General features: G+C 43.8%; 1 protein-coding gene and 1 pseudogene across 4 annotated transcripts; one reads left to right on the top strand and one right to left on the bottom strand.

Moving 5' to 3' along the window:
* Positions 1-50892: 50892 nt before the first annotated feature.
* OMA1 (OMA1 zinc metallopeptidase) lies at positions 50893-117749 on the bottom strand. 4 transcript variants are annotated; one of them, XM_043964077.1, is made up of 12 exons: positions 117631-117676; positions 108933-109009; positions 108119-108179; positions 105936-106030; positions 100637-101170; positions 86788-87016; positions 82749-82922; positions 82532-82639; positions 77653-77781; positions 74379-74453; positions 68807-68956; positions 50893-51334 (listed from the first exon to the last, which is right to left on the bottom strand). In XM_043964077.1, exons 5-12 carry the CDS (start codon positions 101146-101148, stop codon positions 51116-51118), a joined length of 1596 nt encoding a protein of 531 aa, XP_043820012.1. In that variant the 5' UTR covers positions 101149-101170; positions 105936-106030; positions 108119-108179; positions 108933-109009; positions 117631-117676; the 3' UTR covers positions 50893-51115. The 4 variants fall into 4 exon arrangements, with proteins under 4 accessions (XP_043820012.1, XP_043820011.1, XP_043820013.1 ...); XM_043964079.1 differs by lacking the exon at positions 108933-109009 and adding an exon at positions 53678-53822 and having other exon boundaries at positions 51207-51334; positions 117631-117749; XM_043964076.1 differs by lacking the exon at positions 108933-109009 and having other exon boundaries at positions 117631-117749.
* LOC122726395 lies at positions 81342-81537 on the top strand (annotated as a pseudogene).
* Positions 117750-144179: the final 26430 nt, after the last annotated feature.

Genomic DNA, 144179 nt, shown 5'->3' with positions numbered 1-144179 from the left:
TAGAGTCAGAAGGTATTTCCCATGGGGCTTGTACAAGTGAAGGGGGAAAAAAAAAAGAGTCCAACCTGAGTTTCAAGGGCCAGGGACCTAGGGAGGACGCCAGGGCTGGGAAGATCACAGAAGCTCTGAGCTGGCAGAGACCCCAGAGGTACAGAAGTGGAACATCTAGTTCAAGGTGGACAAGAACAAGAATCCCCTCTCAGACCTCTCCCACAAGGTGTCACACAGTCTATGCTTAAGGAGCTATGGGAGGGGCAAGTCACTTAACCCTCACTGCCCAACAACAACAACAACCACCAAAAAGGAGCTATGAGAATAGGGAGCCCACCCGTTTTCATGACAGTTCATTCTACTTTGTGGGGTGTGCTACCTGTTAGGGAGTTTTTCCTTGCATACAGTCTATATGTGCCTCTATGTAATATATCCCTTTGCTTCCAGTTCTGCCCTGCCAGGGCCAAGCAGAATCATTATAGCTCCAGGCTGGAAGGAAGCTCAGATCCCATAAACCCAGACCTTTACAAGAATCCTCCCATGAACCATTCCTGCAAAATGGCCACAGAGTCTTCACTTGCAAACATCCAGTTGGAAGACCCCACCAGTCCCTGTAGCAGTCCTTACCTAGAACAGTCCTTCCCATTCTCACCCTTGGTCCCTAAATCATATCTAAATCTGCCTCTTTGTAAGTTCCAGCCTTTGGTCTCCAGGGACCAAACAGAACACACTTCATCCCTTTTCCCTGAGACAGCCCGCCCTTCAAACACTTGAACCATCATGTTCCCCTGGAGTGTTCTCTTCTCCAGGCCAAACACCTTCAGTTCCTTCGCCCTGTCTTCACTGGACATCATCTCAGGGCCCTTCCCAACGCCCTCTCCTGATTGTCAATATCCTTCCTAAGATGTGGTGTCCAGAATAAGCCCAATTCCCCTTCCAGATGTCTTTATCCCTCAAGCCTCAGGCCAGGTTATTCACTCCAGAATGGGAGACATTAACAACTATCATTGATATAAGCATCAACTCATTGGACCCCAATGACACGGGTATCATTTTGTAGATGAGAAAACTGAGGTTTGAAAGGGTAAATAATGCATCCATGGTTACCCAGCTAGTAAAAGTCAGAGTTAAGAGTCAAGTCCAGGAGTCACCAGACTCTAAGTGACACCATCCATTACATAGTGTTGTTTCCCATTGTCAGTCAACAGGCATTTATGAAGCACCTACTATATGCTAGACACTGCATGGAGCACTGAAGATACAAAGAATGACAAAAGGCAATCCCTGTCCTCCAGGGGCTCACAGTTTAATGGGACATGGAAACAACCATAAACCAAATGAGACAAGCAAACATACAAGACATCCAGGAGATAAATTGGAGATGATCAACAGAGGGAAGGCTTCCTGTAGAGAGTGGGATTTTAGCTGGCACTAGAAGGAACACAGGGAAGCTGCCAGGAGGCAGAGACGAGGAAGGAGGGAGGGCAGTAACTCTCTGAACAGATTCCGAATTCAGGATCGGAACCCTGGGCTCGTGATTCCAGTTCCCGCATCCTTAGCACTTCCAGGCTGGCTCCGTGAAGCACAGACAAATTCAGAAAGCCCCAGGTAGGCGCCTCACAGGACGGCAGCAAAGGCAAGAAATGATCAACGGGTTTAATTATTACCTGTACAAGTTGTATCACCAGGAAGCGCATCGACTCTTCCAATTACAGGTCACGCCGATATCGGGTCGGTTACGTTCTGCAGATGAACGCGAAATCGATCAAGCTTCCTTCTTCCCGGGGCGCGTTTTCTCTTCCGCCCTTGGGGGTTGTTCCCAGGGAAGAAGCTGGAATGGATGCACTCTGGCTCCCTCGCTCCTGGTGTGGGTGTGATTGAAAACTCAATAATCCTCAATTACCAACACCTCCTGCTTGTTCTGAGGCAGCTCTGGGGTTGGCAGGGAGTGAAGAATGACAACAATAACTTAGGTTAACAGACCACTCTCCCTGTAACTACCCTGTGAGGTAGGCAGGGTGAGCATTATTGCACCCCATTTGACAGATGAGAAAACTGAGGTCCAGAAAAGTTGTGATTTGACCAAGATCAACTGGCTAAGTGGCAGAGCCAGAATTCACACCCAGGTTTTCTGATTTATGGGATTTAGAACTGGAAGAGGCTTTAGGAGTGATGCTTTCCCAACTCTGAAGAAACAGAGGCCCAGAAAAAGGAGATGGTTTATCCATTGATAAGGTAGTTAGGACCTGAATCCAGGGTCCTCCGCCTTGAAACCCAGGCTTCTTTCAAAGGTACTACCCTGCTCTCCGAAGATACAGACTCTAAATCCAATTCCTTTTACAGATTTTTGAGATAAGGAAACTGAGGCACAGAAAATGACATTTCTCCAAGATCACAGGGGTAAGTGAGAAACAGTGAGGTGGAATATGAAGCCTCCAGCATCAGTGCTCTCTTCTTTGTACTGGACAGCCCTTCAGCTATATCCTCTGCTTCCTCGATCAATAAGCATTGATTAAGCACCTACTGTGTGTCAACACTGTGCTAAGGGCTGGCGATACTAGAAAAGCAAAATGCTATGTTCTTAGTAGGAACACAAGGAAGGTTCAGAAAAGGTGAGGAACTTCTCCATGATCACACTGGGCTTGGACCCAGATATCTTTGACTCAAAGCACAGTGTGTCCATTCCAGGTATTCTCCCTGCTTCCTGTTTCTAATGGTTCTGATGGTGCCAAGGGACAGGGAGGAGCCCCCTGAAATCTCGGGAGGCCGTGCTGCTCCAATGAAAAGGGTGCCTTCTGTACACTGGGTATCTCTGAAGTGTGGCATCAGGAGCCACACACCAGCCCAGTCCCAACCCAACACTACACATTAGAATATGAGCACCTTGAGAAAGACTCTCTTTTTGCCTTTGTAGCTTCAGCACTTAGCATAGTACCCAGCACGCAGTAGGACCTTAGATAAATGCTTACAGTTCTACTGATGACTGACTCCACTACTGGTGCTAGCTTTCTGGTTGCTTTTTGTCTTTATCTTTTACTTACTTCAACTTTCTTCTGTTGTCCTACCTCACCAGGTTCAGTCTTGGTTGCTCTCTTGACTTATATTGGTTCTGAAATCTCACCCAGAAAACAAAGAAGAATTGATCTAAATTGAAGCAAAAAGAAACAAGAAAACAAGAAACATCACAAATACAATGTCAATGGAGAGAAAAAGAAAGAAAGAGAAAGGAAGGAAGGAAGGAAGGAAGGAAGGAAGGAAGGAAGGAAGGAAGGAAGGAAGGAAGGAAGGAAGGAAGGAAGGAAGGAAGGAAGGAAGGAAGGAAGGAAGGAAGGAAGGAAGGAAGGAAGGAAGGAAGGAAGGAAGGAAAAGAAAGAAAAGAAAAGAAAGGAAGAATGGGCAGCTAGGTGGTGCAGTGGATAGAGCACCAGCCCTGGATTCAGGAGTAGCCGAGTTCAAATCTGGCCTCAGGTACTTGGCACTTACTAGCTGCATGACCCTGGGCAAGTCACTTAAGCTTCATTACCCCACCAAAAAAAAGAGAGCAAGAAAAAAAAGAAACAAAGAAATAAAGAAACAAACAAACAAAAAAGAAACAAATACTGGCCCTGGATTCAAGAGGACCTGAGTTCAAATCCAACCTCAGACACTTGACATTAACTGTGTGACCCTGGGCAAGTCACTTGACCCTCATTGCCCCACAAAAAAAAAAGAGAGCAAGAAAAAAAGAAACAAAGAAATAAAGAAACAAACAAACAAAAAGAAACAAAAAAAAAGAAACAAAGAAGTTGAATGTTGTGTAATTATGATGATTCATCTTTACCTCAAGGAAGAGAGAAGAAATGCATGAATAACAACAAAGATGGTGGATACTGGGTGTGGAGCCCTCCCTATAAACCAAAGCTTCTTAAACTGTTGGTCACGACCCCACGTGGGGTCACATAACTAAATGTGGGGGTCGTGAAAAATTTGGCAATAGAGAAAGGTTATATATACCTATTTTCTATACCTGTCTACAAGAGGTCATGTAAAAATTTCTCAGGCAAAAAGTGGTCATGAGTGGAAAAGGTTTAAGAAGCCCTGCTATAAACCATCAGCCTCAGTTTATGTGTTGGGTGGTTGGTTGAACTGTTTTTCCCCCTTCTCTTTTTCATTTGTTATAAGGGATGGACCCCTGTGGAGAGGAGGGGGAAAATAAATATTTTTTAAAAGGTTACATAAAAAATATTTTTGAAAAATAGAAAAAGAACTCTCAGCCAAGCCTAAGCCTCCCAAATCTGCATCTCCAGACCCAACCCCCACAAATGTACCAGCCCCGTTTCCAGCTATTTAAAGGGCATCTCCCTGGGGGCAGCTAGGTTGTGCAGTGGATAGAGCACCAGCCCTGGATTCAGGAGTAGCCGAGTTCAAATTTGGCCTCAGATACTTGGCACTTACTAGCTGCATGACCCTGGGCAAGTCACTTAACCCTCATTACCCCACAAAAAAATTTTAATAAAATAAAATAAAGGGTATCTCCCTTTGGATGCCCCCCCGTCAATTCAAGCTCAATGTATATAAAATCAAACTGATCATTTTCCCCACCCTCTTGAACTGGTTGGGTTATTTGTTTTTTAATTCATTTCCCCATTTCTTCTAATGACATTTTTCTTTTTTCAGTCTCCCAGGCTAGAAATGCCAGGGTCACTGAGTTGCTCTTCCATCTCCCTTGCACCAACATCCAACTCCAAGCCATTCCTCATTCCTTTTGTCATCCCTGCACATCCTCCCCTATCGCTCCTCTCACATCTGTCCCTTTCTCTCCCAGAACACAGCGAGGTCCTTCTAAATCAGTCCTTCGTCCCCTCTCTCCGATGATGCTGTAAGAGTCTCCCAAATCAAGTCCCCTCCCCAAGAGTTACCCTTTTGTCACCTGCTGCTCTCTTGACCTGTTACTCATTTCTGTAAAATGAAATGTTAAAGCTAGGAGGGACCTTAGCATAAAGGTGGACTATAGAACGTTGTACCTAGAAGTGGCCTTGGAACACAGAATAGCAAAATTGCAAGTGACTTCCTAGAGGAGAGTTTCTTAGAGTGTGGTCCAGGGACTCCTCCAAGAGCCTTTCAGGGTCAAGTCCAGGTCAAAACTATTTGTGTGTGTGTGAGAGAATTGGGATTAAGTGACTTGCCCAGGGTCACACAGCTAGTAAGTGTCAAGTGTCTGATGTTGGATTTGAACTCAGGTCCTCCTGACTCCAGGGCTGGTACTCTATCCACTGCACCACCTAGCTGCCCCCAAAACTATTTTTGTAATAATAAAAGTTGTTTTCATTCTAATTTCACCTCAAACCTTTATTTACTAGCTGTGTGATCCTAAGTAAATCACTTTACTGCTGTCTACCCCGGTTTCCCCTTCTGTCCAATGGGGACAAATGGGGGTGACAGATGATAGGACATACTTCCCAGAATTGTGAGGATCAAATGAGATATTTGTAAAGTACTTTGAGAATCTTAAAATAACAAATAAATGACACTTTAAAAGAAAATTCTAATATAGTAAATATTGATAAATATAACCTGCCTCAACAAAAGCTCTTTGGGGGATTCCTCAATAATTTTAAGAGTATGAAAGGATCTTGAGACCAAAAGGTTTGAGAAGTGCTATCTTAGAATGTAGAACATCAGAAGATAAAATGTTAAAAGTAAAAGAAAACTTAAAACAGAGAATTCTAGAGCCAGGAGGGACTTTAAGACATTGAAAGTTTGGGGGCAGCTAGGTGGCGCAGTGGATAAAGCACCAGCCCTGGATTCAGGAGTTCCTGAGTTCAAATCCGGCCTCAGACACTTGACACTTACTAGCTGTGTGACCCTGGGCAAGTCACTTAACCCCCATTGCCCCACAAAAAATAAATTAATTAATTAGTTAATTTAAAAAAAATTTTAAAGAATTTATATTAAAAAAAAAAACCATTGAAGGTTCTAGAAGGACTAAAGCTACAAGGGGCCTTAGACCCCAAAATGTGAAAGCATGGGATGGAAGGACTGGAAGAGACCTCAGAACATCCAATTAGACTGTGAGAGCTGCAAAGGAACTTGGAACAAAAGAACACAGAACACAGAGTATAGACCATCATACACGGAAGGGAAAGGATCTTAGAACATAAATCGATAAGGGGTAGGGCATGGGCGCTGGACTCAGGAGGACCTGAATTCAAATCCCGCTGGCCTCAGACACTTGACACTTACTAGCTGTGTGACCCTGGGCAAGTCACTTAACCCCAATTGCCTCAACAAAACAAAACAAAACAAAAAACGATAAGGGGACTAAACTCATTTAAAAGAAGAGGAAGAAAATTGGCTCAGAGAGGCCAAGAAATGTCCCCACGGTCACACAGTTGGTCCATGTCAGAGCTGAGACTCACTCCTAGTGTGATAATTCCATTCCCTATGCCCCACTGTTGACCAGTGTCTGATTGTAGGGAAGGAGCCAAGGCTTAGTAAAGTCCAATCTCAGCCCCGTCAAACTTCCCATTTGGCCTCTGAGCATCTCCCCAACCTTTCTGTCCAAGGCAGGCAGTGTTTCACATAAATAAATTCATGTCCCAGACTGGCGTCCTTTGTTCTGATAGATTCCTGGTAAATAGCGGTCCTGTTCCTGGGCCACTTTTCCCAGTGTAGACCACTGAAAACAACCCTTATTTCACCCCACCCCTTCCGCAATTAAGCCTCCCAATTAACTGTGAGAGGAAGCCCATTAGTAACCTGTTGATGAAAGAGCTACATTTTCATTAGCTAAAAGCCTGTGGCTGGTGAGCAGCCAGGGAGGAGAGGGGCCGCAGCTCCCTCATTCTCATCAGCTCCCCATTGGTCTTTATTCCCGAGTAATGACCGATCAATCTCCTCCAGGCTGGAGGGGAGAGAAAAATCAAAGAATAAGGTCTCCTTTGCTGCCACAAATGTTTAAATGAACACTCGGAGAGGGGGAGAAAAATCACTCCTGCTCCTGAGGGGATGAAATAATGGTGCATTTCCAAGGAAATCTGAAGCTGTTTTGTAATACATCAGCCAATGAGTGGATACACATTCATTTGTCAAAAAAAAAAAGAAGTCAGGACTGATCAGCTCCCCAGTTCCTATCAACCTGAGAGACAAGAGCGGAGGGGAAGGGAGGCCAGAACGCTGAGCCTTTCCTGATTCTGCAATGGACAGTCTTGGATTTGAAGTCACCAGAGCTGGGATCAAATGCTAACTCTTCTGACTCCTTGTGTGACATCGTCTCTGGTCCTCAGTTTCTTCACCCGCAAAAGGGTGGGATAGGATTTGGTTCTCTGAGGCCCTTTCAGCTCCAGATCTAATATCCTATCATCTGTGTTTGACCCCCGCTCTGCCCCTGACGACTTGCCCTCGTCTTCATTCATCATCTTCATCTTTTCATTATGATTCTATCAGTTGTGGTGACTGTGATCAGTAATCTTTGATGTTTCTATCGTCATTGTTTGGGGCACCATTTACAAGATTTGATTTTTCACATGTAATGTAAATTCAGTGCCTATACACACTTATAGGGTGCTATGGTATTGTAAATTAAAAGCAAAAAATAAAGGAGTTTAGTAAATATCTGTGCCTTTTGGCCCACCCTGTACATTAGGGGTCTTTTTAGACATAATACTGCTGACTTACTAACCTCACAGAGTGAGTCCTGATACAAAGAAGACAGACTCCCAAAGATCCTCCTTCACGGACAGGGTTAACATTTTCATGCACACTGAGAATCTTTGAAGAACCAGGGCTGTGTGGGAGTCGTAAGGGACTGGCCTCCGAAGAACTAGGACTATTAAGTGCCTACTATATTCCAGGTACTAAGTTTAACACTGGGGAGCCAAAGAAAGACAAGAAAACAGTGCCTGACCCAAGGAGTTCATATTCCAAAGGAAGCCCTTAATTAGAAGTTTGCTTCCCAAATACAACCCTATGAAGTAGGTGCTCTCATTATTTCCATTTTACAGATGGGGAAATAGAGGCAGGGTGGGTAAGTGACTTGCCCAGGGTCACACCATTTCTGAGGCAGTTTGAACTTAGCTTCCTGCCTCCAAATGCAGTCCTCTCTCCACTGGGCGGCCTTAGTTGCCTCATAAGGAAACTGAGGCCCAGAGACAGAAAACACCTTACCCAACACTCAGTACTGAAAGAATCAGGCTGAGAAGTGAGGTGTCCTGACCGGGCATTGACCACTTGTACCCACACCCCTCAGCTTCATGTTTCCTAATATACAAGAGGATTGAAGATTGAAATTTGTTCCCAAAGCAATAAAACCTGGAATTCTTTGGAGAGATTTGAATAATCTACCATTACCTATTTGTGTTTCTGCAAATATTTTGTTAGGGGGTTCTTTCTTTCTTTCTTTTTTTGGGTCTTTCCTCCTTTCTTTTTTTAACTAGAGAGAACAACTGGTACACATTAGGAATCAAAAGCTAGGATCTGCAGGGGTTTCTTAATTACGAATTAGAAACAAAGCAATTTCTGGGGTGGAATTTTTCCCCCAAGTCTTGTGCCATTCTAACACTGCAGAAATACACTTTCAGCTCCTATTATCCTCTAAACAGACCCATAACTAGCACGTGGTGAAGGGAGCTTTGTCCCATGGCACCAATATGGAGCATGAGGTGGAGGGATGGAGACCGTGGGCTCCCTTCCCACAACAGCAAGCCTCTCCCCTGGGAGGATCCTCAGGAGGTAAATGGCACACCTCCTCTGGCCTCCAATCCCAAGGCTTCCTCATCCTGGCTCCCATCTCCTAGGCCTGCTTTCTCCCTGAACCCCGACAGAGTTGAGCACCAGGATGTTGGGGAGGGTGGGGCAGCCTCTTGTGGCATGATGACACCCAGGCTGGCATTTTCCTCTGCACCTCCAACAACATGCTTCCTTCCCTCCCTTCTTTCCCCTTCTCTGCACCCATTGAATTTGCCCCAGCACACGAGTTATGGCTCTGCCTCCAAAGAATTAATTTGTAAAGTCACAAGCAAGTCATCTTGGAAAGTTCCTCGGTGAATTTATTAGATGCTCAAAGGCAGAAGGAGGTTCTTGATAATAGACATTGGCTCTTCTGTGGACGATCCTGCCTTTCTGATCTGAACTGAACATACATAAAAGTGCTCTTCTTAGCTGGTGTTTATTAAGCTCAGAATTTTCAAAAACCAGGAAAAATAAAATTAAAATAGAGTAACCAGGTAGCCGACCCTGAATTTAAGCACTATGACTGAAGTATAATTCTCCCCATTGTTGGTCCTTTCAGAGTATTCTTCAGATTTAAGGAAGAGGGACATAAATCTCTAGCATCAGTCAATCCTTTAGACCCTCAAATCAATTAAAAAGTCAACAATGATTTCCTAATCAATCACCAAGGTTTGATGGAGCGATAGACACTTCCTGGAGGACCTTGGACAGCTCTAATCTCCCTGGGCCTCAGTTTCCATCCCCGGATCTATAATCACCTCCTTTTCCTTTTGGCTCAACATGTTTCGAGGGCGCAGCCACTGGGTGCCAGGCGGCTCAGCGTGGTGTCCAGAGAGCCGGCCAAAGGGCCCCAAAGATCTGAACTCATGTTCCGCCTCTGACAGCACCAGCTATGTGGCCTTGGGCAAGGGCCTGTCTAGTCATTGTATACCTTGCTCTTGTGGCCTGTTGGCTTTGTTCTGTCTTCATCACCTACTCAATAATCTCAACATGTCCAAACTTGAACTCATTACCTTTCTCCCCAAATTCTTCCCTCTCCCTAACCTCCCCATTACTGTGGAGGCACCACTGTCCTCCTGGTCCCAGACCCACAACCAAAGTGTCATTTGGCTCCCCCTCCCCCCCCCACCATGCCTCATATCCAATATGGGGCCAATGCCTGTCAATTTCACCTCTTTGGTGTCTAATATGCTTCCTTCTGTCCTCCGACTCTGCCCTGCCCTGGAGCAGGCTCTTATCATCCCACAACTGGATTATTGTCAGAGCTGCCAGTGGGTCTGCCCACCTTAGTCTCTCCCCATTAGCAGAGCCACTAAAATGATTTTCCTAGACTCAGGTCTAATCATATCACTCCCCTTCTCAATAACCTCCAGTGGCTCCCTATTGCTTTGGGGGCAAATACAAAATGCTCTGTCCGGCATTCAAAGTCTTTCATAACCTGTCCCCTCCTACCTGTCCAGTCTTCTTACATTTATTCCCTGATGCATTTTCTTCCATCCAGTGACACTGGCTTATCGACTGCTCTTGCATATGATGAGGTATTTCCCAGTTCTATGTGTTTTCAGTGACTGTCCCCAATGCCTGAAACTTTCTCCTACCCCTGAATTCTCTGCTTCCTCCAAGTCACAGGCAAATCGCCCCTTTAGCAAGAAGCCTTTCCTGATTCCCTTTAATGCTAGTGCTATTGATTGTTTTCAGTAGCTTTTATTTTATCTTTTTCTAGAGAGCACGTCCCTAAAGTCTTAGTGCAGTTTTAAGCTCCAATAACCTCAGAAACTTAAATGCCGGCAGTTTACAAAAAATGTCACTTTAAAGATTAAGTATTTAAATTTATTTTTAACTTATGAATTCTGAATATGATATTTGTGAATTCTGAATAATATATCATAATATTTAATACTATGATAAAGTATAGCATAACGAGTAATATTGCAGATTCTGAACGATACAATATGGGTGAGTTCTGAGTGATATATAAGATTGCATAGTAAATAATAATGTTGTAAATTCTGAATAGTATATAACTTATAATAATAACTAATATTGTGGGTTCTGAATATGTGTGATTTCTGAATAATATCTCATAATGCAATAATAAACATAAATTCTGAATAATATGCAATAATTAATTATAAATAATATTGTGGACTCTGGATAATATTGTAAATTCTTGATATAGTAATAAATAATAATGTGGATTCTAAATAATTACTATGTTGTGAATTCCAAATAATAATTTTTTAAAATTTTTAATATGAACAAAATAGGGCACCAAGTTAGGTATTGCACCTGTGGCAGTTTCTGGATGACACTTTCTCAGACTTGGAGAGAAGGCTTCCTTGATTGCTTTCTTTTTGTTTTTGTTTGGGTTTTTTTGTTTGTTTGGATTATTTTAGTAAGGCAATTGGGGTTAAGTGACTTGCCCAGGGTCACACAGCTAGTAAGTGGTAAGTGTCTGAGGCCAGATTTGAACTCAGGTCCTCCTGAATCCAGGGCCGGTACTCTGTCCACTGTGCCATCTTGCTGCCCCTCCTTGATTGCTAACCTCTCTGTTACCTGCTCTATCTCCATCAGACTTTTTCTTGTGGGATCACATCAGGACTGTTGCGTAGGCATCCAAATCTTGTTGTTTGGCTGATTGTAAGGCTAGGATTACAAATTGAATCTTTTGGGGTACTTCCATAATGAGAGGCTTAGTGCCCAGTGCAGAGAGGTGATCGTCCAATTGTTCTCAGTCCCGGGCACATGACATCCTGAGGTTTGGGTTGAGTTTTGGACACCACATTTTACATGATTCTTTAGCAGTAGAAGTTAGAGCATTAATAAGCATTTAAGTCCCTGGTATGTACCAAGTACTATGCTAAGTGCCAAGGATACAAAAAGAGGCAAAAGACAGTCCCTGCCCTCAAGGAGCTTACAATCTAATCAAGGAGAGCAGCCAGAATGAAAAATGGCCTCAAATCCATGTTACATGAGGATTAATTGAAAGAAGTAGAACTTTTTATACTGGGAGAGAGAAGCCCACCCTCAGAACATAAAATAAAGAAGAGACCTCAGAATACAGAATGTTATGGATGGCCATAGGCTTAGCAGCCTTCTAATCATCCAGAGGTTGTTGACCATTTTTGTGTCCCAGATCCCTTGAGCATCCAGTGGAACCAATGATCCCCCTCTTAGAATCACATTTTTAAATTAACAAAATAAAATATGCAGGATTACAAAGGAAATCAATTGTAGTGAGAGTTACCCAAATATTTTAAAGAGTTCAGAGAACCCAGGTGAAGAATTTCTGCTTTAAGAGGAGAAAAAAAATAAGAGAGAAGGGAATATTATCGGTGTCTTCAGATATCTGGAGAACTGGCCAGCATGTGGGGCTGTGTATGGCTGAGGCAGGACTAATGTGTATGAGTTATCAATAGAGTGAATTTCCTGTCACAAAGACCACTCACTGGGGACTGCGTATAGAGGATTCCTGCTTCCACTCAAAGGTGCATTAAATGACCACAGATTTCTTTCTTATAAAGTTTTATTGAGGTCTCTTGTGTTGGCATCACAATCACGCCCCAATAGAACCCATTTGTGGGCACCTTCTGTAGTACGCTTTCCTAGGTCCCCACAGCTACTAGATGTCTTCCCTCTGGGATTACTTTCCATTCACTCTGTAGGTATCTTGTTTGCAATTATTTCTTTAGTCACATGTTCTATCTCCCATCAAAATGTGAGCCCCTTGAAGGCAGGGGGCATTTTTGCCTTTCTTTAAGTGGCTGGACCTGAATTTGAATCTTTCCTCAGACATTTAGCAGCTGTGGTACATAAACTATTGGTCAGTCCAAGTGGCAGTTTCCTCATCTCTAACATGGGGATAAAAATAAGAGCACCCACCTTCCAAGGTTGTTGTGGGACTCAAGTGAGATAATGTATGTAAAGTGCTTTGCAGAACTCAGCATCCTCTGAATGGTGTCTATCCTAAGGAGCAGAAGTATTCCCAAGAGCTTAGAGTGGGGATGGCAGTGTCTAGCACACAGTATACCCACAGAAAATGTCTTGTGATTGGTTGATAACACAGGAAATGACAGTTAAGGAAAACTGGTAACAGTGTCTGACAAGGTGGGAGAGTTTCTCTTTTGGAGACCCCCTGCCTTCCTACCAAGAGGAGGGCAATGGGTTTCTTCATCCATTGGCCTTGGATTACTCGTTACAATTAATCAGAGTGTTTTGCTGTATCCATTGTTCTCATGACCTGTTCTAGTCAGGAGGAGGATGAAGATAATGGAGAAGCTGGGGAAGGAGGGAGTTGTGAGAGAGAGAGAGAGAGAAGGGGGGCGGGCAGGATAAATCATCAAAAGTGTCCCATGCAAGCAGTGAGGAGTTCTGGATAAATGGGGCAGCATGAGGCTCGAGGGAGAGGAACAGAGAGGCCAGCCAAAAGATGAACTTGGCCAACTTCATAGTTTTCCTGATGGTGGACAGCCCTACCCTTAGACCACACCCCCTTCACTCCTGGGCTTCCAGGAGTGCTCTCTGATGCTTGCAAAAGTCCTCATTGGTTTCATTGGCTCTCTCCCAGCCTTTGAAGGAATCGACTTTGGGGAAAGATTGTGATCTCAGGCCGCCTGACAGTTATAAATGATGTGTGTGGCCCTCCTGACAGGCGGCTCAGTCCGTGACGGATGAGCCACTGTCCTGAGGAGCTAAGCCCATGTATTTAGCAAATGACAATACAGTGATGCTGATCGAACCTGCCAGCATGGGCAGCAGGGAAGGGGGGGAGGGGGCAAATACAGGTTTCCTATGGTAAATGTGTTTGATGGAGAGATTGGTCTTGAAGGACACTGTTTGGATTCAAAGCCATTCGTGCCAAATGCCCATTTCATTCTAGGAGAGAATTCTGCTGTTGCCAAGCCCCCAGTGCCCCCAAGAAGACCTCTGCCTGCCTAGGAGAGAGGATGTGGGATGCATGAGAGATGCCCTTCCTCTGCTCACTGCATCCAATTCAACTCACTAAATCTTTATGGAGTGCCTACTCTGGGCTAGGCACGGAGGGAAACGCAAAGATGATTAGGGAAGCCATGTGGAGTACTGAGAAAAGAGCACTCATTTGGGGGACAGGGAACCAGATTCCTGGGCTCATTCTGCTACTTACTACCTGTGCAACCATAAGAAAGTCATTTCTACACTCTCGACCTCAATTTCCCCATCAGTAAAAAAAAAAGCAGGGAAGGGGATGGACTAGAACAAGAGTTCATAACCTGGGATCCCAGCATAGATTTCAGGAGATCCATGAACTTGGGTGGGGAGAAAATGGCATCTTGAATTTCCTTAGCCATTGGCTTCCTTTGTAATCCTATGTATTTTCTTCTTACTTCTTAATCATTTTTGTATGTATTTTCTTTCATGCATATAAAACCCATGGCTCTGAGGAGGACCCATTGACAGGAGGTTTCATAAACTGATCTCCAAAGGGTCCAGGACATAAAAAAGATCAAGGACCTTTGGAGCTCCTGAAGGTCTTTTCTAAGGTCTCCTATGACTCCTATGACTACTCTCAGTTCTAACATTCTTTACTCTAAATTCCATCCCATGTTTACAGGATGCTGGGTTAGAACTAAAAGGGTAACCTTAAGAGCTATTTGATCCAACCCTGTATGACCTTGGACAAGTCTCTTAACCTCTCAGTTTCCACACCACCTCTGGAAGGCCATGTTAACTACCAAAGAAGAGCTAGAATCTTGGTTGAAAGCACAGTAAACATTTGGACATTCTCTTAACATCTCTAAGATGCCAATGGAATTATCCATCATTTATCCCTTGCTCTTACCACATGAATGGCCCATCTTCTTTTTGGGCTCTACATGTCCTTGATGACACCACTTCTTTCAATCAATCAACAATAAAGAAGCATGTTTGAAGTGCCTCCTGTGCACCAAACACACTGTAAATCTACCTGCGGATCTCAGATTAAGAGCCACTCTTCTAGTGCCTGTCTTGTCATTGTACTAAGTCTAGGAAAATCAAACAAATCCCTACTCACAGAGTTGACAGTATAACCAAGGAGACAACAACCCCATACATTACTTCACTGCCATATCCCCCTCCCACATCAGCTGCCTTGCTTTCCTGAGGACTGCTCCACCTGGAGGCTGCTCTCTGGTGAGTCTCTGCCCCAAACCACCACATCAGGAGCCCCAGTCACACAGATCCTTCACTACCAATAACCCCCCACCCCCCACCCCCCGCCGCCACCTTCTCCTCTTCTCTCTTCCAGCTCTCCTCTATACATTGTCTTTTCCCTTTAAAATGTAAGTTCTGGGGGCAGCTAGGTGGCGCAGAAGATAAAGCACCGGCCCTGGATTCAGGAGGACCTGAGTTCAAATCCAGCCTCAGAGACTTGACACTTACTAGCTGTGTGACCCTGGGCAAGTCACTTAACCCTCATTGCCCCTCCAAAAAAAAAAAAGACATCATAAAATGTAAGCTCCCTGAGGACAGGGAGTATCTAGGTTCCCTGCTTTTGTATCAGTAGCACTGAGCCTAGAGAATGATCCATAGTAAGACCTTAAAAAATGTTTCATCCATGTATCCTCCATCTATCTAAACCTATACAGAATAAAGAGAAACATACCTACAAATACAAAGCAGTGAATACAGTGCAGTATGGGAGGGATGGTGCCCTCCTACATGATTACTCACCTATAAGGTGGTGCAGCTAATTCAGTCCCACCATACTTATCTCCATGGCCCTTTGGGTGATTCTCAGCTGTAATTCTTAGGGGTCTGCTGTTCCATGCATCACTACATCACTTGGTCAAACATCACTGAAAGAACGCCAGCAACTTGTCAAGGTTCTCAGTCACCGAAAAGCAAATTCAAGTAAGATATAATGACTTAACTATGAGCAGATCCCCCCGGCAGAGACAGAGAGTGTAGATAAGACAAGGAGCCCCCCCCCTCCTCTTCATAGAACCTCTAATGCAGCTGTTTATAGTCTCACACATATAATCAGGCAGGCAGTCAACAAACATTTTAAGTGCCTACTGTCCACGGGCACTGTGCTAAGTGCTGGAGATGCAAAGAAGGCAAAATTAGTCCCTTCCCTGAAGGAATAAACAATCTAATGGAAAAGACAACATATTCATCAATAGACACAAACCAGGTACATAGAGTGGATACAAGGCAACTGTAGAGGATGAATACTTTTGCTGCTGGGAAAACTGGGAGATTTCATTGATGATCACCACCACCACCACATCATCCCATTTCGATAATGCTTCAAGGTGTATAAAGCTCTTTCTTCACAAAAACCCTGTGAGACAGGATATGAAAGTTCCATTCTCCCTATTTCATCCCCTGTTCCAATAAATCTGTGATCTCCTGGAATGTGATAGATGAGATTTAGCAGATACTCACTGAGGGGATGGGACAGATTAGATAGAACCCACATTTAGAATTGTAAATTACACACTAGTGTGTGTCCTCCCTTCAAGGCTAAAGATAATAGCTCATCCCCACCTAACCATCTTATGAATCTCATGTGCAGGGGATCCACCCTACATCCTCATACCTTTCCTTGAGTTTTCTAAACACTACAAGGACATCAACTGAGCAAACAAGCTGTGCCTGGCTTCCGTTTTCCACTCTAGCGACCAGCCCATGAACAAGTGCATTTTAAAATCATATGATATATGACAAGTTCATATGTCATTAAAAAACCAAGTACTATATGAAGTCTGAGGGGTTTAATTGATATCCACTGGCAATGATTAATGATCACCTAATGGGATACTCCCCCATGGCCATTTACATTTTAACAACAGACCATGATTTGCCCCAAAGGTATGAGTCTCCAATGAAAGGGTTTCAGGTGTCATGGGGCGCAGAGCACCCCAGAATTTCTCTGGGGCACACCGAGGAATCTTCTCCTTGAGAAACTAAACCAGAGGACAGATAAGGCCTAGAGGAACCAAATCGGACTGAGCTAGCTTGGGATTCCTACCCTTCATTCCGGTCTCCCTTATCCTGGGGAGATAAGTTTGGGTGTGGCTTCGGCCTTTGTGTTCTGAAGAGGGATCCGTAGCCACCCCTCACCCAATTCCTCTAGTCACTACTAGTGGGGGATGGTCCTCCACTCCTCACCCAATTCCCCCAGCTACCACCAGTGGGGGATGGTCCACCTTCATTAAAGGAACTTTTCACGGGCAGATGGTCCACCCCCATCAGTCCTCTATAAAAGTACCTTCCGGTCTCCTGTTCGAGGAGATTTGGTACCTCTGAGCCATGTGCTTTATGCCAAATCTCCCCATGAAAAGTCTAAGGATTTCTTTCATGGTTTCCCTCCCCCCACCCTTCCCTTCCCTTGCTCCTAAATAAACTATCACCTTGTTCTAACTATGTTTTGTGTGCAAGAGGGTGTAATTCTTTAAAGAGGAATTCCCAAGAACCCCAACCCCAACCCATACCCCATTTTCCCACTATATCACAGGTATGACAACAGGCTACTAGGGGAGAGGTGGGAGAAGAAGGATGGAACAGGACTTTCTGGGTACCCTTCATATCACATTCCATGGGCAGCCCCCTACTTCATTTACTGTGAAACCAGAGATAAACTGACATTTCTTAGCCTGTATCTGAGTTTCATCTCTTCCACTGAATCTCTGGGTAGTTTTAGGCAAACCACTGGACTTTCATCTACTTCCTTGGCTCCTCACGGACATCTCAAAATTCCTTTCCAGCTCTAATAGTCTATGGTCTGTGGGTTAATATGGTTTTCTAGCTCTTAACAAGATAACATTCTCTATTCCAAAGTTCTTCCTGGCTCTCAATAGTCTATGTTTTCCTATTGTTCCTGGACAAAAATTAAAATTTCAAATTACCCAAAGCTTGCTTTACCTTATGCCTCTGCATAAGGATAGTGCCTAGAATTCATTTGTTCCACTTGGGTGTTTAACCAAACTGGCTAGGGATCATGGGATTATAGATTTAAAGGGGTAGGGGACTATAAAGGACATCAGTTTGAACCCCCTAATTTTACAGATGAGGAAAAAGTTTTACGGATGACGGATGAGAGGTTAAAGGATTTGCCCCAGATCACTCAGAAAGTATCAGAGGCAGGACTCAAACCCAGAGCTTCCTGACTCCAGGTCCTGTACTCTACCCATTATACCATACTGCCTCGCCTGGGTACTACAGATCAATCTAACATGAGAGAACCAAAAAGCTGGAGAGTCTGGATCCTGGAGCCTGTGCCCCTGACCCTGTCCCTGGGCTCACCTTGAGTCATTCTCATCCCCATAAAATGTCCCCAATGATAAGATAACTGCTCCTCGGCAGATGAAGGGGTGGAGGTCTGGCTACCAGAGGATTAATGAGACAGGATTTGTGGAAAACCATTAAGAGTCTGGAGGCAATCATGCCTCGGAGGAAATCAAAATGTTATCTAGGGTGAACCACACCTCCCTCCATTCAAAGTGCCCGTCGCACCGCCCCCACCCTGGCCCCAGCCCTGCCCCCAACCCATACCTTGCTGCTTTTCCTTAGCACATTGTCTTAGTAATCTACCTCTATTGGTTGTTATTCAGGACTTTCCCAGCTCACTGGATAAAAGGTCTAAGGGACTTACAATGCAGAATTCCTTGCTTAAGGTGTTAAAGCGACTTAGGATCGTAGTACTCTGAGAGGCAGAGAACCTTTATAGATCACCAAGTCAAACCCTCTCATTTTACAAATGGGGAAGCTGAGGACCAAAAAAGTTCCATTAACTTGTCTCCTCTTTTTTCCTTTGTCGCCCCCCCACACACACACAATGTTGCTGTTCAATCGTGTCTTACTCTTCGTGACCCCATTTGGGGTTTTCTTGGCAAAGATACTAGAGGGGTTTGCATTTTCCTTCTCCAGATCATTTTACAGATGATGAAACTGAGAGAAACAGGCTTAAGTGACTTGCCCAAGGTCACACAACTGTTAAGTGAGGCTGGATTTGAATTCAGGAAGATGAGTCTTTCTGACTTCCAACCCAGTGCTCTTATCCACTGTGCCACCTAGCTGCCCTGCCTGGCACATAGTACTGGGAGGCTAATAAATGCTTATTGGATTTAATTGAATTGAACTGGGCTAGACTAGACTGAAATAAACTGAATTAGATTGAATTCCACAAAATTGGACTGGACCGGACTGAATTGACTTGAATCGAATCACTCAAGATTACCCAGGCAATGAGCAGCAGGCCTGGGATTCAGACCTAGTGCCAGCAATTCCAAAGCCAGAGAATTTTCCAAGGTGCTACAATTTAATAGACTGCAAAGAGATGCAGAGAGTAGAGCCTGTCTTGAGAATCACCTTGCAGCTCTGCAAGCCTTGTACATCCCTGAAGGTCAAGTCTCCACAAAGAGAACTGGGCTGTAGGCCCAACTCAGACTCTAAGTCATCTCGTGACCTTACAAAAGGCAAATTTAGGCTTGATGCTAGGAGAAATTTTCCAACAATCGGAGAGCTATTGGAAAGTAGAATGGGCTTAGGGGGGGCGGGGCGCAGGACAGGGGACACGGGGAGGGGAGGGGGAAGCGAAGCTCTCCTTCCTTGGGGACTCCAAGTGGAGGTCGGAAGACCATTTGTCTAGGATGTTAGGGGAGGCATTTTTTTCAGGGTATGGCTTAGACTAAAAGGACCACTGGGGCCCCTTCCAAGGCTTAAATTCTACTATTCTAACTGTCCTCATTTATAAATTCAGAGTATCATACATCTAGATCTGAAAGGAACTTCAAAAGTCATTTAGTCCAATTCCCCCATTTTCTAGGTTGAAGAACTGAGGCCTGGGAGATAGTCTCTCGAGCAGCAAGCACCAGAGGCAGGAGCTGAATTCAAGTCTTTTGATTCCAAAGCCAGTCTGAACTGGATGAGCCCTGACTTCCCTTCCAGCTCAGAAATCTCTTTCTTTCTGTGACTTCATCCTCTTCGTAAGGATTTTGGTCCAAAAGGGCTATTAGCAACCATCCGGTCAAACCCCACCCACCACCAATTTACAGATAGGAAGCCCCCTCCTCTAAACTTCCTCATCACTGCCTGGGCGTCTTCTCCATCCTTCTCATGGCCCAGGCTTGCACCCTTAGCAGCATCCTCCTCCCTCCACGTCTCCCTGTCTTGAGAAATTCAGGAGCCTAATCATTTAAAACAGTTATTCTGGGAATCCCCATCCCAAGCCACATAGAGTAACACTATATACAATATGATATAGTTTCTTTTTTTTTTTAAAAAGAGTCAGGGTCAGAAGCTCTCATGAGTAAAATTTGTACCACCTGCCACAGCGGGCTGTTGTAAAGAAAGTGCCCTGGAAATTCAAAAAACATTAAATACCAGCTGTGAACAAGACACCAGCCTCTATCCTGGGGAAACAAAGACAAAAATGAACCAAGCCCAACTTTCAAGGAATTTCCATCCTATTGGGGGAGACACAGGAATGTATAGAAATATATTTTTATACACATATATCTATACATAGTAGATTTTATACAGTTAATTAGATATAAATATATGTACATATTTTCATATATGTAATTCAAAATAAATTCAAGGCAATTGAAATCCAGACTGGTTAGGGAGGGAAGGCAGTAGCTGGGGGGAAGGGGGAGAACCAGAAAAGACTTCAGTTAGACAGTAGAGCTTGAGGGTCCATGTTTAAATGAAGAAAGAGATTCTATAATAAGGTAGAGGTGAGGAGGGAGAGTGCCCGGGCACAAAGGAGAGACCACAAAGGATTGAAGATGGGAGACATGGTCCCATGTGTGAGGGACAGAGAGAAAGCCAGTGTAGATGGACCTTAGAGGTAGAGAGCATAGTAATACAATAATCAGTAGGAGTAACATATAATTAAGTAATTGGTAATTAATAAGTAAGTAATATATAATTAATGAGTAATATAATATAGGAAAGGAGAATTTGGACAGCTTAAAGGGCTTGAGGAGTTTTACATTGTATCTTAGTGGCAAGAAGGAAGCACTGGAGTTTATTGAATACAAGAGAGATGGGGGCAGCTAGGTGGCGTGGTGGATAGAGCACTGGCCTGGGTTCAGGAGGACCTGAGTTCAAATCCGGCCTCAGACGCTTAACACTTACTAGCTGTGTGACCCTGGGCAAGTCACTTAGCCCCAACTGCTTCACCAAAAAAAAAAAAAATACAAGAGAGACGTGGCCAGACAAACCTATTTGTAAGACAAATCAGCTTGGCCGACTTCTGGAGGTTGGCTTGGAAGGTGGAGAGACTTGAAGTTGGGAGACCAATTAGAAGGCCACTGTGATAATCCAGGCTAGAGGTGATAGGAGCCTGAACGAAGGCAGCCACTGTGTTCATAGAGAGAAGGGGTTGGATGCAAAGGATGTTGTGGAAGTGAAAAATGCCAAGATTTGGCAGCTGGTTGGAACTGATCGCCAATTCATGCCTTGGTGTTTAGCAGTGGACAGGGTCGGGCACTAGTCAGTGCCCCCAAGTGTCCCCCTTAGGAAGTCCCAGAATTCTGGTGGGAAATGAACATTGGAACATTCAAAGCAAAAGCTGGAGAGTTGGGCAACTCGCAGAAGACTGAAAAGGAAAGGTCTGGGGGATAGGCCGCTGTCTGTAAGCCTGGCCCCACCCCCCACACCAACAAGAGCCAGACTTCTGATCAAAAGGCCTGCTCCATTTCCCATTTCACCCTCCACGAATCTACAGCTGCTTGTGTTGTAGGGATTAGAGAGAAAAAATAAATAAAAAATACCTCCGCCCTGAGGCAGAACAACAGCAACCCAGGGTGGCTGGGGAAGCCCTTGGTCTGGTGGGTTTGAGAAATAATGAAGGTGACATTTAGGAAGTGCTCTCTGCCTTCCTGTCACCCATACCTCATAATTAGTTTAGCTGCCGCAGTTACAGCTGAACTTTGCAGCACCGTCAAAGGGAAGCAGGGTGTTTCCTTCCTTGGTGGCTTATTACTGATGGGGGGGGGGGCTCTCTCTCCCTCTCCTCCCCCCACCTTCACCTGAAAGCATGTGTCTGTCCTGACTGTGGCAGCTGAAATGCCAGGCAAGCCTGGGATCATAATTAGTTCTGTCGGCTAGTGGGGGGAAAGGTGAGAAATACAAATGATCAGGGAATGGGGGAAAGGAGGGGAGGAAGGAAAGGAAGACTGTTAAAGGCAAGCCCAGAAGTGAAAGGAGTGAAAAATGAGCTGTCTGTGTGTGTAAGAAAGACAGAAGAAGACCCCAGAGCCAATACCCACTCTTACCAGCTGTATGACCTTGGACAAGTCATAGTGCAGGGAGAAAGCCCTAAAGTAATTAAGAGTCAGGAGACCTGAATTCAAATTCAGTTCCACCATTCATGATCTTGAGTGAGCCAGGGTAGGTAAAGGTAGGAAAGAGCCCTGGGTATTTTTTGTGGTGGCAAAGAACTGAAAATAAGGGAGGTCCCCCTAGGTTGGGGAATGGCCAAATACACCATAGTACTTTAGAAAGATGATAGACTAAACATTATGTGTTGATCAACTGTGATTGGACTTGATTCTTCTTAACAATACAACAGTACAAGATAGTTCCAGGGGACTCACGGTGGAAAATGCTCTCCAAATCCAGAAAAAAGGGAACTGTGGAATATGGATACAGATTCAACCATACTATTTCTTTTGGTTTTGGTGCTGTTGTTTTTCTTTTTTGAGGTTTTTCCTTCTTGATCTGATTCTTCTTTCACAGCAGGACTAATGCAGCAATGTGTTTAATGTGGTTGTACATATATAGCCCATATTGGATTGTTTGCTGTCTTGGGGAGGGGAGAGGGAGGGAGAAAAATTTGAAACTAGAAATCTTATAAAAGCAAATGTTGAAAACTATCTCTACATGTAACTGGAAAATAAAATAATTTTATAATAAAAAAATTTTTTAAAGAAAGATGATAGAGTATTATCACCAGTAAGAAATGGCACACATGCTGTGTGACCCCAGGCAAGTCACATAACTTCTCTGATTTCCTTATTTGAGGAATAAAAAGCCTCTAAGACCCCTTCCAGTTTATGATACCAAGAATATGAAGAATTCAAAGAAACATGGAAAGGTTGGTATGACCAGGGAAGAAAACAGATCCAGGAAAACAGCAGGTCTGGTGTGAACACATTGTAAATAGAAAAAAATGCAATGGAATTCCATGAAATTATAAATGACCAAGCTTGGCCCTGGACAAGAGATAAGAAAATGTGCTTCCCTCCTCTCAGTAGAGAGGTGAGGGACTACAGGTGTGTAATACTGCATACCCAGTCATGTGAGGTTGATGCGCTATATGATCCTTTAAAACAATGGGTCTGCAAAACATTTTACAAATGGTAACTCATTTGATTCTCACAATGAGCCTGTGAGGTAGGAGGTATCATTATACCATTTTACAGATGATACAGCTGAGGCATGACACTTGCCCAAGGTCACACAACTAGTAAGAATCTGAGGCAGGATTTGAATTCATGTTTTCTAGGCATTATTTGTAAATGAAGAAGAAGAAGAAGAAGAAGAAGAAGAAGAAGAAGAAGAAGAAGAAGAAGAAGAAGAAGAAGAAGAAGAAGAAGAAGAAGAAGAAGAAGAAGAAGAAGAAGAAGAAAGAAGAAGAAGAAGAAGAAGAAGAAGAAGAAGAGGAAGAGGAAGAGGAAGTAGAAGAAGATGATGATGTTTTTAAGGCCTTGATCAAAAGTTTAACACAAAATTTTAAAAAACAGAGAGGGAAAGAGAGAGACAGAGGAAAGGAGGGGAGGGAGAAGAAAGAGAAGAGAAGTGGGGAGGGGAGGGGAGGGAAACCCAAGGATCCAGAGCTGGGAGCAGAATATGAAGCCATCCAGTGCAACTCCTTCATTTTGCAGTTTGAGGCACAGAGAAACAAGGTTTGTTTAAAGTCACAAAGCAGAATTCGTACTCAAGGCCCCGACTCCAAAGACAGCTCTGTTCAGCACACATCACAATCACAATGACCATTATTACCATCTCCACCACTGCAACCACTTCTAAAATCAGAAGCTTGCCTCTGGGGGTTGCTCTGAGGAGTGACTTCAGTTAGCCAGTCGACAGGCGTTGATGAAGAGCCCACTGTGTCCTAAGCGCTACTCTAGGCACTGGATACAAAAGTAAAAGAGAAGGAAACAATGCTTGCCCTCAAGGAGCTTACACTGGACAGAGGAAGACACCATGTCCATGCCCAGGTGTAGACCAGATAGATACAAGACAAAACGTATTGGGCAGTGAAAGCATTAGCAGCTCCAGAGAGCAGGAAAGGCTTCCTGCAGAGGGGACATGGAAGAAAACCGGGCATCCTAAGAGATGGAGGGGAGGAGGGAGTGCATTCTAATCATGGGGACGGCCCAGGGCAAAGGTGCTCAGATTAGAGAGAAAGGGTTCAATATGAGGAAAGATCAATCTTGAGGCCAGTGTGGCCAGGCTCTAGTAGGGCAGCTAGGGGGCGCCATAGTGCACAGAGTGCCCGGCCTGGTATCAAAAAGACTCATCTCCCTGAGTTCAAATCCAGCCCCAGACACTTACTAGCTGTGTGACCGTGGGCAAGTCACTTCACCCTGTTTGCCTCAGTTTCCCCATCTGTAAAATAAGCTGGAGAAGGAAATGGCTGAAACCCCTCCAGGATCTAAAACCCCAAATGGGGACATGAAGAGTCAGACACAACTGTAATGACTTGACAACAGCAACAACAACAGCAACACAACACAAGACTATGGATGGAAGGAAATAAGGCAGGTGAAGGGGCTTTAAATTACAGAAATTATACTGGGTCCTAGAGGTAAAGAGACTTTTCCAAAGCACATGTATACCCCAAAGGCCACTCTTGCTGTTACTCTCTTGTGGTGTTCCATCTCCTACTCTATGTACTAGCACAGGCTGTGTCCTGCCCCACACCAGGAATTCTTCCCCTCCTCACCTCCATCCTTGGCTCCCTTCAATACTCAGTTTGAGCATCTTCTACGGAAAGCCTTTCACCTCAGCTCCCTCCTGACCGCGTGAAGTCGCTTCCTTGTTGCTCTCTATGCATTTTATATAGACATTTTTATAATTCCCTGCTGTCTCCCCATTAGCATGTAAGCTCTTTGGAGATAGCCGTTGTTTTTGTGTTTCTGTACTGGGACACATTAGGTGCCTAATAAGTGCTTCTGGATCGGTTGATGGATTCTTTTCAATGAAGAGAATGGCTTTTCCAGACCTTTATACCAACTAAATCCCTCTGCTCAGGGTAACATGATATGAAGCTCCACACGCATGCACACACACATAATGGCATAGTAAGAATATTTGCTACAAAATGTTCTTCCCATTATGAGGAAACATTTTGTAACTAATATGTGTATACATACACACATACGGCTAATGTGTATATAAACACATGCATATGTACGTATGTACACACACACACACACACACACACACACACACACACACACACACACACACACTGGGATGGGAGGGTGGGGAACTGGCCTCACTTCCCATTACCCCCTCCCAATTATAGTCCCAGAAAGTAAGGGAAGATCGAAAGGTGCAAACTAACTGTAATGATGTGTCCATGACCTATCATCCCTTTACAAGGTGTGAACAAGCTTCTTCTTGATTGAATCTTCAACACCTTTGGCCAGCAGTTATTAGGGATGACCCTTAAAAGGCTAAAACTCACCCGTTCTGAAGATGGTTCAGTCTTGGAACAACTTTGTAGAGTGTGAGTCCCTCATCTACGAGATGACAGGTAGGAAGAGGGGGAAGGGGGAAGAGTTTCTGTCTTTCCCACTAATGGCCATGACACATAGTAATGACATGTCCATCATTTTAGGGGTTAGCTGAAAGGATTTGAGGCTTTGATAATGAAGGGAACAGACACACACACATGCCTCTGCCCCACCCCCAGTGTGTGCCCAGAGAAGCAATCACTTGAGGGAGGAAGAAGTTCAAGAAGTGTGAAACCTGGCAATAGACAAGAGAGCCTGTCATGGATTCCAGAGTCAGCCCTGCTATGCTGGAGGGATGATTCCACACAGAGAGAAATGGCATTGACGACCGACTGCCACCAGAGGTCTGAGCTGCCTTGACCAAATGTGTTCACTACATGTGTATCTCACTGTCACTGCACTCTAAGTTTGTGCCAACCCTGCCCCCATACTTTATTTGTGGGAGTGTGAATCTTCACCCTACCTTGTCCCCATGATGGGAGGAATATTTTGTAGCTAATATTCTTACTATGCCATTTCAGTAAGTTTTTATTAACATTTTTTAGTATTTTTAAATAGTTTAGTAACATTTTAGTAAATGCCTTTGCTTTAAGCTAATTTTGTCTACTGACTGACTGTTAAGAGGAAGTTCACTAGTGGGGGACACATTACATATGGTCTTAGGACACCCACAGTGTACCCTGGAATCTGTGAGACTGTCATCCCTCTGGGAACCAAGCCTATAACTTACAAGTACCAAACTGGGATAAGCCCAGGGGGGGTAATAAATATATAAGTAAATACAGAATAAATATAAGGTAGTTAAATACAAAAGAGAATTTGGAAGATCAAGGGAAAGGATGCAAAAACCAGAAATGAATGTGGTTCAGAAATCCTGACTCTACCCATCCTGAGCTGTGTGAATGTAGATAAGTTACTTGATGTCTCTGAGTCTCTAAGTAAAACGAAAATAATAAATGCACTGTATATATAGTCCTGTCTTCACTGGAGTTGTGCTTGGATACCCCATTGGAACAAGGTGATGAAGAATCTGGGTTCTTTTTCCCCCCAATAATCAAAAAGCATTTATTAAGCACTTACTGCATGTTCAACAAGCATTTATTATTCATGTCCTACATATGCTATATATGATGCTATGGTATTGTAAATTAAAAACAATAAAGGTGTCATTAAGTATTGAAACCCCTTCTGACTTTTGGCCCACTCCAAATAAGTAATGGAAGCTCCCGTGAAACTTGGAAAGGTCCCATTATAAGCCAGGTGATGTCATCCTAGCCACAGTCAAAGAACATCATCACCATCTTGGCCCAAACCACAAATTAGCAATAATTTTCAGAGACAATCCACTCAACCCTCAAGAGGCTGTCCTTTGTGTGGGCGGAAAGAGTAAAAATGCTGAAGAACTCCCAATCCTAGCTGTGTGAAGTACTGACTCCTTCAGAATGTCTGCCTCTGAGCTCTAAGCACTTTGAAGTGGCCTAGGCATCTGATGACTTCTGGGACATAGTGTGGGCAAATCCCCACCCCCAATCATTCATTCATTCATTCATTCATCAGTCAGCCAACAAATATTTATGGGGCATTCACAGTGTATGTAATACTGAGCAAAGCAGTTTTCAAAGACCTGGGACTATATAACTCTGATCTCATCTCCTTCCTTTCTTTTACTTTACTTTACTTTCCCAGACAAGTAACTAAAGTGCATTTTTGTTCCACAGGTTACTGAGCCAATTCCATAGTGCTCTCCAGGGTGGCATGGCCTAGTCCCAAACAGCTCCAAGGGGAGAGCAGGGACCATTTGGAAGAGGACCTGCTAATTTGTGTCTGTCTGTGGTCACTGGGAAGGAACAAAGATGCTGGTCACAGGATTAACTTCTGAGAGTAATAAACTCTTGCCGGCCTCCATGGGACAATTTAGTAAATGATGCATCCAGTGCCCACAAGCATAAGTGGAAAGAGTTAATTCACCTTCCTAGCAAGGGATGCACCAGTGGGAGCTAATTAATCCTCAGGCTGGATCAGCAGGAGAGCCCAGGCGTGTTAGGCTTGTCTTAATGAAGGGATGCCAAGGCCCATCGAGGGTGACTAGCTCCTCCAAAATCTCCTGGGAAAGGAGCCGTTGACAGCATCAAAGCTGAATCCAAACGGGTGATTTCTCTGTGGAGCATAGGGGCCAAGGATGATGTATGCTATACCATCCAAGAGTCAAAGGGAAGAAGATGGAGACAGGTGGTTAGGCTAGAACCAGCAAATGGTGCCTGGCCCAATTGGCCGTGCTAAGGAAAGAGGTCTGATGAAAGTGGGGACTGTCAAATGCTACTTCAGAATACCCTGTGCTTCTTACTCTTAGAGTTAATGTTACAGGTTGTATTACGGATGAAGAGATACCCTAGTCTGCTCCTGCTCATTCTCAAATAAAGGTGAGTTCTCCAGTCACTCTGTCTTAGCCAAGAGTCTATTAAAAAAAAAAAAACACATCCCAGACGCTGACCTGGGGTGGCTCAATCAATGAGAGGACCAGGACTGGGGTGAGCTGATAAATGTTTAGCAAATGGTTCTCCAAAAGAAGAAGCAGCAGAAGTGTACTGGCTGTTATGCTCTTAAGTTTAATTGTTGTTACAGTATTTTCTTTAAATTTAAACAATGAACAAAACCATAGATCAAGCTCTACTTGGCAGCATCTCTGGGGTCATTGCTCATGCTGGTACAAATTTCACAATCAGAAGTCAGCACACTGGCCAGAACCTTGGGACTCTGACCTAGGCATCCTAGAACCCTCCTCCCACCAATCTCCTATGACAAAAGTGAAAAGACAGCCCCAGCATGAAGTCTCTGCTTCCAGGTTGGGTACAGGAAGCACATGCACCAAGGAAAGGGCAGGCAGGCCCCCCAGAGCTCAGGGTTCTGTCATCTTGCTAGATCATCCCTGGACTTGGAGTTAGAAGGTGCATATTCAAGTCCAGAACAGATGCTTCCTGATTGTGTGACTGTGAGCGTGTCAATTCACCTCCCTCAGCCTTATGTTCCAAACAAGGAGAAGAAACGTGGTATTAGACAAGGGTTGTGGACCACTGGAAGGAGAGATGGCCTTGGGTTACGGATGTTCGACCTGGATTCAAATCCCGTCTCTGGCACTTCCTTGCTCTGGGACCTGAGCAAGTCCATCTCTGTGAGCCTTTTTCCTTTTCTGTAAAATGGGCAGAAATAATAGCACCCACATCCCAGGGTTGTTGTGAGTCCTAAAAGAGATAAAACGCGCCAGCCCTAAAGAGCTGACCAGAGAACAGTAGTAGCCTAGGGAAGGGGCCAGACTGGGATTTCACTGGTGTGGGTGAGAAGCCTGCTCTCCCCCTGCAGAGACCCCATTTGTACATAGTTCTTGTCAGGTTCTCTCTGCACTCAGGGAAGGTTAGCACCTTCTCTGCACCAGAGCTCAAAGATGTTAGGTGACCGGCCAGGGTCACATGGCCACTCCGGGCCAAAAGCAGGAGCTAAACCCCGCCCTTCCTGGCTGCGCAGGACAGCTCTAGATTTCTTATGCTCTACTGCCTCCCATAGTAGGAATGGTGTCCATCCGATGGGGTAATATTTATGTCCATAACCTTCCTCAACTTTACCTGGTCCCTCTCAGCTGCACTGAGAGGAACAGGTTTTGACTAAGGGCCAGGGAATGTACTGGATGCCTCTCATCTGAGCACCAGCCTAGCTACTTTCAGAGAGCTTGGCCACAGGGCAATGAATAGTTTAGCCACAGCAGCCCTCACTCTCCAGGCACTAAGTGCTGATGGGATTGCAAGCTTCCTCAGAGGCAGCATCTAGCAGAGCATGCATGGGGCATATTGGTTTTCAGTGAAATCATTATCAATTAACTAAGAGCCTTCTAGAGACATGTGATTTATGATTGGGTTGAGACTTTGGGGTCCCTGGAAAAAGTAACATTTTCACTACTGAGTGAGTCAATAAGCACTTATTAAGCACCTACTGTGTATGCCTGACACTGTACAAAGAGCTGAGGATACAGGGAGCAACAAGGTGGTGCAGTGGATAAAGCACTGGCCCTGAATTTAGGAGAACCCGAGTTCAAATCCGGCCTCAGACACTTGATGCTTACTAGCTGTGTGACCCTGGGCAAGTCACTTAACCTTCACTGTCCTGCAAAAAAAAAAGAAAAGAAAAGCCGAGGACACACACAAAAAAGACACAAGTCAGTCCCTGCTCTCAAGGGGATCCTAATCTGCTGGGGGAAACAACCTAAAAATGACTGTATATTATATAAAGGATAAATTGGGAAGAACACCTGAGCATGAAAGAATTCTAGATAATAGATTCTCAGAGTTGGAAAAGATCTCAAAGGGCATCCTGTCCAAGCCCTACTTGTAGCAGTAATCCCCTCAAGAACATACTGAATCAGTCACTGTCCAGCCTCTAAAGGAGACTATCAGTGATGGGGAACTCACTTTACTACCAACACCATCGTTATCTAACAATAATAAGATTTATATAGCTCTGAAGGTTCACAAAGCATTTTGCCTAAGTCTTATGAAGCAGCCCTGCCTATTTTTTGAAGTAATAAACATTTTTATTGACAGTTTTGAGTTCCAATTTTTATCCCTCCTTCACTCACTCCCTTCCCTCCCTACTCCCTGAGGTGGTAAGCAATCAGATATGGGTTATACATGTACAATTATGTAAAACATTACCATATAAGTCATTTTGTACAAGAAAACTTGAAGAAAAGAAAAAATGAAAGTGAAAAATAATATGCTTCAGTTTGTGTTCCATCAATATCAGTTCTTTCTTTGGAGGCCGATAGTATGTTTCATCATTAGTCCTTTGGGATTGTCTTGGATCATTGTATTGTTGAGAATAGTTAAAGTCATTCACAGTTCTTCATCAAACAATATTGCTGTCTCTGTGCACAATGTTCTCTTGGTTCTGCTCACTTCACTATACATCAGTTCATACAAGTCTTTCCAGGCCTTTCTGAAGTCATCCTGCTTGTCATTTCTTATAGCACAATAATAATACATCACCATCATATACCACAGCTTGTTTATTTTTAAAGAGTCTTAATTATTCAGAAATTGTTGCTCTTCCTCTCAGTAAGAATCACTGACAATGCCTAGTTCTGTCCTGGGGAGAATAAGTTTAGTGCTTCCTCCACAAGATATTTCCCATGTAGTACAAAACCACAGAAACTCAGAGTTGAAAGGGAGTGCAGAAGACATCTGATCCAACCTTGTCCCCAGAGAATCCCTGCTACAATGTACCTGACAGGTGGTCATCCAGCAACCTATGGCTGACCCCTTGTCAAAATCATATTTTTAAATGCATAAACTACATAGAATTCCAACAGCGATTCTGTTGAAATGTTTGTTCTGTACAGCACAAAGGGTCTACAAGGAGAATAGTGGCAGAAAGAATTAATAACTACAATGGTAAAACTCTGTGCAAAGAACAAAACTTTTAGAGAAACTGAATGGGAAGCAGCAATGCTGTTTAGGGTAAAAAAAAAAAAAACAATAGCCAGCCCCAAATTATGAGTGACACCCCATCCCCTGAGGAATGTCAAAGGGAATCCAACAGAGAGTGGCTGACAGTGGCTGAACAGTGACCTCTTTGTGGGTCTCTTCATTACTCACGCAGCTCACATTCAACGTGAGTCTGAGGACAACACATCTCAGCCAGGAAACAATTCTCTGGAGCCTCCCTACCCAATACAGATCAATGTTGCTAGAGGGAAGAGAGAGAAATTTAATTACTTCTAGACTGAACAGCCTTTGCAAGGAGGTAGCTGGGGGCTCCAGGGTGAGAGCAGGGTGCTCAGCGGGGACTATGGAGTAGAGAGTGTGTCTGGGAAGGGCCAGGGATCACTGAAATGCCAGCATGTTGTCCAGGGTTGAGACAACATGACAGAAGCATAAGAGGTTCCACGGAGAATCTGCTAAAGTGCGTCTTTGTCAAAGGGCAGAGGTTGCTGTTGAACCCATCAGCATGGGAAGTTCAGAGGAGAAAGGGCAGAGCTGAGAAGCCTGTCTTGGCTATCCGTGTTCATGTGTGCATCAGTTAGGAAGCCAAGGTTAACATTCAAATAACAAGAGCTAACATTTGTAGACGGAGCTTTGTAAAGCACTTACCCCAAAACAACTCTGCAAGGTAGGACTAATTCAATCCCCATTTGATGAAGAATAAATGGAAGCGGGCAGCTAGGTGGTGCAGTGGATAGAGCACCGGCCCTGAAGTCAGGAGTTCCTGAGTTCAAATCCGGCCTCAGACACTTAACACTTACTAGCTGTGTGACCCTGGGCAAGTCACTTAACCCCGATTGCCTCACTAAAAAAACAAACAAACAAACAAACAAAAAAGAATAAATGGAAGCTCAGAGATGTGCAGTCACTAACTCAAGGGCACATAACTAGGACTGGAAACAGGGTTCAAAACTGGGTCTTCTAACTTCACTCCAGGTCTTTTCTTTGTATCATGGCTGGCTCTCTGAATTCAACTGTGTGGTTTTGTGGATGGGATGCTAGGAAAACCTGAGTTCAAATATTACCAGTGAGATTTCAGTTATTCAACAAATATTTGTTAAGTATTTCCTTTATTCTAGCAACTGGGTTAGGTGCTGAAGCTTAAACAACAAAAATGGCAGTCCTTAAGGAACAACTCCTATACCTGGGGGTCTGTTTTTCATATCTCTTGGTGCAGCCTATATCTGTGGCCTTCCTCAAACCTACAGAAAGTAGCGTGTTACTGTATTAATTATCCAGCAAGGAAGAGTAACATCTAAGTACACATGGGCAAGTCTACTTAAGCCACTAGCCTTTATAGACAGCTTTATCAGATTGTCTCTGGGGCATGAGAAGAATAACCTTTAAGTATCCCTCATTGACCACTAAAGGCAGCTCACCTGCTCCTCCCCCAGCCTAGACAAGCCTATGTTTTGGCAGCCACACTAAGTTTGAGTTGACCCTCACTGGTTGTGTAGGAAATTAATCTTGGTGATAAAATGGAACATTGCCAAAAATGTTAAAATGTAAAATATGCTATCTACATCTAGTCCTGTATGGGCTCCTGTTTTTCAATTCATAGCCAATTATATTCAAAGGATCCAGAAACCTCACATGCTACATAGTTTACTGTATAAAAAATAAAGTGCTGGAGGCAGCTAGGTGGTGCAGCGGATAAAGCACTGGCCTTGGATTCAGGAGGACCTGAGTTCAAATCCAGCCTCAGACATTTGACACTTACTAGCTGTGTGACCCTGGGCAAGTCACTTAACCCTGAAATAATAATAATAATAATAATAAAGTGCTACTATGAATATTTCAGAATATATTAGACCAATCTGTCTGTCTTTGATTTCCTTGGGACATGCACACACTGGCCAGACCACAGGATTAAAGGCTCTTGGACAGTTTCTTCACTTTTCTTATGCAATTCCTAATTGAAATACAAAATGGCTAGACAACTTCATTGCTGCAGCAACAGTGCATCAGTGTTCCTGTCACCTTCCAGCCCCTCTAACAATAGCTGTTCCCATCTTTTGTCATCTTTGACAATTTGCATGGTGTCAGCTAAAACCTCAGAGCTGTTTTCCCTTGTTATTAGTGATTAGCATGTTTTCATGGGGTCATTTATAGTTTTCAGTTCTTCTTTTGAAAACTCTGTACATCCTTTTATTAGTTAACCATTAAGGAATGGGTTTGGGTGTTATTTGGGGTGTCAGTTCCACACATATTTGGGGTATCCGTCTTTTATCAGTTAAATCTGATGCAAATATTTATTCTCATTCTACCACTTCTCTTCCAATTCCATCTTCATTGATTTTTTCCTCCAGAAGCTTTTAGATTTTATTTAGTCAAAATTATCTCTTTTATCTTTTATGATCTCCTCTATCCCCTGTTTAATTAAGAATTGGCCCCTAGCCATTATCAGGGAAGGTACACTTCTATTTTTAAATAGCATACCACTGAATAACCAGAAAAGGAAATAAACTAACTCCTGTGTGAAGGCAAACATCTGTTAAACCTCCTCCCATCGCCCTCCCGGATTTTTTAGTTGTGAACTGAGGAATCCTGGTCATATGCCCCCTGGATAAGGGAAAGGGACAAGGGGTGAGGTATCCATGCCTTCTCTCAGGACCATGGACTAGAGTTAAGGGAAACTACAAAAGAGAATAAACAAAATGATTCTCTCCCCAGCTCACCAACCTAACGGGATTCCCAACAGTAAGCAGTCTCAGCGACTCCAGAGCTTTCTTTCTCACACACCACAGTCTGCCCCAGGGTCAGAATTCCCCTTTCTGTGTTGACTCTCATGGCATCCTGGCTATAGGGCAGCACTGGTCCCAGCCACTGGTCCCTCCTTATCTCTGGCAGCAGTGGCCACTACAGCCCCAGGCCCAGCCTCTCCTATTTCCCCCATGGAAGCTCTGAAGAGCCGGGTTAGGAAGCAGAAAATAGGAAGCCCATCTGGACACCACAGATCACTTAGCGTGTCCCCTTTTTTCCTGTCTTGAGACTTTCAGCCTATTATGAGTGAAAGCTCACTGAGAACAAGGAGGAGAAGGAAAAGACAGGAGAAGAGGGGGAGGAGGAAGAGGAAGAAAAGGAGGGGGGAAGGAAGAGGAAGAAGAGGGGGAGAGGGAGGAAAAGGAGGGGAGGAGGAGGAAGAGGAGGAGGAGGAGGGGAGGAGGAGAAGGAAGAGGAGAGGGAAGAGGAAGCAGAGGAGATGGGGAGGAGGAGGAGGGGAGGAGGAGGGAGAGGAGTAGAGAGGAGGAAGTAGGGGAAATCAGGCTTTCTTGCATCAGAATATATTCTCCCAGTCAATGTCTGGCTCTTTCCCTCTGTCTGTCTTTTCCCATTTCTCCCTCTCATTCTGTCTGCTTCTCCCTTCCTCTCTCTACTCTCTTTCTCCCATTCTTTATCTCTCTCGCTCCCTCTTTCTCTGACCATCTGTCTCTCCCTCTCTCCCTATCTCTATCACTACAATCCATTCTGGCTTTGTCCCTCCTCCTCTATATCTGTCTCTTCTCTGTCTCTGTTTTGCTGTTTCTCCCTCCGTCCATCTTTTTATTGTTCTCTTTATCTATATCTCTGTATCTTTCTTCCTCTCTGTCTCCCCACACACACACCTCTAAGTGTGTGTGTGACTGTGTCTCTCCCTCCCCCTCTCCCTCTCCCCCCTCCCTCTCTCTCTCTCTCCTCTCTCTCTCTCTCTCTCTCTCTCTCTCTCTCTCTCTCTCTCCCTCTTTCTCTCCCTTGCCTTTTTGATCAGCTACTATGTATTCAACAATAATCCTATCATCTCTATGCAGGTGACTCCCATATCTATATATGTGGCCCTCGTTTGGACACAGTCAGGTCCAGTGGAAAGAGAATTCGATCTGGACTCCGAGGCCCGGGGTTCCCATGAAAGGGTTGCCCCAGATGACCTCCAAGTTTTGCTGCACCTCTAAATCTGTGATCTCAGAATCCTATCATCTTCAGCTGCCTGTTGGCTAGCTCTATCTGGATATTCCATAGCCATCTCAGATTCCTCATTACCTAAACGGGCCCCCTCCTCCTGACTTCCCATTTCTACTTCGTGCACCCCAATCTTTCCATTCATCACAGTTCACTACCTAGGAGTCACATCTGTGGTCATCCCATCTAATTCTGCTTTCTGTGTCCCCAGCCCTTGGGGCAGTCAGTGTCTCACACATAGTAGGCACTTAAAGAACTTGCATGATTATCCTTTTAAAATAGACTCGCTGCATCTAGCCCACAAAGTAGGTATCTTCTCCAACAGTTTTTTTTTTCCCTTTTATGGTTCCTACATTTTAAAGGGGGGGAGCACAAGAAAACATTTGCAACCGTCCATAGCAGGCCATTTTGAAACACATAGCATCCCTGCTCAGCAAACACACTGGAAGGTTCCACCAGACGGCATTTCCAGCAAGACAAATCCCGCCCTGGCCTCTCCCTGCCACCGCTCAATAACGGTGTTTGCTATCAATCAGAGAGCTTCTTTATCAAGTGCACTGGGAACACTTGGGACCGATTTAGCCCTGTAGTGGCATTCATCATTAGTGCTTCTTGGGAAAGAGTGATGGGTGAGGCTTGGAAGGTTCCGCACACATCATTCAGATACTCCCCCCCCCATAACCAGAGTTTGCAGAAGAAGCAGGGCAGGGAGTTTTTAAAGCCTGCTTGCTTTGGAGAGGGCTAGAAACCCATCCAAGAGCGAGCTTCCTCCCCACGGCTCAACTTTGGCTACTTGGCAGGAATAGGCGATGCAGAGATAAAGCAATAAAAGGAAGAAGTTTGCCGGGGCATCGGGCCAAGAGGGGGGTGTCCAGGACACAGTGGGCTACATCTCAGGGAAGAGAAATAAACAAGGAGCAAACTCTCCATGTTGGACAAGCTCCAGAAGCTAAACGCTACCGGAGGCTGCATCTTGACAGCTTCCTACAAGCCCACCCCTCCTTTTTAATCAACCCCCTGAGGTGGCAGGAGCCAGATCAGTCACAGACGTCAGGGTCTCTGGAGCCTGGAAGCAGACTAACCTTGGCTCTATCTTGGGATTGTCATCTCTAGAGATGGTCATGGCTTCCTCTGCTGTGCTGGAGTGACAGGCAATTTCTGTACCCCCCCCTTCCCCACCCCACCCCAAAATTCTGAGTGTCGAGGCTAAATGAGGCTCAAAATTCTGTGTTTGGTGTTTGTGTCAAACCTTTCCCCAACTGAAACCGGCAGGCTGGCCTGCATCAAAGGACCAGCTTTGGCCACTAAGAAGGGTGGAGAAGATGCTTCTTTACTCAGTCATTTGCAGAGATGGGGGACTACAGGTGTGGAATATTGCCTATGCTTCCAGACTTAATTTAGGTGTTGGTTGTTGTTCAGTCATTTCCAGTCATATCTGACTCTTTGTGATCGCATCTGGGGTTTTCTTGGCAAAGATCCTGGAGTAGTTTGACATTTCCTCCTCCAGCTCATTTCACAGACGAGGAAACTGAGGCAACAGGGTTAGATGACTTGTCCAGGATCACGCAGCTAGTGTCTGAGATCACATTCGAACTTGGGTCTTTCTGAGCCCAATCCCAGCGCTCTGTGCTCTATGGCACCACCTAGTGGCCCTTGATTGATTTTGTTGAACTGCTTTGTCTCTTTCTTTTCCTAGTCTGGTTTACAAGGGATAGCTTCCCAAGTAGGAAGGGAGAGGCATATATTTGAAAGTGAAGGTGATGTAATAATAGCTAGCATTTTTGCATCACTTTAGGGTTGTCAGAGTGCTTTACCTACATTATCTCCTTTGATTCTCATAACGCTGGGAAGGAGACACTTTATTATCTCCATTTCAGAGATGAGGAAACTGAGGTAGGCAAAAGGTTAAGTGACTTACCTAGGGTCACACAGCTACCAAGGGCCTGAAGTTTTCCCAACTAGACCTCGGAGCATTAGCCACTGCACCACGTAGCTGTCTTTAAAATAATCAAATATCGGGGCAGCCAGATGGTGCAGTGGATAGAGTACTGGCCCTGGATTCAGGAGTACCTGAGTTCAAATCCAGCCTCAGACACTTAACACTTACTAGCTGTGTGACCCTGGGCAAGTCACTTAACCCCAATTGCCCCTCAAAAAACCCCAAAAACCCCCAAACAAATAAAATAATCAAATATCAATATTTTTTTTACTACACCTGCAATTTCAATGATAGGGAAATTCATTGTGAGTTCCTCAAGGGCGGGAACTATCTTTACCTTTCTTTGTATACCAAGCTCTTAGGTACACCCAGTGCGTGCCACCTAGCAGATACTTAATATGTGTTTATTGACTAACTAAAGAAACTCCCTCTACCAATTATGGCTTTTGAGACTGAACCCAGGTCTTCTTGACTCTGAGGCTGTCGCTTAATCCACCATAACACACTACTTCTCATGAATAAAAATATGGTTTAAAAAATTACAATATGTACATTAGCTAATGGGTCCCTGGAGTGGTCCCTGGTCTTTGACGATAACCAGACGTGACAGTCAAGCTTCGCTCTGAGCTCTGATACACAGAGTCCGGACCAGACATGGCTATGTCCTGGTGCAATGGAGACCAACCCATGGAGAGGTGACATCTCTGACCTTCCAGCTAGGGGGGTGGTGGCAGCCACAGACTCATGGCTTCAAATCTCGTTGCCTTGTTGAGCATCTCAAAGGACAGTCATTAGTCGCAGAGCACCATGTGTAAATGTCCATCTTCCATACTTCAAAAGATGCATCATTTTATCGGGTATGGTGGCATCTTCCTCCACGGAGGCAGAGCCTGGGCCCATAACACCTCAGTAAATGGTTTCATGCATCGATGTGGCCAATTCATCGCCTGGCAGCCAAGCTTCTAGGGAAATGGAAATTGTAGCTGTGTGCAATTCTGAGGTAACAGTTATAATTTAATAAAGCCAATAATTTGTACTGTGGATGAGTGGTGGAGTGGAAAGCATGCAGGCCCAGAGTCACAAGGCCTGGGTTCTAGTCACGTCACCTCCCAGACCCTCCGTTTCCTCATTTATAAAACTCGGGGGGAGGGAGGGAGAAGCCTCTATCTAACAGCTCTAACATTTTATGTTCCCATGTTCCATGTGTGCAAAGTGACAAAAGGAGGGAGGCCAGTTCAGCAAAGGGCCCAGAGTTTGTGCCAGACAAGAAGCGGCTGAGGAACCATGGATGTTTATCTCTGAAGAAGGCTCAGGGAGCATCATAACCACCTTCCAATATCTGAAGGGCCCCCAGAGAGCACAAGCAGGAGGCACAGGTAGACATTACAAAGAGATAAATGGAGGCTTGAGGTCAGGAAATGCATCCTACCAAGGAGAGCCAAGAACTCTCCCCAAAAGGGGAAGGGCTGCCTCGCTAGTGGTGAGTCCTCCCTCCAAGGAGGTCTTCAAGCAGAAGTGAGATGATCCCTTGTTAGGTATGTTATAGTGGGGACTCCTTTTGTATATGAATTAGACTAGCTGGTTACCAAGGGGTCTTAGAACTGGCAGATACTCTGATTCTGTGTTCTCAGGACCCTCCTAGCTCTGACCTCCCCTGTTCTATGTTCTAAGCTCCCTCTCAGCTTTATCCACTGCACCACCTACCTGCCCTGATACTTTCATTTCTAATGCAGTAGATATTTTTTTTTTTAGTGAGGCAATTGGGGTTAAGTGACTTGCCCAGGGTCACACAGCTAGTAAGTGTTAAGTGTCTGAGGTCGGATCTGAACTCAGGTCCTCCTGAATCCAGGGCCGGTGCTCTATCCACTGCGCCACCTAGCTGCCCCTAATACAGTAGATATTAATAGAGATAACCCACATAAACAAAAAGCTCTTTGATGTGTCCTCAGTAATTTTAAGAGCTCTCCGTAAGGCCCTGTACCAAAATATTTGAGGACTGCTGGAAGAGACGAAAGGCATGAAAGACACATGCATTTTGAAATATAGCCGAATGTGTGGGATCTTGCATGACTATCTCTATTTGTGATGGAGGAGGGCTTTTATTTTGGAAGGAGTAGAGGAGAGGTATGGGCAGGCAGTGATTGTGGCTCGAATTAAAAAGAAAAAAGGAAAAAACATCAATGAAACTTTTTTCATCCAAAAAAATAAAAAACAACAGAGTGGAACAGAGACAGTCTGGGCAGATTCAGCACGATGATGTAAAATTTAACATATAATTTTTAAAACCAAGCTGAGCATTATAGAGATTCATGTTACACATTCTTCTCTGTTTATGGGAATGCTCATGTTTGTTAATGTCTGTCAAGTTCACATTTTTTTTTTAATTAAAAAAGGCTGCAAGTGAAGGGTACATCCACTTCCTCCCATCCCACTGGAGACATGCACCTCCAACATGACTGACCCACTTCCTTTGCTTGGGTCCCATCTCCTCGGGAATGTTTTGGGCTTTGCTTCTTGAGGACACGCCTTCACTGGCACCAAGCTGTGGAGCCCAGACCAGCCAGGTGGGGCTCTCTGGGACCTTTGGCTCACTTACGCTCTTGATTGTGATAGACTAAGACATTCGGCTATATGTCATCACATGGAGAGTACTGATGGAAGAATAAAATGGGTCTTGGCAGCAGGAAGCAGCTTGGGAACACTGAACACAGTGCCCAGGTTCCTGAATATGTACTGCTTTCCTTTCTTCTTCCTATTCAATTCTGGACCCAAATTTTTCATTTCTAATGTCTGTCCACACTGATGGACTCACTCCATGGGCAATCTTTCCAAACGCATATCACAATCTGGGTAATATGTATTCTTTAAAAAAATGTCTCGTGGTGTTTTAAAAAAAAAAATACTCGGGGCAGCTAGGTGGCTCAGCAGATAAAGCACTGGCCTTGGATTCAGGAGGATCTGAGTTCAAATCTAGCCTCAGACACTTGACACTAGCTGTGTGACCTTGGGCAAGTCACTTAACCCTCATTGCTCCACAAAAATTTAAAATTAAAAAAAAAAACAATACTCAATGTTATGTACTTTTAATGAGCAAATTTGGTCCTGGAGACATGAGAAATTTGCCTTCTTTCTTTCATTGGCAACTGAAGGCACTTCCCAACAGAAATCTTAGAGTTGGAGTTAATTGGGAGGGGAGGGGGACTGGCCACATGAACCACATCCAACTGCACATGCCTCATGCTGCACCCACAGTCCACCACCTCTCCGCTGAGCATACGCCATCATCAATCCTCTGGAAGCAATCTGCATTCTTCCTCTGCTCGTTTTTCCAACGTGTGTTACCCAAACTCTTGGATAGCCTCAGATCTCACCGAAAAGGCCCCACAAGATATGATCAGAGGCTCAAGGCAATTCGCACAATGTCACCTGGAAAACAGGAACAGCTGGGAAACTCACCATCAATAGCCTGCATGTGTCGGTACATAAAATAAACATTTTAAAGCACCAGAGGCATCTATCTTGAAGGGAAAACAAACTCCCAATGTAAAGCATTCCCCGTGGGCGTGGTCCTGTGTCTCCACTGCTTGGAGAAGCTGGGATTCAGAAGCTTATTGACTGCTGCTAGTCTGTCATACGAAGTCTCGTTGAATGCATGGGGACGTGCTGGACCTTTCTCCCTATGTCTTCTGGGGAAAAAAAAGAGGGTAGGGGTGGGCTCCAGGAAGTTAGCATCATGCAGTGGTTAAAGTCCTCGATTTGGGGGGGCGGCTAGGTGGCGCAGTGGACAAAGCACCGGCCCTGGATTCAGGAGTACCTGAGTTCAAATCTGGCCTCAGACACTTGACACTTACTAGCTGTGTGACCCTGGGCAAGTCACTTAACCCCAATTGCCCCGCCAAAAAAAAAAAGTCCTCAATTTGGAGTCATCCTGAGTTTGAATCCTAGCTCTGACATTGAGAACCTGTGTGACCTTAGGCAAGTCACTGAATGTCTCCAGACCTCAGTTTCTTAGTTTGTCCAATGAGAACTTTGGTCCCTTCCCACCCTAGATCTTCGATTCTATGTGAATGACGGAATGAGAAATTTTTCCATAGAGGCATAGACAACAGAGAACTTCATATTAAAATAACTGCAATTTTACTCCATACACAGCAAATTGACAAAGATGGCAAAAGTTCGATTTTATTGGTGTGGGAGAAGCCGTGGAAAGCTAGGCTCCCTGCTGGTGGAACTGGGAACTAGTTAAGCAGGAGAAATGAACTGGCTGAGGCCACATGTGCACTACTACGCACTCAGCATTTCTCTTAGGACAAAACTAAGAGTGATAACAAACATTTATATACCACCTACTATGTGCTGGACACTGCACTAACCACTTAACAATTATTATTTTATTTGATCCTCACAGCAACCCTAGGAGGCAGGGTCTATTGTTATTCCCACTTTACAGATGAGGAAACTGAGCCACAGGATGGTTAAGTCATCTGTCCAGGGTCACACAGCAAGTATGTGTCAAAGGCCAGATTTGAACTCAGAAAGAGGAGTCCTCCTGACTCCAAGCCCAGAACTCTATGAATTTCATCACCTAGTTAGACGCACTTGGTGGAAGGTCCAAAGAGGCATAATGTGCTGCATATAATAAATGCTTAAATTTTAAAAAAAAACTGAATTATATTCCTAAATAGACTATCCTCTATGTTGAATATTGATGCCAGGTTCATGATTTTCTATTGTACAATGAGTGAATGATGGATGGATGGATGGATGGATGGATGGATGGATGGATGGATGGATGGATGGATGGATGGATGGATGGATGAATGAATGACAATAGCATTTATTAAGTGCTCAAGCACCATGCTAAGTACCAGAAGTGCAAACAGAAAAGCAAGGCAGGCTTTGTTTACATTCTAAGATGACTGGGTTGAGGAGAAGGACATAGAAGAGGTGAAGGCGGCAAAGCCAATGGCAATGGGTCTTCTTTAATGTCACTTCCATTGGTAAAACCTTATCTATTTCTGATGCTTACCCACTTTGACAGCTCCTAGGAAGTCCAGGGACAAGGATTAGCTTTCCTGGGATCTTTTGTAGCTGTGGCTACAGGACCCACAGAAGCACTTGCAAGATATCCCCTTAATAAGGGCAGATTCCCTGGATGATGGAGGACTAGGGGCAAGGCTGCCAGTCTGGGGGGCATGACCCTGCCTGGGTCTCTAGGGTTCTGGCTCCAGGGCCATCTCCCTCAGCATCTGATAGGAGGTAGTATATCAATGGTTTGATTTGCCCGGCCCATGTCTCTTCATCAGGATAGGGTACCCTTCTGCTTCATGACCATCTTGTATTTCTTTTATGTATTTTGCATTTCTAATTTGCAGTCGCTCTTAGCACAGCTGCAGGATTTCACCACGTGCTGCTGACTAGTCCTTCTTTACCATGATGGCTGTCTCCATCAAGATCATTTTTGTTATCATAGCTGACATTTACACCATACATTATTTTAAAGTTCATGAAACATTGTGAATGTGTGAGGGAGGAAAGTTCACTTCCCCACTTCAGCTGATGTAATCACAGAAGGCCCATATTTACAAAGTGTAAAAGAAGTGACAAGGAGTTTTCCTACAACTGCACAATAACGTGTGAATAAGTTCCTCAGTCAATGGATGGAGCCATTGGATGTAGGCAGCTGATACCACTCAGGAAACATACAGTGATTTTCTGAGAGAATCATTCATGCCCCTTGGGCATGAAAGAATTAAACAATTAGGCGATCAAGGAGTTAGAGTTGGAAAGCTGGAGAAAGTTGTGTAAGGAGACTCTTGTACCTAAACCTGAGAGTAACAAAGGGAGAAGAAGAGAGAGGTCGCATCATTAACACTACTGGATCAATAGGAGATGCTGCATCTATTAAGAGAGTAGAGATCTACATTCTAGGCAGGTATTGATAACAAAAAGAATGTCACCCAAAGAAGAAAGCAGCTTAAAGGAACATGACTACTAGTGACTTAAAGTAGGACTGACAGAGACAGGTACAGACTCTGGAACCCCATTATGGAGACTCTATGAAGTAGGAAAGGACTTCCGGGCCTGGCAGCATCAGGAGGTGTGAGTTGCCTCTGCCAAATGTGTTTGTTACACATATATCTGCCTACCATTATATTCTGGGTTCCAGCCCCCTCTTCCCATGGGGATGAGTGAATGTGTAGGAGACTGTGTTCCAGATTTATGTTTGATAACTTTCTATTCATACTATACTATCTTAGTCAATGCCTTTGCTAAGACCCAATTGAGACTACTGGCTGATTGTCAATGAGAAGCTCACCCATGGGGGATCATGAGCCACAATAAGAAGAATAGCTGTCCACAGCTATACACCTAGAATCCACTGCAGTGCAGCCCTCTGGGGACTTGCCTATGAGCACAAGTACAAATTGGGAGGAGTAGCTCAGATTGGACACTGCACGTATGTTACCTGATTGGAGCCTCAGCACAACTCTGAAGGGCAGTCACAACTATACCAATAGCACTGTAGATTTACTGGTGGAGAGACCTCAGGGGTCACTTAGTCCAAGTCCCTCTCTTAGAGATAAAGAAAGGCTAAAAGAGTTAAGTGACTTGTCCAAGGTCACAAAGGTACTAAGTCTCAAAACCAAGACATGAACTCAGCCCCTCTGCCTTTAAATCCAACTTTCTTTCCACTGCAAAATGCAGTCTCACCATTTTCAAGGTGATGCCACCCACTGGCTGAGTCAGGATCTGATCCCCAGTATTCCTCATTCTCAAGCCAACACTATATCTCTGACATGCCTCCCCTACCCCAGGGATGCCTCCTGGGTCCCCACTGGAGACTTAGTTTTATCCTGGCACTATTTCTCTCCCTCCTGCCCCAAAGACTCAAACAATAGCATAAATTCTGGAAAACTGCACCCCATGCTAACAAAAAACCCTAGAAGATTTGGCTTGTTCTAAACACAACAGGATTATATTGTCTCCATTTTTAAAAAATTCTATACTACAAATTCTTTTAAAGCTAACACAGCAGGATAAAAGGAACTGTTTGGGGGGAGAAATACATAAACATGCCTTTTTTGTTCTGTAAAAACAAGTTTAAAAAAAATCCTTCTGCCAATAGTATCCCCAAATAGACTATCATTGCTAATGTACACAAACACTCACTCCTTGGCTATACTGTTTAAACATGTGGGTTGTAACTTCAAAAATTAAAAAAAAAAACTCAGTCAAAGCCAAGCTGATTTTCACCATGTTGGGTTTAGTGGGTTGTTTGTTTTCTGGGGGTGGCCGGGGGCACTGATGGGGTTTCCTTCCCAGTAATTAAGTCAGAGAAATTTCTCACTGCACATTAAAGAGCACTCCAGGCCCAAATAAAATACATTTTATGAGATGATTAACAGGATTTTATCCTTCAAATGTATGAATATGCTTAAAATGGACATTTTTATTGCTCATCATAAAATATTATTAAGATCACTGCTTTTATGCTAAGGGGGGAAAAAGCTACCAGATCTAAGTCTTGTGGAAGGGGAGAACAAAGATTGAGCTTTTGTTCTCCCTCCTCCACATGGGATGCTACCAGCCACAGGGGAAAGCTTACTCATGGTGGGGTGACACTTAACCTGAGCTTCACTTTCCTCTTCTACACAAGGAAGGACCTGGATGAGATGAGCTCTAAGGTCAATTCCAGCTCTGAAGATAATGGTTCTCAAACATTAGTGACCAAGAGAGGTCATGTTGTGTGTGGTTTTAAGGGGCAGGAAATCTGAGTTCAAATCCTGCCTTAGAAAGTTATGAGTTTATGTGACCCTGGGTAAGTGACTTCACCTCTCAGCTTCCATTTTCTCCTTGAGTGATGTGATGGTTTTCTCATCATTACAGAGAAATGTGAATTATTATTAAGTCTCTCTGGGACTGTGCTATAAATAGTTGGTGGGCAAAAACAAACAAAAACTGTAACGAGGGGAATGGCTGAACAAATTGTGGTACATGAATGCTATGGGATATTATTATGCCATAAGAAATTATCAACTTGAGGAATTTTCAGAGAAACATGTAAATCAATTTATATAAACCAATGCAGAGAGGATGAGCAGAATAAGAAAAATAAACTACAATAATGATGCCAAAGATGGCACAAAAGGCATCCAATATCAGGTTAATTACAATGACCAGGGAAACACACATCCCTCCTCTTCATAGAGAGGCGGGGGACTATGGAAGTAGAGCATTACTTACACAGTCAGCTTTAACTGGCTAGTTTCGATTTACTATTTCTTTTGTTATAAGGGAGGGTTTGCTGTCAGCAAGAGTAGACAGGAAAATGAATGTGGCACTAGAAACTAAAGGCATGACTGAAACCCAAAACAAAAATCTTAAATCTTCTGGTCTGAATCAAACTCAGAACTAGACAGAGTCTACAGACAAAGTGATTGTTGAATGATTTCCTTCCTTTTCAAAATAACTCAAGGAGTTCCAAGTATAGGTTTTCAGGTTCAATTCAAAAAATAATTATTAAGAAACTAATACACTAGGAAAATAGAAACCCACAATCTGATGGGGAAAATACATGATTTGGAATACACATGGAACAGTCACCAAAAGGGATCATTCTCAGAGACAGGAAAAATTATAAATAAGTTCATAATAGTAGAAACAGAAAACACTACATAGATCATGAAGTGGTAGGTAAAAATAATCATCTACGAGGAAAATACAGCAAAAGATGTGGACCCCATGGAGAGCAAAAGGAATGGTTACTGCAGAATGCGGGAGTAAAGGGACAAATAATAAAAACAGCAAATCATATTCACGACAACAACATAAACACAGCAGAGCGACATTCACAGAGGCAGCTAAAGCAGCCTAGTAGGAAGGGATGGCATAAACTGAAGGAATTATAATATATACCCAAATAATTACAATACAAAATAAGACAGGATGAGGGTAAGAGAGAGATGCAAGCAAAGTACTGGGCTAGAGGGGAATCGAAGAAGGCTTCCTGGAAGAAACTGCATTTGTCATTGTCCCATGCATAGCCCCTCGGCATAGCCCCTCAAATTCTGGAATGATAAGAGGAATACTTACGTAGCACCTGGTCTGGGATTACTCCCCAAACTTACAGATGAAGCCCCTGTTTGGGGTCCCTGGAAGATCACTATTACTTCTCATTGTTCTAAGGGTAACTCCCAATGGCTGGGTTTCTAACATAGCCACTCATGGGCTCCTACCAGTGAACTTCTCATTAACAATCAGTCAAAGATTCAAATAGCTTTTAACAAAGATATTTGTTAAAATGATGTCGTCAGGCTCAATCCTGAGGTGTGGGTCAGCTTCGCTGCATATTAAAAAAGGAAGGTGATATTTTAAAACTCTTTTAAAAGAGATTTTAAAAAAATAAACAAAATAAACAAAGATTTGAACAAGTTGAATTCTCAATTTGTAAGAGGCAGTGTGGCTTAGTGGAAAGAGCACTGGACTTGAGATAGTCACATCCTGCCTCAGTCTCTTCATCTGTCAAATGAAGAAAATAATATTTTTAGTAACTACCTCACAAAACTGTTGTGAGAATCAAATGAGATGAGATCATGTATGTAACGTGCCTTGAAAACTTTAAAGCACCAAATTGATGATGATGATTGATGATTACTGGTTTAGTGACCCTACCTGAACATGGAATCTGGGGTTTGGGATCCTGATAAAATCCTGTGATTCACACATGATTTGGCCTCTTTTATTTGTCTCTCTTAGAACATTGGAAGCTTGATCCTTTAGATCTGAAATATTTATATCATTATCATACTCGTTTTTCAGAATAGGATGAAGGGGGCAGGACATGCCCTACAAATGAACAGATGAACTAATGAGAAGAAAGGCATTTATGAAGTGCTTACTACATGTCAAGGACCATCCTAAATGCTGGGGATACCAAAAACAACAGAGACAGATGCTGCCCTCTCGGGCCTCCCATTCTAAGTAGTTCAGTACACGAGTTTATTGAGGTCAAATCCAGACTCTGCTATTTTCACCAGTTCTAGGGAGAAGTCAGATTGGTTCTGAATCAATTATCATGATTTCTTTTCCCTAGATACAAAGGTAGCGGTTTCACACAAAAGCTTATCTAAAGCTTTATGCTGGGTTGCTTTTTTAAATAGTGAAATAAAATTCCGAGTCATACTGGATCTTGAAGATGATATATTCCAGCTCCTACATGTTATAAATAGAAAACTGAGGCCCAGAGAGGAGTCAGTTGCTGCCCTGGGGGAGTACTGATTGGTGAGAGCTCACTGCAACTGAGAAGGCGCCAAAGGCTTTCGTGCCCCACCCCCGCCTCAGACCACAATCAATCAATACCAACGTTGCTTTTGGAGCGGGTACCTCGTCCAGTGGCACCTTGGTTCCAATCACCATGCCAACAACTTCACCCTCTTTGGCCACCACTCCTTCCTATGTGTTGTCTGCCTTCATTAGAGTGTACTCCTTGCGGGTGGGGATTGCCACTCTTAGGTATGTATGCTCAGTGTCAGGTATACCACAGGAACCTAATACATGTTCATCCATTCAAATGATTTACCCAGGAGCAAACATGCAGGAAGCACAAGAGCCAAGACAACAATGTAGAAGCTTGCTCTCCAAACCCAACACTACACTGAGCTCAATCACATAGAAATAATTCATATTTGGACAGCATCTTGCCCTTCCCGAGGACTGAATGAGATTAATACATTAAGTTCTTTGCAAAACTTCAAAAGAACTATCTGTGCATATTCGTTGCAAGAATTTGTCTCTTTTTCAAAATAAGGGGAGGGATGGGGTTTTTTATTAGAAATAATTTATTTTTAGGGAGCTATATAGACGTTATGGAGACAGGACAGCACAGCACAGCACAGAGCACTGGTCTTTGAATAAGGAAAACCAGAGTTCAAATCCTGCCCCACTCAGCCATTTACTAGCTGTATGACCCTGGGCAAGTCATTTCACTTTTGTCTCAGTTTCCTCATCTGTAAAATGGGGATAATCATAGCATTTATCTCACAAGGTGGTTATGAGGATCAAATGACATAATGGATAGGAGGGGCTTTGTGTGCAAAGCTTAAAGTACTATTAAAAGGTGAGTTGTTATTACAAGGCACTATGTGTATGTATAAAGCTATACATGTATGTATGTGTGGTGTCTCTCACACATCATCAGGTTTCCACTACAGTCGGGCTGAAGTTGGCAGGATGCCTTTGAACCTCTGGGAACCTATTTCTTCTTATATAAAGAGGGAAGAAATAGGGGCAGCTAGGTGGCGCAGTGGATAGAGCACTGGCCCTGAAGTCAGGAGTACCTGAGTTCAAATCCAGCCTCAGACACTTAACACTTACTAGCTGTGTGACCCTGGGCAAGTCACTTAACTCCAATTGCCTCACTTAAAAAAAAAAAAAAGAGGGAAGAAATAACACCCCAACTGTTCCCTTCCCTAGTGGAGATGAGCAAAGCTTTTTGTAAGTCGGGAAATACAAGAGACACAGGGGAAGAGTTGTTTTTACAACTGACCACTGGCCAGGTGTCTGCCAAGTACTCCTCTCCCAATTCTACATGACTAACCCATCATCCTCCAGCACTTGGGGCAGGGCTGGGACTCAAAGCCAGGACTTGCAGCTCCAAACCCAGGGCTCTTTCCATCCGCTATCAGACAGGGCCCTGCTCAGTAAGGGTCTGAAGACTCCAAGGCCCAGTCTCTTACCCATGAGGCCATGCTGCCTCACCAGCCATTGGTCTTTAAGGTCTATAGGCATAATGACAGTAAGGTATGCATCTAAATACAAAGCATGCAAGGATGGTAACAGCACACTACATCTGAAAACGCAAGTCAAATATTAGTCCACTTCATCCTGCAAAAAAAATAAGAAGAAAGAAAGAAAGAAAGAAAAAAAGAAAGAAAGAAGGAAGGAAGGAAGGAAGGAAGGAAGGAAGGAAGGAAGGAAGGAAGGAAGGAAGGAAGGAAGGAAGGAAGGAAGGAAGGAAGGAAGGAAGGAAGGAAGGAAGGAAGGAAGGAAGGGAGGAAGGGAGGGAGGGAGGGAGGGAGGGAGGGAAGGAGGGAAGGAGGGAAGGAGGGAAGGAGGGAAGGAGGGAAGGAAGGAAGGAGGGAAGGAGGGAAGGAAGGAAGGAAGGAAGGAAGGAAGGAAGGAAGGAAGGGAGGAAGGGAGGAAGGGAGGAAGGGAGGAAGGGAGGAAGGGAGGAAGGGAGGGAGGGAGGGAGGGAGGGAGGGAGGGAGGGAGGGAGGGAGGGAGGGAAGGAGGGAAGGAGGGAAGGAGGGAAGGAAGGAAGGAAGGAAGGAAGGAAGGAAGGAAGGAAGGAAGGAAGGAAGGAAGGAAGGAAGGAAGGAAGGAAGGAAGGAAGGAAGGAAGGAAGGAAGGAAGGAAGGAAGGAAGGAAGGAAGGAAGGAGGGAAGGAGGGAGGGAGGGAGGGAGGGAGGGAGGGAGGGAGGGAGGGAGGGAAGGAGGGAAGGAGGGAAGGAGGGAAGGAAGGAAGGAGGGAAGGAGGGAAGGAGGGAAGGAGGGAAGGAGGGAAGGAGGGAAGGAGGGAAGGAGGGAAGGAGGGAAGGAAGGAAGGAAGGAAGGAAGGAAGGAAGGAAGGAAGGAAGGAAGGAAGGAAGGAAGGAAGGAAGGAAGGAAGGAAGGAAGGAAGGAAGGAAGGAAGGAAGGAAGGAAGGAAGGAAGGAAGGAAGGAAGGAAGGAAGGAAGGAAAAATAAAATAAATATCTGCCAATTGTCCTAAGAACCCATTCATGATCCCTGTGACTTTCCAAACCAAATGCTCTTCCTTCTCTGCCATTCCCCCATATTCCGCCTTCTCCTTTTGGAATGCAAGCTCTATGAGGGCAGGGCCTGTCTTAGTTTCTTCTATTTGTGTCTCCAGTCCTTATCTCACTTGATAAATGTTGTTTTTTTCATTCATTCATTAATCTTTCCTAAACTCCAAGCAGAAACATAACATTTCTGTCACGTGCATTATTTAGTTGACTTACAAGTTTTGCTATAAGCACCATAATGATATAACCTCTGATCTTTCTGACACCAGGTCAAGATGTCTGTGTTGTCTGGGAAGACTGAGCACCCAAATTATGGCTGACAGCAGGATGGAAGAGGAAAAATAGACAGGCCTCAGCTATAAAATCCTGCCATGAAATGCATGGGGAAACGTAACGGCGTGCTTTACAGTTTGCCTCTAGGTAACATCCTGCAAACATCTTTACAAGTCATCAAACACCTCTCACCTAAACTCCCATCACTACAAACAGGAGGAACAAGTTGGCTGAGAAAGGTCCATCTGAATCCCCCGCCCTGCAAGGGCCACCTTGCATTTGGATCAAGAAATACCTGACAAGCCTCATGCAGTAAATCCCAAGGTCTAAAAACAGGCTTTGCAGCTGTCATCCCAACATGCTGATCAATAATTTGTAACTAAAGAAAGTGAACAGTCAGGGGTAGAATGAATGAGCCCTCCCCACCCCCAACCCCAGTGAACCTTTGAGATTATTTTTTTATGATGGAATTTGGGGGGAAAAAGGGTCTGAGGAGGAAGCCTATACCCAGCTTAACAGTCCCAGAATTCTCATTATAAAAATTTTGGAGGGCCTACAATTTCTTATAATGACACTTTTACCTCTAGGCACCTATATTAAAAGAGTAAATTGGGGGGGGAGCTGGGTGGTGCAGTGGATAGAGCACCAGCCCCGGATTCAGTAATACCTGAGTTCAAATCCGGCCTCAGACACTTGACACTTACTGGCTGTGTGACCCTGAGCAAGTCACTTGACCCCCCACAGCCCTGCCAAAACAAACAAACAAAAAAGAGTAAATTAGGAAGTGAACAGAAAACCATGGACGTACCTTTCTGCCTCCCTTACCTTCAGTCTTTTCTTAAAGGGCCAATATTGAAACTAAACAAGGCCACACACAACACCCTCTGCTTTAGCTTCCATACCAAGTCATCTTTCAAATCAAATCTGTCGACCCAGCCAAGCATGAGGGAGGACAAAAAGTATACAACTTAAACCCATCTTGAGAAGTGCTTTTTTTATTGAAGGTATTAAAAATAGAATCAGATACTTTTAAGATTCATGAGCAAAAGTTTCAATATCTATTAAAGGATTTTTTATTAGTGCCAGGAGTCCACATGATTCAAACTGGTATAGTCTTTTTTCCCCATTTTATACTGATCTTTTTAAAAAATACTGATATGTGAAAATAATAAATATTGCTATATTCGTCATACAGGCTCTTGCGTAAAATTGAAATCAACTTCCAGGTCTTTTGTCAACCATAAATGTTAGTGGAATTGTCTCCTTTTTCTGAATTGGAAGAGAGTCCAATTTGTGCTTTTTAACTAACGCTCCAGTGATATTCTGGTCTTCTTCCGTCACTTCCAGCAGATGCTTCACCCTGAGCCTGAAAAGCATTCGAGGATCTGGTCCAGAAAGTGGCGGGCAGTTACAGTTCTCTCTAATTTTAATGGCCTAGAAGGAAAGAGATGGAAACAATAAAATATTTTATTTGGGCCTTTGTTTCAGTAATCAATTCCTAATATTCTGTCTACAAAACAGTCACACAGACTTCTTGTTCCTCTATACCTCTTTGTAATAAAGTCACAAAGAAAACAAAAATAGCCACATACACAGTTATCTTCCCATAATCTTCCAGTTGGCCTCAATAATACAATTTAAAATACATCCATAGCTACAAATCAGGTGGGAAATGATCTTTGAAGATAAATAAGCTCTCCCTGCACACCCTCAGGTTTTTAGCCAGGCTGTACACATCTGCTAAAAAATAACACTATAACCCCTGAATTCAACTAAACATCATATAATAAAAACAAGATCTTAAGGGTTATTTTAAATCTTTAATATTAAACACATGAAAAAAGTTATTTGATTAAACCAGTCCTTCAGTACTCCATTAATTCACCATTCTTTCTTTCTTTCTTTTTCTGACCTCATCCTGTGGTTCCACTGAAATGCCAATGAAAGCACTCTCTTTACTACCGCTGACCACCAACTGCTCTGCAACTATTATCTAAAGCAGGCTTTAAACTGTTTCTACTCATGACCCCTTTTTGCCCAAGAAATTTTCATGTGACCCTGGGTATATAAAATAGGTAAATATAACCTTTTACTGTTGCAACAGTGCTCTGTCCATTGTGAACTTGCCCAGGTCACACAGCCAGTATGTGTCAGAGTAAGACCTTGGACCCAGGTCTTCCTGAGTGACGCTATGTTGCCTCTCAATTCCCTTCAATATGAAAACTGTAGAAAATTTTACTAAACTCCCCAAATTGAGAAAAAAGACCCCAATTGCAAGGATGTCATTTCCCTGCTGCCATCTTCCTCCTCTCTCTCCCTATTTAGGGACAGGATCATTGATTTTACTGGGGGGACGTGAGTAAGCCCTGCCAGTTCTGACTTATTTGGGGCTAAGGAGCCTGGCCTGAGGTGCATATGGGACAATCCCACAAACCTGGTATTCACAACACTAGCGTTGCATTCTGTTTTCAAAGTTGGAATATTAACCAGCCATTTTTCAAACAAGGCTTAACGTATGTCTCCTACTCCAAAAAGGGCAGAGTTTGGCCCAAAACAAATTTTAAAAGCAAAACCCCCTCATCTATTTTGAAAAGGTTTATAAATAGTGTAGTAGGCTTCAAAAAGGAAGGCTTTTTAGAAAACAAAGCTAAGTTAGTGTTGGCTACATTTGGCCTGCTAGTCATCACTTCCATAAATCTCCTACTGGGAGTGGTTGGGTTCCTCTTCCCCTCCCTCCCTCCCTCACTTCTGGCCCTCACAAATACCTGAAGACTCTCACAACCTGTTCCACAAAGGCTTCCCTTGGGTCTCACATTTTCACAGGAAATATGAACAAGTGGGCATTTATCCACCCCGATGCGTTGTTTGGTAACTGCTTAGCAAAATACCTCCAGCTCCGTTCACACGGGAAAGCCAGACAGCTGCCTTCCAACATCCCACTTGGGGCTCGGCATCCCGTCAATGTCCACAGCGCTCTTGATAATTACAGATCAAGAGTTTTCTCCCTTTCTACTGCATAGTGAAAGCTACTGAAGAACTGCATTAATGTCAAGTGCCATTATTCAAGGCAAGTTGAAATTCCCAAATCCTTTCTATAAAAAAAGGCAATGTAATCCGCTTAAACTCATTTAGCACTTTGAAATCTCTAGTCTTGTCTGCTTAACGCCAGTCTTTCCATGGCGGAGTTTTCTACGAAGTTTGGCACGACTGCGTGGCTCCCCCACCTTCCCCTCTACATCCTCACCAACTCTGTGTTGTTCATTCTTCAGAGATCAGTGACTTGAACCCCTTCCACATAGCTGAGTAAACACTTGAGTCACTTTACACGATAAAACTCATCTCAGGAGATAAGCCACTGCAAAAGTAGTTAGGTGAGGACTCTGATGAGGTAAAAAGCTTTCCCCAGCCTTTCTGTCTGTCAGGACCCAGCCAAGCCCACACTCTGCCAGCACCAACTTTGGAAACCCAGGGTCAATTCCCAGATACAACAAGGCATCAGCCAGAGGGGGGCTCCCAATGCACACAAAATAAAGAGTAACGTCCTCTCCGCAGTCAAGTCAAGAGGAAGCACCATATTAATAGGGCTCAAAGCACAGTGTGAGTCACCGAGACCACTACAGAGGGAGGAGAAGAGTTTAACACCTACTGCAAAGAGAAACACCGAGGAGTGAGGTTCAATTAGCATGAGGCAGAGTCTGCTGCAGACCACAAAAACCACAGAAAGGGGAATCAGAGCTGGAGGAGACCTGAGGGAGCGTCTGTCCAACCACACCTCACCTTAAAGATGGAGTCTGAACTGCATCCAAGCCCGAGGTCACGCATCACAGGAGTGAGACAGGACGGGGACGTGGGTGTCCCATCTCTGAGGATCTCCCTGATCATCCAAGCCTTCCTTCATTCCCATCTGCTGCCTCCCACATGGCTAGAAGGGGACAAGGAGGGGTCTGAAGGGTGTTTGTTTTAGGCAAAAGGGGCTTTCTGATCCATGAGAAACACAAGTCTGGGGGAAAGGAGGTGAGGGATAACCTGTGATCCAGACAGCCTCATAGCCCCTTCAGCCAGACCAAGTCCTGCATAGCCTCTTCTCTCTTCACTTCCAATTTCATCTTGTTCTTGTGTACCTCTCTTCTCTCCTTTTCTCTGTTGTTTTTTCTCTTCTTTTTCCCTTCCCCGGTTTTCCTTCCAGTCCCCCTTTTCTTCATTTTCACTTTAACAGCCAACAGATGGGGGGCAGCTAGGTGGCGCAGTGGATAGAGCACCGGCCTTGGAGTCAGGAGGACCTGAGTTCAAATCTGCCTTCAGACACTTAACACTTGCTAGCTGTGTGACCCTGGGCAAGTCACTTAACCCCAACTGCCTCACCAAAAAAAAAAAAAAAAAAAGAGCCAATAGATGGGGTGTCTCAAGGTACAGCCAAGAGGCGAGGGTCATTGGATCAAAGTATATGTAAGCACTGAGAAAGGTGTAAGAAGACTGAAAAGGTGGGAGGGGGCCAGGTGAGGAAGGGCTTGGAATGCCAAACAAAAGATGGTGTACTGATCCTGAAGGTAATAAGGAGATTTGTTCTTGGAGGCAATAGGGAGCCAGTGGAGTTGACTGAGTAGGGGATGACACGATCAGACCTGTGCTTTAGGAAAATCACTTTGATGACTGTATGGAAGATGGATTGGAATGGGAAGAGCCTTAGGCAGACAGACAACCCTCACCCATCAGCTAGCTACTGCAATATTCCAGGTGTGGGTTGATGAGAGCCTATAAGGAGGGGTGGTAGTATCAGGAGAGGAGGGGGCATCTTGGAGAGATGCTGCAAAAAGAAATCAAAAGGCCTCAATTTCCTCATCTGCAAAATGGGAATAATAATAGCACCTACCTCCCAGAGTTGTCATGAGGATCACACAATGACTGACGTATAGTGAGGGCTATATTCATGTTAGCTAGGATTATTAGGTATCAAACATTTAAAGTTAAAAAGAACAGGCAGCTAGGTGGCACAGTGAATAGAGCACCGGCCTTGGAGTCAGGAGGACCTGAGTTCAAATCCCGCCTCAAACATTTGAAACTTAATAGCTGTGTGACCTTGGGCAAGTCACTTAACCCTCATTGCCCAACCCCCCCCAAAAAAAATTAAAAAAAAAACAAACCTTAAAAAGACTTTTTGCCCAAGCCCTTCTCTTAGGTGTTACAAAAACCAAAACTGAAAGATTGTCAGATGACATTTTCCATCAAACACTTTGCATGTTTAAGCATGGTGCATTAAGGGATAACTCTCTTACCAGCAGCATCACAAGCATGTATTAAGAAACTGTCTGCTGGTGAGCATCAGTGTTGTAAGCACTGTGTGAAGTGAGCCAAACATCAATTACTTTTCTGGAAAAGAATAAACAGCAATAAGGAAAAAATGCCAGAGAAGTTACTTGGATTCCATAGAGGCTTCATGATAGAGCTAAAGGTGTCTTCAGAAAACGGAAACTAAGATATTTTGGCAGGGGCGGGGGGGGGGGGGGGGGAGTCATCTTAAATTTTCAAAGTGTGTTCCTTTAAAAATATCATTCTCTTCTTCCCTTTTATCCCCACCCCAAAGCAATTTTTGCTAATAGCTCATTTATTTCTGCCTCAAGGAGGTCCCCATCACATATCCTGTACCGTTGTTCTAAGGGGCATTTAGACAATGCTGCTGTCAGGCTCAGTGCCTTTAGTCGATTCAGAGGCCAATTCAATTACAACAGCTGCCGTGATATTTACCTTTACCCCAACACTCTCCCCAACCGACAAAATGAAATTCCGTCAGGTGAACACTGTGTGTTTGTGCATATTGGCGATACCCACATTTTACTTAAATGTTTAACACTCTTGTATTTGCTGCTCGTGAGATGTGTAATATTCATGATTTATGAATTCACTTTGTCCAATTACAAATGCATAAGAATGATTTACACTGGAGTTCAAAGCCCTTGCCTTCTGAAAGTATATAGGACTCGAAATGAAATGAGATGAAAATGAATCTATTTAAATACTTACATAAAGTGTTTTGCTATATAAAGATTGAACACATTAGATTTGGACTTTGAGATAAAAATTTTATACAAGTAAAGCTGTCATTGAGAATTCCTAAAATTTGAGATGTTTTTGATTACAATAATTCAAACACTAATAAATGACAATGAAATGATTCTCTGTATTATTCTTATATTCATTTTTTTTCTCTAACTGAAAATTCCACATTCTAAATGTTTCCCATTTTCAAGAAGGAATTGTGCATTTCCACCCTGGGTTATTATACAAGTTCCTTTATTTATTTCGCAACTCCCCACATTTCATGTTAAAACAACTCTTACAGGAAAAAGCCAAATAATATATTTCTTTCAAGGACAAATTATAGTCTACATTAAATCTAAAGTCTGAACAGTGTCACTATGGAGCATAATTTTAAAACTGTCATGCTATCAAACATCAACAGGTTGATAGAGCATCTGCTCCCCAATTCTGCACCCAAGTTGTTATGGTAACCAGAATGCATATGCTATGTATGTCTCCTAAACTTAACAGATTATTCCAAGTAAATAAAATTAACATGATTATTGGTTAATTATCTTCAAATAATATTCTCAGTACAAACCTATATTTACCTTTTTAAATAGCTAATGGATCATTGCATTATGCTTAATACTAGAGGGTTATACTTGTTTTTATCAAAGTATTTAACCAAAAAAATAACAAAATCCAACTCCCCTTAATTGATACATAGCCATTTTCTAGATTAAAAAAAAAAAAATAAGATGGGACTGCTAGGTGGCACAGTAGATAAAGCACCGGTCCTAGATTCAGGAGGACCTGAGTTCAAATCTGGCCTCAGACACTTGGCAATTACTGTGCGACCCTGGGCAAGTCACTTAACCCCAATTACCTCACTAAAAAAAAAAAATAAAAACAAAACAAAACAAAACAAAATCCAACTCCCCTTAATTGATACATAGCTATTTTGTAGATTAAAAAAGCAATAAGATGGGGCAGCTAGGTGGCACAGTGGATAAAGCACCGGTCCTGGATTCAGGAAGACCTGAGTTCAAATCTGGCCTCAGACACTTGGCACTTACTGTGTGACCTTGGGCAAGTCACTTAACCCTCATAGCCCCGCCAAAAAAAAAAAAAAAAAGCTTATTCTCACAATAATCCATAAAAAATGTACCAAAAATGAACAAGCATTATGACTTCTGGGCATCAGGGACCAAATCTTGTTGTTTTTATTTTTGTTTTTTTTGCAGGGCAATGAGGGTTAAGTGACTTGCCCAAGGTCACACAGCTAGTAAGTATCAAGTGTCTGAGGCCAGATTTGAACTCAGGTCCTCCTGGATCCAGGGCTGGTGCTCAATCTACTGTGCCACCTAGCTGTCCAAGGATCAAATCTTGTTGTTTTTATTTTGTTTTTGGGGGGTTTTTTGCAGGGCAATGAGGGTTAAGTGACTTGCCCAAGGTCACACAGCTAGTAAGTATCAAGTGACTGAGGTCAGACTTGAACTCAGGTCCTCCTGGATCCAGGGCCGGTGCTCTATCTACTGCGCCACCTAGCTGCCCAAGGATCAAATCTTGATGTACTAGGGGAATGAGGAAGAAGAGATGGGTTAAAGACCAAATTCTGTATTGGATATGTTACACTTGGGGTGAGAGCAGACTCTCCAAGTGTATGTACATCCTATCAGCACCTGGGAAATGGTTGTGTATTACTCACACAGCGTCAGTCATGGATATGGATAGAGAGATGTAGGTACTGTCTACATGGGGTTGTACCAGGACAACAGGTAAAGTCACCAAGGAAAAAAGGACCAGGGAGAAAAGCAAAGGGGATCATGTAGTGAATGGGCAGTGGGCAGTGAGAAGAGGGTCATGGGGAATGAGGGGGAGAGGAAATGAACCCACAGTCAGAGCGTGGAAAGGACAGCAAAGAAGAAGGAATGCCTGCAGATTCAGGAAAGTCAGGTAGCAGGAAAGCCAAAGGCAAAAGAAGTCATGCCTGATTCCAGTCACTTATTTGTCCCCTCTTCATCAATAAAATTCCTACTCATTTTAAAGTGTAGCCTAAGTTCTGCCTCCTCCAGGGTTTTCGTTGAGTTGCCACTTAGTAGCGGCTCCCCCCAAACAATTTTATTTTATGATTGCCTAATTGCTCATCACGTAAGTTGGGTATCACAGCTCTCTGTGCTAGTGTATCATTACACACACCCCCATCAGATGGTGACTTGAGAGCAAAAACCATGTCATCACCTCATCTAGCTCGGTGGATGCTAGGGTTCACTGTTCTGTATTCTTCAGCACTGCATTCAGTTCAGGGAAGAATGCTCACGTAAATTCCAGGACGGTATATACCCACAATTAAGATTTTCAATGACAGACTTTCTCACAGAATTTTATAAATCACCAGAAGAGTCTCCTTTCTTTATTATAAAAATTAGTCTTGTGTTTGCAGGGAATTCCAATCTTTGAGTTATAACTATGTATTGTAATTAACAACATACTCTTGTACTAAATATCAGTTTCACTTCAACCACTAAATTATTCCCAATGCTATAATAGAGTTTTATCACATTCAAAATGAATTCAATCACTTGGGGAAAAAATAGAAAAAGATTACATCAAGCTTCAAAATTATGTTTCCATATTCTGTTAGTTTGTTTTAAAAGGAATTTGTCTCCCATTCTTTCTTTCATTACCAATCCCCAACATATACAGTTTATGCAATCATTTTTCTTTGTACTCTCTAATCAAATCATTCTTATTTTAAAGAATTCTTCTCTTTGAAAGTGGCAATGAAGCACATTTTCAAGGCCCCCAGTGATCATCTGTAAATATACTTTGGTAAAATTTTACAACTTGGAACTTAAGAAAGGGTTTCAGTACAAGTTGGCATTTGTCAACCAGTTCAAAGAAAAATTTTCAAAGATTTTAGTTCAATGATTGAAAATTGAAAAGGGGGAACACTCGAGCAAAACAGAAGGCTCCTGCAGCTTTAAAGACTCCATTAATATTGAACCAGTATAGCAGAGAACTGGATAGAAACTAAATGTCCATCAACTGGGGAATAGTTAAACTAATTGTGGTGATGTAATGAATGGAAAGGGATAGAATGGGTGCTGGGCTGGGCTGGGCCAGGCAGGGAGGGAGGGGAAGGGAGGGGATGGGCTGTGCTGGAGGAAACAATAAGCATGATGAATACAGGGAAGCAAGTAAAGATCATGAACTCACGGGAGGTAACACAAACAGGACCAGGAAAACAACAGTAAATGGAAAAAATCACCACCACAAAACAATCAAAACTGAAGGTTGTGAATTTTTGAAGAATAAACAATTCCAAAGAGGAATATAAGAAAGCTCGCTCTGCTCCTGTGGGGAGGCTGGGGTCCTCAGGTGTGGAACTCAGCAAACAATGTCAGAATGTTTCCAATATGTTGATCAGTTTTTACTCATTTTTTTTTCTACTTTCCTCTTTTTTTGTTGTTTTTTGTTTTTGTAGGGCAATGAGGGTTAAGTGACTTGCCCAAGGTCCCACAGCTAGTAAGTGTCAAGTGTCTGAGGCTGGATTTGAACTCAGGTCCTCCTGAATCCAAGGCCAGTGCTTTATCCACTGCGCCACCTAGCCGCCCCCTACTTTCCTCTTTTGAAAAAACAAAGTCTGTATTACAAGGGAGAGCTTCCTGGGAGGGAATAAGGGAAAGATAGAGGGAAATCTAGTTGATGCAAATACAGAAGATAGCAATAAAAATCCTTTTAAGAAATTCACCCAACTAGAATTATGAAACAAAAAATACAACTCTCACAAAGAATGGATTACAAGTGAGGGTGAAAGCAACCAGCCAGAAAAATGCATAATGATTTACTATTAATTCTGTAAAGCACCAACCTCTTATGTAATTCTTCTCCTTTCTAAACCTGGAAATGAAAATGCCAAGACCTCTCTGTCGGTCACATGCCCACCAACAGAAGTTAACGAAACGACAAACGAAAACCACGTCATACAGTGTGACTCCTTTTGAGATCTGGGATCAAGATAGGAGGATCATCAATGAAATATCGACAGCTACACACAACCCATGAGCTGCTGAGTACCACCAAGCCATAAACAGAGGCAAATGAACGTGTTTACATCTCAAGACTGCATTTGGAAGCTGTTCCTTGCTAGCTGTGCAGCAGAGGGCTGGTCAGAATAACCTCCAGGATCCCTTCAAGCACTAACCCTAAGTCCCCATCACATCACTCTGGAATTCCTGTTCTCCAAGGACAAAACAACCCATGGAGTGAACCAAACCCATTACACAACTCTTTTTCCAGTGGAGAGGGCAGGTGAAGAACACTTTTGGAGTAGGGTGGTCTGAATCAATTCAATTCAATTCAACACCATCAAAAACCAAGTAAATGGAAAACACTGATTAAGCACTGTGTGCCAGGCACTATAGTAGGCCCTAGAGATTCAAAGACAAAAAGGAAACAGTCCCTGCCTACACGGAGCTTATATTCTATGGGGAAAACAAGAGGCACCCAGATATCAAATAGATACAGATGAATAAAAGGTAAGGGGCAAGGGTGGGTGGGGCAAAGGCCTCTGGCAGGAGCAGAGGTCCAAGAGGTGGGGGTGAGGAGATGGTACATTCCAGGCAGGGGGGTGGCCTGGACACACACAGAGAAGCAGAAAGCGAGATGGAACAGGGGTGTGGCTTCTTCCCTTCCTTTAAGGTTCATGGCTTATATAAAATCTCTTAAAAACAATGATCTCTTTTACTATTACTCTGTTTACAATCAAACCTTTTAATGTTAATGTTTAATGCAAATCCAACCTCAGACACTGACTAGCTGTGTGACTCTCTGCAAGTCACTTTCCTCAAATGTAAAATGGGGGTAATAAGAGCCCCTATCTCCCAGGGCTGTTATGAGGATCCAGTGAGATAATAACTACGCACTTAGCACAATGCCTGACCCACAAGAGGTACTGTATCAAGCTCTTGCTATTAGCTATGACTGCTCCCCAAAAGGAATCCAATACACGCTGAAACACTGAAATCCAGATTCTTCCTCTACCACTGATACTGCGGCCATTTGATTCAGTCAGAAAATACAGACAGCAGATGACCCAAAGCCCCTGGAAGATGCTGGCAGGTCCTACTTGTGTTGATCAGACCAGGCCTCACTGTGGTCCCTGGGACACAGGGACTAAGCTTGAGCTTGAGCTACAGGATGGGAAACAAGTCCTTGTGCTCTTCACACAATCCACCATGGACCCCACTCCCCCTTTTCCTGCTATCTTTGACTCTGGCCCCCCTCTTCCCTAGCTACTCTCTCCTTTCCTCTGGGTGCTGAGTTAGGCTCACGCCTTCCCTGGGAGAGTTAAAATGTGCCCATAACTAAGGCTTTTAGGATAATCACTAGTCAGCCCCATCTCTAAAGGCCTCCTCCATCTCCCAACAGCTGTAGTGGGCTGGCCCTCGGGCTGTCTGCCCGCCCAGCTCCTTCTCTGGCCCTACATGTCCTGCAGAACACCTTCTGCATCGTTTCCGAGAACAAGCTACCCAGGGTTAACACGCTACAGCCGACAGAGGAGCACCATGTGACCTTTCAGTAACCCTTCGGTCACTGGCAGTTTTTATTCTCCTGATATGGTGACAGTCTGATTTTCAACCACATTGCAACACCAGGAGGACTTCGGGAGATATGTAGAGGTTATAGAGCAGACAGTGCAGGCCATGCGGCTCACAGTCTACAGGAGCTGCTGGGAGCTGCTGAGAGGCCACGTGGCCAGCAGGGATCAGCAATGGGACAGGACCCCAGGTCTTCTTCACCCCGTGCATCATGCTACTCTCCTCCAGGAGAATACTGGTATTAAAAAAAAGGAGGCTCTGGGCAGCTAGGTGGCGCAGTGGATAGAGCACTGGCCCTGGAGTCAGGAGGACCTGAGTTCAAATCTTACTTCAAACACTTGACACTTAACAGCTGTGTGACCCTGGGCAAGTCACTTAACCCTCATTGCCCCGAGGTGGGGAAAGAAGCTCTAGCATCACCCAGAGCACTTTCCAAGCTCCCAGATGGGGCCCAATTGGCTCCTCTACTCTATTTAATTCTGGGCCCAAACATTTTCTAGACGGAATGCCTGACCACACTGACAGGCTAACTATGGTCTGTCTGCTTAACTGCGTGTCATAATCTGGGCTTACAATAAGCATCCCTCACCCACCTCATTTTCCTCTACAGATACAAGGTAAAATTTCACATTTCTCATTGACTAGAGGCCCTGAGGTGTTCGGGGACTCAAAGCAATCAGCACGACGCCGGCCAAAAAGCAGAAGAGAATCCATACATAGAATGAAAACCACCGACGGCATCTATCTTGGAGAGAAAATGGAGGCACAGAAACAACATGGCCCCTGGGTGGCCATTTCTGCCTCTCTTGTCTTAAAGACTTTGGCCATTTAGAAGCTGAGGCAGCAGGACATCGAGACAATGAAGAGCCCCCTCCTCTGGACTCCTGAGAGACAGACCCGCTCCAAACAAGGGCAGGGCCACGGCACTGATGCCGTTCAAGGCCAAAGAATGCACCCGTGCCCTCTGACAGCCTCAAGGGTCTGCTGAGGACGGTTGTGTTATCTTCTATGGCTACCATACCTTCCCCGGACCAGGATTTCAGAGAACTTCCTGCCAAGAAGTTATCGAGCTCTGTGCTAGGGACCATGAGAAATGAAGGGGAAACATAAGACCTCAAGGAGCTTGAATCTAATTAGGGAAATAAGGCACATGTATCTGTGGGACAAGGTAATAAGCAAGGGAAGGAAAGGGAGAGAGGAAGGGAGATGGAGTGAGAGGAGGAAGCGGGGGAATGGAGGAAAGGGAGGAAGAGAGGGGGAGAAGGGGAGAGGGGGAGAGGGGAGAAGGGAGGAGAGGGGAGGAGAGGGGAGGAGAGGGGAGGAGAGGGGAGGAGAGGGGAGGAGAGGGGAGGAGAGGGGAGGAGAGGGGAGGAGAGGGAAGACAAACTTGCTCAACTCTTTGTTGTGTGCCTGCTTTTCCTATAAAGGAGAATCATCTGTGGACTGGGAAGGGCTTAACACAAATGGGTGGTAATAAGCATTCCTGCCCCAGCCCAATCTGGAGCTAATAAGATAGCAGCTCCCTCCCCTTGAGGGTCTAGCTGACATGGATCCTCAACAACTGAAAGAACCAGCAGAGAAAACTGCAGAGCCACGGCCAGTGATTCTCTCCCCAGCCCCTTCCCAAAAAAGGGAAATGGAATCTATAAACCCTAAGCTAAACTTGGATTCCTGGGAAATCTGACCTATCATTGTAGTCTTGAATGGGGCAGGCCCTAGGAAGCCACATCATAAACAATTAAAGAAACAAGAAAGGAGAAAAGACATTTCCTTTACAGCAACTATCTCTAATAAAGGCCTCATTTCTCAAATATATAGAGAAATGAGTCAAATTTATAATACAAGTCCTTCCCCAATAGACAAATGGTGAAATGATATGAACAGCCACTTTCAGAAGAAGAAATCAAAGTTATCAATAGTCATATGAAAAAATGCTTTAAATCACTATTGATTAGAGAAATGTACATTTAAACCACCCTGAGGTGCCATCTCACATCTATCAGATTAGCTACTATGATAGAAAAGAGAAATGATAAATGTTGGAGGCAATGTGGGAAAACTGGGACACTAATGCATTGCTGGTGGAGTTGTGAATTGATCCAACCATTTTGGAGAGCAATTTGGAACTATGCCCAAAGGGCAAAAAAAACTGTACATACCCTTTCACCTAGCAACATCACTACTAGGTTTGTATGCCAAAGATAGTTTGTTGTTTTTTTTTAAAGAGAAAGGGACTTATTTGTACAAAAATATTTAAAGCAGTTCTTTTTGTGGTGTCAAAGAATTGGAAATTGAGGGGATGCCTATCAATTGGGGAATGGCTGAAAAAGTTGTGGTATATAAATGTAACGGAATACTATTATGCCATAAGAAATGATAAGTAGGCTTATTTCAGAAAGACTTGGAAAGACTTACATGAACTGATGAAGTAAGCAGAACCAGGAGAACATTACACACAGTAACAGCAATATTGTACAATGATCAACTATGATAGATTTGACTCTTCTCAGCAATACAATGATACAAGACAATTCTGAAGGACTCATGATGGAAGATGCTCTCCATATACAGAGAAAGAACTATGGAGTCTGAATGCACATGGAGGAATACTATTTTCATTTTTTGTTGTTTTTTGTTTCCTGTGGTCTTTCCCTTTTGTTCTGATATTTCTTTCATAACATGATTAATGTAAAGATATGTTTGACATGATTGTACTATATAACCTATACCAAATTACTTGTCTTGGGAAGGAGGGAGGGAAGGGAGAGTGGAAGAGAAATTTGGATCTGTAAGGGGCTAAAATTCTAGCTATACCATCTAAAATCTAATGAGTGGTCACCAATAAATTATAAGCTTTAGCAAGAGTATTTAAGTGTTTAAGCATTTATTAAAGAGCATTAGGATCAGAGAGAAAGGTAAAAATCTAACTATTTCTAAGAGACCCCATCATCCGACCCATCATGGCAAGGTCAAGAACCAAAAGAGAGAGCACCCCTCCGCCAGCATCCACTTCCTACTTCGTGTCCTCCTCCCAGAAATGGGAGGCTCTTCAAGTTGATTGGCTGGTAGCCTTGATAGACAGTACCCACGAGCAAACGTCACTTCCTGACGCTAAGGACCTTGACCACATGGCTTGCCCTCAGAGGCCTTCTCCTCATGGAGGAGCTTTGTTACAGTAAGTCTCCAGCAGGTGATGTCATTCCAATCATTACAGATCTCAGAATCTTACAAAAATGAATGTTGAAAATTATCATTACATGTAATTGGGAGGGGGCAGCTAGGTGGCCCAGTGGATAAAGCACTGGCCTTGGATTCAGGAGGACCTGAGTTCAAATCCAGCCTCAGACACTTGACACTTACTAGCTATGTGACCCTGGGCAAGTCACTTAACCCTAATTTGCCCTCAAAACAAAACAAAACAAAAAACATGTAATTGGGAAAAAGTAAAAACTTTAAGTGAAATAATTTAAAAAAAAAAAGAAATGACAAAAAGGATGCTTTCAGAAAAACCTGAACTGATGCAGAGACCAGGAGAATACTACACAGTAACAGCAAATTATACTGTAATCAGCTGTGAATAATTTAGCTATTCTCAGCAATACAATGATGGAAAACAATTCCAAAAGGACTCATGATGACAAATGCTATCCACCTCAAGAGAAAGAACTGATGTACATTTGAATGTAGATCAAAACATACTATTTTCACCTTCTTTATTTGTGTGTTTATGTGTAAGAGTGTATATGATTTGATCTGTATTTTCTTTCAGGCCAATATGGAATTATATTTTGCACGATTACACATGTACAACCTATATCAAATTGCTTGCCATCTCAGAGAAGCAAGAGGGGAAGGAGGGAGATAGAATTAGGAATTCAAAAAACCTAATATTAAAAATTGTTTTAGGGGCAGCTAGGTGGCGCAGTAGATAGAGCACCGGCCCTGGAGTCAGGAGTACCTGAGTTCAAATCCGGCCTCAGACACTTAACACTTACTAGCTGTGTGACCCTGGGCAAATCACTTAACCCCAATTACCTCACTAAAAAAAAAAAATTGTTTTTACATGTAATTGGAAAAAATATTACTCAAAAAAGTAAGAAAATACATTTCCCAACTCTAGATGGAAGAAGAGTTCATAACCAGACAGAGGATAGAGATGATCATAGAATATAAAGTGAACAATTCTGATTACAAAAAGTTGAAAAGGTTTTGTACAAATAAAATCAATACAGTTAAAATTAGAAGACATTAAGTTAAATGGGGTAAAAAAATAATCTTTGCAACAAATTTCTCTGATAAAATCTGATCCCTAAGATATATAAGGAAATCATTCAAATATATAATAACATCAGCTATTCCCCAGCAGCAAAATGGTCAAAGTAGACATACTGACAGTTTTCAAAGAAAGAATGCAAGGGATCAACTGTCATATAAAAAAAATGCTACAAATCATAAATAATAAGAAAGAAAATTAAAACAACTCTGAATTTTTATTCTACATATATCAGATCGGTAAGGATGACAAGAAGAGAAAATGACAACTGCTGAAGGTGCTAGAGGAAGACAAGCATAGCAGTGCACCTTTGGTGGAGCTATGAATTGGTCCAGCCATCCTAGAGAACAATTTGGAACTATGCCCAAAAAGTCATTAAAATGCAAACGCTTTGACTCAGTGACATTACTACCAGACCTATGCCCTAAAAAGAGCCAAAAAGAGGGGGAAATCCCCTATCAAGAAAAATATTTATAATTGTTCTTTATATTATGTCAAAGAACTGAAAACAAAGGTGGCACTTACAGACTAATGGATGAACGAACTATGGGATATGAATGCAATGGAATATTATCGTGCCATAAGAAATGACAAAAGGGACATTTTCAGAAAAACTTAGAAAGATTTATATGAACTGATGCATAGGGAAGTGAGCAGAAACAAGGAAAAGCTAACAGCAACAACACTGTAAAGACATAATAACTGCTAACATTTATCTGAGCTTTAAGGGCGAATGTGTGTTTTACACATATTATCTCAGTTGATCTTAAGAACTCTGATCGATGAAATCATCAACCATGATGCCTAAGAACCAGTGACAAAGCATGCTACCCACCTCCTGACAGAGAAGTTATGGACTCATGGGACAGAATACGGCATACACTTCTGGACATGGCAGAGGGGTAGATTTGTTTTGCTTAACTAAGCTTATTCATCACAAGGAGGAAAAAAAGACTGGGTCATTTTAAACCAATTTCTTTCTTTAAACTCGCATTTAACTAAACTGGTAGGGAATTGCTATATAGTTGAACTAAATTTTAATAAATCTGTCTTGTTATTTGATCGAGGAGATATGAGCTAGGTTAGTGGTGTCAAACTCAAATAGAAACACATCTGCAGGCCAGATACTGACATGAGTTGTGTTCAATTGTTTTCAGTCACATCTGACTCTTCATGATTCCGTCTGGGGTTTTCTTGGCCAAGATACTGGAGGGGTTTACCATTTCTCCAGTTGGCCTCCACTGAGGCCAACAGGTGAAGTGACTTGCCCAGGGTCACACAGCCCGTGGGTGCCTGAGGCCAGATTTGAACTCATGAAGATGAGTTTTCCTGACTCTAGCACTCTATCCATGTCACCATTAGAAAACCACAAATTCACATTACCCGTATTGTTTTATGCTTTCAGTTATTGTGTTAAACATTTCCAGTTTTGCTGGCCTACCTCTGGCTGCGGGCTTGTCCCCATCAAGTCAAAGGCAAACACAGAAATGATCGACTGGCCAGACCCAAAGAACGGCCATCAAAGGCCCAAGGTCATTCCCAGTGAAATGACCTGGATGAAGGAAGAGGGGGCCCAAAGGCCCTTGGGTCCAGCCCCTTCACTTAGCCGATGAGGAATTTAAGTCCAGGGCGCCATCTGTGACGACACGAGGCTGAGAACGATGGCAGAATCCCTTGGAGAGGCCCCGGGGAAGCAAAGACCTCAGGACACCGGCCTAGGGTGATGAGAGCGATCAGGGAATGGCCCTAGGGGCAGAACACCACCAAGGGAAGGCAAAGGTCGGTTGGGTCAGGGAGACCCTCACCTGAGGTATGGGAAGGATTACATTCTGACAACAGGGGTGGTGAGTGTGGCCAATGGACTTTATGGGCTTTGGGACCCTGCAGGGGAGTCACGGAAGCTCACGGCCTGAAGCCAGGGGCCAACCTCTAGGTACTGGAACACAACCCTCTCTGAGGGCATGGGGTCTCCTGGACGTCAGCCACTTACCTGCACCCAGTCACCCGCGCCCTCGTCACGGCTCAGAAGACAAGATCAACATGAATCAATCAAGTGATAGGAAAACCAAACAAGCCATGCCAGGTTTTATGCCAAGGGCTCTGAAAGGACTGTGGGTAAAATTCTTTGCAAATGCTGAGTCATCTAACTTTGGGCAGATGATGAACCTGCCCAAACTGGAGAACCTACACTTTATTCTGTAGCCATGATTCTCTGTGAAAAGACAAGAGGATGGCCCCTCGCCAGCCCCATACTCCATGGAAGGCCAAAGATGTGCAGGAGCAAAAGCAGCTGGCTGAGCCACGTGTGCTCTTCCAGAGAAGCAGCTTCACAGTCTCCTAGCGGTCCCAGCCGTGAGCAGGCTAAGTCCATGCCGAAGAACACCGAGGCTTTTGGGGGACGGTTCTGAGCACTCTCCATACACAGAATACTGCTAACGTGTCAAAGACGCTGGCCTGTTCTGGCCATGCTTTCTCAGTCCTGACCAGGCGGGTGCCGGGGAGCCAAGCTCCCAGTGTCTGAGCAGAATAAACGGAGAACGCTTGTTCTTGTGTGCGCTAATGCCACAGGTTCTCATGAAATAGAAGCTCTGCTGATTGGAAAGTTCCACCACCCTCCAGTTCTCAAAGGCACCATACACTCACCTGCTCCTTACAGAGCATGGACTGAGGCTGAACAAATAGATTTCTCTTCATTGGCTCTATCAGTGTTTTGAACCGCTGGTGATTATTTCAGAATGTGCATTCAACAGGAACAGAGCTAATCTGTTGCTACAACATCACAGACCTCAACCTGAGAAAATAAGAGTCTGAGAATTTTTTTTAACACTTCCTACCCTTAATATAACCTCAGGGACTCAATTTCTGAATCTGGGTATGATTCAGCATAAGAAACATCAGAGAAGAGAGTTAATGACAAAGCAGATTGTTCCTTGTCCCAGAATATGCCAAATAACAGAATTTACTGTAAACAATATGACGAGAAGTTTCTGGCCTAAGAGTTTCTCTGCTCACCTGAGGGATAAGTCGTTCCAAGTGCTCAGCCCGGTTCTCATGAGAGGGATGCGTTGACAGCCATTCCGGTAACTTAGGGTCACCCAGAATCCTATCTGCCAACTCCAACTGTTGCCAAAACACTGAACTTGCTCTGACATCCACACAAGCCTGCAAGTCAAATGTAGGAGACCAGGAAATCAGGTTAACTCTCTAAGGTCACATATGGGAAAAAATACACAAAATACAAGGTTATGGAAGAAAATGCAAATATGTAAGGCAGGGGGAGAAAAAAAGTTACATTATAGTATGTGGTAAATCATTTGAGAGATTGCGCATGCTACTAAAGTGGCTTTTGAAGGACCTCTTTTTTTGGGGAGGAGAATGCGAGGAACTTCCGGTACATGGACTTAAAAGTAAGGGCAGGAATGGAAGCTGGCGTTCTCTGGCTGTTAAACTTAGCCATGGCGGCGCGCGTGGGCAAGAGGATTTCAGAAACACGTGGTTGGTGTCCGGCTTTGGGTGTGCTGGTTCTCGGCCTGGCAGGCAGTTTGGGATTTGATGAGTTTTATAAAGGAAAATAGACTAAGTTTAGATCTAAGGTCATTCATCTGTATTTCTACTTCCCTATTTCCCTAATTGATATCACCTTTTATTGTCTAATTAATTCCCGAGCAATAAAAAACTAATCCCTCACAGATGAAAGCTCAGAGGCTTCTTTTCCTTAGTGGTCTGAGATGGATGGATGGATGGATGGATGGATGGATAGATAGATAGATAGATAGATAGATAGATAGATAGATAGATAGATAGATAGATAGATAGATAGATAGATAGATAGATGGATGGATGGATGGATGGATGGATGGATGGATAGACAGACAGACAGACAGACAGACAGACAGACAGACAGACAGACAGACAGACAGATAGATAGATAGATAGATAGATAGATAGATAGATAGATAGATAGATAGATGGATAGATAGATGGATAGATAGATGGATAGATGATAGATAGATGGATAGATGATAGATAGATAGATAGATAGATAGAGAGATAGATAGATAGATAGATAGATAGATAGATAGATAGATAGATGGATGGATAGACAGACAGACAGACAGATAGATGGATAGATAGATAGATAGATAGATAGATAGATGATAGATGATAGATAGAAAAGAGAAAAGTTAAAAAGGGGAGTTTAACGTTCCATATATCTAATTTTGAATCTCACAAGTAATAGCAGTGCATACACATTGTCAGAATGCAGGCTCTGCTACATGCAGAGTCCACAGGGAAGGGCGACAGACTGGGAAGCAGAATAGCCAGCTCCAGTATTGGTTCTGCCGCTGGCTACCCGGGTGGCCTTGCATGTAAAGCTGCCTCTCTCCTCCTGCAAAATGAGGGAACTAGACCCAAGATGCTCTCCAGGGTCCCATCTAACTTTATATAACCATGAAATGCGGAATACACGACTTTAACAGTCATTCAGAATATTTTTAAATGACTAAAATATCAGTGTAACGTTATCCATATTAAAATTTCTTAAGTAAATAACGTCCTAAAGAAGTTACTCTATTTCAAATCTGGACCTTTTCCCTTTATTCTAAGAAATCTAAGGGGACCATGATCACTCATTGATGAGAAGTACTATTAGAATATCCCGAATTCTGCGATAGTGACAAAGATGAAGGCAGCAAGGCAGCAGACAGCCCATATATCAGTCACCCTAGTAACAGCCACAACTGACTATGTGCTAGCAAAGCATTATGTGCAAAAATGTTAGAAACCTTCAGGAGAAAAGGATTTAGAATTAAATACAGCACAACCTTAAACTTGACAAAATCTCTAATGTCTATTTGTGACACAAGGGTGGAAAATACCAACCACTTTCCACCATCAACAACAATTAACCTACTGTCGCTGCTGTGAACAAAGCCTACTTCATATTCAGTTCAAGTTAAAAAATGACCAGATCTGTTCCTTCGAATCCAGCTTAACCTCCTCTCTACTGCCCAAGAAAGTAACCAAAACATCATTAGTACAAAAAATAGCCAATGGGGCAGCTAGGTGGCACAGTGGATAGAGCACCGGCCCTGGAGTCAGGAGTACCTCAGTCCGGCCTCAGACACTTAACACTTACTAGCTGTGTGACCCTGGGCAAGTCACTTAATCCCAATTGCCTCACTAAAAAAAAAAAAATAGCCAATGCAAATTACTGCTTCCAAAAGTTTTCATAAAACTAAAAAATGATTTGAAAACAAGTGATCAGAATACCATAATCTCCTATGTGGGAGTCCTGTCAATCTAGCATAGCACAGTACTATGTTTAAAAAAAAAATACATGGAAAGAGCCATCATAACCACTATTCCTTGCCTCCAGTTGCCTGGGCAGACCAGGCTTGTCTGGTATATGTCAAAAAGATGTCACTATCTCATGTCCTGCTCAGCATACAAAGAGTTAATCAAAGGACAACTAAATTATGTCACTGTTTTAATCTCTAACAAACACAGCTGAAGACAATCTTTAAAGTAATACTTGGTATGCAGAGTACATCAGAGGAACAAATTAATCATCCCAACAGACCAAGATTCCAAAAGGAACTGAGACATCTGTTTGAAAATTAAGATGGAGGTATCCTTGTTTCTCTATACTTTGCAAAACTAATTGCAAAGACATACTAAAGGAAGGGGAAATTTTTGAAAATGAACATGTCACTTATATTTATTCTCTCCATTTGTAAAAAGAAAAAATAGCCTGGATCAGGTATGAAAATAGTCATTTTGGGGGTAGCTAGGTGGCACAGTGGATAAAGCACCAGCCCTGGATTCAGGAAGACCTGAGTTCAAATCCGGCCTCAGACACTTGACACTTACTAGCTGTGTGACCCTGGGCAAGTCATTTAACGCTCATTGCCCCACACCAAAAAAAAAAAAAAAAGAAATACAAAGGGGGGGGGGCTGCCCCGGCTCCCTGGGTATGGCTTCTACCTCCTCACCACTCCAGGTGGCCCTCAGAAGCCCCAGAAGCAGACAGCCAATAGCACTTCTGCACTCACTCCCTGTCACAGATTCTGGGTAACCTTTCCTGGTAGTTTGAACTTCCTTTACCAACTACAACAAATCACAAAGACTGTCTTTCACTCAAGCTTGGATCCTGGGGCTCAGCACTTTCGAGCTAGAAGAGACCTGAGGTATCACCTAAACTGCCCCGCCTCCTTTTACCACACTGATGGCCAGTGTCCCCCATGGGACAGAAGCTCATCAGGCGGCTGAAGGAGGAAAGGACCAAGCCAGGAAGCTCTCTTAGGTGTAGCCCCAAGACAATACACCAGAGCAGAGTACGGTGGAATATTTCAGTGCAGACAGGAGCACAAAAAAACTAAGAAGAAATAAGTGTTGCCAGGACATTGGTACGTCTGAATTTTGTTCGTGTTCAGAGACAGCCCATTTTTCCCCCCACTGGAATCCTCATTATCTGTTTGTCGGGGCTTATGTCATTTTGCAATTTCTAGTTTGCCTGATCAGCCATTCTACAGGACCCTTTCTAGGTAACCATGAGTGTCCACTCTTGGTGGACTCAGATATTTCTGGCCAGTCACATGACAGCCTTAAGAATCAGGACAACTGCATCATTAATAATGAGAGCTACTGACAAATAACCACATCTATTTGCAAATCACACGCAATGTTTGCCAATACCTCTCTTACAATTTAAAGTTTAAATCTGATAAAAAATTCTATCCATATGCCAATCTGGAAGGTGCACGAAGAATGTATAGTAGGTATTTCGTAGTTCATTTCATATTGGTCTTGGCTGGTTAACCATCTCATTAACTACATGGCAGTGCCTAATCCAAACCGATAAACATCTGCCTACAATGAGCCTGGAACTGTGCTAAGTGCTGGGACACAATCCCCAACTAATAAAAGAAAGACCTCAGGAAGGACATAATGAACCTGACATTCAACATGTGACTGGTCTAAGTCGTCAGCTTCAAAACCACAGAACAACAGCCAAGATCAAAGATGACCATTCAGGAGGACATCTCATTTCCCTGGATCCCATGATGCTCCCCCATCTAACATTACTTATCAGCTGTAACCTGTAAAACATGAGTTCATCACCAGGGAGTCTACAACTGTTAATCAATAAAATGCCCTGCCGACAATTCCCTCTAGGTCTTGCCTCAGTGGGTTTCCTGCTACACACAGCCTGGCCTCCCAAGCTGCCTCTGGTTGGTGATAAGCAAGCCAAGACCCTGCACAAGCCACTCCATGGAGGAGCCTTGGTTTTCTCCCCTACAGAATGGGAGCAGACGGAGTGGGAAGAGCCGGATTTCCCTGGGCAGAGCTCTGATCTCCTGATCTCCCTTAAAAGGTGGATTCCTGAAGTCCTTCTCCATTTCTCTCATCTTCTCACTAGATGGTGCTGTCTTCATAGTTTTCCAACCCTGGGTGAGCCACAGCAGCTCAAGGAAACAGGTTTTCTATTTCAGTCCAGACCAGAAGGTCGTGAAGGCTCAGGAGAAAGAGCTAACCTGGTGACTACCACATGAGGGATGGAGCTGCCTGGCCGGGGCAGGGCTTCCCTTCCCACTGGGAGACCTCGGGAGCCCCCTGGGCGACCCTCACTTCCTCAGACTTGAGGGGGCTCCCACTGGGTCCCCTCTCCAGGACCCTGGCTGCTGCCAGCTGGGACAACCTGCAAAGTAGATGTCAGCCAAGGAATGGAAGCTGCGTGGGTGCTGTGCCCTGGCCCAGGCAGCCTGTGATATGGCCAGCCATATGGGTGCTCCCATACTGATGGAATACACTCACCAGGGGAGGGGGGGGGTGAGAGCTGGAAGGGACCGATGAGATCACTGAGGCCAAAGCTCTCAAGTTACAGGTGAGGAAATTGAGGCCCCACCAGCATGACTCTACCTGTTTGCTCGGCGTGCCCTGCAGGCAGGCAGTCCTCCCACTGATGAATTCTACCCACCAACCCTCGCTAGCCAAGCGGACAGAACTCAAAAGCTGCTGTGGCCCAAGCATGCCATGCTCCTGCAGCCAGTGGGGCAACAAGCTTCTCCAGGATTGACCAAGTCGGTCCTTGGGTGAGTGACCTCTAGTCCAGCCCCCACCCCTGCCCCCCTCCACCTCACGATGACAACCTTCCCACTCTGGAATGACCCCTCAGAGCTTAGTTCACTTGGCCTGTAACCACAGGGACACTTACTAGCTGTGTGACCCTGGGCAAGTCACTTAACCCCCCTTGTCCCGCAAAAAAAAAAGAAAAGTCACTTTCAGGCCCAACGTCTATGCCTCTCCAAGCACAAGTCCAACATCCCTCCCCTTGGGACAACAGCCCTGTTTATTTTATGCGGGACTCATCCCAGCCCCAGCTACTGATAGATATTCCAGGAAAATAATGCTCTGATGCAATCTTTTAAGTACCATAAACTTTATGCCCTACAAGGCTTTCCAGGTAAGAAAACCCTTCCCTGTGAAGTTTGACTATCAAACTATGCTAGCGCTTGGCCGTGATCTTCCTCCTCCTGACTCGGGGCTTCTCACCACTTCCCCAAGCACTGGTTGCACCTACCTTTGCAGCAAACTGCAGGCCCACTTTGTCAGCTTCCACCTCCAGGGTGCGACTATAGGGTCTATCAAACACATACTAGAAGAAAGACGACATAATATGTTAACAATTTGTACTCATAATGTCACAGAAATCCCCTTTTCTCTCATCGGTACTTAAGGGCATTTTATTCACTTTAACAGATTCTTGAAGTGTGTAAGATGGAATGTGTACATTACTTATGAAACCGAACATCTATGCAGCATCGGCAGCAAAGACGACGGGACAGAGTACATGCTGCAGCCTTTGCTCACTCTATCAGGGATGAATACAGATTTTGTTAATGATGCATGGGTTAATTTCCAAAAAAGGAATGAAAATTTTAAGGGAAGTAGCCCCGACAATCTGCTAAGATCAGAAACAGAAATAAATGCTATTTTTGTGAGGCAGATAGAAGAGCAACAGAATAGAAATCAGAAGACTTGAGTTCAAGTCCATCAGTCCCAGTCCCAGAACACTCCCCTCTGGCCCAATGATTTTTTCCATTTAAATGTCATTTTTTTCAATGAGCAAAAATCTGCCTTCTTTCCCTTCCACTCCCCCCTCATCCCCCCCCACTCAACCAATGAAAAAGAAAACCAAAACTTTGTAACAAATATGGATAGTCTAGCAAAACAAATATTAGCCACGTCATGGATATGTGTGTGTATGTCTGTCCCTCTCTGTGTCTCTGTCTGTCTGTGTGTCCCTCCCTCCCTCCCTCTCTCTCTCTCCTTCTCTCTGTCTGTCTGTCTGTCTCTCACACACACACACACACACACACACACACACACACACACACACACACACACACACACAATCTGCACCTTAAGCCCCTCACCTCTCTTCAGGAAATACGTGGCAGACTTCCTTATGGGTGCTCTGGAATTACCAAGCTAGTGATTTTACAATTTTAGGAAAATGACAGGTAGTTACTCCTCACATGAAGGCCGGGAACCCTTGATTTAAAGGGAGGGAGCTCAAAAACAAAGTGGGAGTCAATCCAACTTTATTTTCTAGGAAGCAGTTTAAATTGTTTTGATTGTAGGATGTTCTCTAGAGAACTTTACTAAAATTGTAGGGTTCTATGACCTCTTCCTTACTACACAATTCTAATGAAGCCATTAAAAGGAGACAAGAAAGCATTCACTATATTGTGGGATGGGGTGGGGGGGAAGCTGAACTATTCTGCCTTTGTCCTTGACAAGGATAGAACTCCAGAGACCGGGTCCTACAACCCAAACAAACGCTACTCCTTTCTTCCCCTTTACAGTTCCCTTACAATTACGTTTATTAACTGTAAACAAAGAAAGTGACGTGCCATGGCATGAATGGATGAAGACGCTTGTTGCTCAATTTTGTTATCAATTTATCTCATTGTATTTGATGCCTGAGATTGGGAACAGCACCCAGATGGCAGGCGGATGGGTGCTCCACAAATCATTAAATAAACAAATAACAGATTGTGCCTAGATAGTCGAATCTCCCAGGACGAGGGGAAATATTTGGAGAGAAATGTGAAATAAAATAATTAATCACAGCTTATCAAGCACTTAGACACTCCCAGAACTGAAAGAACTACATGTGGCAACTCAGTAATCACGAAGAGCTCCTCAATAGAAGATGCAGGATGATTACTAGTACGCATGAAAAAAGAACAAGAAAAGCGAATGTCGAGTCTGGTTCTCCTTCCTAACCCTCAGCTCGAGGTCCAGCCCCTCTACAAAGTGACATGCTGAGCACATGTTCATTCAGAGGCTGGCTGAGACCAGGGGGCAGCTTCGGCCTGACCACATTCTTCTAAGGACTGAGGGTCTTCCATCTTAGATTAAAATGAAAACATCCCTTGGAAGAGTCACCTTTATCAATAACACACCTTCGTCATTCATCTGGGAAACAGACTGAAGGCCTGGGTCAGCGATGGAAAGAGGGAGATAAAAAGCCAAAAGGAAGCAAAGGCCCTGGACAAGAATGGGTCTGGATGGGCTCCCTCCACAAACCCAACTGAGGGGCCATAAAAATCACCCCCCCTCAATCCCAGGGTTCATAACCTGGGTTTTTTCACATTATTTCAATAGTTGGTTTCCTTTGTAATCCTGTGTATTTTATTTTATGCATTTAATGATAATAGCTAGATTTTAATAGTGCCGGGCACTGAGACATGATCCTGAGAAGAACCCCACAGGCTTCCCCAGAGACTGACTGCCCAAGGAGTCCATGACACAAAAACCGCCAAGAACCCCTGGCCTAAACTCTTCCAATCCAATGGCTATGACGAATAACCATTTTGTGGAAGTCAATTTATTATGCTTAAGCCCCAAAGGAAGGAGGAACAATGAGAAACTGCAAAGACTATTAATTAAACTACCCCATGGACTAGGGCACCTGAGGAGATAACAGGCTCATTCCTGGAGGACTTTAAGGGGATACCAGAAACCACTGGGGGCGGCCTCTGGGGTCCTCCACAGCTAAGACTCTGTGATTCCATGAGCTCAGAGAAATAGCGACCCAGGCTCAAATGTTTACTGGGCCTTCCACCAAGACTACAGCCCTTCCAGAGGTGACAGAGCTAACAGGCTTCTCTCCCTGGAGCTAAACAGGTGGGAATTCTCCAGACTTCACTGGACTGGTCAGATGGACACAGAGCTGGTCACTGGGCCTGCACTGGAAGTCTACCAACCTGAGAGAGGACCCACAGAGGCTGAGCCCACTGGCACAGCCTCCAAGAATATCCCAGCCTTCTCTGTCTCTAGGATAAGATACAAATGTGTGGCCGAGAGAAAAAGAACATGGAATTTAGTGGGAGGGCCTGGATTCCAATTCCACACTTTACAACCTGTGAGACCCTAGGCTCATCTGAGCCAGTTTCTTCATCTGTAAAATGAGGGTATTAAATTAGATGACCTTTAAGGTTCCTTCCAGCTCTGAATCTATGATGTTTAATCAGGAAAAACCCATGCTTCCAAATGACAAAATTTAAAACAATATTAGGATCCATTATCTACAGCAAAGCTTCTTAAACGGTGAGCTTCGACCCCTGATGAGGTCATGTGGGGGTGGTGAAAAATGTGGCAACAGTAAAAGGTTGTGAATACCTATTCTATATGCCTTTCTACCCAAGGTCAAAGGAAAAATTCTCAGGTGAAAATGGGTGGCAAGTGGGAAAAGTTTAAGAAGCCCTGATGCACAGTAAAATGCCAATCGATGCCAATACTGCAAGGCACACCAAGGTTCTACAGTCATCTGACCCCATTCTTACCTCTTTCAATTTAGACTGGATCCATTGTCCCAAAACTGCCAAACTATCTCGAGGACAGACAGCCCAAATCATCACGAGGAAAATCAGACTTAGAAAATCCCACAAATGAACCAGACTGGCCTTCTCTGCCTGAGAACAGTCAAAAGGATCAAATGGTTATTAAACTCAACACCGTCAGACAGGTTTCTCTTGTGTCATAGGTAGCCACCAACAAGCAGCCATTCTCAACTAAGGCTCAAGGACAACAAACAAGATAGAGAAAAGTCCTTAGGTCCTTCTGGGGTTTTTCCTTCCTCCACATCCTTAATTCAGCACACACACACACACACACACACACACACACACACACACACACACACACACACACACACAGGCGAATTGAGCTTAACTCCCATAAGAGGAACATGGGGATCATCCATCCAACTTCAAGATGACCAATTTTAATAAATCTCATATAAAAGCTAAATATCCCAAGGGAGAAAATATGTCTTAACACCAAAGGTCGTTGGTTATTATAGGAAATTATAATAAAAACCTTATACCAAAGAGATCAGAATACCTATATATGCCATAAAATTACACGTGCTTAGATACATACATTTTTACTAAATACCAAATAGTAGCTAATATCTGAAGTGGGTGAGAACAATGAGCAACTTCATGCTTAAGTTTATATTTCTGCTTCCAAAGGTAACCATTTACCCAAATTAAGCTTTTTGATCTTGTCTAAGGTTATTGAGAAATGGAAAATATGTTTACATTTCTTGAAGACTGTCTTAATTTCAGTCTTGGATTACACACCAGGAAATGAAGTTCAGCCAATACTTTGATTTGCTTATAAGAGAAATTACTGTAAAATGTTTTACTTAAATATTGGTGACCTTTGTGAATTAAAGGGTAAACCTGAGTTACAATCACAACATGCTAATTTTCCTGCCCTGCTGCAGAGAGCACAGGCGTTCGATAAAAAGCAGTTACTGAGGATTCTATGATATTATGATCAGTCACAGCATGGCTGAAAGTCAGGAGACCTGAGCTGCCTCTGTCTCAACAGACCATCCTGCCTTCCTAGGACATGGAGACAGCCTGGGTTGCTAATTGCTCTCACCCACTCTACCCTAGTCTTTGTAACCTTTGTGAATGGCATAGCTGGGTAATCAGCTTATACTTCACCAACATGCTTCTTGAATCACCAACACCTTGATGCTGGACCCACAAATGACCCCTTTCTGGATTGTGTTAAGGGCTAAAATTCAAGCTAAACTGTCTAAAATATCTAATGAGTGGTCGCCAATAAATTATAAGCTTTAGCAAGAGTTAGACTTTTAAGCATTTATTAAGGAGAATAAAAATTTGGTAAAGAGAAAAAGGCCTAGATTCCTATCTATTAAAGGGAACGCACATTTCTAGCTCCGCTCTCCACCAGAGTCCCAAGGAAAGAGAGTGAGACCGAGCACCAGTCTCTTCCTTCCTCCTCCCACTAGCCCACGTCACTTCCTGATGCCAAAGAAAAGACTCCTGGTCTTGCCCTCAAAGACCTTCGCTTCATGGGTGGAACTCTTCTACAGTAAGTCTCCAGCAGGTGGCGTCATTCCAATCATTACACTTGCTGACATATGTAGTCTTAAAAGACCACAGGCTCGCCCCCTCCCACGAACAAACAAAAAAGTCAGAGACCCCCTTGCTAAATACAGAAGTATGTTTGATGGGGCAGCAAGATGGTGCAGTGGATAAAGCACTGGCCCTGGATTCAGGAGGACCTGAGTTCAAATCCAGCCTCAGACACTTGACACTTACTAGCTGTGTGACCTTGGGCAAGTCACTTAATCCTCACTGCCCCACAAAAAAAAGAAAAAAGAAAAAAAGTATGTTTGAACACAAATATAGGCATGTATTATATATGATTAGTTAATTGCTTTAACTAAGGTGATATAAAAGGAAAAAGTGAGGATGAGGAGGGAGGGAGAAGAGAGTCGGTGTGATACTGTAGACAGAATGCTGGGTTTTCAGCCAGGAAGACCCAAGTTTAAATCCTGATTCAAACATTTACTAGCTGTGTGACCCTGGGCAAGTCCCTTCATCACTGTAAAGCCCAGGTTCCATGTAAGTCAGATGGAACTAACAGCATCTACCTCCCAGTCCAGTAGGAAGGATCAAATGAGATGACATATGCAAAGCACTCTGCAAATCTTAAAGTGCTCTACAGATATAGGCTTGTATCATCATCACTATTATTATTAAATAAAAATTGGGTCTCAAAAAGAAAAACTTTAAAATGTTGGCAACATTTAAGAAATGTGCAAAAGAAATATTAGTATTTTCAGTCTTCAGAGCTGTTATTTGATATCTGATGCCTCATCTAATGATTGTAATTGCTCATTTCTTTACTGATGCACCATGATCGAGATCACGACAATATGCTGACTACAAGGCACGGGATGCGATGCCAGACACACAGATGTAGTGCATATTAAAATGTTTCCAAAGTGATGGATGGCCAGGATTGATTGAGCTGTCACAAAACAGTCAGAATGGACCAGGCAACACGGGCTCCACAGCCTAGAGTAAAGAGGCTGACGAATCAAAACGCACTACCTCACACACAGAAGCCTTCATCCAGGAGGCTTCAAGAAAGCCGGGTTCTAAGAGTGGGAACGAGTCAGGGGGAAGAAAGGAAGGGCAATTCGTACTGCTTTGTACAGTGAATAGCTCTGACCATCCCCCTTTAAACTCCATGATGGCAATGGAAATTGAAGTTAATCTAAGGGACAGGAAACCATTAACACTCGCCTCTCTAGGAGGAAAACCTTCCATCTCCTCTGCTCTGCTAAGGAGTAGCAGGAATACCCTCGAGAGGAAGAGAAAGCTCCTTGGTATGTGCCCTGTAACATGGGCACAGCTTGGGCTCTGTGGCTTCTTCTGATGGAGATTCAGGGGGTCATTTCAGTGTAAGACTAATCCCACCACAATAGCTGCCCACTGAGCAGGCTGCTGAGGTCAGTGAAAACAGCACCTCAGAGAGAAAGATATGTAACTGAACCTACATTGGAAGAGAGAGAGAGAGAGAAAGAGAGAGTGTGAGTGTGGGTGTGGGTGTGTATATATATATATATATATATATAAATATATAATTACAATAAAAGGGATTGCTTTTTGACTCCTGTTGTTTTCTCAATTTTGGTAAAACATAATGGAAATAAATGTATATTTAAATAAATGTAGAAAGAAGAAAAATAAAAGTTGTCTTCATGGGAAAAAAAAATAGTAGGGAGAAAAATCAAAGTCATTCTGCCATCTACCAAGCAGGAAGTAGGGCAAAGTTAGCCACCTAACCCTGGATGCATAAAGAAAGCTTCCAAGCCCTCACTCCATTTGCTCAGAAGGACATCCGTGGTCAGCATGGACAAAGACGCCTCCGGACTCTGGGGCACTGGCTTCCCAGCTCTCAATGATGCTGTCTGAGCCAAGGCGACAAGAAATGGCCCAGATCAGAGTGCATTTGTCAAGGAAATGATGGAGATGGAGATGAAGTCTCCCCAAACCAGGGGAATGTGCCAGCCATGTAGGTACCTGCCACCACTTGTCTCTTCTTCCTGGTTCAATAATCGGATTCTCTTATCATTAAACACTCCTTTTGAATATGAGTCCAAAAACTTTGCTAAAAAAGACTTGGCAACTTTTCTTCTCACGTCTTTGCTAGCGGCACCATGGGTCACCAGCAGCTCTACTGGAGCCACCCTCGAAAATTAGGCCAGGGGTCTTGGTTGTGCCGTGTGTGTTTGAACCGGCATGGCCTGATCTGCAAGTACAGCCTGAACATGTGCCACCAGCCGCCAGCGCTTCCGTCAGTATGCCAAAGACATCAGCTTCATCAAGTTGGACTAAATTATATCTACGGATCTCACTGATTATGGGATTACTTTGACCATCGGTGACCACCATTTTATTAGACTGTGTACAGCTATTTGGTCAATCTGCCTAAAGATGGATCCTGTTATGTGTGCTATGCTAATTTGTTTATAATAAACAGGTCATTCTCAGTTATGATTAAAAAAAAAAGACTTGGCAGTGTAGCCATCAAAGGGCAGCTCCTGGGTACAGAAGAGGTTTGCCGACAAGCGGGAGAGTGGCCTCTCTCCTCCTCAGTTTCTTCCTTGGCTTTCTTCTCAGCTGCCTGTACACCAGCATGGGCTGGAAGGCATAAGGGAATGGAACATTTCCTCTATTGTCAGATGTTTTCAAGACATGGATCAATTTTATTGAGCAATGAGCCAGAGCTGCAAAAAGGTAAACCAAGGCTTGATGTCAGGAGAAACTCACCACCATCCCAAAGTGGAGGGGGCTGCCCTGGCTGATGGCAGAAGCTCCTCACCAGAAGGCCTCCGGCAAAGCTGACAACCACTTCTCAGGAAGCATGTGCTCATGGAGAGTAGGGATGGGCTGGACTAAATGACCCATGAGGTCCCTTCCAACTCTAAAACACTACTATCCTGTGACGTGCTAAGAATTAAAAGTTACAAACGATTACAGCAAATAACCGCCATCTTCTTCAGAACGTTCCGACGTTTGTAGAACTTAAGAGTGAGAAGCGATCCTAGAAATAATCTCATTCAACCGCCTCATTTTACAGAGAAGGAAACTGAGGCCCAGGGAGGTGAAGTGGCTGAAGAGAGGCAGGAATCCTGACTCCAACCCTGGAGCTCTCTCCACCATCCCGAATGGTCTTCTCTTGCCACAATTTCTTAGATGGCAGAATATAACTTGTTCTTTTTACTGTTCCCTCTGTGAGAAAAAAATGAACATCAAAACATTCTATACTCTTGAGGCAATTAATCCGTGATGATGACAACCATTCTAACAACTGAATGCTAGTACTTACAGCATGTCCAAGCACCGCGTGAGCGATCTCATGGCCCAAAAGGAAAGTCAACTGGTGAATATCAGTGACTGCCTCGAGGAGACCAGTGAAAACAAACACTTGCCCGTTCTGCGCATACACAAAAAGAAAAGAGCACCAGACGGTAAGCTGCTGGAGCCACAGAGAAAACAGAGGTCACCAATCTAACGCTGAAATCTAATTGGGGAAACGTACTTACGGGAAGAACAAAGGCATTTATGGCAGGCTTATCCACCAAGTGAATAATCCACTTGAAGTCTGAGATGCCTGGGATGTCTTTGTTGCTTTCTACCAAATGCTGCAAAACTTTTTTCACGGCCAGGTATCTGGGATCTTTCTCAGTCAGCAGATCATTTTTAAATTCCTCCATCCACTGCATGATTAACAAAAAAAAGGGGGGTTCTAATTTAGACATTTTTAATGCTGTAAACAGTTCAAAATGTTTTATGGGAAAAGATCCAACTGCCAACAGATTTTAATTCTCCTTTTTAAAGATGTATGCAAAGATCTACATATATTAAATCACAGTTCTAAATTCTTGAAATTTGAATTATTCATGTTAAATTAATATACTTCATTATCTTGGACAACTATTAATGATTAAGATTTTTTATCTGAATCATTTTAAATTAAAATGAAATTCATCTTTTTTATGCATATGAAAACAAGAAACACATTTAAATGGTTTTTTATTCTGCTAACTGTAAAATAATGTATGAAATGAAATTTTGTATGGAGAAAACATTTTGTCATCAAGAGAAAAATGAGTATCACAGAGAAAAGTGAAACACAGAAGATAATTATTTTTATGGCCCAGTGGACTGAAAATACACTGAACCTAACTGGGTTTGGGGGAGGAGAAGAGGGACCCCTAGATGTATCATTAATTTAAAGTTTTATTCACACACACTGACAGGAGATTATTGAAATTTCAGCATTAATAGATGTGCCATTTTCTCCCCAGGTTACTGATGAAGTGCCACCATGATTAAAAACACTTCCTTTCTTCCATAAAGCTGGATCAGAGTTTACTTTGATAGAATTCAGAATACTGGAGAAAGATAATTTCATCTACTTAAGACAAAATATGAATTTTCCTTACATAGGCATACATTTTCAAAATTTTCCTCTAATATGTTACATTTTAAAGTGGGTGGTTTAGGGTTTTTTTTTTAAAGCAGTCTTGGCATAATCATACAATATTTTGAACCTCCCTCCCCCACAAATAACATAACCCACAGGTAACTATTTCAAACTTGAGTGAACCTTATAGTTTGTTTGGGGTTTTCTCTTAAAGATTAATATATTTTATTTCCCAAATATTCTGGAAAGAAATAAACGAAGCCTATTAAAAATAATGCACAGTTCCTTGCAACAACTTATCTTAGGGTATGAAACATGTTAAAACCCAGAAGAAATAAAGCAATTATATTAACCTGGTTTGAAGAAGATATTCAAATGAAATTACCATTACTGGGAGAAAAGCTCTCTAGCACTAAATACAGTGTTAGCACCTTATAACTGTATGATAATGTTCTCTTACAGGCATTCATGTTTGTTTTCTCTAATCAGTCCTTGGGACACACACCGTTAAAGAAACTGCACTGTGAAAAAAAAACATTAGAATACAAAGCAGCATCAGTTGAAATAAATTCAAAAGCTACTTTCAATCCTGAAATTATTCAACATTGTATCATTCATAATACCATTTGATTTGTAGTTAGCAATGGTCTAAATGCTCATTATTTCATATGTAACTACTGAATTACACATAAATGAATAAACTAAACAGAATTAAATGGAACAAATGACTGTGAACCAGCCTTTTGGGTTAATACTTTCGCTTGTCCACACCTACTACTTCAAGAGGCCTAGATTTCAGCAGCGCCAACGTACGGCACAGTCAGGAAACAATTTGTAAATAATCTGCCTTCCAAACTTACTTGGCCTGCCTGGTTTTCAGACAACAAAATCTCTCTCATGCTTTCCTAGACCATTTCCATAAGCAACTAGGACGGTAAAAAATCTATGTCCTGGAGCCCGCCTTCTGACAAAACGCTTCTCCAAACTCTGCCAGGTGGGTCCTCAAAGAAGAGACCTACACAGCTGGTTGCTGCCGGGTGTAATCATGTCACTCACCTCCTCCAGAATCTCCAAGGGCTCCTCCGTGCCTCTTTTAAAGCCCTTCCCAACCTGGCTCTGACAGAAGGCTCCAGATGATCTTCCCAGGCTTCAAGCACATTACTCTCACATACTCACTCTATGCTTCAGCCAAATTGGCCGATGTGCTATTCCCTCTATGTGACATTCCATGTCCTGTCTCTGCACAGGCTGTCCCCAAGGCCTAGAATTCACTCCTTCCTTGCCTCTTCCTAAAATGCCTATCTTCCCTGTTCCGCTCCCTGGAAATTACTCTGAAGATCCTCTGTATGTGGACTCTTGCTCCAGGTATGCCCTACGCACACTTGGTACAATCTGGCCACTTTCCTTGTCTTTGTTTCCTTTAGGTACATCCCCACAAATATGAACAAGACTGTAATTCTAGGGTGCCAGCATGATGATAATTCCACTGTCCTTGATAGTGAAAATATTTTGTTACGGTGACTTTACAGATCTTTCCCATTTTTCTTCTGTTTGTTGTCTTCCTTCCATTTTCTTCATTAAATGTCCTTGGGGTAATCTTGCTTTTTTGGATCTCTTGCCAAACTTTCTCTAATCTGGTTTTACCTTCTATTGCACATCCTTGCTTCATGAAAAGATAATGCTCATAATTTTCCATCCTTTGTAAAGTTTTACTAGCAAGTTTATATTTGAAACGACCTCTACCTTTCTCTACTTGGCAAGTAAGTGAAATGTCTGCTGACTACCATGTTTTCTGGGCTTTTTTGATCTTCTAACATAGTGGTGGTAACATGTTTCTAGAACACAGGTACTATGGGGATGACAGACAATAAAACTGGTTCAGAGACAAAGGGAGCTGTCACCCAAGCCACCAGTGAACTCGGTCTCTTTTCTTTTCACACCAGAATGGATCTTTAATGGGGGCTCCTCACCCGAGACTTTCGAAAACGTATTTTAGGCTTCTTAGAGGCAGGAAAAACAAATGCCACCTCAGTCTACCGCAGGCCCCTCTGAGCCCAACTTCACAAAACTTAATCCAATCCAGCCAACATTTTTCATTATCTATGATGTCCAAGAGGATGGTACTAGGCACTGGGCAGAGTGAAACCATCCTTAACCTCAAGGAACTTAGATTCCAGTGGGAATAAGTCTATGTAGAACACAAGGTGCCCCAATAACATGTGTAAGTATGACATGAGGCTCCTTGAGAAAGCAGAGAACACCAGCACCAGGGAGATGAGGTGCCAGCCTCCAGCGAGCCTGAAGAGAAGCAGCAAAGGGCCTGTGAGAATGCCCGGCCTCTGGGGCAGGGCTGGACTGGCACTGAGGAGAATTCACCCAGATACTGTGGAGTTTGGGTGTCATCAGCTGCGCCCATCATCTCAGCACCTGTGTCAGGACCATTCTGAGGACCAAACAAACTGATGCATGGAAAGAGCCTCAAACACCTTAAAGCACTCGATCAATGCTTGCTCCTATTATCCTTGTTCATCTGTAAACTGTCTCTGATTAAACCCTAAGCATGTGTGAAACCCTGAAGACCTTTAAGCAAACTCTGTCCTCACTGACAGCAGGAGGGAGAGGTCCCACTGACCTCTGGGAACCCGCAGCAGCACCAAGCAAGGCCATGCACACAGTATGTGATGCCAAAGTGTCACTTCACGGACAGAAGCTTGCACTTCTCCAGAGACACTCGTCTCTTCTGTTCAATTATCTTCCCACTCAGGAAAGGGGAATGGTTTTTGGCATCAACCGTACCTACCTTTAACATACAGCCAAGAAAGTTTTAATTCTTCATACATTCAGCTGCGATGACACTGCCCAGACAACTAACTAAGGTTTCTAAAAACCAGGATCATTTTTTTCCCAACATTAACACCAAAATCAACATATTTTATTCTGTAACTGCTTTGGAGGACGGAAATGCAGGCACAGAACCAGCAAACACAAGCAGTGAGGCTCCGACCCCAGCCCCAGCCCAGGCATGTGAAATCCATGCCAAGTCTCTGGGTTCCAAGGCTAACCCACTGCTCACACAGGCCCTTCCTTACTTGCTTTAAATAAAAGGCTATGTCAGGAACATTCTAAAAAAGATTTTCACTACTTTTACTACTTACTGCTTCATATTCCATTTGTGATAACATCATGAACTGTTCTTTCCCCAACACTAGTAACTTTTTCCGTCCTGTGACTGGACTCTCCTCCAGGTGAGTAAAATAAAAGACGACAAATAATACTCCCAAACTACTCAAGCCCAGGAATAATTTCCATTTGTTCTTCTTGACACTTTCTTTAAATAGCTCTTTCTTGTTGGGAGGAAGGGCCTGCCACCATTTTCTTATGCCCCTGTTGAAAAGGAAAAAAATTACAAATTGTAGGAAATAAATAGTATCAAATATACCAAGTCAATACAAATACATTTTGTTAGAATTAAATACATTCAAGAGCTCTCCTTTGGTTATTTTGTTTTTGTTTTTGTTTTTGGCAGGGTAATGGGGGTTAAGTGACTTGCCCAGGGTCACACAGCTAGTAAGTGTTTGGCTGGGTTTGAACTCAGGTCCTCCTGAATGCAAGGCTGGTGCCTTATCGACTGCTCCACCCAGCTGCCCCTGGTTATTTTTTGAAACATATTTTTCTATAGCAGTTACTCAACTCACAAAGCTCTTGACAAAAAGATAACAAAGAACCAAACAATACATGATTACACCATTAAACCTTATTCGAGATTGAAATTCTTCAGTAATTCTGAAGCAATCCAAATTTATTAAGAATGAGATGATGACTCTCAGATCAGTTCAGATTCTGGGAAACAGGTCTCTGAATCAGAGGCTACCAAATGCTTGGGAGGTTTCAGCTCTCCCTTCGGCCCAGTGGACTTTAGGCAAAGCCTCAGCACAGCTACATGATATGTATATGAGCCCTAATACATTCAATGTAAGGTTCCTAACTCTTGGAAAGGGATGAGTTATCTTCCACACTGCCTAAAAAGCAGGAAGGGGACACAGAAGATTGGGCAAACAACTGACAGCTATTACGTCCAAAGAGAAAGGGGCATTTCCCAGACACCATGATTCCAAAAATGGTCCATGAGACCATGAGCTATATCAACAACATGTAATACATAAAAAAGTTTTTAATTCCCTAAAAATGCATTTCTAAAATAATCAAGTAGGGGCAGCTAGGTGACACAGAGAATAGAGCACTGGCCCTGGAGTCAGGAGGAACTGGGTTCAAATCTGACCTCAGACACTTGACACTTACTAGCTGTATGACCCTAGGCAAGTCACTTAACCCCAATTGCCTCACCAAAAAAATTAAAACAAAATAAAATAATCAAGTAAATGCAAAAGTTTGGAATATTCACTATAAAACCTAGAAAAATTCATTTTACAAATAATATTTTATAATCATCCTGGTCTCAAACCTTTTCCTATGATAATCCACTTTCCACCAAGCTGCCAAAGTGATTTTATTAAGGCGTCTGATCATGTAAATTCCCTCACGCTCCCCCCCATACACACACAAACTAGAGTGGCTCCCAGGTACCTCTCAGATAAATAGAACTTTCATTAACGTTTAAATCTCTGCTAAACCCGGCTCCTCCTCCCTTTCCACTCTTCTTACACTTGAGCTTATGTTCCGTGTCCTGGCCACAATGGCCTTTCTACTCCCTGTTCCTCACCTCTGTCCACACATGCCATGGCAGTGGCTGTCCTTCTTCCCTGCTCACATGCCTCTTTCCTCATGAAGCCCTTGCTGATCCATCCCCCAGCAGCCATCACCCTCCCTCCCAAAATGACCTTGTATTCCATGTTCTGTACACAGCCTGTGAAAACTTACATGGGTGCTTGTTATCTCCCCCATTCGACTGTAAGCTCCTAACCGGGACCTTACAACATATTCCACACTCAGTTTAAAAAGGATTCATAACCTGAATGTTAAAAATCATACCATAGGGGGCAGCTAGATGGCACAGTGGATAAAGCACCAGCCCTGGATTCAGGAGTACCTGAGTTCAAATCCAGCCTCAGACACTTACTAGCTGTGTGACCCTGGGCAAGTCACTTAACCCCAATTGCCTCACCAAAAAAAAAAAATCACACCATAAAAAAGAATGGGAGGAGAAATAAATGACAGGTCTTTCACACCAGTGGGTAAGGAGTAAGGCAATTACAAAAGACAAACTAGGTAACTGTGAGTACATCAAATTGAAAAGATTTTTCATAAACAAATGAATGAAACAAGGAAGGATAAGATGGAAATGTTCAGCTGGGACAATCTTTGTATCAAGTACCTTTGATAAGGGTCTGATATCCAAGACATAGAGAAAATAAACAGAAATACATGAGCAAAAGCCATTCTCCAAAAGATAAGTGGTCAAAGGATGTGAATATGCAGTTCACAAAAGAAGAAATGCAAACTATTAACAACTACATGAAAGAACTTTGTCAAAAATCAAATAGAAACAGGGGTCACTAAGCCATACATAAGGATCCCTTGTGGGCCACAACCACATATTTATATTATCTACATTTCATTGGATTTTTGCTTATTTTGTTAAATATTTTCCAATTACATTTTAATCTGATTTGGGATGCACTAGGGAGTATCGAGGGCCATATGTCTGACTCTGTTCAAATTCACTAATAATATGAGAGATACAAATTAAAACAACCTTGAGCTTTCACCTCATGGCTAGCAAGGTGACAAAGACAACACAATATAGGAACAGTTCATTTTGGAGGGGTGTGAACAAACAGGCACATGAATGCATTACTGATGCAGCTGTGAAGTCATCCAACCCATCTGGAAAGTAAGGTGGAATTATGTCCCCCAAAATACCCAAAAGTTCATAGAGTTTGATCCAGAGATTTGATTGTTAGGGATATAAATCAGGGAGAGAATGACAAAAAGAAAGGCCACATAAGCATCCGAAACCATACAGCAACACTTTTTGTGGCAGCTGAGAATCCAAAGATGGGAAACCATGTGCGTGGAATGTCACCAATAAAATCAGCCTTTAGTGACATGTTGGTGAGTTTTATGGAAATGTTTTTCCCTTCTTCCTCTTTTCACTATGCTTGCTTATACCTACTGTTCTGAAGGGGTATGAACTGTGAGTCTGCCACCATGATTGTTTCTGGTCTGAGAGAGATGGCCAAATGACCATCCTGTTATGAATAACCTTCTGGGTGTATTAATAAAATGATTAAATTACCTAGGGAAAAAAAGGATGGTTCTCTGCAAGTGGGTGAGATGCAAGAGGATATGCAGGTGATATACAAACAAAATATATCAATAAAAATTACTGAACTTTCTTTGGAAGATTTACTTTTCTTCATATCCCCAGCACTTAACACAAAGCTTCCCAAGTAAGTAGTAAATAAATGCTTTAGTTTGTGGATCTGGCCTGCTAAGTGAGGTACAACACGTAGCTATACTTGACAAGTCTTTAGACAAAGCATTTGAATGGATATGGCATAAATATTATTTTGAAAGACATCTACAATACATTGTGAAATACATCAAATAAATCTCATATCAGAAAATTATATGTCTAAAAAATGACATCTTCATTTTCTTTCTTTAAAAAAGTTTCCCAATATTTCTATCCTGGTATATGCTAGAATTAAGTTCTTTCACTGCTATTGGTCTTACTTGGCTAAGCAAATACTGGTTTTGACATTCCTGTTTCCAGTGTCCTTGAAATTAATGTGACGTTGCACATTACTAGACATTCACACACAGCTCTGGAAATCAGGTTGGCTTCTGTCCTCAGCCTCCAATGGTGGAATATGTACCATAAACCAGAACATAAAAAAAGGCACAAAGCTTCACATTATTGAGAAAGAGCCAATGATTCCCACTTCTGTGACATAATAGTTTCTGAGAACACACAAGTGAATGGAATGGAGTAGAGACTTATTTCCTTAAGGATTTTCAACCAAGCTTTTAATGGAAAAATGCTAAAATGTCAGTTTTACTTGCCTGTACATTATGACTGATGCTTCTGCACAGAGATGCGAGCCAGCGCTGCCAATGCTCACAGAGCCACGGTGCTCATGCATTCTGATCAAACACCCATGAAAACTATCAAATGAGTGAGTAAAGACGCCCCCCCCCAAAAAAAAAAAACCCAAAGGTTTACTAGGCATTGTGAAATTACCAGAGTGTTAAATGTGAGGGACTTCTCATCTCACAGACTTCAGTGGAGGAGTCAAAACATCCCTTCCAGACCTTCGCCGACCTTCACTAATCACCTTCTCTTCCTTTGAGGTTCATGCAATTTATGGCCCAAATCCCATCCTGGTGCCTAGTATCTACCTTCCTTCCTCAAGGACTTCAGTGCCTGGTTTACAGTCTCTTTCTTCTCCATCTCCTGACCCCCTTCAAATCCCCTGACTTCTCCCACAACCGACTCCTCCTTCCACCTCAGCTACACACAATGATGGTCACATTCTTCACTCTGCCAACCCCCAGTGTTCTACTTCCACCTTCATGGAGTCTGAAATCCTTTTATCTGATATAATCATTCATTCCGTCCTTCTCTTGCCTTATGACTCCTAACCCTGTACTTTGTCATCCCATCCTTCTACCCCTCCGTTCTGTCTTTCACCATCAACCCTGCACTGGCTACTCTCCTCCCATCCCCTATCTTGACCCCTTGGTTAACTGACTCACGTCTACACTAGCCTCCATTCAGGATTCTTTCCACCTTTGTCCTACTGCCAATCATAGTTGACCAAGCCCCAGCACAGGATTACTGCCACTGATGACTCCTTGATTCCTTAATGAAGATGGAGGGAATCACAAAACTGCTGACTAGGCCCTCCAAAAATTTCTATCATCTGACCTCTCCTGGGCCTTCATGATAGCAAAGCAAACATTCTATTCCTCCCAAATTGATTTGCTAGCCCATTCTCCACAGCAGCTTTCCTAACCTATTCATCTCTCCTCTAGTCTGCCACAGCAACTTCTTCCCCTTCTGTCTTAGCTGAGGTCCCCCCATCACACATCACTGAAAAAACAGCACCCCTCCTCCTCTCAACATACCTTCATTCCAGTCTCAAAAGAAAAGGCAGCCCTTCTATTGCCAAGTCAAAGTCCTTGACATCTGTCCTTGAACCACCCCTCTCCACTTCTCCAGCCAACTGCTGCCACTCCTATTTCTACTCTCTTTCTTATAATCCATCTCTCTTCATCTAGGCTCCTGTCCTGAGGCCTACAAGCAGGTCAAGATCATTCCCATGCTTAAAAAACCCTCACTTGAAAAAAAATAAGAAATACATAAATAAGAAAAAGAAAAAAAAAGCAGGGCAGATAGGTGGTGCAGTGAATAAAGCACTGGCCCTGGATTCAGGAGGACCCGAGTTCAAATCCAACTTCAGACACTTGACACTTACTAGCTGTGTGACCCTAGGCAAGTCACTTAGCCCTCATTGCCCAACCAAAAACAAGGAAAAAAAAAGAAAAAAACCCTCACTTGATCCAAACCCTCCTGCCAGCTCTTGTGCCATATTTCTTCTTCCCTTCATGGTTAAACTCCTTAGGAAACCTGGGAAGACTTGTATGAAATGATGCTGAGTGCAGTGGGTGGACAGAAGTAAAACAATTTATATAATGACAACCCTGTAAAAGTAAGTAACTTGGAGAGACTAAAATCTCTAAGACAGTGATCAACCATGATTTCAGAGACTGATGATGAAATCTGCCACCCACCTCCTGAAAGAGACAGGATGGACTCATGGTGCAGAATGAGACAGACTTTTTGGACATCACCCATGTAGGAATTTGGTTTTCTTGACCATGTGTATTTAATACAAGGATTTTGTTTTTGTTGCTGTTTCCTCCCAATGTGGGGAGGGAGAACAGATGGAAGGGAAAGAGAGAAAATGTGTGTTTATTTTCCAAAAATTATATTTCATTAAAAAGCAATCAGCACGGGGCAGCTAGGTGGCACAGTGGATAGAGCACTGGCCCTGGATTCAAGAGGACCTGAGTTCAAATCCAGTCTCAGATACTTGATACTTACTAGCTATGTGACCCTGGGCAAGTCACTTAACCTCAATTGCCTCACCAAAAAAAAAAAAAAGAGCAATCAGCACCTCCCCATCCTCTCCTCTCACTCAACTCTAGACCCTATGCCATCTGGGTTCCCATTTTATTCAATCAAATAAAATTGCCCTTTGCAAAGTTAACGATGATTTCTTAATTGCCAAACAGAATGGCCTTTTCTCAATCTTGAATCTCTTTTATCTTTCTCTAATATTTGAGACTGTCAATAAATCACTTAATCAATACACATTTACTAAGATGTGCTAAGCACGCGCGCGCGCACACACACACACAGAGTCAAAAGACAATTCCTGCCCTCAAGCAGCTTACAATCTAATGGGGAAGATCATATGTAAAAAAGCATACAAAGTAAGCTACATACAGGATAAAAAGGAAATAATTAACAGAAGGCAGTAGAATTAAGGAGGGGTTGGGGAAGACTTCCAATAAACAATAGGATTTTAGTTGGGACTTAAAGGAAGCCAAGGAGGTCAGTAGTCGGAGCAGAAAGAGAGATTTCTGGGCATGAGGATCAAACAGAGAAAATGCCCAGAGCCAAAGGATGGTGTGTGCTGTTCAATGAGCAGCCAGGAGGCCGGCGTCCCTGAATCAAAGTGTACATTTCAGGGAGTAAGGTGTAAAGCAGGACGGGGCTAGGTTATGAAAGGCTCTGACTGCTGAACAGAGGGTTTCATATTTGATCATGGAGGTGACAAGGAGCCCCTGGGGTTTCTTGACTAGGAGATGATACGGTTATCCTGCACTTTAGGAAAATCACTGGTAGCCGAATGGAAGATGGACTGAAGATGGGAGAGACTTGAGGCAGGCAGACCACCCGGCAGCTATTGCAGTAGTCAGGCATGAGGGGATGACAGCATCAGGGAGAAGGGAGCGTATTCAGGGGCTGCTGGAGAGGTGAAATCAATGGGCCTTGGCAACAGCTTGGATATGGGGGTTTGGGGGGCGGGGTGAGAGCAGGACACCCAGATTGAAAGCCATGGGGACTGGGGAAGGTAGGAGGGCAGAAGGATTTAGGGGGAAAGACAACAAGTTCTGTCACGGAGAAGCTGAATTTAAGATGTCTACTGGACACCCAGTTTGAGATGCCTGAAAGGCAGCTGGAGATGTAAGACTGGAGGTCAGCAGAGAGGCTGGGGCAGAATAAGTAGGTTTGAGAATATTCAGTGTAGAGAGAGTCATTAAACCCATGGGAGCTGCTGAGATCACCCCGAGAAACAGTACAGAGGGAGAAGAGAAGAGGGCCCAGGCCGCAGCCTTGGGGGACATTCAGGGTCAGAATGACTTGGATGAGGGTCCAGCAAAGGAGGCAGAGAAGGAATGATCAGAAAGATAGGAGAAACAGGGAGTGGAGGGGAGAGACAGAGACAGAGAGACCAACACACACAGACAGAGAGACAGAGACAGAGAGACCAACACACAGACAGACACAGACAGAGACAGAGAGACCAACACACACAGACAGACACAGACAGAGAGACAGAGACAGAGAGACCAACACACACAGAGAGACAGAGACAGAGAGACTAACACACACAGACAGACACAGAGAGACAGAGACAGAGAGACACACAGACACACACAGAGAGACAGAGACAGAGACAGAGAGACCAACACACACAGACACACACAGACAGAGAGACAGAGACAGAGAGACCAACACACACAGACACACGCAGACAGAGAGACAGAGACAGAGAGACCAACACACACAGACAGAGAGACAGAGACAGAGAGACCAATACACACAGACAGACACAGACAGAGACAGAGAGACCAACACACACAGACAGACACAGACAGAGAGACAGAGACAGAGAGACCAACACACACAGAGAGACAGAGACAGAGAGACTAACACACACAGACAGACACAGAGAGACAGAGACAGAGAGACAGAGACAGAGAGACCAACACACACAGACACACGCAGACAGAGAGACAGAGACAGAGAGACAGAGACAGAGAGACCAACACACACAGACACACAGACAGAGAGACAGAGACAGAGAGACCAACACACACAGACAGACACAGACAGAGAGACAGAGACAGAGAGACAGAGACAGAGAGACCAACACACACAGACAGACACAGACAGAGAGACAGAGACAGAGAGACCAATACACACAGACAGACACAGACAGAGAGACCAACACACACAGACAGACACAGACAGAGAGACAGACAGAGAGACCAACACACACAGACAGACACAGACAGAGACAGAGAGACCAACACACACAGACAGACACAGACAGAGACAGAGAGACCAACACACACAGACAGACACAGACAGAGAGACAGAGACAGAGAGACCAACACACACAGACACACACAGAGAGACACAGACAGAGAGACAGAGACAGAGAGACCAACACACACAGACACACACAGACAGAGAGACAGAGACAGAGAGACCAACACACACAGACACACAGACAGAGAGACAGAGACAGAGAGACCAATACACACAGACAGACACAGACAGAGAGACAGAGACAGAGAGACCAACACACACAGACACACGCAGACAGAGAGACAGAGACAGAGAGACCAACACACACAGACAGACACAGACAGAGAGACAGAGACAGAGAGACCAATACACACAGACAGACACAGACAGAGACAGAGAGACCAACACACACAGACAGACACAGACAGAGAGACAGAGACAGAGAGACCAACACACACAAACACACGCAGACAGAAAGACAGAGACAGAGAGACCAACACACACAGACAGAGAGACAGAGACAGAGAGACCAATACACACAGACAGACACAGACAGAGACAGAGAGACCAACACACACAGACAGACACAGACAGAGAGACAGAGACAGAGAGACCAACACACACAGAGAGACAGAGACAGAGAGACTAACACACACAGACAGACACAGACAGAGAGACAGAGACAGAGACAGAGAGACCAACACACACAGACACACGCAGACAGAGAGACAGAGACAGAGAGACCAACACACACAGACACACAGAGAGACAGAGACAGAGAGACCAACACACACAGACACACAGACAGAGAGACAGAGACAGAGAGACCAACACACACAGACAGACACAGACAGAGAGACAGAGACAGAGAGACCAATACACACAGACAGACACAGACAGAGAGACCAACACACACAGACAGACACAGACAGACAGACAGAGAGACCAACACACACAGACAGACACAGACAGAGACAGAGAGACCAACACACACAGACACACACAGAGAGACAGAGACAGAGAGACCAACACACACAGACACACGCAGACAGAGAGACAGAGACAGAGAGACCAACACACACAGACAGACACAGACAGAGAGACCAACACACACAGACACACAGACAGAGAGACACAGACAGAGAGACCAACACACACAGACACAGACAGAGAGACAGAGACAGAGAGACAGAGAGACAGAGACAGAGAGACCAACACACACAGACACACGCAGACAGAGAGACAGAGACAGAGAGACCAACACACACAGACAGACACAGACAGAGAGACAGAAACAGAGAGACCAACACACACAGACACACACACAGACAGACACAGACAGAGAGACAGACAGAGACAGAGATGTCCCAAACAACCTCCACCTCTCCGCTGGGTGACTCTCTCCTCTCTCCATTTTCACAGCAATGAGCATGTTCTCCACATGTTCTCCCTGGTTCTGTTATCTGTCCAACTCCCCCATCTCTGTCTCCCCTGCTGGTTCTCCGTCAGACTTGTCCTCTTTGAATATCTCCCCAAATTCTGCCCTGGGCTCCCTTCTCTTTTCACTCATCTCACTATCTCACTTGGGGACCTTCCAAGCTGCTCTCCCTTGTCCTCTTCAGGCAGACAACTCCTAGATCTACTGGGCACTAATCTCTCCTTAGCTACAATCACTGCATCTTGAACTGCCCAAATGCATCTCACACTCAACATGTGCAAAAGCAGAATTCATTAACTTCTGCCCCAAACCCTTCCCTCTTCCCAATTTCCCTATTATTGTAGAAAGCGCCATCATTGGGGCAGCTAGGTGGCGCTGTGGATAAAGCACTGGACCTGGATTCAGGAGTCCCTGAGTTCAAATCCGGCCTCAGACACTTGACACTTACTAGCTGTGTGACCCTGGGCAAGTCACTTAACCCCAATTGCCTCACTTTAAAAAAAAAAAAAGCGCCATCATTCTCCCAGTCACCCAGGCCTCAAACCTTATTCTCACTCACCCCATGTAGCTGATCCATTGAGAGATATTGTTGTTTCCACCTTCATAGCATTTCTCTTCCACCTCCCCTTCTCTCCACTCATAGCTACCATCTTAATTCAGGCCCTCATCACTTCTCACTGCGCTAGCCTCCTAAAGAGGGTCCTTGCCTCAAGTCTCTTCTCATTCCCATCTATCCCTCATTTGGTTGGCAAAGTGATTTGTATAAAGTGTCTGTCTGTCTGTCTGTCTCTCCCTCTCCCCCGCCTCCCTCTCCCCCCCTCCCCCTCTCCCTCTCCCCCCCTCCCCTCCCTGCTCATTTGTTACAGGGATTGTGTTTTTCCTTTTTTTTATTGAGGGCAAGGATTGACAGCTAGAGCCAGAAAGGCCAGAAGAAAGAGAGCAGAAAAGAAATGAGATTATTGGAGCATTTTTACAAATGTAATGATGGGAACAGAAGTTAGTTCAGAGAGAAACACAGACAAGCAGGACAATCTTGAAAGTAAAATGTTAGACGGACGGACAGATGGATGCATAGACAGACAGAAATTGATAGAAAAAATATTTAAAGCAAGCTACACAATAGAGAACCACATCTCCACAAAGCTTCCTCTTCTATTGTTCTTTCTCTTTTTCTGGTGTTCATTAAAATCAATACGAAAAAATGTTAAAGGCACTTGGCCTAAGGTAGGTTATATGAGACAAGCTATTAAAATTCCTTCTACTTTTATAAATCATTATTTCCACCTTTGCAAGGAGAAAAAAGGGAACAAGCATTCATGAAGCACTTCCTTATCAGTGCCAGGCCCTGTGCTAAGGACTTAACAATGATCATCTCATCTGATCCTCAGAACCACACTGGGAGGTAGGTGCTATTATTATCCCATTTTATGGCTGAAGAAACTGAGGCAGACAGAGGTTAAGTGACTTGTCTAAGGTCACACAGTTAGAAAGTATCTGCAGCTAGATCTGAACTCCATTCTTCCTGATTCCAGGTTGGCACTCTATCCACTGTGCCACCAGCTGCCTTGCAAACACTCATTTCCTATGAGGATAGGACCGAGGAGCAGCAAACTGATATTTCTTGTGATTTTTGTCTGTAAGTTCTAAAAGCAAGCCTTAAAAACCAAGGGCCTGTTCTGGAGACCTGAACTGAGATCAAACATTTCTAGCTATAAATGTCTGTTTCACAAATTCACAGTCAAGAGTAGACATCAAAGAATGACTGGTGGGAACTGGCTGGCCCGGCTCAGGCCAGGCTGGGTTCCCTCCAGTCTCCTCATCTCCTTCAGGTCGACAGTCTGTGCTCAAAGATTCCTCTCTCTCTGATCTTCTATATCTGTGATCCAACCCAGCTGAAAGAGCTAGCCCATGAGCATGCAGAGCCACTGCCTGGGACTTCAGACAGATCTCACAGAGCAGGAGGACCACAGGTCTGGAAGGGGGCTAAGGGGATCCTGGACACCCAGAAAAAAGCATGAGCATAGAATCTGAAGTCTAGAGTCAGTGGCCTTGTCTTTGCTTCCCAAGAAAATTCTAGAATCTAGTACTGAAGAGATGCCCAGAAAACCAACATACTAGATGCCAGCTAAGATCCAAAAAGATCCTGACAAGTTGCAACCCTGGGCTGAATCCAACCAGATGGCACCTAGAAAAAGAAGCAATAACCAGAAAAGACCAGCACTGTAAAGGGCAGAGCTGCTTCGGAGTGGGCAGTGTCAATCCCATGTCCAGGTCACCCATACACACATGTATACTGATGCATGCACGTGCACATTCATACATGCATATGCCTATGCTGTAGTCATGTATGTGTACAACAGCAGGCCTGCCAGACTAAGCATGTTTCTTATTCTGACATGGTTACTAAGCTGGCTAAAAGAAAATGGGCAGGAAATGCCACCCACCGGGTCCACCTAGATCTTAGCCAAGCATTTCGCAAAGGCCTCAGGCTGTGACTGTAAACCTTAAAGCACCATGGTAATTGTAATTAACAATAGCCTGGAAGGTCTCTGTGAGACTGCCCCAGGGATCTGTGCTTGGCCCTGCATTACTGAGTGTGCAGAGCTGGATAAAGGACCCAAAACTGGGAAAGAGCAGCAGTACACCAGAGGCCAGAGAAGATGCCTGCATCCCAGAGCTCCCTCCTCCTCTGCAATTCTGTCATTCTTTTTTTGTTTTTGTTTTTGTTTTTGTGGGGCAATGGGGGTTAAGTGACTTGCCCAGGGTCACACAGCTAGTAAGTGTCAAGAGTCTGAGGCCGGATTTGAACTCAGGTCCTCCTGAATCCAGGGCTGGCTCGTGTCCAGGACCTCCTGACTGTGAGGCTCTCCGGGGAGAAGGGTCCTTCTAGGAGCTCCCAGTCTGGGGAGGAGACAACACACAAACAAGACAGACGGGGGGAGCCTCCAAGAGAAGGCACTGGAATTAAGGGGTATCAGGAAAGACTTCTTAGAGGAAGGTGAGATTTGAGCAGCCAGAGAGGGTAGCAGGGAGAGAACCACAAGCCTGGAGCAGACAGTGAGAAAGCACAGGGTCAGAAGGAGGAGGGTCTGACTCAAGGGACAGCAGAGAAGCCACTGCCACCGTCACTGGGAAGAAGGTGAAGAAGAGAGGATACAAGAAGCTGGAAAGGCAGGAGGGGCTGGGTCATAAAGGGTCTGAATGCCACTGGAGGATTCTGTACTTGAGGCTGGAGGCAATAGGGAGCCACGGGAGTTTACTGAGTAGGGGAGTGAAATGATCAGAGGTGGGCTTTATGAAAACCACTGCAGTGGCTGAATGGAGGCTGGACTGGAGTGGGGAGAAACTTGAGGCAGGCAGGCCATGAGGAGTTACTGCAGTAGCCCAGGTGTGAGGTGCTGGGGGCCTGCACCAGGGCAGGGGCAACGTCAGAGTAGAGAGGAGGGCGCACATGAAAGATATCACAAAGGCCGACCCAACAGGATTTTACAACTGCTTGGATATGGGGGGAGGTGTATGTGAAAAAGAGGGAGGAGTCCAAGGTGACTCCTCCATTGTTAGCTATTAGTCAGAGGGGCTGGGGTGATGGGAGCACCTTCAACAGCAACAGGGAAACCGTTCCAGAAAACCTGCGATAAAAGATGCTATCAAACTCCCGATAGAGAGCTCACAGATTCAGGCCTGTATTTGGGGGGGACACAGGTGATGTGAGCGTTTGTTGTTTGACTCTCTCTCTCCCCCCCCTCCTCTCTCTCTCTCTCTCGCTCTCTCTCTCTCTCGCTCTCTCTCTCACGCTCTCTCTCTCTCTCTCTCTCTCTCTCTCTCTCTCTCTCTCTCTCTATATATATATATATATATATATATATATATACACACACACACACACACACACACACACACAATGGACTTTGTTTTTCTTGCTTTCTCAATGTGTGGGGGAGGTGAAAGTGGGAGGGAGAGAATTCCAGACTGAAAAGAAAACAAAAATGAACTTTTAAAAACAGGGAAGTCAGGAAGAAAGGAGAGTTGGGGGGCAAGATAATGAATTCAGTTTGGGGCTATGTTCTAAGATCCCTTTAAATGCTGACATTCTGCAACTGAGCACCTCTCATGGAGAAATGAATAAAATGATGTAGAATCAAGAATAACTTTTTTTCTTTAGAAAAGCCAACTTTCCCCACACTCTGAAGTACGAGAGTAAAAAATAGTATTTCACCTGCCAACGATGATTGCAAGAAATTTCTGTATTGGCTTAAGAATGATCCAGAGAAGGGGAGTGGGCGCTGCCCGAAGACTCGATGACGTGTGGAAATTGCCGACATCTTTCATCCCTTTCACAGGCAAGCCCTTCCCAGGGACGAATCCTGAGCACACTAGGACAGCACCTCTCTCCTTTGATCTCTGCCGTGAAGAGAAGGGGGGCCACCCAGAGCAATTGCTCATCCTCCTCCAAGGTTCTCTGCTTTGGGCACTTAAAAGCCGTCCCTGGCTGTTATTACAGGTCCTAGAGAAGGGAAGGCTTCCTCTGGGTAAAGAGCTGAGTCCAAAGCTCTTCCTCAGGCTTTGTCCTTGGCATCTGTCCCCAACATAGTTCACTGGTACCTGATGATGACTCTTGGGAGTCAGAGACCAACATGGTCTGGGAGAGTTTTTCCAGTTAGTCAGTGAAGTTAACCGAAAGAAAACACAGTTTCTACTAGCAGACTGTAGGCCACAGATGGTGTTCATTTTTCCTTTTTGCTTGATTATCCTAGAACATAGAAAGGAAACTATAAATATATCAGCAGAATACCTGCGACTTAACAAACAGAATTTTCTTTCTGTAACAGGCGTGTCAGGTCATTGCTCACTTAGCAGCCTTTTAATTAAAAGGACCGAGTGTTTCACACGCTCTCGCCCTTCGGGGATACCTTTCAATGAGACAAACAATAACAGAGTGGGGCATTTCCCAAACTGTTCTGGTCACACAACACTTAGGGACTCGAACTGAGTCTGGGTCATAGGACAAAGGGCAAGAGAGAGGGAAATGTAGGCAGAAAAAATGGAGCCTGTTGTCATATAGGAAAAACATGGCGCCTGTAATAAGTAGTTTGGATATGGAGATAATTAGTATCTTGTCCACATCAACAGAAACCCAAGAGGGTCCCAAGGTTGTTCCCCACCTCTTTCCCCTCCCCCACCAGATGCTATGGACATGGACACCATCTATCACTGAAGCACAGGGTTCGAGAGTTGGCAGGACCCTAAGCAGCCATGCAGTGCAACCCACAGTCCCGAGGAATCCCTGCTATAACCCACCCAACAAGCAGTCGTCCAACCTGTGCTTGAAGATCTTCAGGGAGAGGGAACCCATTCCACTTCTGTTAACAGGTGTTTCTGGACATCTCGCCTCAGTTTGCCTCCCCACAACCTGCACCCTGAGCTCTCCCCTTGGTCCCCTGGAGCCAAATGGTCTCTTAAAGCACCTGCCTTCCAAGCAGCCATCCTCCTCATTCCCCTTCCACTGGAACCCCGGCCTTGGCAGCAGGAGCTCTGACGAGAGAGTTTGGGCCCAATCCCGCCTAGAATCAAACCCGGGGTCACTTCCTGGCCATTTCCAAAGCCTGCCAGCAGGTGCACAAGCCCCCATTTTACCTTCTGCCCCTTAGAATGTAAACTCCGCAAGGGCAAGAGCAAGGACCAGCCTGCTTCTGTTTACAGCTTTCTCTCCAAGGGCTCTCCCCCTCTCCCCCCCCCACCTCACTATCCACAGATAAAAAGCACTTAAGCAATGCTTCAGCATTCAAGTCAAATAATCCTACAAATACTTGTCCCCAGTCTTCTCCAGGCTAAACCAGACCTGCTCCTTCAGCCAATCCACCTATGACCTGCATGCCAGGTCTTGCCCTCCTGGGGCCCTCCCCTGGGCACTCCGAAGCTTAGCAAGGTCCTTAACCCGAGATGCACACAACTGAGTACCTGCTCCAGAGCAGGCCTAGAAGGGCAGAGCACAACAGGACCACCACCTTCCTGGTCCCACAGTCTATGTAGCCTATTCAATCCTTTGGAGAACGATCTAGATTCCATCAAGACAGCATTTGCCTCGGTTTACCAATCAGACAAATTGTATATAGTCACATCATAGAGAGGAGACACCTCTCACGACCATGGCTGTGGATCAGAAGTATCAGTGGAGATAAAATGGAGAATTGTGATTACTTCAGATTGGAGAGTTTGTGTAAAAACAAAATCAGGGTTGTCAAAATTAGAAGGGAGGGGCAGCTAGGTGGCACAGTGGATAAAGCACCAGCCCTGAATTCAGGAGGACCTGAGTTCAAATCCCGCCTCAGACACTTGACACTTACTAGCTGTGTGACTCTGGACAAATCACTTAACCCTCATTGCCCCACAAAAACCAAAAACAACAACAAAAAAAAAAATTAGAAGGGAAATAGTTAACTGAGAAAAAAAACTGTTTGCAGCAAATTTCTCTAATCAAGATCTGATATCTAAGATCTACAGGAAACAGATAAGAACCAGAGCTATTTTTTTTTAAATAATAAATATTTTTTATTTAAAGTTTTGAGTTCCAAATTCTATCTGTCCCTCCCCTCCCCAACCCCTCCAGGCAGTAAGCAAACAGATATAGGTTACTTATGTGCAATTATGGAAAACATTACCATATTACTCATTTTGCATAAAAAAACTTGAGTAAAAGGAAAAAATGAAAGTGAAAAATAGCATGCTTCAGTCTATGTTCTTTCTCTGGAGGTGGATAGTCTGCTTCATCATTAGTGTTTTGGGATTGTCTTGGATCATGGTATTGCTGAGAATAGTTAAGTCATTCCCAGTTCTTCATCAAATATTACTGTCACTGTGCACAAGGTTCTCTTGGTTCTGCTCACTTCACTATATATCAGTTCATATAAGTCTTTTGAGGCCTTTTTGAAATCATCCTGCTTGTCATTTCTTATAGCATAATAATATTCCATCACCATCATATAACAGCTTGTTTAGCCACTCCCCAATTAATGGGAATTCCTTTGATTTCCAATTCTTGGCCACCACAAAAAGAGGTGCTAGAAATATTTAGGTCTTTTTCTCTTTTTTGGGATGTTTTTGGGATATAAACCTAGCAGTGGTATTGCTGTATCAAAAGGCACACACTGGGGCAGCTAGGTGGCGCAATGGATAGAGCACTGGCCCTGGAGTCAGGAGTACCTGAGTTCAAATCCGGCCTCAGACATTTGACACTTAGTAGCTGTGTGACCCTGGGCAAGTCACTTAACCCCAATTGCCTCACCAAAAAAAAAAAAGGCATGCACAGTTCTATAACCCTTTGAGCCAACTGCGTTCCAGAATGGTTCGATCTGTTCACAACTCCACCAACAGTGGATTAAACAGAGTTATTTCTCCAACAGATAAATGGACAAAGGATACAAACAGTTCACAAAAAAGGAAATACAGTGACCTGATACAAAGTATCAGTAACTAGATTAAAAAAATGTTTTCAATCATGAATAATAAAAGAAACTCAATTAAAACAACTCGGAGTTTCCATCTCATTCCCATCAGACTAGCTAAAGCAAACAAAAAAAAGGAAGATGACAATTGATGGAGGGGCTGGGGGGGGGGGGTTCCAGGCCCACTAACTTCCTGCTGATAGAACAGCCAATTAATCCAACTATTATGACAGTTGAGAATTATACCTAAAAAAATCATCTCACTGTGAATGACACCCTAATTCCTATGTCTCACCACTCCCAGACTTGTATGCCAAAGGTATCAAAGACAGAAAAGGCCTACAGCAACAACATATACACCACACCTCTTTTTTTGTTGTAGCAAAGAAAAGAAACAAAGAGGGCACCTATCGGCAACCTGGGATGGAGCTAAACTATCACCAAAGAAGGATGTGTACCATCAAAAACGACAAAGACATTCAGAAAAATGTGGAAGAACACACAGGCCTGATGCCAAGTCAGTGGTAGAATCAGGAGAAGAATTAATAGAAACTTTGTAAAGGAAAACAACTGTGAAAGACTATTTATAGAGACTGACCAATACGATGACCAATTAAAGACAGACCATGGAGCAAACTACCCACTTCTGACAGAGAGGGGACAGAATAAAGGTGCCCGGTGAGACATATGTTCTCAGACACAACCCAGGTATGGATGTTTTGTTTGACTACACTCATTTGTTACAAAACAGGACTTTTAGGCTTTTATTCTTGGGGAGCTGTGGAAGTGGGAGGAGGGTGATAGTGATACAAAAAATTAGAGAAAAAAGAGCATCAATAAAACATCTAGAAAAATACACACAAAAAAAGTTTTCTTTCATAAAATGACTAATATGGAAATTTGTTTTGCATGACTGCACATGTATAACCTATATCAAATTGCTTGTTTTCTCAATGAAGAGAGAGGGGAAGGGGGAGAGAAAGATTTTGGAACTCAACATTTTAAAAAATGAATGTTGGGGCAGCTAGGTGGCGCAGTAGATAGAGCACCAGCCCTGGAGTCAGGAGTACCTGAGTTCAAATCCAGCCTCAGACACTTAACACTTACTGGCTGTGTGACCCTGGGCAAGTCACTTAACCCCAATTGCCTCACTAAAAAAAAAAAAATGTTGGAGTAGCTAGGTGGTGCAGTGGATAGAGCACCAGCCCTGTATTCAGGAGGACCTGAATTCAAATCCAACCTCAGACACTTAACACTTACTGGCTGTGTGACCCTGGGCAAGTCACTTAACCCCAATTGCCTCACCCAAAAAAAAAATGTTAAAAATTGTTACATCTAACTGAAAAGGTAAATTTCAAAAAAATTTTAAAGAACAAATGAAAAAACATGTTTTTAAAGAAGATAATCTACCATGCTACTTCAAGAAGATTGAGGACAGCAAACAAAAATTCAAACTACCTTGTACTTGCTTATTTGTATATATTTTATACCCTTAACTCCAGGTGAGGATCAAGGGTATTTTTTTAACCACAATATTCTGCACACAGTAGCCACTTAATAGATGTTTACTGAAATAAAGGGAATAAGGAAAGGAAAGAGAAAAATACACAGAAAAGAACAGAAAAAAGCTCAGAAAGAAACATACAGAGGGCAGTGCTAGACATATCATTTTAAATTGAACACTTTCTCTAAAAAGCTATACATACTAGAGATCTTTTCTTTCTGTTCTTTTCTAAGGAAAACTCATGTTTGTTGATGACTAACAAATTCATTATAACAAAACAGAAAATAAACAAAAGTGATTGGTCCACACATATATAACCCAGATGTCACAGAACTGTATTTCCTAAGAGCCTCTGAAGTGCTGAGCTCTGGCTAAGAGACAAAAGAAGCTTAAGACACATTCCGGGCCTCACAGACTCAAGCATTAAAATCCATTTGAGCCAAGACCCAAAGTACCTGAAAAAATAAGCAAAAAACTACGAAATGCTATGTAAGTGCCTGCCAAAGGAGCTCAGCAATGAGGAAGCCAAGAAGGAAGCTGTCCGTTTTCCCATACATTTACACAGATACCTTCAATGCTTCGGGGTGTGCATCTCTCTGCGGCTTCTCCACTGCAAGCCACCACCCCTCTACACCTGAGGAGGCTCCTCTGGGATTTGTTCTGGCTGAAAGAGAGACGGAGACCACCAATGAGTCATGTCCAAGAGTAGGCGTGGTCTTTGACCTCAGAGCTCACGGCCACTTTCCACCACAGAAGCAAGTGTTCAGCAGGATTAATGGCTAGATTAGAAGAGGCCCCCATGTGCCGTGGGGACCAGTCTGGAGTGTGCCCTCTTACTGCAGTTTCTCCAAACCACAGTTTGAAAATAGACATTAAGCATTTCTTTGGGGGAGACTATTTAGACTGGCAGGAAAGCCCAAGGGCACCCCATAAAAGACCAAGCCCCTGACCAAATCCCAGTTTGGTTGTCAGGAATCTTGTAATATTTTCTCTAAAGGCTTTGTGCACGTGTGATGCTTTTCACCGACTCCAGGCCATCAGAACACAGCTCCCTCGTCTTTACTCCTCCTGACCCCCAAGTGTCCATTTCACTCCATTCTTCCCAGCCAAGGATCCCTCTCAGTGACTGTGCCACTTCTACCCTTCACCATAACCCTCTTCTCTTTTTTAATACCTTAAGGCATCTCATCCACTCTCTCACATCTTCAACCAGTCTATTTTTGTCCACTCTTCGTATCTTACTGAGAAAATAGAGGTCATTTTCAGGGAACTCCTTCCTCCTTCTCCCCTTCTCTGTCTCAACATCTCCTGATGTCCTCCTCTCCTCCTTTACTCCAGCGTCTGCTGATGAGGAAGGCCTGGATTCCATCCCTTCCCATCCTCAACTAACAGTACTAGTGTCGGGGCAGCTAGGTGGCACAGTGGATAGAGCACTGGCCCTGGAGTCAGGAGTACCTGAGTTCAAATCTGGCCTCAGACACTTAACACTTACTAGCTGTGTGACCCTGGGCAAGTCACTTAACCCCAATTGCCTCACTAAAAAAAACAAAAAACAACAACAACAACAAAAAAAACAGTACCAGTATCCCATTCTTCCTATTACCCAAAAGCATGCCCAAGGCTTCCCCTCCTTAGTAAGATAACCCTAGTTCCTCCTAGTCTCTCTACCTATCATCCTCTATCTCCCTCCTCCTTTTCATGGCTAGCTCAATGATGCATGAGAGAGAGCACTGGGCTTCCAGTCAGGAAGACCTGAGTTCCCAGTCTGCTTCAGACATCTGCTAGCTATATGACCCTGGACAAGTCACTGAAACACTCTCAGCCAGTTTCCTCATTAGTAAAATGAGATGAGACTCTAAAGTCCCTTCGAGCTCCAGACCTATGATCTGAGAAGAAGCTGTTCAGTCATCTCCTTCACTTATTCTCCTGGAGAAAACACCCCCATACTCCTTGCAATCTGAATTCCAACATCCTAACTCAATTAAAACTGCTCTCTCCATCCAGCCTTTTCTCAAACCCCTTTCTTCTTGACCTTGTCTGCTCATCAAGGCTCTATCCTGAATCTATTTTGCTTGATTTCAACTCCCATGCTTTTGATTATCATCTATGTATGCAGACAACTCTCAGATTTATTTGTCCAGCCCTAACCTCTCACTGTGCCTTTGTTCTATCTGTCCCCCTCACCTGGGATGCATTCCCTCCTCACATCTGCCTCTGCCAATGATCCCCTGAGCTACAAGCACCCTCCCTCCTGTGATGGTTAAAAATCTAATTGCTAGGGCAGCTAGGTGGTACAGTGGATAGAGCACCGGCCCTGGATTCAGGAGGACCTGAATTCAAATCCAGCCTCAGGCACTTAACACTTACTAGCTATGTGACCCTGGGCAAGTCACTTAACCCCTATTGCCCCCCCAAAAAAAAAAAATTTAAAGACTGAAAGAAGCTTCTGTGGTCTCCAGCATACAGTTAAGCTCTTTTCCCCCTTAAGACAAGAGTAGAACAATCCAACAGAAAGAGAACTGGAGAAGGCAGCTAGGTGGTCCAGCAGATAAAGCACTGGACCTGGATTCAGGAGTACCTGAGTTCAAATCCAGCCTCAGACACATGACACTTACTAGCTGTGTGACCCTGGGCAAGTCACTTAACCCTCATTGCCTCCCAGAAACAAAAACAAAAAAGAAAGCGAACTGAACCTTGATTCAGAGAAACAGAAATGAATTCATGCCTGGGCTCTGAGACCTACTATACTTACTAGCTGTGTACACTGAAGACGTTATTAATCCTCACTTCAACTTCAACCTCAGTTTCTCCATCTGTAAAAAGAGATAATAGTGCTGTACCTCTACTGTGGATCGTGCCATGCTATACCAAGGGAAGTCTTTTATAAAGTATTACATGAGTTACTGCTAATCCCTTCTTCAACAAACTGCATGAAAAAAAACAGCCCAACTCAGGAATTCTGCTGAACACAATTCCTGAGTGCTCAGGATGAAACGTGCTGCCCCCCTCCTGCCAGAGAAGTGACAGACTCAGAGTACGGAGACATCTGGCCTTGGTCAAAGTGGAAATCTGTTCTGCTTGAGTAGACGTGTTTATAGTACTGGATTTTGTTTGGAGGGAAGAAGGGGATGAGAACATGAGAGGGAAAGAAAATAGATCTTCTTTAAAATAAAATAAAATGGGGCAGCTAGGTGGTGCAGTGGATAGAGCACAAGCCCTGGATTCAGGAGTACCTGAATCTGGCCTCAGACACTTGACACTTACTGGCTGTATGACCCTGAGCAAGTCACTTAACCCCCATTGCCCTGCAAAAAAATAAATAAATAAATAAATAAATAAAATAAAATGTCCTTTCAAAAGGAACACCTTATGACGTGCCAGGCACTGTGCTAAGCAGTTTACAAACATTATCTCACCTGGTCCTCACAGCTCTGTAAGGAAACTGCTGTCAATATTCCCACTTTACAGATAAGGAAACTAGAGGAGATAAAGGTGCTGCACAGCTAAGTGTCAGAGATGCCATCAAACCCAGACTCTCCTGACCACGGTTGTGGGGCGATGCCTACCTGCTCAGAGGCAGCTGACGCATTTGGCCAAACTGCTTCTATTCCTCCTTTATTCTTCCATTGCCAGGGATGGCTCACTAGGTATGGGAGGGAGGGGCATATTTATAAAAGAAGGTGACATAAAAATAAAAGACATAAATAAACTCTTTTAAAAGAAACATAAAACCAAAAAGGGCAGACTGGTCACACAGAGAGAACCAGAGACAACTAAGGGCCAGTCCATGGGCACTACTGGTCTCCTCCAGGTGACACAACTCAATAAAGACCAACTGGGGAGTCAAGAGATTTTTAAGTGTCTTCCCCATGACAATCAACTTAAGAAAATATTCAAATTTTAATCTTTTATTGTTATCAATATAATTATACCGTATTTCCATTAAAATTTAATTAGTTTCTTCAGCTATAAAATGACAGGTTTGGACTAGCGGACCTCAAGGGTATCTTTCATCTCTAAATCTATGATCTTATGGGCAACAGTTTTAATAAAGGATTAGTCAAAAGATGCAGGATGCTGCCTGACCAGACAATGACATGGATTGTCAACTCTAAAAGGGTGTCCTGATGCTCAGAGCTGAGCCAAAGGAACCCTGCAGGCTGGACCACACTGAAGAGACTGCCCCATGCTTTAGAGAAGCCCAGGGGCTCCTGATCAAAAGAAGACAAGCCAACTCACACCAATATACTTCTAGTGATGCTCTATACCTGTGAGTCATAAAGCCTCACCATTTCTTAAGAATCAAAATCATGGGTGACTCAAAGGGTGATGGAGAGGTACATGGTGGGCATCAACAGGCAGCTGCATATTACGAATGAGCCCTCATAGAAAACATATGGTCTGAAAAGGAAGGGGACTGTCAGAGGGCAAAGGTAAGGCCCAGCCTTGTCCCTGGTACGCCAGAAGGTTCCAGCACCTTAGATTCTTTACCAAAGCTTTATGAGGACCTGGACAAGAATCACCATGGATGAGGTGAGGATAAGGTAGGGATGAGTCAGGTTCTGTAGTCCTGGGAAAAATGTCATCTTGATCCCAAGGACCAACTGGGATTCCAGAGGACCCAGGATGAAGCAAGCTACTTCCCCATCTCCTGCCAGAGAGATGATTGACTCGGTGCAGAATGAGGTATACCTCTTCTGGAAAAGGCCACTGAAGGAATTTGGTTTTGCTAGACTATGCATTTTTGTAACAAGGGTTTGGTTTGGTTTGGGGGAGGAGGGTGGAGAGCTGATTTTTGTTCACTGAAAAAAAAAATTAAAATGTGACGTGATAAGTAATAGGACGCAATTTTTGCAGACACAGTAAAAGAGCCAGGGTATGCCAGACCTAAGCACAGAAGACAAAGGTTTTGAATCCCAGCTTCAAATCTGATTAGCTACAGTCAAGTTATGTCACCTCTTGGAGACTGTTTCCTCATCTAAAAATGGGGACTGTGGGCCTTGAACTGTCCATCTGAGAGCATCACAGTAAGAGGAAAGAGGCCTGAATCCTGCTACAGACAAACTAGATGAACCTTGGTAAGTCATAATACCTCTCTGAGCCTCAGTTTCTTCACCTGTAAAATGTAAGGAAGTGCCCTTCTATTCAAAATCTGGGCTCTTCTGCTTGGTAACTACCTCAGAGGAAGGTTTTAAAGCAATGTTCTATAAACTTTCCATGCGCCATATGTATGTGAGTTGTCATGACTGAAGAGCATTTGATAGAACAAGGATCTCAGTACCTCCCAGAGAGCCAGAGAAAGCACTGGGTGAGTGCTCCCTGTGGGCCAGGCATCGTGCTGAGCTCTGCACCCGCTCCATATCACAAGAGAGCTGAAGCACCAATGAAGAAAGGGACAGAGCTCTCCCAAGAGACAGGAACACATCCCCCTTCCCCAAGAAGTTCATCTTTTTTTTTTTTTTTTTTTTTGCGGGGCAATGGGGGTTAAGTGACTTGCCCAGGGTCACACAGCTAGTAAGTGTCAAGTGTCTGAGGCTGGATTTGAACTCAGGTACTCCTGAATCCAAGGCCAATGCTTTATCCACTGCGCCACCTAGCTGCCCCGCAAGAAGTTCATCTTAGCCAGGGATTCTTTGGACATGCCCGCCCAGTGCCAGCCCCATGTCTGGCAAACAGGAAGCAATTAACAAAACTGCTGATTGTTGGTTAATTCCCTGGGCAGGTGCACTGATCATAAAAATAAAAAAAACACTAGCAAGACTCCCAACCCTTTATTTGTAACTGTTGATGGAGTCACTCACATTATAATCATCTTAAATGTCAGCAATACCATGTTCTAACATCCACTCACTACAACTGTGGTACTACACTCTCCTACAGCAAAACACCCAAGCTAAAACATGGCCAAAGGAGAAACTCTCCCAGCTCCGATCTTGGGTCTGCTGCCTTTCAACCAAAAGCCTCCTGGAAGACGCCTCGCCCCCGGTTCCTCTTCTGACTCCATGCAGAACCCAGCCACCCAGGCTCAATTCTCTCAGCTCTGCTGCTGACGCACCTGACTTTTTCACCATATCCCATCCCTCTTCTGGGTCCTTTTTGGATACAGTCTTCCCCATTAGAATGTAAGCTACCGGGGGTAAGAGACTTTTTTCCCCCTTGTATTTGTATTCCGGTCCTTAGCATCAGCCCTGGTACATGATAAGCACTTAGAAATCTACATGTTGGGGTAGCTTGGTGGCACAGTGGATAAAGCACCAGCCCTGGATTCAGGAGAACCTGAGTTCAAATCTGGCCTCGGACACTTGACAGTGATGAGCTATGTGACCCTGGGCAAGTCATTTGACCCGCATTGCCCTGCAAAAAAAAAAATAAAAAGAACAAGAAAAAGAAATCTACATGTGTCCCTACCTACCTACCTACCTAAGGATTTCTTATCAGCCTACACCAGGAAGACACTTAATTTATGGTAGTGCTAATTCCCTGATCTTTGTGGAATGCTGGGGGAGGACAAGCACCTCTGGCATGAGGACTGCTCATCCACCTTTGGTGTCCACCTTCACCCAGCTCTCACCCCTGACTCCTAAAAGCTGTAGCATGCACAGCAGCCACCCCCCAGTAAACCTGAGTAAAGCTAAGCCAGGCTGAAGGTGACCAGCAGGCCTCAGACCTGTTAGTGAGGACATCCGCCCCAAGCATGTGAAGACTCTCCCTGGAGGCATGAGCTGATGGAACAATTTCTTCCAACGGTCAGGAAGACCCCAGAAACAGGCACTGTGGAGCACTTAGAGCTTAGTCAGGTATCAAAGACACTAGGCCACCCGCTGTAGCCTGGGCCATGGCCAACCGTCTGGACTTTTGTCCTGCCACTGGACTTCAATGACTCAGAACGAGAGTGAGGCTAACAACCTAAGCCATCGCCCCCATGTCACTGGTCCTCTTCCAAAACAGAGGACTAACAACAGCAATCTTGATGGAAAGTAGCAAGAACAAGGAAGAACCACAAAACCCTCGGTTCTGCTAACCACTTCTCACAGGAGCTGGAGAAGAACGTCCCCAGAATCGGGGAGGGAAGGAGAAGGCTCCGAGTTCCTATTCTTTCCAGTACTCCCCCTATCCTTCTCTCCCAAAAAGCAGACCCATCAGATCCTGGGGCTGAGGGTACAGTGGATAAAGCTGTATTTGGAAACACAAAGAGCTGAATACAAATCCTAGCCTTAGGATCTTAGGCAAGTCACTTAAGCTCTCAAGACCTCAGTTTTTTCACCTTTAAAATGAGGACAATAATAGCACCTACCTCCCAAGATCACAGTGAAAGAACATGATGATGTAAGGGCCTACAAACCATAAACTAGATAAATGTTGGCTAGTTTTATCTAAGTCTCCTTTTCTTAAGGGAGGTGTCAGTTTAAAATTCTTAATCTGAATAACCATCACAATGTTATCATAAAATTTAGCTAATCTTCTCCCACCTATGCTCTGACATCTTCCTTTGCTAATCTAATCAAATCTTAAAATGCCCCCTTCTGGTTTAAATCAGATATCTCCACTACTTATCTGGTTTGTAATTTTTAATTCCTGATACATTTGAAAAAAAACAACTATATTTACATGAGAAAATCTGATTTAAGTACTGCACTTTCTCTGATGAACACTTTCTCCAGACCATATATTTATTTGTTCTACAAGCATTAATTAAGCACCCACCATGTAGTGGGCCCTACACAACACTGGAGGATACAAATAAAAAAATCAAAATAGTCCCTGCCTTCAAGAAGCTTATATTCTGAGGGAAAACAGTAAGTACATAAAATGAAATATATCATGTGATCCAAATCATTTCCGGAGGACAAGATAGCCTTCGTGAAGGACATGGACTTTTAATCTGCCATCCATTGACCCTAAAAGGATTCCAAGGACATGGATCAGAAAAATAGCACGCCTTTATTTTCATTTACCTCTAACTGAAGCCGAATATTCCTTCCTTCCTTCCTTTCTTTCTTTCTTTTTTTGTTGTTCATTTGTTTGCTTTTTGTGGGACAATGAAGGGTAAGTGACTTGCCCAGGGTCACATGGCTAGTGAATGTCAAGTGTCTGAGGCCAGATTTGAACTCAGGTCCTCCTGAATCCAGGGCCGGTTCTTTCCAGTATTTCTTTCGATTCTTTTCAGAACACGATTCTGTGACAGGATCCAAAGTCCACCAAGTCATCAAGGGAGCTCTGGACACAGCAAACAGAGCCCATGCTACAGGAGACAACACTTCAGCTGAGAAGTCCTAGCAGGCAGAGAGGAGGGAGCTGGGTTCCTGGCAAGAGGGGCAGCCTGTGTGAAGGCACAAAGCAGGCAGGGGGTAGGAGAGATGCCAGAGACAGTAAGGTGAATGGAGGGCCCTATGACACGAGCCGGACAGGAGCTCGGAGCCAAACCACAAAGGGTTTTAAAAGCCCAACAGCAGAGCTACCATGTCTTCCTAAGGGCAAGAAGGAGCCCCAGGAGCTTCCTGAACAAGGAAATGGCTTGTAGTATTGTTCCTACGTCTCCCAACAACACTCTCATCTAGATCCCAGCAACCACCTGTCTCCATGTCATCTTGCTAATTATCACGAGTTCCTTGAGGGCAGGAACCAAAGCAAGCGACCAGTATCAGGCAGTGCCTTGCATGTATACTGTGGATACATAATAAACACCTGCTGGATTGCTTGTACAAAAATATCCTGGGAACACCACTTGCAATGCCTACTCCCAGTGAATAGCAATATTTCTTAATTCATAATCTTTCATTTATTTGAGGAAGAAATTGATTGCTACAGAACCAAATACCAGATCATATATACTGATAGAAAGATGTGAGGCTTTAGAACCAAATCAAAGGCTTCCATAAATCTACATCAAAAGAACTCTAGCAAGCTAACCAGCAAAGCTGATGAATTTGTAAGATTCTTTGTTAACTTAATCATTTTAGTTCATTAAACAATTGAATCTTTATGGTCTTTGAGAACATTTTAGAACCTAAATTTTCAAATGATCATTTCAAAATGAGCCCATCCAACAACACTGCCTGGCATTCACAGCTGAAGCCTCTAAGACAGGTTTAACAACTCTGCTGAAAGCGCCTGTCTCTTCTCTAGTTTCTATGGAAACAGCTGTCAGATTGGCAAAAATAGGACAGTACTTTAAATAATCATTCAAGCAAAGTCCACCCACCAAGGAGGGGTCCCAAACCCACTTGGGCAGGCCTCAGTCTATCCTGCTGCAGAAGAGCAGACTGGCTGTGCCCATTGAGGTAGGTCCCTCTGCTCTAGACCCAGCCTGGCCCACAGCTCCCCCAGACTATTCTCATGCCCCTGGACTTGAGCTCCCAGGGTGGGGATGCTGGAGGCTGTCTGCTATTGCTCATTTGAGGCGGTGGGTGAAAGGGATCTTCTAGACAGGGTGCTGAGGAGCAACAGAAGGAAAGAGATTTTTACTTTATTCACTTTGGAAGCTTAGGAATTGACTTTCCAATGCATTGAACATTGGTCGGCTTAAAACTGGATGTGTCAGGGGCAGCTAGGTGGCGCAGTGCATAGAGCACCGGCCCTGGATTCAGGAGGACCTGAGTTCAAATCCGACCTCAGACACTTTTACACACTTACTAGCTGTGTGACCCTGGACAAGTCACTTAACCTCAATTGCCTCACCAAAAAAACACCTGGATGTGTCAGTAAAAGGCCTTTTACAGGCCCTAAACAGGAAGGAAGTTGTTTTAAGAATGAGAAGGAGTGAAACACTGATGGACCCAGTGCTTCTTTATAAAGAAACTCGACCCCAAATAACCCCTCAGCCCAATGAAGGCAGGCTGGCTGTGCCTGGGGGAGCAGGCAAGAGAGCACCTTTCCAGACTGTAACTAGACACATGGCCAGCACCTCCCCCTGGCACCCAGAGCCAGGAAGGGAAGATGGAGGCAGAAAGTCTGGGTTTTCTGCATTTAGCCTGACCTGGGCCAGTTTCTGGCTGCAAGCCTGTTTTAGAGCTTCAGTTCTTTGTCGGTAAAACCGAGGTAATGACACTCCCAGGACCAGCCTTACGAGGGCTATTGTGAGGAAACTACTGCTTAATAAACCTTAAATGCTGTAGAAATGGGAGTTATCATCATCCCAAACATTCCCTTTTGGAGCCCTCCATGCTGGCTCCTCCCAAACCCATCCATTCTCTCCCCCTCCCACTTCTTCCTGATACAACCCCTCTCCCCTTCCGCGCCCCCCCCCCCCAAGGAGCTCAACTCAACATTTATCAAGCAACTACTATGTGCCAGGTATTGTGCTGAGTGCTAGATTTAGAATCAAGAGGCCTGAGCTCAAATTCAGCTCTGCTACTCACTGTGGGACCTTTCCCCACCCCCCAACAGCTAATGTCCTCCCCCTCTGCCCCTTCCATCTACCCTGTACATATTTTGGGTATTTACCTAGCTGTTTACATTATGCCCCCCCCCAAGAGAAGCCCTTTAAGATTTGCAAAGCATTTGACACATATCTGGTTTTTCTTCACATCCTCAGAACTTAGCAAAGAGGTGGCAAACAGGAAGTATTAAATAAATGCTTACTGACTGACTGACATCTCATTTGTGACTCTTGACAACCTTGTGAGGTAGATTCCACAGACATTGTCTCCATTTTACTGAGACTCAGGGAACTGCCCAACTGGTGCAAGAGGAGGGTTTGAACCCAGCTTGGTGTACCCATTGCTGAGAAGTTGCTAGAGTGCAGATGGGTGGAAATGAAACTTCAACACTGAATTCGGCACTTTTCAGACTCCCCAATCAGACTCCCCAGCTCCCTTCACCATCCTTATCCTCTTCTGTAACAGCCTCCTCCTCTCCAGAGCCAGGGCAGTTCAGCAAAGATTTAAGGACCCACCTTGTACAAGGGACACATTACACTGGGGCAACAAAACAGGCAAAGCTTCAAAGTAACACAAGGGGGGAGGAGGGCAGGTGGAGGAGTGGAGAATTGCAGTTAGCAAGCTCTCCTGAAGGAGGTGGTGGTACACAGGCTGTGAAAGAAGCTTGAGGTTCTAAGAAGCAAAAGGATGCTGAGAGCTTTATGTGAGGGAGGCCCTTAATGAATGCCCGAATAGCTGGTGAACTGAACACAAAAGTTTTCATCAGGAAACCCTGCTCTGCCACTTACTACAAAAGTCAGCCATTTGGGGGGACAGGGCCTGGGCCTACAAAGTCACTAGTGAGGGGGACTCCCAGAAGAACAGCTTTCCCTGCAACTCAATCTTAGAGGAGGTGAGGTCCCTTTTCACACAGCCAGGATGTGCCAGAGGCACGCAGATCTTCCTGGCTCTGAGGCTCTATCATAACCACTGTCATTATTAGGAATTGTTATTCATTGTTACATAGGGGCAGCGAGCTGGCACAGTGAATAGAGTGCTGGCCCTGGAGTCAGGAAGTTCAAATCCAGACTCCCACACTTCCTAGCTGTGTGACCCTGGACAAGTCACTTCACTCTGTTTGCCTCAGTTTCCTCATCTGTCAAATGAGCCGGAGAAGGAAATGGCAAAGCACTCCAGGATCTCTAGAAAACCCCAAATGGAGTCTCGAAGGCTGAACATGACTGAATAACTGAGCATTCCTTGTTATTGTTGCTATTTTGTTGCTGCTGATTGTTACAATATTATCCCTACCACTACTCTGCAATGTGTCCATTATTATGACTGTTACTGTTGCTAGACCAAGAGCTCCATGAGAACATAAACTGTCTTTGTGTCCCCAATGCCTAGCACAATGCTTGACACTCGTGGCGGAGGGGCGGGGCATCGTAAATCATACACTTGGCGCTGGAAGGGCCCCCTCTTATACAGCAGAAGAAACACCTCGCGAGGCGATCTGACCAAGGTCATATGGGGTGTTAACAGAAATAAACTGGATTCGAACCCAGGACCTGACTCCCTGCCCTGCCCTGCTATTCATAACCCGTGTGGCCTTGGGTCAGTCTCCGGTTAAAAGAGATCGTCTCCAGGGCGCCTGCTCCACCAGGCCCCGCCCCCTCACTACAAGCCCCGCCCCTAATGGCCCAGCGGAGCAGAGGCCCCGCCCCCCTCGAACCCCGGATGGAGGCAGGGCTCTCTCGCTCTCTCTTCTCTCCCCCTCCCTCCTCTACACATACGCCCCTGTCCCTCCCTGATCATGTCCGCCCCCGCGGTCCCCGGGACCCTCATCAGGACCCCCGGCCCCAGGCCTAGCGAGGAGGCCTCCTCGGCCATCGCCCCGAGTACTGACCCCGACGTCCCCTCAGCCCCTGGTGGCGGCGACGTTCGGAAGGTGCTCGGCGCAGGCGCAAACCCACCCTCCCCGCAGTGCCCCAGGTCTCGGCCTCGCAGCCCGAGGTGCTGTCCCACCCAACCATTTCCGGTCCCTCGGGGGGTTCCGCCCCTATTTCCTGCCCTCTGGCTCCACCTCTCCCCGTCCTGCCCGGTCCTTCCCGCCAGTGTGCGCGTGCGCACGATCCCTCCCGGAGGAGGCGGAGGGAGGGGTGATCAGGGAGGAGGAGGCGGGGCTGCCGCGTTGCTCTGGCGGCCCCTGGCGGCCGGAGGAGAGGGTGGCTACCACCAGAGGCTCCGAGAACCTTGCTAACTCAGTGTCCGGGCGGGGCTAGGGGAACTGGCCCCGCCCTCTGCTGCCCAGACGTGCCAGCGCCCGGGCGGGCCGCTGAAACTCTGCCGGCCTCTGCTCGCCAGCGGAAAGGTGGGCGCCTACTGGGGTCCAAACGTACCCCTGTTTACACCGACTAGTTCCGAAAGAGGCCCTAGAAAGAGACCGAGCCCCTGGGGTGCAGGGGACTCTTGGGTCTGCCTTGTGCCTTTCCTTGTGTCACCAGAGCTAGCACACTGCCCGGCACACAGTAGGGGCTTAATAAATGTTTGTTACTGAGAAGATAGGAAGACCCCAGTTCAAATCCAGCCTCCAACATTTCCTAGTTGTCTTACCCCGGGCAAGTCACTGCACCTCTGTCTGCCTCAATTTCCTCATCTTGTCATTGGGATAATAATAGCCCCCACCTCCTAACATTCCATGAAGATCCAATGAGATTTTATTTCATATATATATTTATTTATTTATATAAAGTTCTCTTTACGGAGAACCTTGGAAAGGGTCAGTGATTCTCCTCAAAGGTCAGAAAAGAATTATTTCTACCACTTTCATTGACAGATGTTGAACACAGTCATCCTTCATTCATCACAGCTTTTGGCACATGGGAAACAGTAAAGATTGTTCATTCCTTCATTTAGACACAAAGCTGATATAAAGCAGGCCCCTCCTTATGCAGATTAAACTGCAGATAATGGCATCATGGAGAGTGAAACTGACCAGAGAGGTCCCCCAGGCCAACCCCCTGATCTGACAGGTCAGTAAATCAAGGCCCTTGAAAAGTCAGGTGATTTGACCAAGGTCATACTCACAGTATGTGCCAGAGGGGGAAGATTTGAACCCAAGGTCTCTGCCTCCAAGTCTAGAGTGTTTTCCACTGTGTCATGCTATCCCATGCCATGTTTCATGGTAAGAACTCTGCTGGCCCAGGAGTAGAACCCAGAACCTTTTTGGGACTGTGTTTCCCAGCAGGACGACCAGGAATGTGCAGCAGGAGGAGATGCTTAAAAGCAATGGGATTGGCATTAGGGCAGGGCCAGGGTTATCCAGGAAGAGAAGGAATCAAGATGACAGCTGAACCCTAGTATCCTGCCTCCCCTACATGGTCCCTGTGACCTCTACGATGGGTCCCAGGGCCAGGAAACCCAATGTTCCCCAAAGCTGCAACAGATTCCTCCAGGGGCTTTCCAATGGAAGTGCATCTTCCCCTCCCGCCATATTGGAATACAGAGCAATTAATGGGAAACTTGGACAAGAGACACACGAAGGCAGTAATCACTTGAGACTAAATGCAAACAGGTGTAAAGAGCTGATCAAAGGCCCTGATCTGCCCTAATTATTGCTTATTGATTGACTGATATCTCCTCTGAGCCTCTCAACAACCTGAGACAGATTCTCCAGGTATCATCCCAATTGTTGGCTCTTAATTAATGCTAGTTGATTGATTGACTGGCATGGCTCATCTCTCTTTTAATGAAGACTACCCCTCCTCTTCAAGTTGGTAGCTGGTCTTCAAATAGAGGGTTCAAAAAATTAATCCTCCAGCAACCAGCCCTCTCTGCTCCTGTCTGAACTCACACGGACCAGTCTAGAGATGGCAGACTCATAGGCCATGGTTGGGCCGGTTGCCAAACAGTGCAGAATATTTGCGTTTCCAGGAAGCAGATCTAAAAAGCTCTCAACAAAAATCAGTCTAATCAGAGATTAGGGTCTGGTTTACTATTAATAGACCATTATTTCTGAGTACACTGAAAGCATTTATTCCTGACAACAGAAGCACTCGAATGTCAATGATTGGAGCTGCTATTGGATAAAATTAGAAAGATGCGAAGGGCCTTCTCACAGGCTCAATTCTGGGCTGACGGCTTTCTATGTTCTGTCAAATAAAGGGGAAAATTTTTTTCAACATGGAACTGAATTCTTCAAGATATAAGATGACCACACAAAGAAAGGAATAAGGTTATGTTTTGGTTTGTTTGTTTGTTTTTAATAATAACAATAGCTAACATGTGTATAGCACTTAGAGGGCAGCTAGATGGTTCAGTAGATAGAGAGTTGGGCCTGGAGTCAGGAAGACCTGAGTTCAAATCTGGCCTCAGACCCTTGCTGACTGTGTGACCCCGGGCAAGTCATTTCACCCTGTTGGCTTCAGTTTTCTCATCTGTAAAATAAGCTGGACAAGGAAATGGCAAAAACCCCTTCAGTATCTTTGCCAAGAAAACGCCAAATGGGGTCACAAAGAGTGGGCCATGCTTGAAATAGCTGAATAACAACAAATATAGGGCTTACACTGTGGCAGGCACCTTGCTAAGTACTATACAAATGCAACAACCCTAGGAGGTAGGTGCTGTTATTAACCACATTTTGCAGATGAGGAAACAAGGGCAGACAGAGGATTAATGATTTGTCCAGGGTCACACAGTTAATAAGTGTCTGAAGTTAGATTTTATTCTGAACTTAACACCAAATAAAATGGGCATTTCTATATGTGTAGTAGAATCAAAAAAGAGAATTGTACATGAAATTGAATCTCTTTTATGTACAGCTCTCCTTTTCAGATCTATAAGAAATTCAGCCTATAGTTTCAAAGCTACCCTGCTTATTTGTGCTTCTTTCTGAAAAAAGGAATAGTAACAATACCTGACATTTATTTTATTTCTGTGGCAAGGATTCCAGTGCACCCCATGGATCAGCTGCTAAACAAGCCCCCCCTCCCCAGCCACTTCCAGGGGGCTGCCTTGGGGGGGGGGCAATAAGTGCTCAGCCCAGAAGGCTTTAGACAGCATTCCCCTCCTCCCATACATTCTAGCCAAACCAGCCCATTCATTCCCCACAGACATTTTCCAGTCTTCTTCCCAGACTTCCCCCCGGGCCTGAATTTTATTCCTTCCTAATTCTTGGCCTCAGAATCCTAGTCTCATTTCAAAACTCAACTCACCACCTTCTACCTGAGACCCTCTTTGATCACCCCAACTACTACTGTGTCCCAACCCCAATCCCTTTGCTTAAATTTGATTTTCTAGATACTGATTGTTTCCCCCAATAGAGCAGAAGTTCCTTCTAGGCTAGGGCTGGTGGTGGCTTTTTCTTTGAATTTGCACCCTCCCACCCCCACCGCCCCCCAGTGCAAGTGCTAAATTAATCGTGTTTATTGGCGGAAGATGTAGTGAGGCCTCCTCACCTTCTCATTTCTGATAATCGTTTTCAGTGTCCGGTATTCCAAACTTGGAAGGAACCAGGTAATTGTACCACATAATAAATAGGGGATGGGGGAGGAGCATCCATAAATAGTATTCTTTGATTTCCTTCTCTCCCTTCTCTCTACCCACTCAGAAGCTATCTCCTTATATGTTAGTGATGATGATGGTGTGGTGATGTCTCACAGAATCCATGTCTTACTTGACTGCCTACACACCCAAACACACACACACACACACACACACACAGCGCCTTACACACTTTAATAAATGTTGAGTGAATGGCTACAAAAGGGAGCCTGTCTCCTGTTAGGGATTTACCCCCAAAATAAAACGCAGGTGTCTATGATTGGGGGGAGAGGGAAAAGGGAAGGAAGAAGTAGCTGGAAAAACATTCCTGATCTTTGAATATTGGTAAGAGAAACCAGCGGTGGAGACGATCTTAAAATCATGAATCACCCTTGGCCCATGTACAGCCAAGAAAGTGTTTTCCCTCCAAGAGCCACTAGGTGGCACAATAGCCACCAAGAACGAGCTTCCAGCTTCGTTCTGTCCCCAGCGCCCTTGGCCAGCACCCTCAGACTCATCGTTTCTGCTTTTTGTTTTTAGAATACCCCAGGACCCCAAAACCTGGGAGTGGGAAGGGACTTCAAGGGCCATCCTGACTTCTCTAAGAAGTCCCTCCACACCATCCCGGACCAGGGGTCATCCAAGATTTTGTTTGATGAGCTCCAGCACGGGAAGGGGGAAGCACTTGGCAAGCTCGGATCACTGGGAAGTTCGTCCTTATTTAAAGGACGAATTCAGCTTTTCGGAGACTCATCCCATGGCTCCCGATTCGAGAGTCTGGAGCCAAGCAGGAAAAGTTACCCTCTGAGGCGACTCTATCCTCCAGGCCCATGACACATTATTGTCACCATCGTCATCATCTCCTCTGTCCACTATGCCGTGGTGCTAATGATAATAATAATAATTGTCGTTGTTATTATCTCTATCCACTATGCGGTGATGTTGTTGCTGTTGTTAAATTGTGAGCTCCCTGAGAACAGAGATTGTTTTTGTCTGTCTTTGTGCTCCAGATGCTTAGAGGTGGCCTCCTAAACGACAGCCCTTCAAATAACTGAACTGTCTTCGTGCCCTTCCCCCCTCGGCCCCCCAGACTCCTCTTCTCCAGACTACACAGGTCGGCTTCCCTCAATCAAGGATTCTTCGGGCCCTTCCCCAGCCTGGTTACCATCCTCTGGATGTTCCCATCTTTATACTGTGGTGCCCACATCTGAAGCCAGCTCAGCAGGACCATCCTCCCCTCCTTCAGCCCAGGAGGGCATGGTTCTCCCCACTAAGATGACAATAAGCTTTCTTTGGCCACCGTATCTCACCGCTATGTATCTTTACTTGGTCGTTTAGAAACAGGCATTATGCTTGGGACCAAGATCATGCGAATGGGAAGGGGCTTTCGTCCAAAGGCCCAAGCCCTTTGCACTGAGTTCCATCCAGTAAGGCAGGGGTCTCCTCCCCTCATTTACACAATGAGGCAATAGAGGCCTGACGAGGTTAAGTGATTTGCCCAAGGTCACACAAATGGCAAACTCCAAAGTGAGATTTGAACCCAGGTGCTCTGACTCTCAACATGGCTTTCAGGTTAAACAGTGAAATCAATAGTCTGTGCTTTAGGAGAAGAAACAAGGAATGGCTCATGTAGTCCTACCCACTTATTGGACTCATAAGGAAACTCAGGCCTAGGGAAGATAAAATAGGGTTTAGAATGAGGACAAGAATCCAAATTCCCCCATTCCCAGGCCTGTGCTCTCTCCACTGTCTCTTTTAGCACCAAGTCTGAAAGATTCTCCTCGGACAGTCCCAAGCTTGGCAGTGACAAAGAATCCACCCCAACACCCCACCCCTCCCCCCACACACAACCCCAAGGGTTTTAGGAGAACAAGAAGGTGGCTGAAAGACTGAGTTTTCTCACTCTGGCTAAGGTTCAGTTAGTTGGTCTTCATCTGCAATCTGAAGAATTGCAAAGGGAGCACGTCCCTTTGTGTAGACAGAAAATCATAATATTCCAGATTAATTTTTTTATTGGGGGGGAAAAAGCAATAATTGCTTATACTCAGGGATTTCAAAAAAGCCCCTTTGGGCTGATCAATGGGAATACTTTGAAGAGGATAATTATGCATGTGGAGGATAAGGGTTATTACTTTAATACTATTAAAAGACTGATTAAGACTAAAGGGATTTGGATTCTGTTTGCTAGTTTCTTAACCAGTCCCTGAAGAAAAGGCTTAAAATGGAAGTGATGTGCCGTGGAACACCGGACCCAGGCAGGAAAGGGAACTGGCTGGACTTCAATCTGTTCTCTCCCACTGGTAGCCTTCCTGAACCTCAGCTTTCTGGTGCCCAAGGCTCTTAAGCTATTGATTGTAGCAGCCAATGTGACACTAGCATAATGAGCTTTATATCTGGAGACCAAGAGAGCAAATCTGGCTTCTGCTGTGTGGCCTTGGGCAAGTTACCTACCTTCTCTGGACCTCGGTTTCCTCATCTGTCAAATAAGCTAGAGAAGGAAATAGTGAACCACTCCAATACTGGCCAAGAAAAGCCCAAATGCGGTCAGGACAAGTCGGACATGACTGGACAGCTCTGTATGATTCTCTCACATAGCCTTTCTGAAGTGCCCTTTCAGCTTAATAGGAGGCAAAAGGGAGGGTCATTTATTTTGTTTAAAGATTGTACCCACATTTCTGGGCAGCTGGGTGGCACAGTGGAAAGAGCACCAACCCTGAATTCAGGAAGACCTGAGTTCAAATGTGACCTCAGACACTTGACACTAGCTGTGTGACCCTGGGCAAGTCACTTAACCCCAATTGCCCCACAAAAAAAAAAAAGAAAAGATTGTAACCACATTCAAAGACAACATAGAATTCAGGTGACCCTCATAGAGGCATAATTGTTCTAAGACACAGAAAAGGTAGGTTAAGGTAGCTCCAAACCCAGGCCAAGCTTCCTGAGACTGATGACCTACTCCCATCTAGCTAGGGAGTGACCGGAACATCCCTTGGTGCAGCCCATCTGAGTGAGCTCAGCATCCCACGTTCCAGCCCTAAATTGGTCTTCATCGACTCAGATTTTAGCTGCTGCTTCTGTCCCAGATAGAGGCTCCTCCCTCACCCTCCTACTCACTTCCACCTTCAGTAATCTGAGCTGCCCTTGGTCTGTACCTTAAACAGACTTCTCTCTCCCAGCCAGGATGAGTCAACCACTTCTCCCACCCAGGGGATAGTTTACAGATGGACTGGACCACACAGAGCGATGCGCTCATCCTCACCTACAATTCCCACTCCTCCGGCCAGTCTCTCCCTATTCTCCCACCTCCTGGACAGCTCCCTGCCTGCCACTAGCCTTCCCACCATTCTACAGGGGCCTTGTCACCCGAATAGCCCCTTCCCCTATGGCCTCCTCACCCTTTGGCACCCCCGCCTCCGCCCATTGGGGAGTTCCTTTCAGAGAAGGGCCATCCCTCTCTTGCCTCCCCACTCTTCTTCTGGCCCCTCAGACTTGACCCTGAGCTCCTTCTCACCAGTCTCCTCTCCTCTTAGGTCTCTCTTTGTATCATCTTCCACAATTAGAAGGTAATCTCCCTGAGGGCAGAGCCTGCTTAATTTTCCTTTCTCTCTAGTCTTAGAGATTCCCATAGTGCCCTTAATAAATGCTTGTTGAAGCACTGACTCCGGAGATCAAGCCCTAGAGGTTTTCACCCTTTCCTCCTTAGAACTTCGGCCTGACAGAAAGCTGGGAAACCATTTTTGTGGCCAGTACTTCTGACAAAGGCCTCATTTCTAAAATATATAGGGAACTAAATCAAATTTATAAGAATCCAAGTCATTCCCGAATTGAGAAATGGTCAAAGGATATGAACAGGCAGTTTTCTGATGAAGAAACCAAAGCTATCTATTCCCATATGAAAAAATGCTCTAAATCTCTAATGATTAGAGAGATGCAAATTAAAACAACTCTGAGGTACCACCTGACATCTATCGGATTGGCTAAAATGACAAAAAAGGAAAATAATCAATGTTGGAGAAGCTGTGGAAAAATTGGAACACTAATGCATTGTTGGTGGAGCTGTGAACTGATCCAACCATTAAGGAGAGCAATTTGGAATTATGCCCAAAGGGCTATAAAGCTGTGCATACCTTTTGACCCAGCAATACTACTACTAGGTCTGTATTCCAAAGAGATCATGGAAAGGGGAAAAGGACCCACATGTACAAAAATATTTATAGCTGCTCTTTATGTGGTGGCAAGGAATTGGAAGTTGAGGGGATGCCCATCAATTGGGGAATGGCTGGACAAGTTGTGGTATATGAATGTAATGGAATACTATTGTGCTGTAAGGAACGATGAGCAAGAGGAGTTCAGAGAAACCTGGAGGGTCTTGCATGGGCTGATGATGAGTGAGATGAGCAGAACCAGAAGAACATTGTACACAGTATCATCAACATTGTGTGTTGATCTATTGTGATGGACTATATTCTTCTCACCAATGCAATGGTACAGAAGAGTTCCAGGGGACTCGTGATGGAAGAGGATCGCCAATTCCATGAAAAAAAAAAAACTGTGGAGTATAGATGCTGAATGAACCATACTATTTCTTTTGTTTTGGGTGCTGTTGTTGTTTTTCTATTTTGAGGTTTTTCCTCATTGCTCTGATTTTTCTCTTATAACATGACTAATGTAGAAAAAAAAAAAAAAGATCTTCTGCCTGTGCCCTTGAAGTCTGCTTTAGGAAGTGGTCCTTGTGACCACGAATTCAGGAAAGCCCCAGGCATGCTCCCCTTCACTCCCCATTCCCTGGCCACCTGACCAGAGCCTCCAGGACCCTTTCCAAGCCCACCCCTTCCACTTCTAGAAACCTGCTGAAATCATTTCTGTCAGACTGTATGTCAAGCTCCACTCACTGTCCTATAACATCCAGGAGCAAAGTATGTCCCTTGGCCACCACTGCCCTCTGTCCCTCTACTAGGATGTAAGCACCTTGAGGACAGGGGCTGTCCCTGCTTTGATATTGGTGTCCCTAGTGCTTAGCACAGTTCTTTTCACACAGTTAAATGCTTAATAAATGCTTATCCATTCCTTCCTTCCTTCTTTCCTTCCTTCCTATCTTCCTTCCTTCTCTCTTTCCTTTCTATCTTCCTTCCTTTCTATCTTCCTTCCTTCCTTTCTTTTTTCCTTCCTTCCTTCCCTCCTTCCTTCTTTCCCTCCTTCCTTCTTTCCCTCCTTCCTTCCCTCCTTCCTTCCTTCCTTCCTTCCTTCCTGCTTTCCTTCCTTCCACTGGACCGCTTTCAATCACCTAATGGACACTGAGCCAACTGCTGGGCTTTGGTTTGTTTTTTTTGTTGTTGTTGTTGTTTTTTAGTGAGGCAATTGGAGTTAAGTGACTTCCCCAGGGTCACACAACTAGTAAGTGTTAAGTGTCTGAGGCCAGATTTGAACTCAGGTCCTCCTGACTCCAGGGCCGGTGCTCTATCCACTGCGTCACCTAGCTGCCCCTGGGCTTTGTTGTCATTGTTCCCTCTGCCTGCAATGCCGTCCAGCCCCTCTTTTTGCTGGTGGAATTCTCCCCATCCTTTGAAGCCCAGCTCCAAGGCCACCACTTTGGTTTAAGAGGCCTTCAGTGGTCAGCCAGGACCTTTCTCAAAGATCTCATGTAGCACTTTGGTCTGGGATTCTCTGATGCACTTATTTCTTGTGACTGTTATTGTCTTAGTATATACTTTAGCTCCCGGAGGTCAGGAATGCTTTATCATGCAAGGTGTGTATTGCCCCTAACACCTTATGGACTCTGTCCTAGGCGGGTGCTTTATTCATGGCAGCTGGGAGACATAGAGGAGCCAGAGATGTATATAAAGGCAGGAAGAACTAAGTTTGACTCCTGTTCTTGGATACTTATGAGGTGTGTGATGCTCAGAAAATTGTTACACATCTCTGAAACTTGATTTCCTCCTCTGTGAAATAGGGAAAACAATATCACTGCAGGACCTATACCCAAAAGAGATCAAAGAAATCAGAAAAGTTCCTCTCTATGTACAAAAATTTCATAACAAACATGTTCTGTGTTGTGGCAAAAAATGTGGAAACTAACAAGATGCACATCAATTGAGAAATCCTTGAATAAGTCATGGTGTATGAATGTGATGGAATACAGTTGTGCTGTAGGAAATGAGGAAACATGATTGCAAAAAAGATGGAAAGACTTGTATGGGTTGATGCAGAGTGAAGTGAACAGAGGAACAATTTCTAAAAATAGCATCAGTATTTTAAAAACACAATTTTGATGACTTTCACAAACCGATGAAGAATGAAATAAGCAGAACTAGAGCAGTTTGCATAACACCACCACCATAAAGACAAATAACTGAAAGCTGTAAGAATTATGATGAATACAGTGATCAACCATGATTCCAGAGGACAGAGGATGAAACATACTATCTTCCTCCTTGACAGAGAGGGGAGAGATGCAGAATCAGACAGACAGACAGACAGACACACATACAGATATGTGTATTTGTATATTATGTATATATATAATATATAAAATCTAGAAATGCATAAAGTAAGAACTCATTAATAAAACTTTTATACAAAACCTTAAATCTCAATATAAATGTTAAATATTACTATCATCATTATTATAAATATTTGTTGATTTAATTGCTAAATTGAATCCACTATCCCCTTGTATTCCCTCATCAACACTCTTTAAGTCCTTTCCTGCTTTTTTTTTGTATCTCTGGTACTTAGCACAGTGCTTGGCATACCAGAGGCACATAATAAATGTTGACTGGTTGATCATTTGACTTTAAGAAGTCTTTTTGGTGATTCTCTAGACTGATCCAGTGATATATTGAGGCTGAACTGAGTCAGAGGGGCATGGTGGGGAAAAAAAGCCAGAGCTAGAAAGACTTGGGTTCAAATCCTGTCCCTGACACATATTGGCTATATTACTCTGAATAAGTGAACAGCCCAGAAGACCCCAGCCAACCAGGACTAGCAGTCCTGTAATAGTCATTCATCTATATGGGTGGAGGAAACTTCCTCAATGGGAGTTTCTCATGCTAATTATATATATAAAGACATATTTGCAATTTAGGATTTCATAATCACAAACACTTCCAAAGATTGATCTTCTCACTCGCACCTACCTCCAGTGTTTGACCTGACCATCCTGTGGCCTTGCCTCTTGCCTTGGCAGGTTTTTCTTTGCCCTCCATTCTCTATAGTCATGATGACTTTTGAATTCTTTGTTCCTGTTGCTGGGAGACTCTTAGCTGTTTAACCATTGGCAGATAGAATATGGCCCTTGCCAAATGTGTGTGAGCCTTCACGTAACAAATATGGTGCACCACCATCTAATACATTTATGTGTGAAACTCCAAAAGGGAAAGAGGAAGGTTGGAATCTTTTTACTCCCTAGCTCCCATTATCTCCTCTCTGTCCCCTCCCCCTTTGCTATTTACCTAACAGAAGTCACCTGGCGAGCAAGTAAACAGATAAGAGAAATCTTCCCAAACTAAAGTCACACCTGTGGGGCCTTGTGTGAATTGTTTACTATCCAATTACCAAGAAACTCATCTAGCTTATGGAAACTTAAGGGTTTGTTGTTCAGTCATGTCTGATTCTTTGTGACCTCATTTGGGATTTTCTTGGCAGACATACTGGAGTGGTTTGCCATTTCCTTCTCCAGCTCATTTTGCATATGAGGAGAGTGAGGCAAGCAGGGTTAAGTGACTTGCCCAGGGTCACACAGCTTGTAAGTGTCTGAAGCCAAATTTGAACTCAGGTCTTTCTGACTCCAGGCCCAGTCCTATGTCCACTGTACAACCTAGCTGCCCATAATTAAGATACTTATCTACATATATCACAACATAAATCCATATTATGCTAGAGAAATTTGCTATTTCTTTCTATGTGATTAAATATCACTACTGAGGTCTTGTTGTTTTCCCTCTATATTTCTTTTTCTTTCTTTGTTTCTTTCTTTTTTTTTTTTTTGGTGAGGCAATTGGGGTTAAGTGACTTGCCCAGGCTCACACAGCTAGTAAGTGTTAAGTGTCTGAGGCTGGATTTGGACTCAGGTCCTCCTGACTCCAGGGCCTGTGCTCTATCCACTGCAACACCTCGCTGCCCCCTCCCTCTATATTTCTAAGGGTCTGGGAGGTTTTATCTCTAACAGTTGAAATCCAAGAGAGCCCCTTAGTGGCAACAGGAAAGGGAGAGTCCATCCATTTTATGGATTCTCAATCCTCAGACTTTAAAGATGAATCTCACAGACCCCAGCAGAAAGCTATGCATAAAGACAAAGGTTAAACATTGCTTCCACATCTAGCTGTCTGTCTCAGCTTTTTGCCCTAGCACCCTTGCAAAATGGCAAAATTGTAAAGGTATCACAAACCTTGAAAATAAAGGGTATTTTCCCTACATAAGAGCATAGCAGAATAGTGATGCTAACACTGAATGAGCTGAGTCTTGGGATATTGGTCCATCTGAGGCTTCTGATGGTTGGTGTGATACTTTATCTATAGTTCCTGGGAAGATCACACTTTTTTTGTGTTCTTGTTGTTGTTGTTGTTGTTTTTTTGTGAGGCAATGAGGGTTAAATGACTTGCCCAGGGTCACACAGCTAGTAAGTGCCAAGTGTCTAAGGTTGCATTTGATTTCAGGTCCTCCTGAATTCAGGGACAGTGCTTTATCCACTGCACCACCTAGCTGCCCCCAAGATCACACCTTTTATCTGGAAGCAACTCAATCACAACAACCATGTTCTCCACTCTTAAGACCTGGTATACTGTCACTAGGTCCTTCAATCAATTTTGCTAGTGTAGATCAGTTTTGGGCATGGGTTTTCTTTGTTCCTCTAGTGTGCTGACAGATATTCCATAACCCCCTTTTAGAGAGCCTTCACTACTAAACTGGTGGTGAATGGAGAGGAGAGTTTGTACACCTAGTGAGCCTCCAAAAACTGGCCCTTCAAACTTAGAACAAGTCCTTTCAATATTTTGGGGTTTTTTCCACTCCTATCCTTTAAAGAATTCTCAATGATTTTCTGGTCTCATCGGGATTTTTGTTTTTTCTTACCTCACTTACTACTAAGAATTCAGGGGTTTCCACATCAGCAAGAGTTAGACTTTTGGAGGAAAAGATGAATATAATCCAAAGACTCTCTGAGGAAAGCTAATCCCAGAAAATGTGGGTCTACCTGATGGGGCAGGAGGTTATAGTAGAAAGCATGGCAGCCTTGGACTCAAGGACTTTGGATGGAAATCCCGGTTCTGAGGGGCAGCCAGGTGGCGCAGTGGATAAAGCACCAGCCCTGGATTCAGGAGGACCTGAGTTCAAATCCGGCCTCAGACACTTGACACTTACTAGCTGTGTGACCCTGGGCAAGTCATTTAACCCCAATTCCTTCACACACACAAAAAAGAAAGAAATCCCAGCTCTGATGCTTCTTCACTGTTCACATTTCCTCTCTGTTCTTTGGTTTCCTCAGTTAGGAAATAGGAGGAATATTTCCCTTTACCTCATATGAAAGAAGTGAAGGAAATTATTTGTAAGCTTTCAAGCTCTCCAGATATTGGAGCTCTCATGGATAAGTGTGAGCTAGATATGAGTCTATCACATACTTTGTGACAAATTGACAAATTAGCCTGTGTCTACACCCATTTCCCCGGGGGGAACAAAGGCCCCTGAGGAGGCAACTTGGGGTAGAAGAAAAAGAATCTCCAGGGTTTGTATGAACTGATACAGAGGAAAATATAAAGAACCAGGGAATCATTTCTACAATGGCTCCAACAATGTAAAGGAAAACAAGTCCTAAAAACTCTGATGAATGCCCTTGATGTGGGGGATGGGTGTAAGTGATCCAATTGATCATGAGGCATCCCAAAGAATTACAAGATGAAGTGACTCAGTTTCTCAATTTTTATTAGAATATTGTGAGGCCACAGGGAGAACCACCCAAGGGAGATAGGTATCTGGAATAGGGAGAGAAAAATGGTTTTACTTATAGTGAGAAAAGTAGGTTATCTCCTCGTTATCTTAATCTTCTCCTTGTGGGAGTTTCATACCCTATTCTGGACTTCCTGGGATCCTAAGATGTCCTCCAAGGTGGGTACCCTTTTCCCTAGGGGTGTATTTTGGGGGTTTAAGCATCATAAGGCGAACCGAAGGACACATTTGGTCCTTCTTCACATGTTCATAAAAACACGTTCGAACTTGTCAGACCCCAAGGGTCTTGCTGTTTAGAATATCTCTTTACTTTAAGATCTGGTTTGTAGGTGCAGTTTCTGTTTCCTGTCACCCAGTAATATTAATGGCTATTAAGGGTTAATGGTCCCTGGTTACTGTCTCCTTAGAAAAACTCAAACCTGTAATGATTGGAATGACGCCACCTGCCGGAGACTCACTGTAGAAGAGTTCTGCCCATGAAGCGAAGGTCTTTGAGGGCAAGACCAGGAGTCTTTTCTTTGGCATCAGGAAGTGACGTGGGCTAGTGGGAGGAGGAAGGAAGAGACTGGCACTCGCTCTCGCTCTCTTTCCTTGGGACTCTGGTGAAGAGTGGAGCTAGAAATGTGCTCTCCCTTTAATAGATTGGGAATCTAGGCCTTTTTCTCTCTTTACCAAATTCTTGTTCTCCTTAATAAATGCTTAAAAGTCTAACTCTTGCTAAAGCTTATAATTTATTGGCGACCACTCATTGGATATTTTAGACAGTTTAGTTAGAATTTTAGCCCTTAACAAACCTTAGTGTCTCTGTTAACCCTTTTAGCTACTATTGATAATTCAAGTCTTAGGTTATCTGTTAACTGAGTCACTGAGTCTTGTAATTCTTTGGGATGCCTCAAGATCAATTTGATCAATTAAATCCATCCCCTATGTCATCCTAACCAATTTGGGCTCCAGAAAACTGATGTTGAATCATGCTACCCACTTCTTAGAAGAAAGAGAATGAAAAAAAAAAAAAGAGAGAGAGAATGGACAAGAGTCATAGAATGTGACAAATTTGTTTCCCATGACAACACTAATGAGTATAGGAAGACCTTTTTTTGTTGCTGGTGGTGGAGGGAAGAGTTGGAAGAGAGTGGGAAGATTTGATAGTGATCCCTTTTTTTCAAAAGTAAGATAAGAAATTAAAGAATATCAGTGAGTCACTAAAAATACACAGAAGAGAACAAAAGGAAATTCAGAAGGGAATGCAAGCAAAAGTGCAAGGAAGCCTTGGAATGAATATGTTGAATTTGAAATATACTAAAAAAAAAAACCAAAAACAAACCCTGCTGTATATAATGGAGAATCACAGTTTCATATGGAATTTTTTTCAGTTCTTTGTATGGAGAAATACCTGTGTTTGTTGATTATTTTTAAATTTGTAAGAAAAAATAGGCTTTTTCTTTAAGTCGACTAGATTGAGAATCCAGTTTTCTTTTCGTGGCTCTTGGAATAACTCACTTTTTGACATGGGGCCAGTCATTTTGTTTCTCTGGGCTTGGGTTCTTCCTCCGCTGCCAAATGAGGGGGTTGGACTCAATTATCTCTAAAGCCTCTTCTAGCTCTCTATGTGCCTAAGCTAATAGAGAGAGGTTGAGAAATGAGTGGGTGGGACTGAATAATCTCTAGTTCTAAATCTATGATCTGTTGCTCAGGATTGGAGATGCAGATTTAGGAACTCACTAGTCAGGTACCAAGTGATCTCATGTGGAAGAGCCCCCTGGATTTCTGTACTCCATTCATCCTTCAAGGTCCCCCTCAATGAAGGTGTCCCTCATGATTTCTGCCCTCAAAAAACTGTTGCCATTGTTGTTGTTCAATCCTGTTTGGTTCTTCCTGAACCCATTTGGGGGTTTTCTTGACAAAGATACTGGAGTGGTTTGTCATGTCCTTCTCCAGCTCATTTTACAGATGAGGAAACTGAGGCAAAAAGGGTTAAGTGACTTGCCCAGGGTCATACAGCTAGTATCTGAGATCAGATTTTCACTTAGATCTTCCTGACTCTGGCCTAGCCCAGCACTCCATCTACCCAGTTGTCCCATAAACCCCATTTAGTAAGTACCTACTATCTGGCAGGCACTGGGATAAAAATTGGATCTGAACACAGAGGCAGAAGACACAGATAGGAACCTTGATGGAGGAGGCTAAAAGGGGTTAACAGATAACCTAAGACTTGATCAATAGTACCTAATAGGGTTAACAGAGAAGCTAAGATTTGTGTTCTTACAGCAACCAAGAGGTTGCTATCAATAGAAGCTTAGACAGTAACTAGGGATTATTAACCATTAACAGTCATTAATATTCCTAGATGACAGGATACCTAGAAACCAGATCTTAAAGTAAAGAGATACCATAAACAAAGAGACCCTCTGGCTCTGACAAGTTTAAGCATAACTCTATGAACATGCTCAGAAAAAAACAAATGTGTCCTTAGGGTCACCTTATGATGTTTAAACCCTCCAAACACACCCCTAGTGAGAAAGGTGCCTGCTTTGGGGTCTTAGGACCCCAAGAATTCCAAATTAGGATAACCCCCCCATGTACCTCCTTAAGGAGGAAATTAAGATAAGGAGGAAATAATATACTTTTTCTTACTATAAATATAACCATTTTTATCTCCCTATTTGAGACACCTATCTCATTTGGGTGGTTCTCCCTGTGGCCTCACAGTATTCTAATAAACTTAGGACACTGAGTCACTGAGTCTTGTAATTCTTTTAGGACAACTCACGATCTATTTGATCAATTAAATCCGCCCCTATTACACCTTCACATTTATCGCCTCCAACCTGTTTGACATTAGGCAAGTCACTTTCCACTGGATCTCAGTTTCTTCATCTGTAAAATGAGAGAGTTGGACTAGCTGTCCCCTGAGGTCTAGGATCCATGGACTCCCAGTCCAACACCCTACCTGCTCTGCTGGGTTGAGTAGGACCACCAGGTGTCCATTTGGATCCCCTCTCCCATGCCCAGCCCAACTGTCTACCCTGAGAAAAGACTGGATCTACTGTTTATCGAACGGATGGCAGAACCTCCTAGGAGATACAATAGATAGATGAGCTAGGAGGAGATAATGATACTAAAGAGTTAACATTGATCTAATCAAACCAAGCATTTCCCCAGTCCTCCCAATGAGGCTCTAGCCTCCCCTCAGTTAAACAGCTTGTTAATTCTTTCTCCTGACTGTCACAGTAGATTATCATTTCTACTTCCTCCCTCACAACTGCTCCCCGGGAACTCCCCCATCCCCACCCCTGAAATTTCCATTTTAATTGAGTAGAATATGGATTTGCTCTGGCAGTTGCAGGATGAAGGGAAGGAGGGCTGCCTCACAAGTCTTCCTATTTCCCAGCTCGCTAACCTAATGTCAGTTTGTTGGCTCCACCCACAATCTCAAGTAGTTTCCTTGAGCTAGGGAAAAACAAACAAACAAACAAAAACCCGTAATGAAGCCCCTAGTCCTTTAACAATGACAGAAACTGGTTACCAACCAGAAAAATGCTCACCAGAATTTGCTATTGATTGGAAAAGAAATCAGATCTGTTCCCAAAAGGCCCTTTCAGGAAGCCTTTTCCATGTCTATGAACACAAGCTCCATCCACAATCCCTTCCCTCAATGCCCGGTTTCTCCTGTATCCTTCTCTTCAGCATCATGCCCATGTTCATCATGTGATTCTATCGACTCCTTTGAACTGCCTTACCGCTGCATCAGGGGTGGGGAGGCAGTCAAAGAATGTGGTTTTTCTCCCCAGCCTCACTTCATCAGAGCAACATCTCCAGCTCGCCATGACCCAGACTCAACTCCTTAGGTTTCTTTAAAAACTAATAGGTTTCAGGGGCAGCTAGGTGGCTCAGTGGATAGAGCACCGGCCCTGGAGTCAGGAGGACCTGAGTTCTGGCGTCAGACAACTAACACTTACTAGCCGTGTGACCTTGGGCAAGTCACTTAACTCCAATTGCCTCATCAAAAACAAAACAAAACAAAAAAAACTAATAGGTTTCATTGATCAACTTTTGGTTTTTACATCACAGTCATTTCCAAATATATCCCTCCATGCACCCACCCTATCACAAGGAGGAAAATGGCAAAGCATAGAGTAGACATTTTCACAAACGCTTCTAAAACATAAAGAATCAAGCACTTACCATGTGTTAATTGGCAAATATTCACTGTGTGTGGTAGAGGGCGAGGGCTGATTTCTGTTCTGTGCTGGGCCCGAGTACAGGCCAGAGCCCCAATGGTTTTAAGTTCTATTTTGGAACAAAATGAGACACACTTAAGTCGTTCAGCAATTAACCAAAGGAGATTTACTTAGCCATAGACAGAAAAGGATATCCCACAAGTATCCTGCACTGTGTATTGAGAACATCCAGGGTAGATTCAGTGGATTGAAGCTCTGTGGTCTCTGAAATGCCATCCGTGGAGTTCCCTGAGGCGATTTTATACTCAGGAGACAGAAAATGATACTATTAGACTGAACCTGGAGAGAAAGGATTTTTTTGGACCCCCTTTTTTATTCCAATCAATATTAATCAGTTCAGTGTGATTCCATAGGAATAATGACTGTAAGCAAGCATTAACCATAATCAGTCTGGTCAACTAATATTAATAACATATCATAATGCATATTTCACACATATCACCTAGGAATAATATAAGGATAATTAGGCGAGATAGATTCGTGTTTTTTTTCCAGTTTTTTTTTTTAAGTAACAAAAATTTTTATTTCTAATTTGGGGTTCCAATTTTTATCCCTCCCTCCTTCCTTCCCTCCCCTCTCCCCTCCCTGAGGCAGTAAGCAATTAGATATAGGTTATACATATACAATTATATAAAACATTATCCTATTAGTCATTTTGTACTTGAATAAAAGAAAAAAATGAAAGTGGAAAATAGCATGCATCAGTCTGTGTTCCTTCAATATGAGTTCTTTCTTTGGAGGTGGATAGTATGTTTCATTGATAGTCCTTTCGGATTTTCTTGGATCAATGTATTGTTGAGAATAGTCAAGTCTTTCACATTAAGAAAGATTCATTCTTATTGGAAGCCTTGAACATTAAAACTATGATTTTACTGGTCACCACTTATTCACTAATTATAAAGGTCATTTGCTGAACCACAAGAACACTGCCCAAGCTACCTCCACCCTGTCTTGCTGCAATCACTGTGGCCAGCCTATGGGTGGGTTGGATGCCTTGGCATGATGCAGAAAGTCCCCCAACTTAATTTTTTTTTGGAGGCAATCAGGGTTAAGTGACTTGCCCAGGGTCACATGGCCAGTAAGTGTCTGAGGCCAGACCAAATTATTTTTTTAATAGTATTCTTCAGGGGGCAGCTAGGTGGTGCATTGGATAAGGCACTGGCCCTGGATTCAGAAGGACCTGAGTTCAAATCTGACCTGACACTTGACACTTACTAGTTGTATGACCCTGGGCAAGTCACTTAACCCTCATTGCCCCACAAAAAAAAACAAAAAACAAGCAAAAAAAAAATAGTATGCTTCAATCTGCATTCTGACTCCATAGTTCTTTTTCTGTATGTGGAGAGCATTTCCATAGGAGTCTTTTGGCATTGTCTTGGATTACTGTATTGCTGAGAAGAGCTGTCATTTACAGTTGATCATCACACAGTGTTGTTGATCTGGTGTACAGTGTTCTCTCCCTTCTGCTCATTTCACTCAGCATCAGTTCATGTAAAGTCTTTCCAGGTTTTTTCTGAAATCCATTTGCTTGTCATATTGTATATCTGGACTACCCTCTTTTGCCAAACATGAGGAGGTACCCATCTTATGATCACTTAAGGAAGATGACCTTTGTGTTGTCCATCATTTCCATTTACTTTATACCTTCTGTACATCTGGGTTTCAAGCCCTGTAAGAGTAAGGCCCCAGGGGCAGCTAGGTGGCACAGTGGATAGAGCACCGGCCCTGGAGTCAGGAGTACCTGAGTTCAAATCCAGTCTCAGACAGTTAACACTTACTAGCTGTGTGACCCTGGGCAAGTCACTTAACCCCAATTGCCTAACTAAAAAAAAAAAAAATAGTAAGGCCCTGGGGAGAAGGGAGCATCTCAGATCATGAGGAAGATCTGAGATCCACTCTCTTCATTAGAGGAGGGCAGGGACCCTTTAATAAAGTCCTGTTTGGAGCTCTGTGTCAGTGGTCTTTCTTGCAGATTGGACAGACTTGGAGCCCGCATTATGTCAACCCTGGATGGGCCAGTGAAGCATGGATCCATACCTCGTTAAAGTGGCTCCTGCAAGGCCTCCAAAAGGAAGTGCACACCTGGATGAATTTTTCCCATTGGTTTCCTCCTGAACACTGGCCTTGGGAGGTTGGACCTCATCAACTACACCCAAATTCTCCGAGCCTGAAGTAAGTCTCTACAAGCTGAAGGTTGTTGTGTTTGTCTTGATTTAGCTACATTCTTTTTCTTTCTTCCCTGGTTGAGCTAAGAGGGACTGTTTGAATTTACACTAATTTGTTTGAATTTATAATCTCCAGGGCATTTAAATGAATATTTATAAAGACTACATGACCCTGATTTTAACTCTTAAAGAATAAATTAATGTTTTTCCTCTGTTTTCTTTGCTTTCATTTTGTTAACATTAGGGAGATTCAATCAGTGGTGAAAATGCTATTTCCTCATTTCAGCCAGCTAGCCAGCATACAGAAAAACTTCCTTTTGCCAGGGCTAAAGCAGGTTTTTGCCTTTTCTTTTTTTTATTTTAATTTACAAAAATTTTTTAATCAAGTCAAGTCAATAAGCATTTATTAAGTGCCTACTATGTACTAAGCACAGGGATACAAAGAAAGGCAAAAACAGTGAAAGAACTTTAATTCTAATGGGGAGACCAAATATTTAAATAGCTAGGTACATCAAAGATAGATTCAATGGAAATTCATCTCAGAGGGAAAGGAGCTAGCATCTGTGGGGATGGAGAAAAACCTTCTGAAGAAGGTCGGGGCAGAGTTTTGGAAGAAGCCAAAGAATCTACAAGTTGGAGGTGAGGAGAGAGAGAGCACATTCCAGGGATGGGAGATAGCCAGTGTAAAGGTGGAGAGAGAAGAGATGGAGTGTGAATTTCCATCTCTAAGAACAACTCCCCATCTCATTTATTTCTCTAGATCCTGGTCTGCTGGGTTTATCACTTTCCTCCCTTTCACTGCTAAACTTATCAAAAAAGGGTTTTTGCCTTTTAAAGAATAGTTTTTAACAAGGTATAATTAAATCATTGTTGTCATTAGTAGGGCAATCTCTCAAACTGAGGGAGAACTGGAACAGTGGCTTGTTACAGTGTGGTGAGGAACCCCTTTGGAGTACCCTAGGGATGTGGACAAGAAATTTGGGGTCAAATCGATCGTGACTCGTCCCAAAAGAATTACAAGATTCTGTGACTCAGTTTCCCAAGTTTTATTGCAATACTGTGGGTGACCACAGGGAGAGAACCAGAGTAGTGGAAAGGTAACTCTTGAATAGTGAAAGAAAAGACAGTTATATTTATAGTATAGATACATTGATTTATCAATCTCATTATAATAATCTCTACCTTGGGGAGGTATAGGGGAGGGTCTGTCCTACTCATTATAATATTCTCCACCTTGGGATGTTACAGGGGAGGGTTTATCCTAATTTGGAGTTCCTGGGGTCCTAAGCCAACCCCGAAGCAGGTACCTTTTTCTGTGGAGGTGTGTTTGGGGGGTTTACACGTCATAAGGTGAATCTGGAGATAAATTTGGCCTTTTCCATACATATCTCTTTCTGGTTCCCATGGCTGGTTTCAAAACATAATCATTTTTCTTTTTATTTCTAGTCTGAATTTCTATAGGCTGTCAATTCCTTTACTGTAGTCAGGTCTCCTTGGCCTAGGTCCTTCTGTTCCCGTTATGGGTCCTGATTTATGTGGGCACGAGAACCCAGCATTCCGGCTTCTAAGTTATCCATTAACTGGGGTCTGACTCCCTTTTATTTTATTTTATTTTTATTTATTTTTTTTTTTGGTGAGGTTTTGTTTTTGGTTTTTTTTTGGTGAGGCAATTGGGGTTAAGTGACTTGCCCAGTGTCACACAGCTAGTGTTAAGTGTCTGAGGCTGGATATGAACTCAGGTATTCCTGAATCCAGGGCCGGTGCTTTATCCACTGCCCATCTAGCTGCCCCCTGACTCCCTTTTAGAGCTAATAGCTGAGTTAAAGGTTGGGTCTTGGGTTTTTCTGTTAATCCTTTTTTCACCTCCTACATCACTAAGACCCCTCCCTGGATGGGTAGAAACTGGGATAGTGATTCCCCACAGACACCACCTTGAGGAAGGAATAATTCCAACCAGACTCCTTAGCCTTAGGGGATCGATTCCCCACCTCAATGGTAAACTGTCAAGGCAAGGGAACAATCCCACCCTCTTTTGCTGAGAAGAAGGATCATTTTACTTTTATAGAGATGAGGAAAGGAGAACACTCCCTTTCACTTACAAAGTAAGCTTCAGGCTGCTAGGTGGTTCAGTGCATAGAGCACTAGCCCTGGAGTCAAGAGGACCTGAGTTCAAATCTCACCCTAGAAAGACACTAGCTATGTGACCTTAGGCAAGTCACTTAACCCCAATTGACTTAAACATCTGTTCTGATCTATATCTTACCACTGGAATCAGTGACCTTGCTCAGTCCTCCCTCACTTAAATCCAATTCACTGCAAGTCATAACATCACCCTGACCTCAAGGTCCTGTTCGAGAATGAAGGACAAAACAACAACAAAGTCAGGCTATTTTCTCTTATATTTGCTTAGGATTAAGTCAGTTACTGACAACAAAGCTAGATTTTTAAAGGAAGTTTTAAAGGAAAGCTGGTATAAATCCTGTTGAATTATAATTTGACCTCAATTAATTTTATCTTGTAAAAGTGGTTTCTGGATCTCCTCGGGATACTTAATCAAAACAGGAAGAGGAAAGGGTTAATATTGCTGATAGCTGCACCTGTGACTAGATGAGCAGGAATCCCAGCAGCAGAAAGCAAGGACTGGTGGTAGAATCCTTTGACCCTTGAGTAATAAAAGGTTTGAGGATACAAAGTAGCTTTCAGGGCTTCACCGAGACCCTCTTGAGCAGCAGTCAGTCATGATGATGCGGGCTGGAATTTGGGGGTCCAATTGATTGTGAGTCATCCCAAAAGAATTACAAGACTCAGTGACTCAGTTTCCCAAGTTTTATTTGCAATACTGTGGGTGACCACAGGGAGAGAACCAGAATAGTGGAAAGGTATCTCTCAAATAAGGAAAGGAAAGACAGTTATATTTATAGTATGGATAAATTGATTATCAGTCTCATTATAATAATCTCCACCTTGGGGAGGTACAAGGGAGGTCCTGTCCTACTCATTATAATATTCTCCACCTCTAGGGAGGTACAGGGGAGGGCTTATCCTAATTTGGAGTTCCTGGGGGTCCTAAGCCAACTCCCGAGGCAGGTACCTTTTTCAGTGGAAGTGTGTTTTGGGGGTTTACATGTCTTAAGGTGAACCTGGGGACAAATTTAGACCTTTTCTGCGCATGTCTCTTTCTGATTCCCATGGCTAGTTTCCAAATGTAATCATTTTTCATTAGAATTTCTATAGGTTGTCTTTTTTCCTTTATTGTTATTTTGACCTGACCCGCTCTGGTCCGTTATGGATGTTGATCACTATGAGTATGAGAACCTAACATAAGTCATCCATTAACTGGGATCTAACTCCCTTTTAGAGCTAATATCTGTACTAGAGCTTGGGTCTTAGGTTTTTCTATTAACCCTTTTTTGCCTCCTACATCACTGATGGCTTTGAATGAAAGGGTGAGCAGCCTGAACACAATGAATAGTCAGGAAGGTATCACCTGTTAAGAGTTTCCTTCTTGGCAGAGAGTTCCTAGGAATCATTTCTCCCTAGTAACCTGGTTAAGACACCTGGGACAGGGGCAGCTAGGTGGCGCAGTGGATAGAGTACTGGCACTGGATTCAGGAGGACCTGAGTTCAAATCCAGTTTCAGACACTTGACACTTACTAGCTGTGTGACCCTAGGCAAGTCACTTAACCCCAATGGCCTCACCAAAAAAAAAAAAAAAGAAAGAAAGAAAGAAAAGAAAAAGAAGACACCTGTGACTTCCTCAGCTCCGTAAACCTGGATGGACACCAAGTCTGTAATTAGATCTGAAACCTCCCACCAAGGCTGAAGGGGACTGAATCCTGTGACTATCCAGGATAGGGACCTCTTCTCCCCCAAACCCAAAGATAAAGGGAACAGTTTAGAGACACACAAGTTTCCAGGGACCAACCACCTGATTTTTAATGATTCTACTCACAAAGAAGCTTCAGTCCCTACTTGACTGGTCTTAGGGCCCCAGGTTAAGACCCCAAATTTAAAATGGAAAGAATTGGAAAATTTGCCAAAACAAAATCCCTGAATATTCAATTGTTAGCTGTAGAAAAGGACTCCCATGAGGATGATCTCAGGTGGTTTCTAAAGGTTTTATAGACGTTTTAAATGGGGAATTTCTCAGAAGGAAGTGGAGAAGCTGTGCCTCAAGAATCCGGTCCAATTCTCTTAGGGCAAGTTCCTCTGCAAATTTCGACTCCTTGTTGGGGACAACCACAGGAGAGATGGGATCAGGCATAAGAGGATAAATGCATCCTATGGGATCCCCCTTGGGCCATGTCCCCTGGCCATGGGCTACTCAGTAGCTAATGGGCCATTGAATTTCAAATTTTAGGGACAAGGGTGGACTCCCTCTTGGGGAAAATGGAAAGAAGATAGAAGGTAAACTGTGCAAGTCTTGGCTTTGAGAACGTAGTGGGTGCAGTGGGATGCAGGACCCCAAGAAACATAAAGACCTTAATTCCTAAAAAATCCTTAAACTTTAGACATTGAAACCAAAGATTTCAGAAACAACCCCTGTCTCCTACCTCAGGAATGTGATGTTGTTGCCAGGGCATGTAGACCAGGGGCACACAGACCCTGGGATATTTAGAGACAGTTCCATCGATGATGTAAGCACCGAAAAGCATATCAAGGTCTGCAAGGAACAAAGATGATATGCAAGTTCCAAAAAGCAGTAGATTGTAAAAAGCAAATTTTTAAAAAAGTTTAGGGGGTGCAGCCAGGTGGTACAGTGGATAAAGCACTGGCCTTGGATTCAGGAGGACGTGAATTCAAATCCAACCTCAGAAACTTGACACTTAACTAGCTGTGTGACCCTGGGCAAGTCACTTAACCCTCATTGCCCTGCCCCCCCCCAAAAAAAAGTTTAGAAGGCAAATCTCTCTTTTTTATGTTTCCAACACTGGCCATGTTGGAGATTGATGAGATGAAAGACATATACATAAAATTAATCATAAACTAAAAAAAAAAACTGATTGGAAAACAAATTTGTAAAAAAAAAATAATAAATTTCTTTCATTTCAAAATTATAATTATAGAGTTTAACGAAAATTTTAAAATCACAGATCAGTTATTTCATAAAGGGACATTAAAAATGATTAGGGATTGATTTATGTTCAGGAGAGATTCAGTGAAATAGGGATTCAGGGAACTGTCAAAATAAGAAAAACTTTTGGAAATAGTATAGGATAAATTAGAACAAAACTCTTGAGTTCTACTACTCAGAATTTGAAAAGAAACACATTTGCTAAGCCCATAAAAGTTTCAGTTAGCCAATCTCCAAGTTTGAAGGTATGGAGTATCCATCTGTGAAGTTGGTTTTAATTTTAGTGTAGAATAGAGGTATATTTAAAACTGTACTTAAGGTTGGGACAAGTTTATTGCTGGAAGGAGTTTTTATTATTAGAAGGCAGAATGAGGAATTGTTAGACCATCTTCACGAAAGAATAAAACTGGGTAGAATTGGAGTTCATTTCCCTTTATGTTGTTTATTGCTTTTAAATAAGCAATCTAAGGGCACAAAGCCAGTCCTGATTGGGACTCCAGATGGAAGGTGAACACCAAAGTGCTCCCAGAAAAAAGAAAAGCTTGTTTTGAAACCATGAAGCAACTGAGGGTAAGTGAAGTTTAATGATTTTACTGTAGTTTAAATCAACTGTTTAGTGAAAACAAGTTCAAAATTATATAAATAAGGCTCTAGTAAGTTAGGGAAAGGATTATTGAAGTTAGAATTAAGCAAGAATATTTGTTTAAAGTATAGGAATAAATTAAGAGCATACATACCTAGTAGATTACAAAAGATCAAATTAAGCATATGGCTTAGAAAAGTATAAAAATATTGTCGTTTTGAGAGAGCAATGCACAGCACACAAATTATTTATAAAAAAAGAAACTTTAAGTCAAGAAATTATTATACTACGAATAAAAGGATCTTTCTAATTCAAATACTTGTCAAATATATATTAAAACATGTGCACATTGATGCTATTGGGCCCTGAATTTGAAATCTTGTCATTTTAATGGCTTTTGTGAAATTCAAGATTTTTTAAGTATTGGACTATATTTCATTTTGGTCAATTCAATGTAACAAGGATTTCTGTTCATTTCTGACCATTAGGAAATTAGCTCGTAGGGGCAGCTAGGTGATGCAGTGGATAGAGCACCAGCCCTGGAGTCAGGAGTACCTGAGTTCAAATCCGGCCTCAGACACTTAACATGTACTAGCTGTGTGACCCTGGGCAAGTCACTTAACCCCAATCGCCTCACTAAAAAAAAAAAGGAAATTATCTCCTTACTGGATTAGAGACAAACATAAAATTCCAAACATTTGGAAACTATCAGAACTTTGTAAAAGAAAGAGGCAATTGGGAATCAAGACCAATATCCAATATTTTCTTTTGTATTATGAAAGCTAAGAAAAGCTGTTAATACAAGTTACTTCCCCATTTGATCTGAATGATCATAAATGTGATATTCTATGACAAAAATGTTTGAAAACTGATAGCATTTGTGAGGACTGCCACAGGTGGATGCCTGTCCC

The sequence above is a fragment of the Dromiciops gliroides genome, chromosome 4 (assembly GCF_019393635.1).
Source record: "Dromiciops gliroides isolate mDroGli1 chromosome 4, mDroGli1.pri, whole genome shotgun sequence".
NCBI classification, from domain to species: domain Eukaryota; kingdom Metazoa; phylum Chordata; class Mammalia; order Microbiotheria; family Microbiotheriidae; genus Dromiciops; species Dromiciops gliroides.
The sequence above is the reverse complement of the archived record's forward strand: the minus strand, read 5'-3'. Positions and strand labels throughout refer to the sequence as shown.

What these genes read in the sequence shown, in the direction of transcription:
- OMA1 (XM_043964076.1), bottom strand. Translation starts at nt 101,148, where the DNA reads ATGAACACCATCTGTGGCCTACAGTCTGCTAGTAGAAACTGTGTTTTC. An exon ending in ACGCGGTGCTTGGACATGCT is followed by an intron (nt 77,782 to 82,531) that starts GTAAGTACTAGC and finishes GACTGTTCTCAG; the next exon opens with GCAGAGAAGGCCAGTCTGGT. An exon ending in TGGAACGACTTATCCCTCAG is followed by an intron (nt 51,335 to 68,806) that starts GTGAGCAGAGAA and finishes CTTTCCTTCTAG; the next exon opens with GCCATTAAAATTAGAGAGAA.